The 134,430-nt window shown below is 42.5% G+C and overlaps 2 protein-coding genes across 2 annotated transcripts in view; one reads left to right on the forward strand and one right to left on the reverse strand.

Moving 5' to 3' along the window:
* spty2d1 (SPT2 chromatin protein domain containing 1) overlaps positions 1-20,661 on the reverse strand; it is a 50,616-nt gene extending 29,955 nt beyond the window's left edge. The window contains 2 exon segments of the mRNA XM_039736230.1: positions 6,054-6,168; positions 20,231-20,661. Of these exon segments, the coding sequence (XP_039592164.1) occupies positions 6,054-6,168; positions 20,231-20,290 (175 nt within the window). The 5' untranslated portion in view covers positions 20,291-20,661.
* Positions 20,662-47,476: 26,815 nt separating this feature from the next.
* Positions 47,477-116,367, forward strand: tmem86a (transmembrane protein 86A). The gene is made up of 3 exons (XM_039736252.1): positions 47,477-47,581; positions 105,402-105,666; positions 113,524-116,367. The coding sequence occupies exons 1-3, from the start codon at positions 47,561-47,563 to the stop codon at positions 113,949-113,951; spliced, it is 714 nt and encodes a 237-aa protein (XP_039592186.1). The 5' UTR covers positions 47,477-47,560; the 3' UTR covers positions 113,952-116,367.
* Positions 116,368-134,430: the final 18,063 nt, after the last annotated feature.

Here is a 134,430-nt window from a genome sequence, read left to right on the forward strand (position 1 = left end):
TGACGGTTTACGCGGTTACAAACGGAAAGCTGATGACAGACTTATCAAGGTGGGAGTCTTGATCTACGTAGGCTGCAATTTTTCATTACCGCGCGGAGAGGATTTTCGGACGGAGGTCCGACAGCTTCAAAGTGTATTGGCAGTAGGTTCATCCTTATATACTGGTTGCTCCACGTGCAGGGACCCTCTCTGGTCTCCAAACAAGGGCAGGAAAGGACTGAACTCCTCCTCCACAAAATACAGGAATAGCATAATGCCTACATGCCGGTTCTCATTCTCCCAACAAGGAAAGAAGATTTTGTACTGACAGAAAACAGAAATACTATTCTGTGTTTAGGCTGACTATACAATCCTCCAGTTGTCTTTGGCTATCTAATCCAGTGCTTGGTTGGCAATTCTAAATGCTGAGCCCCTGCGAGCCAAACGTAGCATGCACATGTGAATGGATCCTTTAACAATGTTGTCCAGAGACAGTGACATAAATATTAAAGAAAAATGCATTATAACATAAGGGAAGAATTATTTAATAATAATAATTATTATTATTCAATAGTTGCCATTATTAGTGTATAAATGGATATAAATAATTGCATTTAAACGATTCACCAAAATCTGTTGTATGTAAACGATAGTATTTTAAACATTATCGTTTTTTCATCACAAAACCCGGTTTCCACGTCTACCTGCATTGGTCTAAATGGCACTTTTGCCACTCGCAATAGGGTGGACGTGCTGATGTATCATGTCGACGGTGCAACACAGTGAATGCGGCGTCTATCTATATATGTCTATGAGTCAGATTGCTTTGATCAGATGGAGGGGAACTGCCGTATGGATGTAAAATTTGAACGACCCAATACGCGTGACCATCTAACACACCCGCGTTTCCAAACGTCACACTCCCACATGCTCTGATAGTGCTATATTTCATTTGCCAACGTCCGTTATACTTGCTCGCTTTCCGACTCACAGTACGATTTCAGTATTGTTCTTTCTGACTGACTGGTGCTTTTTGTTCACTTTCCGACGTATCGTAAATAACGTAAATTCATCTCACTGTGATGCTTATTCCGTACGTAATACCATGTAACACATTATAATTGTCCTGCTTTTCGCCAATATAGCCATGCAACCAAAAAAAAGACAGAGTTGGAAAGTCCACTTCAGATGCCACAAGACAGTCTATTTCAAGGGCGTCTGAAACACCATAGCAGACAGAATCCACAGTGGAGGAACTTACAATAAAATGTGAATCAGAAAACTGTTCTATTTCTATGCTCTGTTTCTTTTAATTGGGAAATTCAACGGTTATAGATTCCAGGGCAATGCCGGGTACTCCTGCTAGTATCTATTATAAAAATTTAAAAAAAGTCTTGCGACGAGAGACTGCTGGCAACTTGATGTGATCTTCTGAAGAGAGACAGAGTCACTTTCACTTCCTGCGAGACGGATAAGTCACATCATACTTACAACCTTTGGAAGCAAGTCCCGGGATGCACATGCAGAGCAGGTTAGAGATAATGAAAGTAGGAAAATGTATCACCATTTAAAAGGGGTTTCAGAGCAAAGTACAGATCACACGGCATGGCAGCAGCAGCAAGCCAGCAGCTGATCGAGCAAAGAGGAGTTAAACAAAAACGTATTTGTCTCCCATTCTATCATCGTTTAAGAGGGCTTTCAGAGGAGCGGCCGTGTCTTCTTCAGGTGCGTTCAGCCCCCCAATGGCGCAGAGTGCTGGCAGTGTTGGGAAGGAGTTGGCGATCAAAGCGAAATTGGGGGAAAAAAAATCTATAAAATTTTTAAAATAAGCATTTAAAGTACTGAGGAAACAGATTCTCTCATCTCTTTTTTTTCTTTATTCTATTTACTTTGATTCATTTACATATCTACATATTTTTACAGTTATTAAAGTTTTACTCTGCTGACCTAGCTCTCTTTCTTATGGGTGGAGATCGATTTGTTTCGAACCTAGTTTTGTTAAACTTGACTTGTTTCTATGGAATATTATCTGATTTCAATAAAATTAATAAAATTAAAAAAAAAAAAAAAATTTAAAATTGTTTAAAAAAAACAAAAAAAAGAATGGTCTCTCTTTCTTGAAACATCAGTATCTGTTTAGCTGGTGTGGATGGTGCATCAAATAAAAGTGAGCTGAACAGCATTTAGACAAACTACTAAAGCTTTACCTTCCACAGCTTTGTGTTGTCATCACATCTTAATGCAGACTTTTTTCATCTGTCCTCATAGTTCCATTTGGTTCTGGGCTCTTCACTTCTGAAGGCCACTTTTGTAACCTCCTCCTGTAACACTTGTTCCAAAACAGTCCCCTAGACTAATGTTTACTCAGTTATGATACCTTTTTTTAATAAGTTACTTGGGATAAATGTGTCTGCTAAGCAAATAAATTTAGGCTGCCTCCCAGTATACTGGCATGTAGGAGAGTAAAACTGAATGAATTGGGGAACAGTCTTAGAGATGTAGGGTCAAAGAAAATTTCTTATTTGCATTTGGCACAATGTGACTTGATTCAATTCAATTTACTATTATTATACCTTACAGTAAAATGTACCCACTGGTGAAGAAACTTCAAGCACAGAGTGATGGTACATTACACAGTACTACAACAGCTCAGTAGATGGATATAACAGTAACAAAGCAGTTGCAATGCACAATGGAAAATAAAAAATAAGGGATAAACATTAATCATCTACTAGAGAGAACAATGCATAACCAAAAACCACAAGTAACACAACTACAGAACAAGGAAGAATAGAGCAAGCAGATGACTACATGAAAATAAGTAACTACTTCTTTCAGCTGTTGCTGTTAGGGGTCATCACAGCGGATCATCTTGATCCATCTCTTTCTGTCCTCTCCATCTTATTCTGTCAAACCCATCACCTGCATTTCCTCTCTCACCACATCCAGAAACCTTCTCTTAGGCCTTCCTCTTTTCCTCTTGCCTGGCATCTCTATCCTTAGCATCCATCTCCCAATATACTCAGCATTTCTCCTCTGCACATGTCCAAATCAACGCAATCTCGCCTCTCTGACTTTGCCTCCCAACCGTCCAATTTGAGCGGACCCTCTAATGTCCTCATTTCTAATCCTGTCCATCCTCGTCACACCCAATGCAAATCGTAGCATCTTTAACTCTGCCACCTCCAGCTCTGTCTCCTGCTTTCTGGTCAGTGCCACCGTCTCCAGCCCATATAACATAGCTGGTCTCACTACCGTCCTGTAGACCTTCCCTTTCACTCTTGCTGATACCCGTCTGTCACAAATCACTCCTGACAGTCTTCTCCACCCATTTCACCCTGCCTGCACTCTCTTCTTCACTTCTCTTCCACAATCCCCATTACTCTGTACTGTTGATCCCAAGAATTTAAACTCATCCACCTTCACCAACTCTACTCCATCCATCCTAACCATTCCACTGACCTCCCCCTCATTTACACACATGTATTCTGTCTTGTTCCTACTGACCTTCATCCTCTCATCTCTAGAGCATATCTCCACCTCTCCAGGGTCTCCTCAACCTGCTCCTTACTATCGCTACAGATCACACTGTCATCACGAAACATCATAGTCCACAAGGACTCCTCTCTAATCTCATCTGTCAACCATCACCATTGCAAATAAGAAAGGGCTCAGAGCCGATCCCAGATGTAATCCCACCTCCAACTTGAATGCATTCATCACTCCTACCGCAGACCTCACCACTATACATTTCCCTCGTATATATCCTGTACAACTCAACTACATGAAAATAAGTAGCTAAATGGCCCAAATTGGTGGTATACCACCAGGTGCTATGGTATCTCTTTCTTCATGTTAAAGAGATAATTTCTTGCTGGGGGTGCATGGGGTCTGACAAAACGGACAATATGGACACAAACAAGTGACAATTGTTAATTTCCCAAACTATAAAATCTAGAATGTCTCTTTATTTAAATAATGAAATATCTATCCATCTGTTCATCCATCCCTCAACTGAAGTTCTAAATAAATGAAGCATTGGAGTAAAACTTCCTTCAACAGCACATTGAGTTACAGAAAAGTTGTTTTCTGCATTTCTGTAATGTTTTAGAACACCTCAGTTTTTGTTCAAATGTAATCAGCTGAAAAGGAATGATTGACCTAAAATGGTAAAAAGTTAAGCAGTAAACTGCATAAAGTTCACTTTTAAAGTTTTAAGTTAGCAAAAAGTGAAAAAAAGAAAATTTTGTAACATTACAAATGGGCCTCCCTCATGGAACAACTAATAGGTTACAACCCAGAGATGTTCTGCAGCAATTAAAGTAAATTAAGCCTTGTACATTGAAGCAAACAATTTGAACAGGTGTCCAAACTTTTGTTGATTACATAAAAACCTTGTGTGTCTCTCTCAACACTAGAATTACCAGAACCTACGAAAAAACTTGTAGATCCGTCCCACCTCTCCGCCAGCTTCTTTTGTCTTCTAAATGTACCGATAAAGACAAGTGCAAGCAGCCGACTATTCCATCCCCCCCACCGACTTAGAACGTGCACAAACTTCTCCCAGCTCATGCCTTGATTGATTATCTGGGAGTGAAGTGGAGTTTTAGAGTGGAAATAATAGATTGTTATTTGGAACATGTGTGTTCCATTTCTACAGTAATCTGTGTAAACACATTTTTAAAACATAAACGTTTTTTATATTCTAGTAGTAAATGACAAAATGTAGGCATAAACTATATAATGTGTGAAGCCGGAATTCCAAATACAGTGATCCCTCGCTACATCGCGCTTTGACTTTCGCGGCTTCACTCTATCGCAGATTTTAGATGTAAGCATATCTAAATATATATCACGGTACTACTATGAAAATATTTCACTGATAATGCCAATTAAGAAATGAAATGAGAGACAGCATTATTACCCTTAGAAGTGTATGTCTTTCAGTTAGAGAAACTGTGGAAAAAAAATCAAAGAGTCGGCGAGTACAGTGGTGTCCTACACAATCCCAAAGGCAATCGGAAACTGGAAGAAACTCTGATAGGAAGAGATCGGGCAGAGCCAGAAATCACAACCCAAAGAAAGTGAAACCTGCAGCATAAAGTCTCCCCTTCACCGTAGAAACTGAGCCTTTTGAGCTCTGCTTGAGGCTGTTGTGTGTGAGGCGCCAATCATGTAAGCTGGTAACCCTCAGTTATTTGTCTTCAAATTGGCTTTCGACTTCATGCCTGCCAAATCTCTTCCAAACAGAGTTTCTTGCAGTTTCCAATTGCCTTTGGACTGTGCAGGACACCACTGTACTCATTGCCACTTTCATTTTTATTGCAATTTCTCTAAACGAAAGGCCCACACTTCAAAGGCTTGTAAGGCTGTGTCTCACTTCATTTGTTAATTGCCATTTTCTTGCAATTATCACTGGAATATCGCCCAAGTAGTACTTCAGAGGGTGTTGTAACACAGTCTGGTCCAACTCTGCTGGGGTTGTACGTAAACAACAGAAGTTGGGACGCCTGTTCAAATTGTTTGCTTCAACTTGTAAGGCTTCATTTATTTCAACTGCTGCAGAACACCTCTGGGTTTTAACCAATTAGTAGTTCCATGAAGAAGGCCCATTTGTAATGTTATGAAATTTCCTCCCCAAGTTTTTATTAACCTAAACTTTAAGTTTAAGTTTAAACCTCTGACAGTTTACTGCTTACCTTTTCACCATTTTAGGTAATTCATTAAATTTTAAATTCTACCATTTGAAGAAAAACTGAAAGAAACTGTTGTGTTCTAAGACTTTTGGCTGATAGTGTACACACCCATATTGACACTCAGAAAAGCTCAGCCTTATGTCAACAATAAATCTAACCTGCACATCCTTGAGAATAGAGGGTAGGAGCCATGCAGACAACAGGGAGAATGCTCAAAGTCTACATGGACAAGTGTAAAGAAAAATCAATATGATGCTACATTATTTTGTATACTAACAATTATATTTAGCATGATGCCTGCAGAGGTGGTGCCTTCAACAACTATTTGGGGCACTTTATCATTAAACTAACAAAGTTTGCAACGGTGGAGTATCTTACCTTTTTTTCTGCTTTCCAACTCTTTTTTTTTCAAGAAGGCTTGCACTGCAGATGATGCTACACCTTTTACTTTGGGGTCCTTTTTGGGTGGTCCAACTGACAAACTGTATCTCTTCTGCAATGAGAGGTGAAACAATAGACATGAAAACTTCTTTTTTGTTATACAAAACCACCATGATGTCCATCTGAATACTCATAAATGTTAACCTGAAGAATGTACATATTAACATCCATGTAACGACATATAAATTTCATGCAAAGGTTTAGACATTCCTGGCCAAATTTCATATTCATAAGTAGAAGATAGTAAATACAACTTCACCAGCAAATAAATTAAAGCAATGGCATTTTTTTTTTTTACAAAAACGGTAATGTACAGTTACAATTTATTTGATGAACTGGAAAAAAATGTAAAAAGTAAATGTTGCATTTGTAAAAGTTTCAACACTTTTTCAACTGTAAGGTCCCATAACTCTTTTAAACACCTAACTGAAGATCTGATAACAGACTTGGCGCTTTTCCACTGCATAGTACAGCACGACACGGTTCAGTTCAGCTCACTTTTGGGGGGGGTTTTCAACTGGGAACAGTACCTGGTCCCTTTTTTAGTACCACCTCAGCCGAGGTTCCAAGCGCGCCGAACTGTTACCAAAACGTGACGTGTAATCTCTGCTGGTCACTGATTGGCCAGAGAAAATAGTCATTACTGTGTCACTGAACTTGCGACACGAGACACAACAGACCCGCTAGATTTTTAGAACAGCCAGCGAAGGTTTGGACGCACCATTTTGTTTTAACCAAAAATGGCCGTTTCGTGGTCTATTGAGGAAGTACAGACGTTCCTCTCGTTGGTAGCCGAGGAGCGGATCCAGCGAGAGCTGGATGGGGCGACGCGGAATGAAAAAGTTTTTCAGGAGGTCGGCGCAACTATAACGACACGTGAATAATCCTGCACACTCTAAAGCGGTACTAAACTGCAGTCGAAACGCAAACCGAGCCGAACTGAGCCGAACCAAGGTGAGCTGTACTGAACCGTGCTGTGCCGTACTATGCAGTGGAAAAGCGCCTACTGATAGCAGAGGAAGGCTATAAAAAGGTACCAAGGCACTTTGAGGTGGCAGTTTCCAGTGTCTGAAATTAAATTAAGAAATGATAACTAAGGGGGACCGTGGAGAGCAAGATAAGACCAAAACAAGTGATGAATAGAAGAAGAGCTGGAACAGGCAAAGCAAAGATAACATACGACTGCAAGATACCTGCAGACAGGTTTCACTGAGAAAGGAGTGGTGGTGCACTGCTGCACTGTGCACCGTTACTTACACGGGCATGGCCTTCATGGAATAACCCTCTTAAAGAAATCTTGCCTGCAATTTCATCACAAAAGACAGTGTATTAAGTATGAAGTTTAAAAAAAGGTTTGTTTGTACAAAAAATGAAGCAGCATTTGTAGCACTAAGCCAACTGCGAAGTACAGGTGTGGATCTATTATGGCATCTACTGGCATGGAAAACACATTGAGAGTAAGGGGAAGAATGGATTCCACTAAACATCAATAAATCCTCAATGAAAACATCAGGCAGTTGGTCGGGAAGTGTGTGTTTTTTTAATTATGCAATGTTAATTATTTTATGTTTCACTTCACCTGCAACCCTAAAGTAGGTTGTCAAATTTTATCCAAACACATACATATTTTTATATTGTAAAGACTCGACAGAAAGATTGTTTTATAGGGCTGGATGCTAGGATTACAAAACAATCCCGAAAAGAACAGTAGCGAATATGTCAAATGAGACAACTGACCTGCAAACATAAACAGACCAATCACAGTCACACAGCCAGCAAGGGGAGGATGCGAGATGCAAAGAGAGCTGCTGGAACTAGAAGTCACAAGGAGGCATCTCTAAACGCAAGTGGCACAAAAACAGAGGCTGAAACTGTGCTGGTTTGTTCACCTGACAGAGGAGCTGTCAAACACCCCAGTGCACAGCATGTGTGTGGTGTGTTCCAGGGTCATAACACTCAAACGACTTCAGTTCGCATCACAGCTATTGCAGAGTGTATGCAGTGTGTTCTGGGGCACTTCCACGCGAAGACGTTTATACATATATATTGAAGAAAAACTGAAAGAAACTGTTGTGTTCTAAAACTTTTGGCATACTTAAATAAATAAATAAATAAATAAAATCTACAAATATACAGGTGGCTTTCTCTGTAATAAATGGCCATGGAGTTCTCCGGCTTTACTTTTCCAGTAATGCCATTGACTGGAGTTCTTGTTTTCCACTCTTCTGTTGTCACTTGTTCAGATATTAATTATATTAATGACCTTACAGTAGTTTCCATGATTAGATTGTTTAAATAAAACTGTTCTATTTGACTATGTAAAACAATTTGTGTTTTCATGTATGTAAATATTGCATGGTATAACTATTTTTATAATAGTTAGATACAGATATACCATAATAAGCTGCCTGTGATAGAATAAAGAACCAGGTCTGATCACCAAATAAATACCCCAAAAGGGAACATATGTAGCCACAGATCAAAATCCACTAAATAGACTTGCAGTGCGGTGCAGCTTTACATGCCTGTGCCAGGTCCCAAAAAAGCCTCCTAGTGGCACTAATAAAGTACTCAAATGTGCCCACATTTCATAACAAAAAGATAGCTTACGGTCTTCCCCTGTAAAAAATTTAATGGAGATAGGGTTCAATGGTGTGGATCTGTATACCACACATATACACATTCAAAACTTTAGATATCAGATTATAGCAGTAAACCCAAGCAAATGCTCAGAGTCTGCAGTTTGTGAATAGTACAATCTTATAGATAAACATCTACGTGTGGAAGTGCGCATGCGTGTGTGTCTGTCTGGCCCGGAAGTGAGAAGTGCAGTCGGGGTAAGGGCTCCGCCTCAGAGGAAACAGAAAACTCACTTAGCCGCGAGAAGAACACGAAACCTCAGAAGAAAGACAAAAAGTCGCTTAGCCACCGACATCAGCAAAATGGTATCCCATCCACTTTTTGTGCTAATGCACAAGCAATGTGAGCACATTAGCAAAACAAGCCACCCTCCCAGAGTTGTTCCTTTCAACCACCTGTCATCTCTACATTTCAAATTTTTTTCTGATGATTTCAATAGTTTGTAGGACTCTGGGCTTTTACAGCACGGGCCTACACAGCTAGTGTAAAATAATACAAATTGAAAATGTGTTCACTTCAAATTGTAAATTTAATAATCTTTAGTTTCACTTTGAACCTCATGTAGGAACAATTTTGTCGTTCACCTCAGATACGCATCTCCCTTAAACAGGTGCGAGTCGAACGGACACTGGCTGCCTACTAGCTGTTTATCTTTCACTTAAATTAGCTGGTACCTATGCACCCACATTTGAATATAATAAAGCATGTTGTATTGTGCAGAAATGACTGACATTTCTCATAATCCACATAGATACACATCTGGCTACGACTGCAGCTCTGGGGAATTTCTGCAGTGAAAATGGGTGTGCCTTGGTAAGACAGCTGCAAACTAGAGGTAACCTACTGCGGAGGACTGAAACACTTTATTGCAATACTGAAAGATCCGTTATGCAAACATAACTGCAGATTTTGATTAACTGCACATCATGCTATACCCTTTGTTCTTGGAAAACAAGAGCTCTCACGTCACATTTTGACACCAATATTAAACTATACAGTAGAGCACATTTTTTTTTCCCCAACATCTTAGCCATGCACATGTTATTTCAAGTTTAAGCATAGCAATTTAAATACTTGGGTTACTTGTACACTATCCACTTATGTCCATAATGCTATGTTTACAGTGTGTAATTTTCTTGAAAAAGACAGTAAAATCATACATGTTGGACCCGTGTGGCGGCTGCTGCTTCACCAACTGAGGCCACAGGTCCGCCACGCCCTCAAACCTCTACAGTTCGCATACCAGGAGAAGGTGGGAGCAGAGGATGCCATCATTTATATGCTACACCGATCCGTAGGGACAAGCTGACAGAGATAGGAGTAGATTCATGCCTTGTGGCATGGACCATCTTACAAATGGACCTCAGTATGTGCTTCTCGGGAACTGCAGGTCTGACATTGTGGTCAGCAACACAGGAGTGCCACAGGGGACTGTGCTTTCTCCAGTCCTGTTCAGCCTAAATACATCGGACTTCCAATACAACTCGGAGTCCTGGCAAGTGCAAAAGTTTGCGGAGGACATTGCTATTATGGGCTGCATCAGGAGTGGGCAGGAGGAGGAGTATAGGAACCTAATCAAGGACTTTGTTAAATGGTGCGACTCAAACCACCTACAACTGAACATCAGCAAAACCAAGGAGCTGGTGGTGGATTTTAGGAGGCCAGAAGACACTGATTAATCAGCTGCACGACATGAACGTCTCCATTATATTAGCAAACATAAATCTTCAAAATGATTTTCAGCCTTTATGCTCTGCCTTTTTCTAAAAACTCATCAAGCTCAATCTCATTCAGGGTTGTGCAAGAACAGGGCAATTCATGACGGCATCAGGAGCAGAGGCACAAGCCATCTAGGGACAAGGCACAAGAACACTTCATAGCACACTAACACAAACATTTACACCTTAAGATTTTGATTTTTTTGAAAATTCTAATTCAGTTGAAAAGTGCCGTTGCGGAAGTACTGCTTTGCAGTATCAGACAATAAGCAATTCCACAAGGCCAGACACATCACGTTTCAGTTTCCCAGACTAAACACTCTGAATGTGTAACCCTCAAAATTAGATAACAAAGACTTTTGGCACGTGGTGGTGGGAAGAATATTTAGAAAAAGTAGATAGTATTTAACAGTGGGCCACCTGTGCCCGTATCTCTGAATATTTCAGTAAAAAGCAGACAACAGAGAGGATTTATGCAATCTAAAAGTATCTTGTGCAGTAATATGTATATAAAAAAAAAGATTTCTAGCATGACTTTCCATACAAAAATGTTGTCACTGTAGCCGAGAAATACTGCAGCCGAATTTTTATAGTATTATTATTTGGCTGACACCTTTATCCAAGGTGACTTGCAACATTTGAGGGATAAAAGAAATGTGACCAATTGTGTTTTTTCCAAGGGAAGCACAGGCAGGTGGAGCGACTTGCTCATGGTCACACAGTGTCATGATGTCTAAAGCCTTAACCTCTATGCTACACAGCTTTAAATATAAGGTTATATGAATTTTCACATTCTCACAGATTTTTCCCCTGCCTGTACTCATATACCATGTAAAGGTATACTTTGGAGCAATTTTACTCAATACCAATAGGATTTTAGCACTTTCCCGCATTAATATGTGGGCCATGTTTCAATTCCACAGAGTGATTAGTTTCTGAGATACCATATATACTCGCGGATAAGTTCTCCAGCAGATAAGTCAGGGCTTCATTTTACCATATAACTTCTGTTATTTTATAATGTCGGTCGTGTAAGTTGAATGCGGAAAATTCATGTTATTATTTCAAGAGATTGCGATATGCTAACGCCCACCTGGGAGAGTAACCACAGCGCATACAGCCTTTTTTTTTTCCTACGTATTAGGATTACGTGACCACACAGTGATACCCGAACTATTCCGAAGAGACATTTACACTGATTTGTGTTTTTTGTATCTCACCCCCTTACACACCTTTATCGTAAGAACATCCCCTTATCTACGATGGAGCATTTGATCAGAAGAAAATATGAAGCTGCTTTTAAATTAAACGTCATTGAAGTAGCAAAAACAAATTGGTAACTGCGCTGCTGCAACAAAATTCGATGCATCTGAGAAACTGGTGTGAAATTGGAGGAGGCAAGAAGATGTAAAAAAAACAAAAAATAAATAAAAAATAAAATTAAGTGTTGTAGTTTTAAATGAGCATATAAGTCGGGGTCTGATTTTATGATCGATTTTTCGGGTTTCAAGTCCCAACTTATACGTTAGTATATACGGTATGTCCACAAAAATCACATCCTGACACAAACAGTGAGATTACTCTGGAACTTTTTTTTTCTTTAAATTGAGTTATAGGTACTGCACGATCGATCACACAAGCTGCTAACTCTCAGAAACTTGTCTTTTGATTCTGTTATAAATTGGGTTCTGCTAGACCTGTTCCAGTCAGAATTTCCTCTGGTGAATTCAAGAATTCAATTCAAGCTCCCACCCACCCCCTTGAATGTCTCTTGGGCTGTGCATCTTTAAGACAACCATCACTAACAGGAAATTTTCAAGTGTTATTTGGAGTACTCAGATGGTGATATCTATGATTTGATTCCAACAGTCTTGAACAACTTTACATCCACTGTTAACAGTTGGAAGCCATACAGTACCACTGCATGTTTGCAAAGATCATGATGTCCTCCTCAGGCTTTATAAGGAAATGGTGAGGCCTCACCTGGAGTACTGTGTGTAGTTTTGGTTTCCAGGCTACAAAAAGGACATAGCAGCACTAGAAAAGGTCCGGAGAAGAGCGACTAGGCCGAGTCCAGGGCTACAGGGGGTGAGTTATGAGGAAAGGTTTAAAGAGTTGAGCCTTTACAGTTTAAGCAAAATAAGATTATGAGGAGACCTGAATGAAGTGTTTAAAATTATGAAGAGAATTAGTCCAGGGGATTGAGATTGTTATTTTAAAATGAAGAACATGGGGACACAGGTGAAAACTTGTGAAGGGTAAATTTCACACAAGCATTTGGAAGTTTTTCTTTACACAAAGAACGATTGACACTTGGAATAAGCGAACAAGTAATGTGGTAGACAGTAAGACTTTAGGAACTTTCAAAACTTGAGTTTATGTTTTTTTGGAAGAAATAAGTGGATGGGACTGGAGAGCTTTGCTGGGCTGAATGGCCTGTTCTCATCTAGAGAGTGTTTTAATGTTCCAACACAGGGGTGCCCAATGCGTCGATCGCGATTGACCAGTAGATCAGAAAGGTAGTGCAGGTAGATTGCGTTGCATTCAAAAAAATTTTTTTTTTTAAATGTTAGTCTACCATATATCCTCCCTTTGGCATTTGCCACTTGATTGACATACAGGGCAGGCAGTCTGAGATCTCTTTTCTTCTAACACAGGGGTCCTCAATCACGGTCCTGGAGAGCCGCAGTGGCTTCAGGTTTTTCCTCCAACCCAGTCGCTTAATAAAAAGCACTTATTGCTAAAGTAACACTTCTGCTTCACTTTAGTGATTTTGAGCCCTTATTGCTTAATTATGTCTTAAACAGCTATTTTAATTGCTCCTTATTATCAATAACATACAAATGACAAGAGAGAGCAGCATTTCTCCATTTAGCTTATTTACATTTACACCTGTGTGTATTTATCTGCACTATTGGGTTTAATTAAATACTTGGAAGAAAAATGAAGAGAAAAAAGTGAAGGACTGAGAATTACTCGTCCATTTTAGCCTTCAAATCATTTGCATGATAGAAAGGGAAAGAAAATCTAGGATATGAGTATGACCTGACATAGCTTTTTAGTGCTTTATTGGCAAGAATTGCTTTCTAATTAATCAACCAGGTCAGAACAAAAAACTGCAGCCACTGCGGCTCTCCAGGACTGGGATTGAGGACCCCTGTTCTAACACACTGGTCATCCCGCACGCACGATCAAACACACAAGCTACTGTAAAACTCTGGCTATCTAACTGATCGAGTTAGCCTTCCAATTTATATCGACTAAAGAAGAGATTTAAAAAAAAAATTGTTTTTTATGGGCTGGATGTGGAATTGGAAGAGGATTTTTTTTCTCACAATGTCACAATCGAAGTGCGTTTGTCTGATCTATCAATCTATCATTACTATTCCAAAGAAGGAAAATGTGGAAAGGCACTTTCGAACTGTTCATAAAAACTATGAAACTGACTTCCTTCCGAAAAGCAATCTGAGAAAGAGAAAGGAGAGGGAACTAAAATCGCAGTTAATCGGACAGCCGTCATTTTTCACTCAGCTGAATTTAAAAGCAAAGGCAGACACACCGAAGCATCGTTCTGGGTGAGTCACTCTACCATTAACACTAGAATTACCAGAGCCTACAAAAAAACTCGTAGATCCGTCCCACCTTAAATCGCTTCTTAAAACCGTCTCTCCGCCAGTGTCTTTTGTTTATCTAAATGTACCAATTAACACAAGCTGCAAGCAGCCGGCTATTCCATCTCCCCACCGACACAGAATGTGCACAAACTTCTCCCAGCTTATGCCTTGATTGATTATCTGGGAGTGAAGTGGGATTTTAGAGTGGAAATAATAGATCGTTATTTGGAACACACTCATTTCATGTGTGTTCTGTTTCTACAGTAACCTGTGTAAACACATTGTTAAAACAGAAACTTTTTTATATTTTAGTAATAAATGTTGCAAAATATAGGCATAAACTATAAAATGTGTAAAGCCTGAAGGACAAAGATCAAATAAACACTTTCACAAAAGGTTCAAGAATGTAACAGCAGCTTCTGTGGCGGACCAGTAAGATTTGGACACTCAGAGGCTCGAGTTCAATTCTCCGCTGGGGAGAATTTATTTTTTATTTTTTTTTAAACCTTCACCGTTCTGCCTGCCTGAACTCCCTGTCTAACTACACTCACCTAAAGGATTATTAGGAGCACCATACTAATACGGTATTTGACCCCCTTTCGCCTTCAGAACTGCCTTAATTCTACGTGGCATTGATTCAACAAGCTGCTGAAAGCATTCTTTAGAAATGTTGGCCCATATTGATAGGATAGCATCTTGCAGTTGATGGAGATTTGTGGGATGCACATCCAGGGCACGAAGCTCCCGTTCCACCACATCCCAAAGATGCTCTATTGGGTTGAGATCTGGTGACTGTGGGGGCCATTTTAGTACAGCGAACTCATTGTCATGTTCAAGAAACCAATTTGAAATGATTCGAGCTTTGTGACATGGTGCATTATCCTGCTGGAAGTAGCCATCAGAGGATGGGTACATGGTGGTCATGAAGGGATGGACATGGTCAGAAACAATGCTCAGGTAGCCTGTGGCATTTAAACGATGCCCAATTGGCACTAAGGGGCCTAAAGTATGCCAAGACAACATCCCCCACACCATTACACCACCACCACCAGCCTGCACAGTGGTAACAAGGCATGATGGATCCATGTTCTCATTAGGTTTAGGCCAAATTCTGACTCTACCATTTGAATGTCTCAACAGAAATCGAGACTCATCAGACAAGGCAACATTTTTCCAGTCTTCAACTGTCCAATTTTGGTGAGCTTGTGCAAATTGTAGCCTCTTTTTCCTATTTGTAGTGGAGATGAGTGGTACCCGGTGGGGTCTTCTGCTGTTGTAGCCCATCCGCCTCAAGGTTGTGCGTGTTGTGGCTTCACAAATGCTTTGCTGCATACCTCGGTTGTAACGAGTGGTTATTTCAGTCAAAGTTGCTCTTCTATCAGCTTGAATCAGTCGGCCCATTCTCCTCTGACCTCTAGCATCAACAAGGCATTTTCGCCCACAGGACTGCTGCATACTGGATGTTTTTCCCTTTTCACACCATTCTTTGTAAACCCTAGAAATGGTTGTACGTGAAAATCCCAGTAACTGAGCAGATTGTGAAATACTCAGACCGGCCCGTTTGGCACCAACAACCATGCCACGCTCAAAATTGCTTAAATCACCTTTCTTTCCCATTCTGACATTCAGTTTGGAGTTCAGGAGATTGTCTTGACCAGGACCACACCCCTAAATGCATTGAAGCAACTGCCATGTGATTGGTTGATTAGATAATTGCATTAATGAGAATTTGAACAGGTGTTCCTAATAATCCTTTAGGTGAGTGTATATAGTAATAACAGTAATTTTATTAATATATAGCAGCTTCCCTGTCTGCCTATCATATAGTGCCTTTCCTTCCTATCTATCAATATATCTATCCCCTTAGCTGTTTTTTTATATATATCTATTATACAGTGCTTTATGGGGTGCCAAACAGGCAATTACAATGATTTTCTGAATATATAAAGTCATTCCTGAAAATATAAAGTCAGCGTTAGAATATATACAAAGTACAGCAATGGCAAAAGTGCATTCTTGATCCGATGTAGAACAGTCATCATGATTTGAGTTTGTCTCTCTTATAGCACGTCTGAGAAAACAGCATGGGGGCGGGAGTTTGAGTTGGGATCGCGAAAGCAGCCGAGAGAATAACAGAATAAAAAAAAAAGCTAACCTTTACAAGTATCATAAATTACACTGGCTGTTACAGACTGGAATCAAATGTATGGTTTTATTTTAAAATAGTAAGAATACGTGCAGCTCACTTTTCAAAACGGACTCATCTGGAATTTAACCTGTAAAGTTCAGACTACTAGTTAAGAGCTGATACCGTTGTGCCACCACAGCGCTCTTAGCAAATGCGTGTCATTATCGCATTCTAACGCGGGTTGTTTTTCTGTAGTTATATTTTTGAATAAAAGCACACTTGTTCTATAATATTTGTACTTATTGTGAAACGGTTTCTTTGATATTTTGACTTCAGGCTTCACACATCATAAACTTTATGTCTACATTTTGCCAATTATGACAAAAACATGAAAAACGTTTCTTTTTTAATGATGTGTGTACATAGATCTATGTAGACACGGAACACACATGAAATGCAAGTGTTCCAAATAACAATATAGTATTTATAAAAGGTGTCATTTTGCTTGACTTCTCACTCTATACAACTCCAAGCAACTGACATGCAGTTAAACAGACTTGAGCTGAGAAAACTGTGCGCCGGTGGGGAATGTGGTAGTAGGCTGCTTAGCCACAAATTTAGAAGACAAAAGACATGACGGAGATGTGTGAAGCGTTTTAAGGTGGGACAGATCTATGAGTTTTTTCGTAGGCTCTGGTAATTCTAATGTTAAGCATAAGAAGTCCTTCCAAGATGTAGAGACGATAAAAGAAAGCCTTCATTGAGGCAGATGGCTAAGAAGAAATTCCTGCTGAGATTTCAAGACCCCTGGCCAGAGAAAAAGGAGTTTCTCCTTGGCATTAAACATGAAGAATACAAGCAACTTAACGATCAATGGCCGCTAGACTTGGCATTTTTTTCCGATCTGACCAACATGTTGAATGAGCTTAATTTACAGCTGCAAGGAAAAGAGAAAACCACGGTCAATATGATTAGCTCAGTTAATGCTTTCAAACGAAAAATGCAACATCTGTCCTTAAAGCTGCAGCGTCTTGATTTGGGGAACATCCAAAACCTCGCATCAGAGCTGGAGACGCAATGGAAGGCGTGAGCGCAACTTGACAGCATATGCTAACACAGAGCAGATTGAAAATTGTCTGTCAGACTTTATCTAATGGAAAAAAAGTAATGAGTCGAGTGTTGCCCAATGTAGCAGAGTGAGAGTAGCGTTTCTTCTTCACAAATGTACTCAAGTAAAAGAAAAAATTGTGGTGCAGCAAATCTACTCTTACAATTTTTTAAAAAGTTACTCAAGTAAATGTGTCTCGTTACTACCCACCTCTGATACTCAGTATGTACATATGTGTGTATATATATATAACTGATTGGGGGTGCTATTGCTCCCTTGAATCCTTGTCCAAGATGCCAGACACGTGGTAAAAGTCCAATAACATTTTATTTGGACAACAATGTGCAACAAGCACCCTCATAGATAGATAGATAGATACTTTATTAATCCCAAGGGGAAATTCACATAATCCAGCAGCAGTATACTGATACAAAGAAACAATATTAAATAGTAATAAAAATGAAGAAAAAAAAAAATTAAAATAAAATTAATGTTCGCATTTACTCCCCCGGGTGGAATTAAAGAGTCGCATAGTGTGGGGGAGGAACAATCTCTTTAGTCAGTGGAGCAGGACGGTGACAAAAGTCTGTCACTGAAGCTACTCCTCTGTCTGGAGATGATCCTGTTCAGTGGATGCAGTGGATTCTTCATGATTGACAGGAGTTTGTTTAATGCCCGTCGCTCTGCCACAGATGTTAAACTGTCCAACTTTAATCCTACAATAGAGCCTGCCTTCTTAACAAGTTTGTCCAGGCATGAGGCGTCTTTCATCTTTATGCTGCCACCCCAGCACACCACCGCGTAGAAGAGGGCACTCGCCACAACCGTCTGGTAGAACATCTGCAGCATCTTACTGCAGATGTTGAAGGATGCCAACCTTCTCAGAAAGTATAGTCTGCTCTGACCTTTCTTACATAGAGCATCAGTATTGGCAGTCCAGTCCAATTTGTCATCCAGCCGCACTCCCAGATATTTAAAGGTCTGCACCCTCTGCACACAGTCACCTCTGATGATCACAGGGTCCACGAGGGGCCACAATACATCTCCACAATACTCATATAATTACACGAACACACTACAATAATCAATCCTCCTCTCCCAGACATGTTGCCACCCTTCCACCCAGCTCAGCTCAGCTCAACGCTCTAGTATCTCTCTCATTCTTTTATAGTCCCTGACCCGGACGTGTTTCCAATCCCCAGTCCATGTGATCTTCTATCACTTCCGGGTCAGATTAAAAAGTCCTTTTCTTCACCCCGGAAGTACGTCCGAGTCACATTGACAAGGGGAATGACGTACTTCTGGGGCGTAAGGCAAATACTCGTCATTCCTCCCTGCAGCGTCTCCTAGCGGCCCCCATGGTATCCAGCAGGGCTGTGCATAAAGAGTCCAATGTCCATGATGCCCTGCTGGTCTTTGGGGCACCTTCATACTGCAGGGAGGGCTCCACCTGGCGGCGTGGGGGTATTGGCCGGGATGAACGGCTGGCCATACATCATTAATATATACATTTTTAATGTAGGTAGATCATTTTGACCTGGTAATTTTAAAAGTAGCTGCCAAGCCAAAAAAAGTGTGGGCACCCCTGTTCTAACAGAAACCAATGCCACCATGTGCTGTACAATCTTAAATGATGTGAAAAACGCTCATAGAAAAAAATAAAAGAAAAACTCTTGCAATCTTAATACATGTCAATTATTCAGTTGTATGCTCAAAACGTGTAACACACAAGCAGCTTTATATGTTTTGCTATAATTGTATTAACAGCATCACAAACAGGAAAACACATTCCTATAACACTGTGCTTTTGAACTGAATACAGGAGTCTTGACCAATAAATGAAGGGGACTTGCACAAGGCAACTTAAAATACAATCGGTTACATTTCTTTTGTTTTTCCAGTTTTAGCACAGGCAGGTGAAGGGACTCACGGTCACAGAGAGTCAGTAGTGGGATTTGAACCCAGGCTGACCCTTAGGTTTTATAGTCCAGAGTCCTTAGCCACACTCTCTGTATTAGAAAGTTACTGATGTAATAAAACCTACTTTTGTCCTGCATAGAAACATATTAAACTTTTTTCTGAGCTATCACTAGAAAATACATGGGGAAGGTAATATATTAAAACAAATATTCCTTTCAAGACTGTACTACAACAACAAAAAACATGAAAGGGAAAAACAGGATTTTATTCCATGTAAATTGCTATTAAGTTAAGGCAAGAAAAAAACACTTCCAAGAAATTGGTAGTAACTGTTAACACTTTTTGGCAATCTGCTTTTGTAAATAATTTAGCCACAGCATTTCCAAAACTCTCCACTGGTTTGATTGTTTCTGTGATTTATTAGGAGTTGCTCCTTATCTTGTTAAGTGGGTGTGCAGATTCTTGCCTGCTTTGTACGGAGGGGACTATTAGGGGAATGGTGCTTTTTATAAAACAAGACTGATTAAAACCATCCCATACATCGAGAACTCTAATTTTATAATTATTTTCATCAACTCAGTTTGAAACTTTCAAATTACGACTAACCTCGTCAAATTAAAAGAGCAAATAAGATTCATTAACATTCGCTAAAAATTAAAAAGAAAGTTTATAAATGCACATGAAAGTGAGAACAATTATTTTATAGTATAAATGACTCATCTCTTATTAAAATATGACTTTGTAGGCTACACTTGCAAGGTAGCAATAAAGTAAACTGAAGCAAAGGACGACGATGAGTGTCTAACCCGGTTCAAACACGGTCTCTGCAAATTCGCCACGTCTGGGCCCTCAGCGATACCACTGCGATTATCATTTCAAAAAGTCAGTATGTTACAAAATGAGGTGCCATACTATGGTGTATCTCGACATCAGCACTCTTCGATCCCCAAGTCACATACATTGATTTACTTTACAGCACTTCTTACCGGGACGGCACTCATGCCTTGGTTCTGCGATGCGATCGTCAAGATGTTCTCGAAATCCATGGCGGCGGCGGCGTGCTTTCTTCTTTATTTTCTTGTAGAGTAGAAACAACTCGAGGGAAATCTTCGAAATCTTCCAAACCCTTCCTCACCACCCACCCCTCCCCGGCCCGGCCCGGCCCCGGGTGAAGTTCCCAAGCTCCCAAAACAGCTGTGCGTAAATATTTTGCTATATACTCCTGCTGAAAGTAGCATCAAAACTCTCGAAACCACTCGATTTTGAGTTTGGAGATGTCGGACGGCGATTGTGAAACGCCACGGAAACGTTGATTTCTTGCTTAGGCCATAGGATTCAAACGCAATCCGAATGTAAAGCAGCAACAGCGAGCCAACAAGCGAGAGTCAGCACAGCAGTTCGACGCAGCTGTCACTTCCGGGATTTCCAGAACACTCTCCAAGCAAATCTTCATGACACGCCTTTTAACTGACGTCACTTCCTACAGCAATAAAACGGGTGATTTTTTTTTTCTCGAATTCCGTTAAATTCACATAGTCAGAAGACGCTTCTTTGCATTTTTCACGTTATGTACTAACCGAATGGAAAATGAAAGCCACAAGAAACGACAAGCATTATTTCTATGCTTATGCTGTGGGAAACACCTTACTTAATTGTCTAAACAAATACTCAGTAACAGCTCATTTCATTTTTGCGTTATAATCTAGATTGTCCTAATCGGCGTACTATACCCCAATGACGTCATAATCCTTTAAACTTGTTAAACGCCGTTTTCATCGCTAATATCTCTTATGCATTCCATTCGAACATGCAGTTTAACTCTATTTTAAAAATCGCCTGAAAATAAACGGAATTCAAAATCTGCAACATTTCGGGGATATGCGCAAATATTACAGTACTTTATCAGTTACTAAATTTTCGTGTGATCGAATCAACCAATCACATCTCATAATAATGTAGCGAACACCGCGATGGACAGACCGAGACACACACCGACTGGAAGTTAAGTCCAATAACGGGCACGTTTATTACACAATAGATATTTTACATCAGTCTTCCTGCACAATCAAACTCGTAAACGCCCTGTAAAAATAACAAGTCGTTTCACTGGGCAGGTTATTCCGCATTCGCAGTGTTCCCGATCGTCGTCCAGCGTTTCGTGTCATGTCCCTTTTTCCAGTTACCCCCGTTAACATCTCCAAGGCTCAATTTATGATGCCATTGGAGTCTCCACCTGCCTTCTCGAACCTTCTAGGACTTCAAAGGTATAGGAACTCAGAGCTCAGCACACCTGTCAATACCCTGCTGTCAATCATCTATCCAGAACCCGCCCATCTCCAGTGTGACAATGCTAGCCATTACAATAATATCGTATCATTGTTACACATCGATTTTCATTGGCGAAGAGGGTACAGACAATTTAGGTAAGAAAGTTTTAATAAAAACAGTAAATGTACAGTACTGAAAATACATGATTATGATACTATATGTCCTGCGGTGGGTTGGCACCCTGCCCAGGATTGGTTCCTGCCTTGTGCCCTGTGTTGGCTGGGATTGGCTCCAGCAGACCCCCGTGACCCTGTTCGGATTCAGCGGGTTAGAAAATGGATGGATGGATGGATGATACTATATATACAGACCTTCCAAAATCATCAAACAGTTAAAGGAGATGTAAAGAGTTGATTAGACAGAACTTTATTATGGGTGTATTTGTCAGTATTTATATAAAAATAATTTAAATAAAAAGAAATAGGGAGGTTGGTGGTATGGCCAGTGCAGCCCCTGGCAAAACTGGAACCTTAAGCGAAATCTTGGTAAAACACCCTATCCCTCCCCAACCCTGAATCCACTCCATTATATTTGTTATAAAAGCTTTAACTGAAAAAATAAATATACAAATAAATAAACAAAGATGCACACATTACAAACTCAACTATATGTTTTAATGTCAAGTACAAATACTTTTTTAAAAAATGTCAAAACTCGAAAGTGAACGTTTAGGGGTTTGTTTCTTCAGTCTCTTTGTCGCATATCACAGCAGCACACGTCAACATTTTCTGAAGGCAAAGTCATCTATGAGGTCATCACACGGCATCTTCTGTGCGAGTCTGAGGTGATGGTGATGATAAGCAGGCTGTGTGTATGTTCTTGTGTCATGGATGACCTCAAATATGTTCTGATGAGCTGAAGTTTGGAAAAACTAATTTAAACTGGAAGGGCTGCTGCATTCTAGAGGGCAACTCCTAGAGCTGGACTTTAGGCCTATTTAATGGCAAAGATATACCGTTTTGATTTGTTTCCTTTATAAACGAAGGCCTAATTTAAAATAAATAAATAATCTCTATATTATATAAAAAAATTCTTCGACGTAAAGGTAGTAAATGACTTGCGGGTAAATGCAGACAGAGGCCATTTATCTGTTCTTATCTTCTTAGATCTGAGTGCTGCATGTGACACCATTGATCATAATATTCTTAGAAATCGCCTTAGTCAATGGGTGGGCCTCTCTGGCAGGGTCTTAAATTGGTTTGAATCCTACCTGGCAGGGAGAAAATTCTTTGTGAGTTGTGGTAATCAAATCTCAAAGACGCATGATATCCGATATGGTGTTCCACAAGGCTCTATCCTGGGTCCGCTGCTCTTCTCAATCTACATGCTTCCGTTAGGTCAGATTATCTCGGGGCACAACGTGAGTTACCACAGCTATGCTGAGGACACACAGCTGTACTTATCAATAGCACCTGATGACTCCGACTCTCTCGATTCACTAACACAACGTCTTACTGGTATTTCTGAATGGATGAATTGTAATTTTCTCAAACTAAATAAAGAGAAAACTGAAATTTTAGTAATTGGCAATAATGGATTCAGTGAGGTTATCAGAAATAAACTTGATGCACTAGGATTAAAAGTTAAGACGGAAGTAAAAAATTTAGGGGTAACCGTTGACTGTAATCTGAATTTTAAATCGCATATTCATCAGACCATTAGGACAGCATTTTTTCACTTAAGAAACATAGCAAAAGTTAGACCTCTTATATCATTGAAAGATGCGGAGAAATTAATTCACGCTTTTGTTTTCAGTAGACTAGATTACTGTAACGCACTCCTCTCAGGACCACCCAAAAAAGACATAAATCACTTGCAACGAGTGCAGAATGCAGCTGCTAGAATCCTAACTGGGAAAAGAAAATCCGAACACATTTCTCCAGTTTTGATGTCACTACACTGGTTGCCTGTGTCATTCAGGATTGACTTTAAAATACTGCTTATGGTTTATAAAGCCTTAAATAATCTGCTCCATCTTATATATCGGAATGTCTGACACGTTATATTCCAAATCATAACCTTAGATCTTCAAATGAGGGTCTCCTTATAATTCCAAAAGCTGAACTTAAAAGAAGTGGTGAGGCGGCCCTCTGCTGTTATGCACCTAAAATCTGGAATAGCCTGCCAATAGGAATTCGCCAGGCTGATACAGTAGAGCACTTTAAAACACTGCTGAAAACACATTACTTTAACATGGCCTTTTTATAACTTCAATTTAATCTTAATACTGATACTCTGTATGTTCAGTTCTTCATAATAATTATTCACAGTGGCTCCAAAATCCATACTGACCCCTACTCTCTCTTCTGTTTCTTTTTCCGGTTTCTTTGTGGTGACGGCCTGCGCCACCTCCACCTACTCAAAGCATCATGATGCACCAACATTGATGGACTGAAAGCCAGAAGTCTACGTGACCATCATCATCAGGTCCTTCCATGAAAACCCTAAATACAAAGAGGACTGTTTGACTTATGTTAGGTAGATTGCCCAGAGGGCACTGGGCGGTCTCTTGGTCTGGAACCCCTATAGATTTTATTTTTTTCTCCAGCCTTTGGAGTTTTTTTGTTTTTTCTGTCCACCCTGGCCATCGGACCTTACTCTAATTCTATGTTAATTAATGTTGACTTATGTTTATCTTTTATTGTGTCTTCTATTTCTCTATTCATTTTGTAAAGCACTTTGAGCTACATTTTTTTGTATGAATATGTGCTATATAAATAAATGTTGATTGATTGATTGATTGACGTGACAAGACTTTTTAGAAGAGAGATTTTTTCAAGTCCCGTCTTTGCCTTGAGATTTTATCAAGTCCCATCCTTCTATCAAACATTTTCAGACAAGTCCCCTCAACTCTCATTCGTGTGAATGCTTTTGTCAGACACACTTTCTGCACTCTCAGCTTTTATACATTTTAACGTTTTCCTCACTTTAAGTTCCCAATTAAAGAAGCCGTATTATGTCCAAATCCTATTGAAGAATTTCATCACAAAGGCTTATCAACAGAAAAAAATGAGTAAACGGCAAATCCTAGCACGAGAAACAATGAAGTCAAACGAATCAACGGCAAAAATGTCAATCGGTTACACAGCAAATTGGTTAAATGAGTCCAAAAATGTCAGTCGGTTACACGGCTAATTGGTTAAATGGGTATCAATAGACTATGCTGAAACAGTTGGCAGTGATGGTGCTGAAGATGAAAACATCAACAATATCCCCAAGAATATCTACAGCCGTTAACAATGTCCGGTCTTCCACTGCACAAATTATTGTAGAAAGACGGATGTATCCAAGAAAGGTAGTGTAGTACATCTTCCGCGGACAACAAAGGAGATCTTGATATGCCATTCATATTAAAATGTTAACAGTTTCCCGGTATAGAATAGCTTTTACAAAGACAACAAATCTCAGAGCCAAACATTCGACGAAAAAGTCATTTTATTTAATAGAGAGAAAGAAACAAAATTCACTCACGGGCAGTAATATGTTGTGTTGATGCATATGTAACAATTCCCATGAAAATAAAAATCTGTTTAAATTTGACATCCGCATCACCATTCGCGAGCAGCAGAACCACAAAGAGGCTAGCGCGTTACGCAGGCCAGGGGGTTGGCGAGCGAACTGAGCACGAGGCAAAGCCCCCTAGTAATAATAATAATAATAACATCATCATCATCATCATCATAATAATGGTGCAGGGTATCAATGTGCTGTTACTCTTTGTTACATGTTATATCCAACAGTATCACTTGTAACATGTTACAACAACAAAAAACAATTTGAATACAGCTACTACCACTATTACTACTACTAATAATAGAAGTAATAAAGATAATCATATAAAATACAACCACAAAACAAGATACTACTACTAGTAATAATAATATTAATAATAATAATATAAAATACTACTACTAATAATAATTCACTTAAGAACTACTACTAATACTACTGAAAGTGCTTAATAAACTTACTTAATGCATTAAATACTGGGTCAAAATGAAGTTACATATTCAGATATTTAAAAACCAAACACGTGAACATATAACCTACACTTTTAAACTTACCTAAACTTTTGTCATTCCAATGACAGCCAAAGGCTATAAGGCCTTAACTAAATCAGTAATGTTAGCTGCCAATAAAATGAAGTAACAGTTGAAGTTTATCTGAGTTCACCGCTCTTTTTGGATGTCAAAGTTGTGAATTTGTAAAATATCTATAGTGCATCCGGAAAGTATTCACAGCGCATCACTTTTTCCATATTTTGTTATGTTACAGCCTTATTCCAAAATGGATTAAATTCATTTTTTTCCTCAGAATTCTACACACAACACCCCATAATGACGGCGTGAAAAAAGTTTACTTGAGGTTTTTGCAAATTTATTAAAAATAAAAAAAAAAATGAGAAAGCACATGTACATAAGTATTCACAGCCTTTGCCATGAAGCTCCAAATTGAGCTCAGGTGCATCCTGTTTCCCCTGATCATCCTTGAGATGTTTCTGCAGCTTCATTGGAGTCCACCTGTGGTAAATTCAGTTGATGGGACGTAATTTGGAAAGGCACACACCTGTCTATAGAAGGTCCCACAGTTGACAGTTCATGTCAGAGCACAAACCAAGCATGAAGTCAAAGGAATTGTCCGTAGACCTCTGAGACAGGATTGTCTCGATGCGCAAATCTGGAGAAGGTTACAGAAAAAATTCTGCTACTTTGAAGGTCCCAATGAGCACAGTGGCCTCCATCATCTGTAAGTGGAAGAAGTTCGAAACCACCAGGATTCTTCTTAGAGCTGGCCGGCCATCTGAACTGAGAGATTGGGGGAGATGGGCCTTAGTCAGGGAGGTGACCAAGAACCCGATGGTCACTCTGTCAGAGATCTAGAGGTCCTCTGTGGAAAGAGGAGAACCTTCCAGAAGGACAACCATCTCTGCAGCAATCCACCAATCAGGCCTGTATGGTAGAGTGGCCAGACGGAAGCCACTCTTTAGTAAAAGGCACATGGCAGACCGCCTGGAGTTTGACAAAAGGCACCTGAAGGACTCTCAGACCATTAGAAACAAAACTCTCTGGTCTGATGAGACAAAGATTGAACTCTTTGGTGTGAATGCCAGGCGTCACGTTTGGAGGAAACCAGGCACCACTCATCACCAGGCCAATACCATCCCTACAGTGAAGCATGGTGGTGGCAGCATCATGCTGTGGGGATGGAACTGGGAGACTAGTCAGGATAAAGGGAAAGATGACTGCAGCAATGTACAGAGACATCCTGGATGAAAACCTGCTCCAGAGCGCTCTTGACCTCAGACTGGGGCGATGGTTCATCTTTCAGCAGGACAACGACCCTAAGCACACAGCCAAGATATCAAAGGAGTGGCTTCAGGACAACTCTGTGAATGTCCTTGAGTGGCCCAGCCAGAGCCCAGACTTGAATCCAATTGAACATCTCTGGAGAGATCTTAAAATGGCTGTGCACCGACGCTTCCCATCCAACCTGATGAAGCTTGAGAGGTGCTGCAAAGAGGAATGGGCGAAACTGGCCAAGGATAGATGTGCCAAGCTTGTGGTATCACATTCAAAAAGACTTGAGGCTGGAATTGCTGCCAAAGGTGCATCAACAAAGTATTGAGCAAAGGCTGTAAATACTTATGGACATGTGAGTTCTCAGTTTTTTTATTTTTAATAAATTTGCAAAAGCCTCAAGTAAACTTTTTTCACATTGTCATTATGGGGTGTTGTGTGTAGAATTCTCAGGAAAAAAATAAATTTAATCCATTTTGGAATAAGGCTGTAACATAACAAAATGTGGAAAAAGTGATGCGCTGTGAATACTTTCCGGATGCACTGTATGTATGTTCCAGCATCACTTCCGAACGGCTGGAACGATTTTTATGAAACTTGGTACACATGTTCCTCATTGGTCGACTAAAAATACTGTATGGTGAAATCAGCCCTAACCTACCCAATGCTGGATAGGGTTGGGGGTGATCATGCAGTCTTGTACAGTATGCAGGTTATCATCCAGTTGACACTCGGATTGACCACCAGAGGGCGAACTGGAGATGGCTGCCAGCATTCTTTATGTTTGATTGCCACTGCGCCCCTGTTGCTTTTGACATTAAATAGAGTTGCCCAGTTCCGAGCGTCAACTGGATGATAACATACATACAAGACTGCAAGACTAGCACATTAGAGAGTCTTCATTTTTTGTTAATTGATTTTTATTTTTAAAGTTTGGGGTTTTTTAATTATATTTTTCTCAATTAAAAAAAAAACACTTTATTTTCCTCCCGGACAATGCTAGATATTTCAGCATACAATGTTCTTAACCACATAAACTGTGGTCTTCCAGTTGGCTAGTCTATTATCCAGGACAGTGTGGTAGAATCAACCTTCATGGACCCAAGCTTCTCCTCCAGCAGTTTGAGCTGCATGGTGTTGAATGCACTAGAGAAGTCAAAACATTAAGATCCTCGCCCTGCTATGCTGTTTCTCCAGATGATGACAGCATCATCCACCCCATGTGGTCCTAATAGGTAAACTGCAGAGGGTCTAGTGCTGTTCTGAGTCTAGTGTTGAGTTGTAAGTCCACCAATATTAGACTTTCTAAGGTCTTGGAGTTCCAAAACAGAAAGAGAGTCCCCCCCACAGCACAAAAATGCCCACTGGGGGTGGAGGGGATGGTGTAGTTTACTACCAAACCCTGTCTAGAAATAAGGGGAAACATGAGATCCTTACAAAATTATAGCAGTGCTACTTAAATTAACTACAAATCCCAGCAGCCCCAGTAGTACTTTGCTATTGGTCAACTGTGGGTCTTGCTGCTGGGGGAAATGGGGCATGATACCGCCTTTAACAGTGCACCAGAAAAGCCTGGCAAAAAAAAACAGCTCAGTTGTCTGTGTTTTATGTCACTTCACCCCAACATCAGATTGCTACAGTTTTCCGAGATCACAGTTTCTGGATTTGTGTTTGTGGTGTGACAGTCTGCCGGGACCCATGCCTGGCCGGGACGCCCCTTTGACACTGGATCAGCAGCCATGGGATGCACACTATGTTCCCCAGAACACTTGGTGGCAGCCCCCCTAGGTTACATCAGGGCCACTATTGTGGAACACTGGAACTCATCCCTGTTGGGCTCCGTGCACGGCTTCCTGAGCCCGTGTGGGCTGTGATGCAGCCACACCTGGAAGTGCTCCCGGTGGGCTATAAAGGGAGCCAGCAGGCCACTACTCAGCACGTCAGATTTGGGAGGAGAAGGAGGACAAAGCTGCCTGGGAGGAGGAGTAGAGGAAGAAGAGTGTGTTTTTCATTTGGTGTGGTTTTGGAGGCTGTGTAGGGCCTGTGGGACACGGGGAAGACGTGCCCCATGGCTGAAGACAAAACTAAAACCTTTTTGTTTATTTTTATACGTGCCTCTGCTGTCAGTCGGTATCGGGTTGACGGCTATATGGCGCCTTATTCCACAGTGTCCTGTGCCTGATGTTAGTGTGATCTGATGAGACTTGAGAAACGTCTTTGTCTGTGGTGCACTCCCAACGCCTACAATTCTTCGCCAACACCCCACCACCACGGTAGGACAAGATGTTACATATTAAATTGAAAGCTGATCACGTGGGTCTTCCGTTCATTCATCACCTTCAGTCTACATCAGCATCTGGATCTGGACTGTGTTTGCACATTGCACTGTGGTGTTTGTCGTTGATCTTGTTGTACTTAATGCTTCATTCGAACATTAGAACAGTTTTGGCAAGAAAAGGCCATTTAACCCCACACAGCTAGCCAATCCTATCTACTTAATTCTTCTAAAATAAAATCAAGCCGAGTTTTGAAGGCCCATAAAGTCCTACTGTCTACCACACTACTGGGTCACTTATTCCATGTGTCTTTGGTGCTCCACGTGAAGGAAAACTTCCTAATATTTGTTTGAAATTTACCCTTGTGACCACCAGGGGGTGCTTCAGTTCCCCAAACACTCGGCACAAAGGCTCAGACGCGGGTATAAAAATACAGAGTCTTTTATTCGTGGGAAACTCTTCTTTAAAGTGTTTCCCAAGCCACAGCCACTAGTGCAGCCAAGCATACAGCATTCAGTAATATTTTTGTCTCCTTCTCTCTCTTTGTCTGTCTCACTCCTCCTTGCAAGCTTCATCCTCCTTCCTTCTGATTTCAGCTCCGTGCATGCTGCCACCAGTGTTGGGGAGTAACGAAATACATGTAACGGCGTTACGTAATTAAATTACAAAATAAATGTAACGGTAATACATTACAGTTACTGTATAAAAATGTGTAATTCAATTACAGTTACTTGTGTAATTTTTCAGAATTACAATTTAAGTTACATATTAAAAATGTCAGCAAAGCCTTTATGAAATATGAAATAATATTTTTTTGCCTGTTTCGCACGTTTTCATTAGGCCTATAAACATCGCCCTTTTCCATTCCCCTCCCACAGACAATAATTATTTCTGATAGGCTCTCCTATCACGTCTATAATTGCAGCGCCAGCGCCATCACCTCAGTCTGATAGCAGATGCCTGGGCATGTTGTGATCTGAGTTTCAAACTACTACTAGCAATGTCTAATAAAACTGCATTTCACAGCTGGAAATTTAGAAAACATTTCAGATATGTCGTGGAAAAGGGCATAAATCTAACTGTGCAATGTAATGCTTGTTTGCCGGCTATCAAGATGTTGTCCACATCGAAAACCTCAATGTCCAACCTCAGGAAACATCTAGAGGTAAGTGTTGCTTGTAAGAGCAAACGGAAAGTTTTTTTTTAGCAATGAAGCCTTCACATTGTCACACAGTCACAGACGCCACGCCACTTTTCACAGCCACACGCTTTTAATGTGCCCAAATGCAGATGTAGCCTATGGCTATTTTAGCTCCCTATTTCGGTTCACTTTAAGCTAGCTACTCTAGATAGCTAGCTAAGGAGGTTGTTGAGCCATATTACGCTTTCCCTCCCATTTTGTCAGTTTTGATATTAGCGTGCCTGACTTGCTATATGTAATTTAAAATGTGCCTGGAATGGTAGATTTTAACAAAGACTACGCATTGTCCAAGTTTTACATGTATTGTCTTGAATGCAAGCGATCGGCTACTTCAGCATTTGTGATTGAAAAATAGACTGTAAAATGTTTTGTCTAGTAAAAGTAACATGTTTTTTGTAAAGTGTAAACACAATAGTGGTGCACCATAGTCAATGTCTACCCCATAATTTAGTTTTAATTAATAATAACCACCAATTAATGCTACTACTACTACTACTACTACTACTACTACTACTACTATTCTTCTTCTTCTTCTTATTATTATTATTATTATTATAGCATTAATATTAATGCTATACATAATTAATAATTGTAATAATGTTGTAATAATTCATAGCTATTAGCATCTTGAAGTCTGACCTTGTGGTGGTTATTATAGTGTCTTTATGAAAGTTCTGATGTTACTTTGTGTATTAAAAGAGGATCAAAAGTGTTTAACTATTTTAAATAAGAAATTCGGTGTGAATTATCCCATAACTCTGTTGTTTGATGTCCCCCAAGTGCTGTCAGCTGGAAAAAGAATTTAAAAAATTGATACAACATACTGTACAACATAGACTGTAATAGTCTGGCAACTAACAATAAGTGGATGTGACACAATAATTAACTTTCAGATTATTTTTCTCTGCTTCATTGATGTAAGAGATATTGGTCCATTATTCGGTCTATGCTGCATCAAAGATTTTTTTTCTTCCTATATACAGGCAGCATTCAGTCACCTTGAACAACAGGGCTATGGACTGATTCACACTTGATTTCACCATAAAGATTATTACTGTCAGGTTTGAAATTGAAAATGGATACATACAAGCAGGCTACGGGTACAGAATACCCATCCAAAAATTGGAAAAGTAATCAAAAGTAATTAAAAAGTAATTAGTTACGTTACTCAGAACAAGTAATTAAAATAGTTACACTACTATTACATTTTGAACAGGGTAACTTGTAACTGTAACGAATTACATTTTTAAAGTAACCTTCCCAACACTGGCTGCCACACTGCTGTGTCGGGGTTTGCCGCAAGACTTTTTTTTAAATTTGCAGGTCCCTCCTAGCAGACAGACAGGGAATCCTGCAGATTACACCATTTGTGGCCACCAGGGCGCACCCAGGTCCCCACAGCACCCCTCTGGGGTCACCCACAGAACCCAACAGAGCTGAGCAAACAAACTCCACATCCCATGAGGTCCTGTGGGAAACTGTAGTGCTGCTGTAAATCAGGGGGGCTGCCATCAAGCGGTCTGGGGGAGACAATGTCCCATGCATACTGTCTCCCCCTGTCCTTCTGTCTCGAGGACGTCCCAGCTGGGTAAGGACTGTGGCTTTCCCTTACACCCTTAACAAGTTTCCAACTTATTCTGTGTAAGTTAATTAATTATCACCATCGGGACTATTGGGCAGGACTTTTACGTATGCATTAGCTGCTTAATGATTGTCTTTTTTCTTTCTTTATTTTGTTAATATATTTTTTATTATTTACTCAGTTTTGATCAGCTTTTTTCATGTCTCTGTATGTGAGTGTGTGTGAGCCATCCCAAGTTTGGATGTTTTCCTGGCATCCCTCAATAAAATTAACAAATCACCCTTTTCAAGACTGTGAGAATCTGAGTGTCTTCGCGACTACTACAAAATCAAATCTATCACAGTTTCCCCTCCACACCTCAATCCCTCACTCATTCCAACCTGCCGTCTCCATCTTCAAGACTCACTTGTTTCTCGCCTGTTCACTCTCTTGCCATCTCTGAACTTATTAATAAGTCTAATTCCTCCTCCTGTCTGCTTGATCCTGCCCCCACTTCTCTGCTTAATCCATCCATCCATCCATTATCCAACCCACTATATCCTAACTACAGGGTCACGGGGATCTGCTGGAGCTAATCCCAGCACAAGGTAGGAAACAAACCCCGGGCAGGGCGCCAGCCCACACACCACACACACTAGGGACAATTTAGGATCGTCAATTCACCTAACCTGCATGTCTTTGGACTGTGGGAGGAAACCCACGCAGACATGGGGAGAACATGCACACTCCACGCAGGGAGGACCCAGGAAGCAAACCCGGGTCTCCTAACTGCAAGGCAGCAGCGCTACCCACTGCGGCACCATGCCGCCCCTGCTTAAGACATGCTCATCCATAATTAGTATTCCTGTTGCCTCATTGATAAATGCAGGTTTCATTTCAGGTTCTGTCCGTACTGCCCTCAAAACTACTGCAGTTACACCAATCCTTAAAAAACCTGACCCGGATCCTTCTTCTCCCTCCAGTTACAGGCCTATCTCTAATCTCCCTTTTATGGCTAAGGTGATGGAATGCAATGACTACATTGGAGGTACAGACTAGGTTTCACTTAATATTCTCCTCCTTAAGTGCAGCATTTAACACTGATAATCATGAAATCTCTTCACTGTAGGGATCCCTGGCTTAGCCCTTCAATGGCTCAAATCATATCTCTCAAATAGGCAACAGTTTGTCACAATCGGCCGATATAAATCCTTCACCTCACCTGAGTTGTGTGGTGTCCCTCAGGGTTCAGTTCTCTTTCGACTTTATATCCTTGCTTTGAGTCAGATTATTGGCAGACATGGCCTTAATTATTAATTAATTAATTAATGATATTAGAAATAACATAGTATATCTCCCCACCACTAAGGATACTTCTAAACCCCAGCATTCTGTTATAAACAAATTAAACTATTTACTAACTAGATTTACCTGATTTACAAAAAATAATATCTCAATTAAAACCCTCCACCTGCGTCCTTGACCCAATACCAACAAATTATTTCAAAGAAGAATCGGGCATGCTAATTGATAATTTTCTTGACATAGTAAATTTGTCACTAGATACGGGGGTCTTCCCAGGCTGTCTTAAGACTGCCGTAGTTAAACCCCTACTTAACATAATCTCGACCCCTCGGCTCTTGAAAATTTTAGACCCATCTCTAACCTGCCTTTCTTAAGTAAAGTTCTAGAGAAGGCAGTCATTATGCAGCTAAATGACCACCTCAATAAACCTGCTATTCTTGATAAGTTTCAGTCGGTTTTAGAACAAATCACAGCACAGAAACTGCACTCGTTAAAGTAGTAAATGACTTGCAGGTGAATGCAGACAGAGGCCATTTATCTGTTCTCATCCTCTTAGATCTGAGTGCCGCATTTGACACCATTGATCACAACATTCTTAGAAATAGCCTTAGTCAATGGGTGGGCCTCTCTGGCAGGGTCTTAAATTGGTTTGAATCCTACCTGGCAGGGAGAAAATTCTTTGTTAGTTGTGGTAATGATACTTCAATGACACATCATATCCTATATGGTGTTCCACAAGGCTCTATCCTGGGTCTGCTACTCTTCTCAATCTACATGCTTCCGTTAGGTCAGATTATCTCAGGTTACAACGTGAGCTACCACAGCTATGCTGATGACATACAGTTGTATTTATCAATAGCACCTGATGACCCTGATTCTCTTGATTCACTAACACAACGTCTTACTTGTATCTCAGAATGGATGAATAGTAATTTTCTCAAGTTAAATAAAGAGAAAACTGAAATCTTAGTGATTGGCAATAATGGATACAATGAGGCTATTAGAAATAAACTGGATACATTAGGATTAAAAGTCAAGACGGAGGTAAAAAGTTTAGGGGTAATTGTTGACTGTAATCTGAATTTTAAATCACATATTCATCAGACCACTAGGACAGCATTTTTTCACCTAAGAAACATAGCTAAAGTTAGACTTCTTATATCACTGAAAGATGCTGAGAAATTAGTTTGTTTTCAGTCGACTAGATTACTGTAACGCACTCCTCTCAGGACTACCCAAAAAAGACATAAATCACTTGCAACGAGTGCAGAATGCAGCTGCTAGAATCCTAACTAGGAAAAGAAAATCCGAACACATTTCTCCAGTTTTGATGTCACTACACTGGTTACCTGTGTCATTCAGGATTGACTTTAAAATTCTGTTTATGGTTTATAAAGCCTTAAATAATCTGCTCCATCTTATATATCAGAATGCCTGACGCGTTATATTCCAAATCGTAACCTCAGATCTTCAAATGAGTATCTCCTTATAATTCCAAAAACTAAACTTAAAAGAAGTGGTGAGGCGGGCGTCCTTCTGCTGTTATGCACCTAAAATCTGGAATAGCCTGCCAATAGGAATTCGCCAGGCTAATACAGTGGAGCACTTTAAAACACTGCTGAAAACACATTACTTTAACATGGCCTTCTCCTAACTTCACTTTAACTTAATCCTGATACTCTGTATGTTCAATTCATCACAATAACTATTCATAGTGGCTCTAAAATCCATACTGACCCCTACTATCTCTTCTGTTTCTTTTTCTGGCCTGCGCCACCACCACCTACTCAAAGCTTCATGATGCACCAACATTGATGGACTGAAAGCCAGAAGTCTACGTGACCATCATTATCAGGTCCTTCCATGAAAACCCTAAATACAAAGAGGACTGTTTGACTTATGTTAGGTAGATTGCCCAGAGGGGACTGGGTGGTCTCGTGGTCTAGAACCCCTACAGATATTTTTTTTTTTTCTCCAGCATTTTTTTGTTTTTTCTGTCCACCCTGGCCATCGGACCTTACTCTTATTCTATGTTAATTAATGTTGACTTATGTTTATTTTTTATTGTGTCTTCTATTTTTCTATTCATTTTGTAAAGCACTTTGAGCTACATTTTTTCTATGAATATGTGCTATATAAATAAATGTTGATTGATTGATTGAGTTGCCCAACATGCTCATTCAGCACCTTAGGGTTAACACCGTCATACTTCAGCAGGTTTGCATACTTCTTTCTTCACCTGATCCACTGGGTAGCTGGGAGGTGGACAGAATGGTTTATGTTGTGACAGATAGGGGGCGCTATCGCTCCCTTGAACCCCTGTCCAAGACTCCAGACAAGTAAAAGTCCAAAAGTTGACTTTATTCTTATGCAACAGTGCACAAAGCACCCTCCTCTCCACTATACTCATAAACCACAATACAAAACAGAAAAATAAACAATCCTCCACTCCCAGACGCGTTGCCACCCTTCCACCCAGCTCAGCTCACCGTCTGGGAGCTGTCACAGTCCTTTTAAAGTTCCTGACCCGGAAGTGTTCCAATCCCCAGTTCATGTGATCCTTATCACTTCCGGGTCAGATAAAAAGTCCTTTTCTTCACCTCGGAAGTATGTCATTTCTGCTGTCGCTCTGCCTATGACGCACTTCCGGGCTATAGGGCACATATGACTCTCTATTCCTCCCTGCAGCATCCTCTGTTGGCCCCTGGAGTATCCAGCAGGTTTGTAAGGGAAACCTCCATAGTCCATGATTCCCTGCTGGTATCTGGGGCACCTTCATGCTGCAGGGAGAGCGCCATCTGGCGGCCTGGGGGTATTGGCAGTGATGACAAGCTGGCCATAGACCACAATGTGTACATCACTGCAATTGGTGAATGAGGAATGGAGACAGTGGCAGTCAGTATTGCCAAGTCAAGTCAAGTTAGGTTGGGGAGCATGCACTGGTACAGCATGTTGCTGCACCCAATACATGACAAAACAACTCGGGATCCCTGTTGGCAGCCCCCCAGGCAGACACGCAGTGCAGTCCCACCCTCCGGAAATTACCCTCTATCTGCCACAGCCAGGTGTTACATGGATAACCCCTTGGCCTGGTCCAGCCACTTGGGTCCCCAACAGTGAGGATCTTACGAGCCGGATCACCCTCAGGGAAATGCACCACATGGCCGTAGTGGCGTAACTGACGCTCCCTCACAATGCAGGTAATGTGCTTCATTTGGGACTCCATGAGCAATCGCTCATTCGATACAAAGTCAAACCAATGGTACCCAAGGACTCTCCAAAGAGACACAGTACCAAAGGAGTCCAGTCTTCATCTCAGGTCACTGGATAGCGTCCATGTCTCACAACCATATAGCAAGAAAGGAAGCACCAGGACTCTAAAGACGTGGACTTTCATCCTTTTGTTTAGATATCGGGAGCTCCACACACTCCTTTCCAGTGACCTCATGACCCCCCCATGCTCTCCCAATCCGTCTACTGACTTCATAGGAAGAGTCACCAGAGACGTGAATGTCACTGCCAAGGTAAGTAAACCTCTCGACGAGGTCGACACTCTCTCTGCAGACAGACACACTGCTGATGGCCATGCCCAAGCGGTCATTAAAGGCCTGGATTAAATGACCTTTCAGTCCACTGAGAGCTAAAAAAACCTGCCCAATGGCGCTGTGGTCCATCTCAATGAATAATACTGTTGAGACTGAGGGGGATCATTTGGGCTGTAGACGTAGATTTACCAACCATTGATGTTTTTCCACCTCGAAGTTTTGCCAATTTCCATGTCGTCATCCCCTTCGGAGTTTTTAACAATAACCCAAAAAATGACAAATCTAAATTTTTGCCTACATAACGCTTTCAGGATGGCGCAGTGATAGCGCTGCTGCATCGCAGTATGGAGTTTTGAATCCCGGGTCCTACATGTGTGGAGGTTGCATGTTCTGCCCGTGTCTGTGTGGGTTTTTTCCAGGTGCTCAGGCTTCCTCCCACAGTCCAAAGACATGCAAGTTAGATGGATTGATGATCCTAAATTGGCCAAAGTGTGTGGTTGGGGTGTGTGTGTTTGCCCTGTCCAGGGTTTGTTCCTGCCTTGCACCCTGTGCTAGCTGAGATAGGCCCAGCACTTCCTGGAACCCTATTCAAGAAAATGAGGGTTTGAAAATGACTGACTTAATGACAGCCCAGTCTGGCAGAAAAATTGATCTTTCAGTTGAACAAAGACCCCAAACAGACCTGCAAAGTTGTGACAAACTTTTGTAAGGACAACAAGGTCAAGGGACTGAAGTGGCCATTTAGAAAGCCCTGACCTCAGCCCGATTGAACTGAAAAAAACATGTGCAAGCAAAGAGGCCTACAAACCTGTCCCAGGTACACCAGTCCTGTCTGGAGCAGTGGGACAGAATTCCAGAAACATATTGCAAGAAGCTTGTGGAAGGCCACCCAAAACATTTGGATCAAATTAAACAATTTAAAGGCAATGCTGCCAAATATTAACAAAGTGCATGTAAACTTGTGATCCAATGGAATTGTGAAATAGATATTAAAAAGTGAAATACTCTGAGGTCTGTGAACAGCTGAATGACTTTTGCCCTGCACAAAGCTGATGTCTTAAATCAGTGGTTCTCAACCTGTGGGGCGGGCCCCCCTAGGGGGGCGCAAAGTAACATAAAGGGGGGCACAAAGATGTGAAAAAAAGAAAACAAGAATCAAAAATATGAAAAAAAAATCTGAACTTAAACTACATTCTGATAGTAGAACAATAAATATAGAGTTAGATAAATGTCGATAAAAGTTAAGTAGGTATAATAATATATGCATCTACATTTCAAAAAAAGTTAGGGGGGGGCGCGATTAAAATTGTTATGAAAACTCAGGTCGCAAATACTTAAAGGTTGAGAAACGCCGTCTTAAACGATGTGCCAGATTTATAGTTTGTTCGTTTAAAATCTGAAGAAGTTTCAAAGTAAGTTTTACAGAATTCAGCCTAAGTGTATGGAAACTTCTGACGTCAACTGTATGTCGCTTTGCTTGCCAACCCACCAGCGCTACACGACGTTGTTGAGAGGGGGGCTGAACGCACCCCAAGGAGACACAGTCGCTCCTCCGAATCCCCCTCTTAAACGATGATGCTCGATCAGCTTCTGGCTTGCTGCTCCTGCTGTGCCGTGAATCTCGTGTAGCACTTCGAACATTTAAGAGCCTGTACAGCAGCTGTCCTTTTGTCTCACTGCTTTGTCTCTCTTCTCCCCCAGACATCCTCAAACACTATTCGATATCGTTTTGCTGTTCTGTTATTTCACTAATAATTTCTATTTGTTTGCGCTAATGTGATCTTTACTATCGTTTCTCTGAGACTTTCGAATTTTCCTACTTCCATTATCTCTAACCTGTTCTGTATGTGTATCTCGCCAACGTTTTTGAATTCTTTACAACGTTCAACTTTGGCTTTTATTTCCGGCCCCAGGCCTGGTTAAATCTCTTGGCACAAAGTCTCGTCTCGCTGGACGGGCTGATTATTACTTTCCTTATTTTCAGAATTTGCACATAGATTATTTTTGTTCTTTTTTTGCTTCCTTTTTTGCATTCTTTTCTCTCTAACGCTTTTGGGTCTCTTTTTGATGCGCTGCTCCTTCTTCTGTGCTTAGTCATTGATGTGTCATCTAGAACATATAAAATCTTTAAGAGCCAAGAGCACAGGAAGTGTGTCTGCCAAAAGCAGTCCAACAACTGAGAGGTTAGATGACTGTGGTCTTGTTTGAAAATGGCTATAAGTAGGGTGTAACTTGCAAAAGTCACCGTCTCACAGGATTTGCTTCCAAAGGTTTTAAGCATGACGTGACTTGACTGTCTCACAGGGCGTGAAAGTGTCTCTCTGTCTCTCTTCGAAAGATCTCGTCTGGTCCCAAGGCTTTTTTTATAATAGAGAGATTTAGAATGAAACATCCTTAATTTGAGTGTTTTTTCGTTAACAGCTTCCCTACGTGAAACTTTCATAAGCTTTTAGGTTTTATTTTAACAATTATTTTGTATTTAACTACACTATATTATTAATACTATTGTTTTTAAAAACCCCTTCTCATACAGTAAACACCTGTGGAAGATCAGCCCTAAAACAGACAGGCCCGTGACACAAATCCCAAAACACACACATTTATTTTGCTCCTTGTCTCTACAGCACACATAATACACAAACTCACAATACACTCAGTCCTTGACTTTATTTTTATCTTTCTCCTTATTCTTCTGCCATCTCCATTCCACTCCTCTCCTCGCAAACTCTGTCCTCTGCCTCCTGACTCCGGCTCACCGAATAGTCTCTGCTGGCCCCTTAGATAGATAGATAGATAGATAGATAGATAGATAGATAGATAGATAGATAGATAGATAGATAGATAGATAGATAGATAGATAGATAGATAGATAGATGTGAAAGGCACTATATGATAGATAGATAGATAGATAGATAGATAGATAGATAGATAGATAGATACTGTAGATGTGAAAAACTATTTGCCCCCTTCCTGATTTCTTATTCTTTTGCATGTTTGTCACACAAAATGTTTCTGATCATCAAACACATTTAATAATTAGTCAAATATATCACAAGTAAACACAAAATGCAGTTTTTAAATGATGGTTTTTATTATTTAGGGAGAAAAAAAATCCAAACCTACATGGCCCTGTGTGAAAAAGTAATTCCCCCCTTGTTAAAAAATAACCTAACTGTGGTGTATCACACCTGAGTTCAATTTCCGTAGCCACTCCCAGGCCTGATTACTGTCACACCTGTTTCAATCAAGAAATCACTTAAACAGGAGCTGCCTGACACAGAGAAGTAGACCAAAAGCACCTCAAAAGATAGACATCATGCCAAGATCCAAAGAAATTCAGGAACAAATGAGAACAGAAGTAATTGAGATCTATCAGTCTGGTAAAGGTTATAAAGCCATTTCTAAAGCTTTGGGACTCCAGCGAACTACAGTGAGAGTCATTATCCACAAATGGCAAAAACATGGAACAGTGGTGAACCTTCCCAGGAGTGGCCGGCCGACCAAAATTACCCCAAGAGCGCAGAGACGACTCATCCGAGAGGTCACAAAAGACCCCAGGACAACGTCTAAAGAACTGCAGGCCTCACTTGCCTCAATTAAGGTCAGTGTTCACGACTCCACCATAAGAAAGGGACTGGGCAAAAACGGCCTGCATGGCAGATTTCCAAGACGCAAACCACTGTTAAGCAAAAAGAATATTAGGGCTCTTCTCAATTTTGCTAAGAAACATCTTAATGATTGCCAAGACTTTTGGGAAAATACCTTGTGGACTGATGAGACAAAAGTTGAACTTTTTGGAAGGCAAATGTCCCGTTACATCTGGTGTAAAAGAAACACAGCATTTCAGAAAAGAACATCATACCAACAGTAAAATATGGTGGTGGTAGTGTGATGGTCTGGGGTTGTTTTGCTGCTTCAGGACCTGGAAGGCTTGCTGTGATAGATGGAACCATGAATTCTACTGTCTACCAAAAAATCCTGAAGGAGAATGTCTGGCCATCTGTTCGTCAACTCAAGCTGAAGCGATCTTGGGTGCTGCAACAGGACAATGACCCAAAACACACCAACAAATCCACCTCTGAATGGCTGAAGAAAAACAAAATGAAGACTTTAGAGTGGCCTAGTCAAAGTCCTGACCTGAAACCAATTGAGATGCTATGGCATGACCTTAAAAAGGCGGTTCATGCTAGAAAACCCTCAAATAAAGCTGAATTACAACAATTCTGCAAAGATGAGTGGGCCAAAATTCCTCCAGAGCGCTGTAAAAGACTCATTGCAAGTTATCGCAAATGCTTGATTGCAGTTATTGCTGCTAAGGGTGGCCCAACCAGTTATTAGGTTCAGGGGGCAATTACTTTTTCACACAGGGCCATGTAGGTTTGGATTTTTTTTCTCCCTAAATAATAAAAACCATTATTTAAAAACTGCATTTTGTGTTTACTTGTGTTATATTTGACTAATGGTTAAATGTGTTTGATGATCAGAAACATTTTGTGTGACAAACATGCAAAAGAATAAGAAATCAGGAAGGGGGCAAATAGTTTTTCACACCACTGTAGATAGATAGATAGATAGATAGATAGATAGATAGATAGATACTTTATTAATCCCAAGGGGAAATTCACATACTCCAGCAGCAGCATACTGATAAAATCAATATTAAATTAAAGAGTGATAACAATGCAGGTATAACGGACAATAACTTTGAATAATGTTAACGTTTACCCCCCCGGGTGGAATTGAAGAGTCGCATAGTGTGGTGGAGGAACGATCTCCTCAGTCTGTCAGTGGAGCAGGACGGTGACAGCAGTCTCTCGCTGAAGCTGCTCCTCTGTCTGGAGATGATCCTGTTCAGTGGATGCAGTGGATTCTCCAGGATTGACAGGAGCCTGTCCAGCGCCCATCGCTCTGCCACGGATGTCAAACTGTCCAGCTCCATACCTACAATAGAGCCTGCCTTCCTCACCAGTTTGTCCAGGTGTGAGACGTCCCTCTTCTTTATGCTGCCTCCCCAGCACAACACCGCATAGAAGAGGGCGCTCACCACAACCGTCTGAGAGAACATCTGCATCATCTTATTGCAGATGTTGAAGGATGCCAGCCTTCTAAGGAAGTATAGTCGGCTCTGTCCTCTCTTTTACAGAGCATCAGTATTGGCAGTCCAGTCCAATTTATCATCCAGCAGCACTCCCGGGTATTTATAGGTCTGCATCCTCTGCACACAGTCTCCTCTGATGAGCACGGGGTCCATGAGGGGCCTGGTCCTCCTAAAATCCACCACCAGCTCCTTGGTTTTGCTGGTGTTCAGGTGTAGGTGATTTGAGTCGCACCATTTAACAAAGTCCTTGATTAGGTTTCTATACTCCACCTCCTGCCCACTTCTGATGCAGCCCACTATAGCAATGTCCTCCGCAAACTTTTGCACTTGGCAGGAGTTGTATTGGAAGTCCGATGTATTTAGGCTGAACAGGACTGGAGAAAGCACAGTCCCCTGTGGCGCTCCTGTGTTGCTGACCACAATGTCAGACCTGCAGTTCCCGAGACGCACATACTGAGGTCCGTTTGTAAGATAGTCCACAATCCACGCCACCAGGTGTGAGTCTACTCCCATCTCTGTCAGCTTGTCCCTAAGGAGCAGAGGTTGGATGGTGTTGAAGGCGCTAGAGAAGTCCAGAAACATAATTCTTACAGCACCACTGCTTCTGTCCAAGTGGGAGAGGGATCGGTGTAGCATATAGATGATGGCATCCTCCACTTCCACCTTCTCCTGGTATGCGAACTGCAGAGGGTCGAGGGTGTGGCGGACCTGTGGCCTCAGCCGCTCCTCGGTCTTCATCACATGTGATGTCAGAGCGACAGGCTGGAAGTCATTCAGCTCACTAGGACGTGATACCTTTGGGAATGGGGTGATGCAAGATGTCTTCCAAAGCGTCGGGACTCTCCCCTGTTCCAAGCTCATGTTGACGATGCACTGTAGAGAAAGTGGTAGGAGTGATCAGTGAAATAGAGAAAAATTGAGAAAAAGGTAGAAAGATAAAGTCATACACAGTGCTGCTGGAAAGGCTGTATGAGGAAGTCAGGAGTGGCAGAAAAGTATGTGAGAGTGGTACAGGATACGTATGAGGGAAGTGTGACAGTGGTGAGGTCTGCGGTAGGAGTGATGGAGGTAAGATTACATCAGGGATTGGCTCTGAGCCCTTTCTTATTTGCAATGGTGATGGACAGGTTGACAGACGAGATTAGACAGGAGTCCCCGTGGACTGTGAAGTTTGCTGATGACATTGTGATCTGTAGCGAGAGTAGGGAGCAGGTTGAGGAGACCCTGGAGAGGTGGAGATATGTTCTAGAGAGGAGAGGAATGAAGGTCAGTAGGACCACCAAGACAGAATACATGTGTGTGAATGAGAGGGAGGTTCAGAGGAATGGTGAGGATGGGGGGAGTAGAGCTGGCAAAGGTGGATGAGTTTAAATACTTGGGATCAACAGTACAGAGTAATGGGGAGTGTGGAAGAGAGGTGAAGAAGAGAGTGCAGGCAGGGGGGGAATGGGTGGAGAAGAGTGTCCGGAGTGATTTGTGACAGACGGATATCAGCAAGAGTGAAAGGGAAGGCCTACAGGACGGTAGTGAGACCAGCTATGTTATATTGGTTGGAGATGGTGGCACTGACCAGAAAGTAGGAGACAGAGCTGGAGGTGGCAGTGCTAAAGATGCTAAGATCTACATTGGGTGTGACAAGGATGGACAGGATTAGAAATGAGGACATTAGAGGGTCAGCTCAAGTTGGTCGATTGGGAGACAAAGTCAGAGAGGCAAGATTGTGTTGGTTTGGACATGTGCAGAGAAGAGATGCTGGGTACATTGGGAAAAGGATGCTAAGGATAGAGCTGCCAGGCAAGATGAGAAGAGGAAGGCCTAAGAGAAGGTTTATGGTTGTGGTGAGACAGGACATGCAGGAGATGGGTGTAACAGAACAAGATGCAAAGGACAGAAAGATATGGAAGAAGATGATCCGCTGTGGTAACCCCTAAAGGGAGCAGCTGAAAGATGAAGAAGAAGAAGAAGATGTGAAAAGACAGCCGGTGTTCTTACCCGGCCTGGGCACCCTCAGAATGGCAGGACAGGGGGTGACGGCTTATACAGGGCTTTATATCCCCAGGATGCTAGATGGCAGTGAGCTCAGGCCCAGAGTCCCAAATGATTGCCTGTAGAGCATACTAGGTATTGCAGTCCTGGAGGACAGTCCTATTGGGTCCCGTGGTGGTCACCAAGGAGAGCTGCAGGATTGGAAAGTTCTTACATCATGGGGTTTCTTCCTCTCCTGGAAGTGCTGACAGACCACGCATGTGGACAATCGGGGCAGTTAAAATAAAAGGAGCTGCCTGCCTCACATCGTGAAGTCTGAATCAGGAGGAGGAGGACAAAGCTTGCGAGAGGAGCACAGGAGGCAGTGAGAGACAGAAAGAGGAAAAGACAAAGAGGGTGCTGCATTGTGCTAGCTCTACTTGTGGCTGAGGTGGTGGGAAATCCTTATAAAAGAAGAGTTTTCCCAAAACAAAAGACTCTTTGCCTTTTAACCTGTGTCTGCGTCTGTTTGTGTTGAGTTTGGGGAGCTAGAGCGCCTCCTACTGTCCACACTTAAGCTTCATTAGTTTCATAGTTGGAAGCACTCCTGGGGACTCATTTATAAAGCTTGTGGACACACAAAAAGAGGCTTGAAATGTGTGTGTACAAATTTATAAAGGAACACTAGACGAGGGACTGTGTGAATCCCCATCACTACCAAAAGAGATCCTACTCTGCTGGGCCCTTGAACAAGGCCCTTAACCTTCAATTGCTGTACAATGGCTGACTCTGCACTCTGACCCCAAGGGGTATGCGAAAAGATGCATTTCACTGCGTGTTATCCTGTATAACTATGTATGTGACATAAAATAAAAAGAATGATAAAAGAAAGAATACCTACATCAATGCTGAGCCATACATACACAACATTTTGAAAAAAACAGGTAAATGGCAACACCTTTGATCAAGTAGGAAAATGCAACCAAACCAGCTAAATGACGACTTACATACATAATAATTCATGTCACTCTGCCATTATTGTAATGTGCTTAGCGCCATCCTAACATATGGCTGAAGACTCACTACTTCAGTTTAGCACACCATGACTAGAGCTGCTGATTAACTGTACAGACTGCATCTCTCTTGTTAGTCATTAGCACTAAAACATAAGGAACATGATAGTTAGAACTGAATACTAACCCTCACCTATTCTGTTTCTGTTCTCGGTACTCAAATGTGGCACTCGGTGCCACGGCCCACCTGCCAAGTTGTTTTGCCTGCCTAAGGTAAAGGCATCCCTGATGGAGGATCGCAGGAATCGTGGGAAAGAGGGGTCCTTTCATCGCATTGGCTGGCCCAGCACTGTTTTAGCCGTGGAATGGCCAAATGGGGGAGGCAGCTTGATGGATGAGGTCTCCAGGACTCTAAAAATATCCAAATCCTATTATGTGATATCATCTACTGTTAAATTCTGCTCCGTACTTCTAAAATTTTTATTATTATGCTGTATTAAGGATTTGTTCTATTCTGTGTATTGTATTGTATTGACCCCCTTCTTTTGACACCCACTGCACACCCAACCTACCTAGAAAGGGGTCTCTCTTTGAACTGCCCTTCCCAAGGTTTCTTCAATTTTTCCCTACAAGGTTTTTTGGGGAGTTTTTCCTTGTCTTCTTAGAGAGTCAAGGCTGGGGATTTGTCAAGAGGGAGGGCCTGTTAAAGCCCATTGCAGCACTTCCTGTGTAATTTTTGGGCTATACAAAAATAAACTGTATTGTATTGTATGATGTTTCTGATGCCTATGTATATTTCTGTTTTGCTGTCCAAACAGGAGCCCCAGTGTGCTACTTTGGACAGGGGCCTATGATGCTGGTAACACAGCCTTTGACGTGACAAATAAATTAGCCATGAAAAACAATCATTATGATGTACAGACTGCATTTTAGTTGCTTTTTCTTAAGTGCCAATTCTGCATATTTGCACTGAAGAACTTTTTGGGTTATTTGTCAATTTATATTGGTTGCCTGTTGTCACTTCACATGCCAACAGGAATAGTCAAGCTTCACTCCATCATGCCTGATGTATTGGAAACCATTAACCGACTGGTTATATTCCATTAATGCACAAGATGTGACAGTCAAACGTTGTGTCACAGTCGCTAAATTTATTTATTTTGAGGCAAAGTAGCTTAGTCAGCTGTGATGGCGCTGTAGGTGGTGTCTGGCTTGAGGGTAAGGTAACTGGCTGACCCCTCAGTGTTTCATATGGCCGCTGCTCATTGTAACAGCAATAACGTCATTACATGGGACAGTAGATAACGGCTAACCCTTTCTCGGACCCCCAACACAGAAGAGGGGCGCTATAATGATGCGCGCTCAGATTCTGAGCACAGCCAGATACTTCTGAATGAGGGTGTCGGGGTTACTACTGGGCGGGAGCGAGGCTGCTCTTCCAGCCAATGAGGTTCTGCGGCATCGTGATTGCATATGTATGAGCTTGATTAGCATGGTCCATATGTGGATGTTTTATGGCTGCGTTTGAGGGGCGCTCACGCGCGCACATTTTATAAAGTGATTGTTATTTATAAACGGTAAATTGCGTAGGAATGTGCGTAAGTCAGGTTTTATAATAGCTGATTTTTTTTTTGCGTATTAATTTTCCTGTTTTTTGGCGTGCCTATTTTTTCATGCTTGAATCCACGCAGTTTTATAAATGAGGCCATTGGTGTGGACAGAGGCTAACATGGACTGAAGTAGGGGTTGTGCACTAGCGGAGTTGGACCTCACAGATTATCGGGGCACCTTGGTGGGTAAACTGTGAGCATGAAGAAGGCACAATCACACCGTTCAAAGCCCTCTCCACATCTTATCTGAAATCAAACTGTTTCAAGCTTGCAAAGTTTCTATGTCTTCTGTTTTTTTTATTTCAGCTCGGCCTGACGTTCCCTTCCTGTAAACGTTTATTTAGCCTCCTTGATATGTTCCTGTCAATTATATAAACGACAATTTAGAAATGGTGTTACATGTTTTCTCTGTTCCGTTTATTACATTTTGTCTGAAGCCATTCATTGTGACAAGCATTCAAAAGTACAGGATCAATAAAGGGGGGAAACAGCACTGTAACTTTCTTGAAATATATTTATTGTAATATTTTTCTCAACACTTTATTATCCTTGTATTTTCATATTTTGTGAGCACTTTTTGCTTTGGCATACACACAGCTGTCAATCTTAAACGAGTCCTGCAGAGGGCGCCAATCCACTGCAGAACACACATCAACCGGCGCGCGTGGGCTCGCTCACGCCGATTCAATAAGCCGTTTCATATAAAAGATTCTTAATTTTTCACGTATTTGACAATTCGTTTACAATTAAACATTGTATCTTATTTAAATGGTGTGCATGTTAGTATGTATATTTCCAATCTGCATTTGTTTAAAAAATACCACGCACGCTGGTTACGTAACGCGCTTGCGCAAAACAATGACCTGTATGAAAACAAACCTCACGTGCTCAAGCTCCGTGGCGCGAAAACTCCGCCCCATCAAAACATAAACACACCCACTGAAGGCGTTGACTAAATCGTTTCACCATTGGCAGACTTTGAGTGCGCGCGCTGACACCGCCTCCTCAGCGAATACTCAGAAACGGACTGGAATGGCTCATTAAATTTCTAACGCGGCGCTGAAGTGATTGAAATCAGAAGGGTTGTTGCTCCATCAGAACCGAGCGCAGTTTCGAAATGGTGTCCCCGGTCACAGTGGTGAGTTTCAGAGATTAAGTTTTCTATTTTGTTTGCTTTAAATGGTACCTTCTTGAAGATGTCAACGGCTGGATCGCTCCAAGAAGCGGATTACCGTACAGTGTCTGCCTTCTTGTTGTTATTGTTTTGAATTATCTGAAGGAAAAAAGCGGGGCAGGCTTTGAAGCAGTCACTGCATTGTCATATATTTTGGCGATGCTTTGACAACATCGGGAGAGATTTATTACATTCGTTTTGGATGCGGGATTTATCGCAGCTCGGCCTCAGTTTGCGGTTTACTGATTAGAGCCGTTCTGCGGGAAGCCATCTGTCGATGCGCAGCGGAGAGATTGAGCTTTTCTAGCCAGGCTCGAGTGGTTCATTTCCCAATTGACAGTGTCAATAAACGCACTTCAGCCTATCCCGTCTTGTGTGAGATTCTCCTTTCGCTTTGAATTACGTCTTGTCAGCACAGGAAGGTCGCGTTTCCTTTTTTTCTTTTCGCGGACTAAGCGAATCGAAGTTTCCCTTTGTCTCGGCTTTTTGTCATTCCACAAACCGTAGCAGTTCCCAACAAAAGACAACCTTGTCATGTGACTTAACTGGTTTGTTGTTTCGCTCGTCGATGAATATGCGCATGCTCGTCCAATACACCACCACCAGCCCACCACCCCGCGCCCGTGAACTTGACTGAAGTGTGATGAAAACCTCCACACGCGACCTCTCAGATCAACTCCTCGAGGGGCTGCAGTGCCAGTCATCCTTTTAAAAACTCTTGCCCTTTAAAGGCGTAATAAGGCATGCTTTCTTTCCAATTAATCCAATGGATGGGCATACCTGGATGCAGAGGAACTATATTATATGCCTTTGTGCTTATGATGGATCATTTTGCTTATTTCGACTCCTTGTTCATTTCTGTATTTAATAAGTTACAAACGGATATTAACTCTGTATAAAATGAAAGAGCAAATACGGGATGTATTTGAGAGACCAATTTTGTATGTAGCACATATTGCACATAGTGCAATAAAAATTGGATTTTTATGGTATTGGGTAGTGGAGCGTCTAGCTTGTATGGCGCCCTGGGCGAATCCCACCCCTTACAAAACAAAAATAATGTGTCTGTCTCCAAGTGTAATTTTTATTGTGATATTTGGAACAACACAAATAAATACAACATTTAAAACATTACATTTATTATATAAATAATTTTCACAAAATATCACACAAATAGAATAACACATTGGCAGAGCAGATTATTACACTATTGCACAGACAAACTAAACTGCACACCTGCCATCAAAACCAAAGTCATTAAGTTCATCACCATAAGAAATCTGCACAATTAAATATACATGTCATCATGTGCAATTTATCAAACTTTTAAAACAGGAAAAAAGTAAAACATACACCCTCCTTGGCTGTTTCTAAGCATCAGACCCCAAAAGACTCACAGAAATATACAAAATATCTGGGAAATTCCCCCTTACTGAGCTCTGGGCTCACAGGTAGCACACCTCAATGAAAGTTCACCTAAGGAATAATGTGCTTGTTACTTAGGCTGTATAAATCCATCCATCCATTATCCAACCTGCTATATCCTAACTACAAGGGTCTGCTGGAGCCAGTCCCAGCCAACACAGGGTGCAAGGCTGGAAACAAACCCCGGGCAGGGCGCCAGCCCACCGCATTGCATGCACACACACACACACACACACATATATGCACACACTAGGGACAATTTAGAATTGTCAGTGCACCTAATCTGCATGTCTTTGGACTGTGGGAGGAAACGGGAGCACCCGGAGGAAACCAAAGCAAACACATACAGTAAATAAATAATAAAAAAAGTATTATTATTATTGTTATGCTGTAATCATTTTACCACAGGCTGCAATGCACACATTATCATTATGAAACTGTGAGAAATTCCAACATATCCAATGTTATGTAAGATAGTTTGATAGAAAAGGAGAATATCATCGCCCAGTGTGTAATAGTATAGCAAGCAACATAGGCTAATGAACATTTAAAGTTATATTAGCCTATTTCATTATTATGCCTAATATATATTACATTATATTAACATTATATTCTGAATTGGTATACACACTGTATATGTCGACGGCACGGGGGCGCAGTGGTAGCGCTGCTGCCTCGCAGTTAGAAGACCCAGGTTCGCTTCCCAGGTCCTCCCTGCATGGAGTTTGCCTGTTCTCCCCGTGTCTTTGTGGGTTTCCCCTGGGTGCTCCGGCTTCCTCCCACAGTCCAAAGACGTGTGTGTGCCCTGCAGTGGGCTTGTTCCTGCCTCGTGCCCTGTGTTAGCTGGGATTGACTCCAGCAGACCCCCGTGACCCTGTGTTAGGATATAGCGGGTTGGAGAATGACTGATTGACTGACTGAATGTATATGTCCTGTATGGGACCAAGACCCCATCTTCTTCAATTTCACTAAGAAATCACTAAGAAAGAAAATGTTTAGTAATGTGTGAACACATACGGCTTGCAGCTCTTCTCCACCTGTGGCACCTCTGCTAAACTTCTGGCAATTTGCTCTTTCATTTGCCTTCCTGCTCCCTCCAGTCACATCACTTGTTCTCTATGGCAGGGGACATTATATGCAAACATCAAGAAAGTTTAAGTCTTCAGCATGCTGACTTGCTCACTTTCCTTAATGGGAATAGTGTATTGGTGTGTACACTGTATATGTCCAGTATATATACAGTGCCTTCCATAGTGTTTGGGACAAAGACACATTTTTTCTTTGATTTTCCCCTGGCCACAGTATGTAGAAATTGCAACACATGACCATCTAAAGTTGTAGCAAACAAATTTAATATTTATGAATTTATTTCACTGCAAAAATATAAAACTAGAAAAATCTCTCTATTATAAAAAAAATAAATCTTGGGAAACCTTGGGAGGGAGACGAGATGTGATCTTCTCAGAAGACAATTTGACGTCCTGCGAGACAAGGCAGTGAGACAGAAGGACAGCTGCTTTACAGGCTATTAAATGATGGACACGCAGCGCGACAAGCAGAACACACAGCTTGCCAGCAGCAGCACAAAGTCAGCAGATGATCCGACTGCATCTCCTTAGTGTGCGTTCAGCTCCCCCCCTCCCCCTTCACAACGTGAGTGGCACAGACGCAAAGTGGCAAAAGGATAGCTGCTGTACAGGCTTTTAAATGATCGATGCACAGCGCAATAAGCAGAACACACAGCTTGCCAGCAGCTGATCCATCTGCATCTCCTTAGCCAGCGTTGAGCTTCCCCTCTTCACAACACAAGCGGGAGAGACGCGAAGTGGCAGGAGGATAGCGCAACTCCCTTTGGTTGAGCAAAGCAATCGAAACGTGATCATCTTGGAGAGACACTTTGACGACACGCGAGGCTAGACATTACAACCTTAGGAAGCAAAACCCGTGAGATGGTGCACGCCACACCCTACTTACAAATAATTTAAAACAAGTTCACGGACATCTAACCTAGCATTTGTTGGAATGCTTTTGGCAGTCACACTTCATGTGCTCCCAGCTCTTAAAACAACGACAAGCAGAACACGCAGCTTGCCAGCAGCAGCAGCAGCAGCAAGCCAGCCGATGATCCAACCGCATCTCCTTATTGTGCGTTCAAGCCCCCACCCCCCCCTTCACAATGCGAGGTGCAGAGATGCAAAGTGGCAAAAGGATAGCTGCTGTACTGTCTTTTAAATGATCGACGCGCAACACGACAAGCTGAACACGCAGCTCGCCAGCAGCAGCACAAAGCCAGCAGCTGATCCATCCACATCTCCTTAGCGATTGTTCAGCTCTCCCCCTTCACAACACGAGCGGCAGAGATGCAAAGTGGCAGGAGTGTAGCGCACCTCCGGGGGCGTTGAGCAAAGCAATCGAGACATGATCATCTCGGAGAGACACTTTGATGACACGTGAGGCTAGACATTACAACCTTAGCAAGCAAAACCCGTGAGATGGTGACTTTTACACATCACACCCTACTTACAAACAATTTAAAACAAGTTCACGGGCATCTAACCTAGCAGTTGTTGGAATGCTTTTGACAGACACACTTCATGTCTTCCCAGCTCTTAAAACAATGACAAGCGACAAGCAGAACACGCAGCTCACCAGCAGCAGCAGCAGATGATCCAACCACATCTCCTTAGCATGTGTTCACAACACGAGCGGCATAATACGTCCAGTGGGAAAGAGATTTAACCATGCCCAGGACCGGAAATAAAGTCTCTTTAAATTGTATATCTGGTAAACCAAACATAGAGGTGGGCGAGCGGAGCAGCAGCGGGCCAAGCCCTCTAGTTCTTTATAAGAATATAAACATTATGTAGCACGTGCAAAGTGTCTTCCATAATGTTTTAGACAAAAACACATTTTTTTCCTTGGTTTACCCCTCAGTTTACAATTACAAATCAAACCATTCAGATGTGATTGAAGTGCACACTGCAGACTTTCATTTAAAGGGATTTGCAGACATTTTGGTCAACCAACACTTTTTCTATACAGCCCCCCTCATTTCAAGACGTTTTGGACGATTGACGTCAAAGGTGTTTGTGATTCCTCAGGTGCGTTTTGTGGCTTCATATGATACCACGGTTTGCTTCTACCCTTTAAAGTCTTTAGTTGCCATTGTTCAACATGAGGACAAGAGATGTACCAATGAAAGTCAAAGAAGCCACCATGAAGCTGACAAACAAGAATCAAACCATTAAGAGACTTCGGTAAAACATTAGGATGACCCTAATCAACTGACTTCAAGCAGTCATTGCATGTGAGGGATATAGGACAAAGTCCTAAATATGACGACTGCTTTAATAAAACCTGCCATTGCTGTGACACCAAACATTGTGGTGACCTGAAATCAGGGGACCATGTAGCCAAAGTGTTGTGTGACCAAAATGTCTGTTAAATGCCTTAAATGAAAATCTGCAATACGTACACTTTAATCACAATGTCTGAATTGTTGAATTTGTAATTTTAAAATGTGGAGCAGAGGGGAATATCAATGAGAAATGTGTCCTTGTCACCAAACATTATGGAGGGCACTGTATAAAGAGATGACAGAGCTGCATGACTTTATCTTTTATGTGTTTCTCTTCTTTTTCTTCCCTGTTTTTTTTTTATAAATTGGGCACCAGACGGCGTATGCCTTTTCTTACCCATTTGTCACTCGCCCATCAATACGTTACCCATTCAGCAAAGCTGTCAACCAAGAGTCAAGACTAAATTGATTCACTTTGACGGTGTGCTGATTGGTTTTATGTCATTCTTAACGATTTTGCCCAAACCAGAAAAAAATGCAATGTGTCCTGCGGTGGGTTGGCACCCTGCCCAGGATTGGTTCCTGCCTTGTGCCCTGTGTTGGCTGGGATTGGCTCCAGCAGACCCCCGTGACCCTGTATTCGGATTCAGCGGGTTGGAAAATGGATGGATGGATGGATGAATGAATTATGGTTGATTTGGTAGCATTTCGTAATGTCACTGATTTTACGTTAAGTACTGTACAATGTTTGATAAGATCTCCTGCTACTCCCTCCTTGAGCATCCAATGGGGAACCCTGAGGTCACCCCAACATAACAACACCATCTTGAACTTCTGATGCCTCGTAAAACACTAGAAACAGAAGTGGTGCTGCTGTGGTGTGGTGCAGCTCTGTTTTCATTTTCTCTGCCCATAATACGTTACAGCATTCACACAGGCAGCGTGAGTGGCGCGTCCCAAAAGTGGTACGGCATTTTAAAATTCGGTATCATAATGCTCCACTGTGTGAATGCTGTAAATCACCATTCCAAATTTTGCCCTGTGGCAAGATGCTGCTCTTGATTGGCTGCCCATGTCACCCATACCTAAATCTGTCACTGACTGTGTAGACATTGTTCTAGATGGTGGCTCTGTGGCTAAGGGTCAGTCTGTCATTTTCCATCTTGCTATATTCTAACACAGGTTCACGGGGGTCTGCTGGAGCCAATCCCAGCCAGCACAAGGCAGGAACAAACCCCGGCCAGGGTGCCAGCACACACCAAGGAGAATTTCGGATCACTAATGCACCTAATCTGCATGTCTTTGGACTGTGGTAGGAAACCCACGCAGACACGGGCAGAATATCCAAAATCCACGCAGGGAGGACCTCGGAAGCGAACCCAGGTCTCCTTACTGCGAGGCAGCAGCACTACCCACAGCGCCACCATGCCACCTGTGGCTAAGGGTCTGCTTTGGTATCTGGAAGGTTCCCGGTTCAAATCCCGTTACTTCCAGAGAGCATCCTACTCCGTTGGGCTCTTGAGCAAGGCTGACCCTGTGCTCTGACTGCCAGAGCTCCCATGAAAAGGCAATTTCCTGGTCAGGGATTAGTACAGTATATCAAAAAACAAACAAACAAAAAAATTAGTTTTACTCCTTCTGGATTAGTGCGTCAGTTCCAATAAGTGTATTTTAGAGTTCCAAACATTTTTTTTGTAAAAATTTAAGCAAAACAATAAAGTCTTTGGATGTCTTTAGACTCCTTAGCATTATGTTTACTGCTGGTAAAATGATTTCTAACAAATCGTATGAGAGATGACACACTGGGACTGACATCCCAGTCAGAGTTGTGCCGGGATCCCACTGTAATGGAAGACAAGTAGTTCAGGTCATAGTCTTCCCAGCACCCCCTGTGTTACAGTACTGCTACAAATACCCACAGGGCACTCTGGGAAGTGTAACAACAACAACAACATTTATTATGATGGAGCTCAAAGTGCTTTACATGATGAAGAAAGAGAAAAAGGGCAAAATAAATAAGAATTAAAATAAGGGAACACTAATTAGCATAGAATAAGAGTAAGATCCAATGTTGAGGGAGGACAGAAAAAACAAAAAAAAAACTCTAGATGGCTGGAGAGAAAAAATAAAATCTGTAGGGGTTCCAAACCATGAGACCGCCCAGACCCCTCTGGGCATTCTACCTAACATAAATGAAACAGTCATCTTTGTATTTAGGGTTCTCATGGAAGGACTTGATGATGATGGTCATGTACACTTCTGGCTTTTAATCCATCAATGTAGGAACATCATGGTGCTTTGATTAGATGGTAGGTTAGTTAGGTGTAGTTCTTGGGGTCAGTCCTGTTGCGTTTTGGTGGGTACCATCAGGGAGAACTGAGGGGATTGGTGAGCCCTGCTTTGTCGTGCTTCAGCTTCACCCAGAAGTACCAATGAGCCACAGTGTTGGGACACCGGACATACTCCTGGGTGTTAGAAAAAGGAGAAGCCTACATCAACACGGGGAGCTACAGTTGGCAGGAGAAAGACAAAACCTGCCTGGAGGAGCAGAGGACAGAACAGAGTTTCTGAATGTTAGAGTTATAGTTATGGTGTGGGAAACACTTGTGTATAAGAGTTTGACACAATTAAACTCTTTGTTCACACTGGAACTTGGTTCCTTGCCTTTGTGTCGAGAGTTTGGGGAGCTGCAGCAGCCCCGGTGATCATAATATTAAAACATCAACAGAAATGCGGTAAGAAAAATATGTCATGACATAGGCATGTGTTTCTTTGTGCGCTTTTCTAATATCTTTCCTGTTGCTTGTGTGTGAGAGGTTAGAATGTCTCTGCCTGACCCGCGCGATCAATGCACCCCTCGTGTTATTTCTGGCTACCACAGCACACTGCTTTGTGACTTCCATACTTTCCCTGACACAAGCATTGACCCTTGCTACATTGTGAATACTGCATGGGGGCCAACGTCTTGCTTGTCCTTGCACTCGATCGCAATCATTTTGCCTTTTTGTCACGCAGCTACTGTTGCACCAGGATGAAGATTCATGGGACTGAATTCACTGGGCATATCATGTCATGGCGTTTCAGTCATACAGAAATGCATGCATCAGTGTCAACATCTGATGACCAGTTCACATCATCATCGAGATCCCTTGATTCAAGCAATGGTTCAGGACCAGTTTGTGCCAAAACTGCTTTAATGGCTTTTCTTTGGCCTTTCGTTTTTCACTGGGGGCTCCTAGAGGTCAGGTCAGGTCAGGTTGGGGAGTTTGCACTGGTTCGGCACATTGCCGCACCCGTCACACTACGAAACAGCTCAGAATCCTGGTTGGCAACCCCCCGCCCCTAGGCAGACACGTGGCCCAGTCACACTTTCCGGAAATGACCATCTATCTGCCACAGGCTGGTGTTACGTGGGCATCCCCATGGCCTGGTCCAGCCGCTCGGGTCCTCAGCAATGAGAATCATGTGAGTCGGATCACCCTCTGGGAATTGCGCCACATGGCCGTTGTGGCATAACTGACGCTTCCTCATAATGCAGGTCATGTGCCTCATTCGGGACTGCATGAGCAACACAAAGTCAAACCAGCGGGTACTCAAGGATTCTCCAGAGAGACACAGTACTGATGGAGTCCAGTCTTCATGTCAGATCCATGTCCATGTCTAGCAACCATATAGCAACACAGGAAGCACCAGGGGCCTCATGTGTAAATGGTGCGTATGCACAAAAATGTTGCATACGAAAGTTTCCACGCTCAAATCGCGATGTATAAAACCTAAACTTGGCATAAAGCCACACACATTTTCATGCCAGCTCAATCCCTGGCGTACGCAAGTTCTCCATTCGGTTTTGCAAACTGGCAGCACCCAGCGTCAAAGCAGTGCTACTGTTCCTGTGTGATTTCCCTTTCTTTTTTAGATTCACATCGGATCATCTTTTTACATATTACTCTCATTGCACCACTCGGAGTATTTATATCATTTTATCTGAGTGTGGAATCACATACACGGGATACAGTATCAAGCACACACTGCCTCGGCCATGCTGTCTATTGAACTGCTCCCATACGACAAACGCTTCAGAGCCTTTCCTCGCGGTTCAGAAACAGTTTCATCCCAAGAGCTCTAAACGCACTCAATCAGTCCATCAAGTTCTCATTGTAGAACTGTTTGTACTTATTTGTACAGTTACCTCACTGTAAACTTACGATACCGTTATAATATTGCACCACCTGAGCCACTTTATAAAGTGCGTATTTACATATGATGACAAGGCAGCAAAATATGTTTATTACAATATACAGATAAAACTAACTTAATTTAAATAATCTACAGTATATTGTTAATAATTAAACATGTGAGGACACGGTGCCGCAGTGCTGGAGAGGAGCTGGCGCTCCGTTCACGGATTGTTCCTGCCTCGTGCTGTATTCTTCTAAACATCCATCCATTTTCCAACTGAATCCGAACACAGGGTCACGGGTGGTCTGCTGGAGCCAATCCCAGACAACACAGGGCACAAGGCAGGAACCAATCCTGGGCAGTGTGCCAACCCACCGCAGGACACACACAAACATACCCACACACCAAGCACACACTAGGGCCAATTTAGAATTGCCAATCCACCTAACCTGCATGTCTTTGGACTGTGGGAGGAAAACGGAGCGCCCGGAGGAAACCCATGCAGACACGGGGAGAACATGCAAACTCTACGCAGAGAGGACACAGGAAGTGAACCCAGCTACCACTGCGCCACCGTGCCGCCTTCTTCTAAACATGTACTACGAAAATATTTCAATGTTCCTTTAAAGTTTTGAAGAATCAGCGTTCTAAGCTTACAGATGGCTTAACGTCTATTACAGAGCTGATTGTGTGGTGATTGGACACTTGGAGAAAGAAAAGGAAGGACAGGAATTGGGTTAGTACATTTGAGAGAGACAATCCTGCTGAAATAAATTATTTAATCAAAGGTCGCGCATGGCGCAGCAAGCATCTTGCATGAGGCATGAACAGTCGCTGGACAGGGCGCCAATCGTCACTATCACTGCGCGTGTCCCCATGTTTAATAACATGCTTTAACTCCTATCATCATGAAAATGATATCACATATACATCTCAGTATTTTAATTATTCAGAGAGCTGTAATATCACGAATGTAATGGATTCTGTGTCCTGTCAGAGGAAGAGAGCCGGTTTAAGAAGCACGTAGTGATTCACACACATGGAGCACATAGAAGAACAAATACAAAACAAAAGTATTTAACGTGCTACTTTAGTTACGATGGGATTTTAGAAACTAGTGAATTAAACGATTTTAAGATGAAGTTTATGATGTTCTACTTTAATGACAAAATAAATTACGTGATTAAAGTGGAAATTTCGAGATTAAAGTTGACATTTTGTGCTTTTTTTCCCACTGTGTGCCTATTTTTTTTTCTCTTTACCCTAATAAGCTTTCATATGACACTCAGAAGGTGGGCTACGACTCGCCTTTTCACGGTAACTTTGATATCTGATAACTTATTTTTTCATTTTGGGCACTGTACAACTTTGTGAACTTGAGCTTTCAAGTTTCTCCAACACGCTATGTCACTCGATCAACTTCCTTTTGTTGTTTATACCACTTTTTAAACAACAAATTGTACGATTTTCCTTGACTCCACTATTTGCTGAAATTCGTCTATTTTCCCCCGTGCTTTTGCCATTGTCTTTTCACAGAATGCTGAGCTTAAGGGATATTTATATTGATTTGCATATTCAAAGAGGCGTAATTCTGGGAGGAGTTGGGGCGGGACAGCAGGTGCGTGCACGTGCGTTACTTTTCACACTGACCGGGATTTATGTAGCGGAAAAACGTGGAAGTTAGCGTTCGCATAGATTTATACATCTGGATTTTTTTGTGCGTACGAACATTTTCGCTTTTGTGCTTACGTCATGTTATAGTGTGAGTTCTACACACGGCGTTATGCATGAAGCCCCAGGACTCTAAAGACTTGGACCTTTGTCCTCTTGCAGAGATATCTGGAGCGTCACACCCGTTTCCTGTGACCTCATAACCCCCCATGCTCTCCCAATCCGTCTAATAACTTCCCAGCACACACATAGAAAAATGTGCATTATAAATGAAATGAAACATTAATAAAAATACAGTGGAACCTTGGTTTGCAAGCATAATTCTTTTCGGAAACGTGCTTGTAATCCAAAGCACTCGTATATCAAAGAGCATTTCTCCATAAGAATGATTTCGTTCCACAACCCACAAATATTTATATAAAAATGATTAATCCAAAATCTTCACTCTAACTAACGGAATCCATGCTATCTGTTGGCTCACTGGAATCTTTTTCTTGTTTTGCGACTTTAACAAGGAAACCTAACCAATGACAGTTGCTTTTGCCTGAAGAGTCACAACACTTGGACACAAAATAAAAAAAAAATTCTTTACGCCCTGTAAGGTTTCTAAACTCTTTCGGGATTCCCCCACAACGGGACAACATGTGGAAGAGCATCCTGAACCAACCGCAGGCTCCCAGCGCCGTAGCAGTTCACTGTAAAAGAGAATCAGAAAAGATTGCGGTCAAGCGCCTGCCGTCGATGGGTGATGCAAGGAACGTTATAAATGCAAGAGTACAATATTACTTGGCCACTAACCTGGCCATGACCCTGCCCATTTGCTGTGTCTCTGTATAGGAGAGCGGCAGATCCCACTACAATAAATAACTGTGCTGTTCCTGTTTCATGCTGAATAAAGCTGGTTTTGCTAAAGTACTGGGAATCCGCCTTCCTGTTTTGGGGTGCATGACAGGGACTCGCATGTCACAGCGCACACACACACACACACGTGGTCACCATGCTGTAGTAAACAATATACGCTCATGCGGATGTTGACTATTTGAGTGAGGCACACCGACTGAGAACGAGCATGGGAGATGATTACCCACAATCCCCACGTGACGCTCGGCAGGCAAACCGTACACGTACTACTCGTATTGCAAGACCTCGCTCATTTATCAAGTTAAAATTTATTACAAATTTTAGCTTGTCTTGTAAAGCACTCACAGACCAAGGTTTCACTGTAAATGATACACAATGAAACACAACAGCCAGGGGGAAATGCTGGCTGAAACCTGACAGGCAGTTGACAATGGAGAAGAGGTAATCAAAAACTCCTTTCAGCAGCATCAATGGGGACAGTAAACCTCTGGGGTGTTCCCGGTCATTTAGAACAGACAAAGTCAGACACAGTTACAGTCCTGGAGACCCCGACCATCAAGCCGCCCACCCCCTCCTATTCATTGCAACGTAGAGTCTGTGCTGGCCGTCCAATCAGATAAGAGAATCTTTCTGCCTGATGATTCCAGTTCTCTGTTATCGCAGATGATTTTTCCACGGACGGGAGAACAGCTTGGCAGTAGAGCAGTGGCACCAACTGCCTCAGCAAGGTACCAAGGAGAGAAACAGAGCAGAGGAGGGTTAGTAAAGGTTTATAAACATTGTATTACTTTTATTTTTGAACAAATGACTAACAAACAGAGATGCAGTGTGCACAGCTGATCAGCAGGTCTAGTCAGGGTATGCCGGGCTAAAGTCGTATATCTGCAGCCTGAGACTAAAGGGGCATCTCTTGTGTTAGCAGCCCTGTAACTACAAGCTGGACCTCTCACTGTTATTTAATTAATCCTTGGAATCTTAATTATCCCGGCATCTTGAGATCTTAATGTGTGCTCTGGTTTGCTAGTAATGATAAGTTCAGATAAGTAAGCAGTGGAGCAACTGATCATGCAAAAGGCCTTTCAGAAACTGCATGACAGTGGAGCTCAGAGAAGGCAGAGGGTGGGCACACTAAATATTTACCTTATTGATAAATAAAAACTATTCATGGCGTTATTGTTGAAAGCATTCTGGCTTTACAGCATTTTTCCGAAAGTGCCTAGGATGTTTGCACAGTACTGGATATTATGCAAAGTAAATTCTCATAATCTGTGGATTCCATTCCTGTGGATTTGCTTATCTGCTATTATAAAACGGCAATCCATTTCGCAACACCTGTGGACTAATTTCAATAATTCGTGGATAAGGGCATCACTGCAAGCCATAGGTCGAGGTGGGAATGGACATTTGGGGCATATTTGCACCCATTTGCAAGTGGGTCCTATCAGACGCAAGCGACACGTGAAATTAAACAATAACAGGTCTGTGATGCCCTTAGATGTCAGGGGCTGCCTGTGCGGTACACTGAATGGATCAACATGTGTCTACCCATCGGCCATACGTTTGGCTAAGCTGTTGAACCCCATAAATGATGAGGACCAGGGGCTTGTGAGGAATTCCCAGCTTTTGGCTCACATTGGTTTAGTCCTTGCCCTTTGTACACCCCACCCATCACTACTACTGATTGGATATTTTAGTGAGGTCCTCGGGTCAGAATGGGCATAGTGGTAGCTCTGAGGATAGGGATCCATACTGGCAATTGGAAGGTTCCCGGTTTGAATCCTGTAAATGCCAGAAGTGATTCTACTCCATTGGGCCCTTGAGCGAGGCTCTTAACCTGCAATTGCTTCATCTTGGGTATGACGTTAATCTGCATCCAGCCCTGCAAGCAGATCCTCCAATTTACAGGGAGAGCTTGGGGGTTGGTGGCAGGATTGGCACTCAAGCCACCGTCAAAAACCTCACACTGTTCCAGTGTGGTGCTGAGGTGTCACTCGCTGCACTCGGGTCCCAATCCAGGTGGTTCGGCCTGTGGTGGATGCAGCAATACGCTGTAATCAGTAAATGCTCCCAACACTCTCGGGTCAGCCCTGCTATGGTCACTCATAGCATTTTGTGGGGCACCTAGAAGATGATCAAATTTCACTGTACAGTAGAGCAAGGAAAAGTCATAACTAGATTTCTATGGGTGAAACTGTAGAGAGATCACCACCAAGCCTCGAGGGGCAAGAGCAGAGGGCTGGTGCATCTACCTGACCCCATCTTTCCCCACCAGACCTTCCCCCAGGTCAGCATCCTGCCAAAACCTAATCCCATTTTTACCATAGGTTCAATGCTCCTGTATCTTAGGGTTTTTCAGGAATGTATATGTGTATATACTGGATATGTATGCATTTAGCTAGTGTATAGATGTGTAAATGTAGCCATGGTGTGTGTGTGTGTGTGTATATATGTACATGCAAGTATGTGCTGTCACAAACTCCACAAAGAGCCATAGCAAGGTTTGGGCCAACCACCCATATATTTGGTTTCCTGGCTGCAAATTGCAAATAAATGATAGCACAGATGTGAACAAAACCGAGTCTAAAACAGAACTGAGGGAATAGGGAAAAGGTGAAGGCTTTTAAAAGGGAAGACAGGAAGTGAGGTCAAAGGGGTCGGGCTCATAAAGGTCTTCAGCCATAGGCTCGGACCCGGAAGTGATGTCAAAAGGGCCAGGTGGAATCTCCCGTGAATGGTCTGCAGAAAAGGGAGAAAAAGATTCAGTACACTCTGCCACATCCCGGTCTGACTCGGAATTGCCCTCACTCAAGCCCTTTAGCTGCCTCCCATGCGCACTTGTGTGACAGTGTACATATATACTCCGCAAAAAAAGAAACGTTCCTTTTTCAGGACTGTGTATTTCAACAATAATGTTTTAAAAATCCAAATAACTTTACAGATCTTCATTGTAAAGGGTTTAAACAATGTTTTCCATGCATGTTCAATTAACCATAATCAATGAATTAACATGCACCTGTGGAATGGTCGTTAAGACCTTAACATCTTACAGAAAGTAGGTATTTAAGGTCACAGTTCTAAAAACGCAGGACACTAAAGAGACTTGTCTACCGACTGTGAAAGATGTCCAGGGTCCCTGCTCATCTGCGTGAACGTGCATTAGGCATGCTGCAGGGAGGCATGAGGACTGCTGAATAAATTGCCATGTCCGCACTGTGAGACGCCTAAGACAGCGCTACAGGGAGACAGGAAGGACAGCTGATCATCCTCGCAGTGGAAGACCACGTGTAACAACACCTGCACAGGATCGGTACATCCGAATATCACACCTGCGTGACAGGTACAGGATGGCCACAACAACTGCCCGAGTCACACCAGGAACACACAATCCCTCCATCAGTGCTCAGACTGTCCGCAATAGGCTGAGAGAGGCTGGACTGAGGGCTTGTAGGCCTGTTGTAAGGCAGGTCCTTACCAGACATCACCAGCAACAACGCCGCCTATGGGCACAAACCCACCTTCGCTGGACCAGACAGGAGTGGCAAAAAGTGCTCTTCACTGATGAGTCACAGTTTTGTCTCACCAGGGGTGATGGATGGATTTGTGTTTATCGTTGAAAGAATTGAGCACGTCTGGGACCTGTTGGATCGCAGGGTGATTGCTAGGGCCATTCCCCCCAGAAATGTCCAGGAACTTGCAGGTGCCTTGGTGGAAGAGTGGGGTAACATCTCACAGCAAGAACTGACAAATCTGGTCCAGTCCATGAGGAGGAGATGCACTGCAGTACTTCAAGCAGCTGGTGGCCACACCAGATACTGACTGGTACTTTGGATTTTGAGCCTCCCTTCATTCAGGGACACATTGTGAAACATTTTTAGTTTATGTCTTATGGTGTTGACTCTTTTAGTGTTCATATAAATATTTACACGTTAAGTTTACTGAAAGTAAAAACAGTTGAAAGTCAGAGGACGTTTCTTTTTTTGCTGAGTATATACAGTAAGTGTGTGTACGTATATATTCCTGTATATATCTCTCTATATTTAAAATCCAATCTATCTGTATGTGTGTCCGCTTTTCACGAGAGAACTACTTAACGGACTTAGATCGGGTTTTTTTCTTATGCGGTCCCGATTTATTTGAACAAATCCAAGAGAGACGCTGCAGGTGGAGTGGAAGTGGCCGGGGCCCTTCTTACACTCACACACCAGCCTCGGGCGTGTTCCTTACCTCTACCTCTAGGGAATGAGAGAACTACTTAATGGATTTAGATCCGTTTTTTTTCTAGAATTTGCTTGAACATTCCGTTTGATTTTGCGACTTCTCTCATTGCGCTAAGAATCATAGTTTGCTTGCGGTACCGATTTATTTGTGCGAATCCGAGAGAGATGCAGCGGGGCCCTCCTCACACACGCACCAGCCTCGGGGAGTATCTTACCTCCACTAAACTAGCAAACGAGAGAACTACTTAACGTAGGCATGTCAAACTCACTACCATTGGTGGGTCGCTTTGACTGCCATACGTGCGGCAGCGGGCCACACTGTAACAAATACTATTATACAATTATACAAAGTTACCGTAGCTTTCTTTCCAATACTGAAAACTTTAAAAAATGTAACACTTAAAGTTTAAAGAAAAGCAATTTATTTCCATACAATCTCCATACAACAGCATACAATTAGAGTCTTAGCCTCTTAGCTTGGTCCTTATATTATTATATTATATTCCTTATATTATATTCATTGCTTATATAGGAATCTTACAGTGTGAGATCTATTTCTTTTGTCCCGACACTTGGCATCTCTTGTTAGTAACCAGTTCATCAATATCTGGCTTGAAATCAGGCTTTAAAAATGTTTTTCGGCCACATTGCCATCAGCTGTGTCGTTCTTTTCTCTTTCTGTTTTATATTCAATATATATTGGCGTGGCGGCCCCTGGGATTTGGCGGCCCTGTGCAGGTGCATAGTTTGCACATGCCTAAGGCTGCCCCTGCGCCAGGCAGCGGCAGCCTAGCACTTCGATTGCCACGTCGCGACTCATTAACTTTGGTCAAGGTTCGTGGCTATACTAGCAGATGACGTTTCCGGTATCGTAATGCCGTGGGAAAACGTGCTTTTGTCAGAAGGCAGAAGTAAGAAAACTCAATAAGATGCAGAATGATTCAATCACAAACGATAGTAATCATTTTGTACAAGTTTAGTGCTAACTGTCATGCGGGCCGCGTGTTTGACATGCCTGACTTAACACATTAAGATCGGGTTTTTTTCTAGAATTTGCTTGAACATTCCGGTTGATTTTGTGACCCCTCTCATTGTGCTAAGTATCATAGTTCGCTTGTGGTACCAATTTATTAGTGCGAATCTGAGAGAGATGCAGCAGACTGAGGAGAGGGGGACGGAGATCCTCACACACACATGTGGCAGCCTTGGGGCGTATCTTACCCCCGCTTAGCTAGCAAACGAGAGAATTACTTAGTGGATTAAGAATGTGGTTTTTTGTATAATTTGCTTGAACATTCCGGTTGATTTTGCGACTTCTCTCATTTGCTAAGAGTCATAGTTCGATTGCAGGAGAGATATATTCACGCTAATCCGAGAGAGTGGCTGCGGGTTAAGGGGAAGGGGAGGCGTGACGTCAGGAGTAGGGAGCCGAGTGGAGCCCTTCTCACTCACGCGCCAGCCTCAGGAGTATCTTGCCTTCACTAAATTAATGAACGAGCGAGCTACTTAACGGATTAAGATCGGGCTTTTATTTAGAATTTGCTTGAATATTCCGGTTGATTTTGTGACTTCTCTCATCACGCTAAGAATCAGGGTTAGCTTGAAGGAGCGATATATTCATGCTAACCCGAGACAGAGGCTGCGGGCCGAGGGGAGGAGGTGCGTGACGTCAGGAGTGAGGAGCCGGGCAGAGCCCTCCTCACTGTCCTTTTTCAATTCTACATGGGAAGAACCGGGGGGGATGGCTAATATATATATATACACATACACACACTATACGGTCTAAAGCTTATAGATAGACACCTGACCATTTAACTTATATGAGCTTGTTGGACATTTAATCGTAAAAGCATTGGCATTAATATGCAGTTGGCTTCTATATGCAGATATGGTGTATGGTGCTTCCTCTCTTTTATTTAACACAATTCTGAAGAGAGTCTGTGGGGAATTTGTTCCCATTCAGCCAAAGGAGCATTTGTAAAGTCAGGTACTGGTGTTGGTCAAGAAGACCTGGCTCACTACCAGTGTACCAGTTCATCCCAAAGGTGTTTAGTAAGGTTGAGGTCAGGGCTTTGTGCAGGCCACTTGAGATCCTCCATGGCTTGTTGAAGCTGGCTTTGTGCACAGGGGCACAGTGATGCTGGAACAGAAACGGACCCTTGCAAACTGTCACCATAAAGATGGATGCACACAACTGGGTTAGGGTCTTTGCTGTAACAATAACAGTGCCCTTCTCTCGAACCATGGGGCCTAGCGCCTCAATCCCTACCATTATGCCTCCTCCACCACCAAACTTTATAGTAGGCCCTATGCAGTCCAGAAGGTAGCGTTCTCCAGGCATCAACTAAACCCAGATTGGTCCATCAGACTGTTAGACAGTGGGGATGATTCATCACTGCAGAGAACAGCTCTTATATATATTGTGGACGCTGGCCCGGACACACACAGACGGACATCTTATGTTCACCCAACACACGTTTATTTACAAATATTTACAATGCACAAACCCCAGTGCCTCCAGCACCGATTCCCCAATGTCCAGGTCACACAGTCCTACTGCCTTTCTCCTGGCCGTATCTAGTCCTCCCTCCAGCTCCATCCTCTTCCACCCGACTTCTGCCGATGACTGGAGGGAGGCGGCCCCTTAAATGGGAATCCGGATGGACTCCAGCTGCTTCCCGGCATTCCTCCGAAGCCACGCCCCAGTGTGGCAGAAGTGCCGGCTGCGCACCCGGAAGCCTTCCGGGTGTCCCCCGTCATCTTCCCCCCAGCACTTCCTGGTGTGGCGGAAGTGCTGGGCTCCCGGGATATTCAGGCACTGGGGCGCCGCCTGGCAGTGGCCACGGTTCCCTACAGGGCTGGGTTTCAAAGCCCTTCACCCGAGGCCCCCAACATAACCAGGGCAGACGCCCCCTCGTGGTCTGGAGGAGGCACAAGCCCTCCTCCAGTCCTCCTGGGCGTCCCGGCCGGGGACCACAATATATTTCTCTTCTGGTTCGTCCTGCTTCCACTTCAAAACCGGTCCCACCCACACGCAGCCGACACGGCATTTCTCGATTCCTATTCATCCTCTTCCAAACCCTTCCCCATGCTCCCTGTGGCTCCTCTTCAAAACCGGTCCCACCCACACACAGCCGACACGGCACTTCTTGATTCCTATTCGTCCTCTTCCAAGCCCTTCCCCACACTGCCTACGGCCTCCCATACGCCCCCATGCCGCTTTTATCGATTCCTATTCCATCTTCGGACTACCGCATTCCTTCCTCTTCAAAACTGGTCCCGCCCATACGAAGCAGACATGGCATTTCTCAATTCCTATTCGTCCTCTTCCAAACCCTTCCCCACGCTGCCTGCAGCCTCCCATACACCTTGCTATTTTTGTTATACTGCGACTGTTGTTTCCGAAGGCTTTGTTATAAAATGAATAACAGTATCTTCTCTGTCGATGGGTTTTTATACAACGTCACCTCTTTTCCGGGATCTGGCAACTGCCTGTTCCTATCAGTGGGTTATTTCTTGACATGAGAAACACCTGAACTTAATCATTTGGAGGGGCGTCCACATACTTTGGTCCATATATTGTGAGTGTATGTAATATATATATATATATAAATTTATACATATGATAGTATATACAGGTTGTTATAGTGTGTAACCTTTTGTATCTTATCAATTGTATGTAGTGCACTTCATATCTATCCATGTTTTTTATATAGCTCCTTACATATCTTACATATCTGCTCTGTATAGTGCCCTTTATTGATTATCTGATGATTAACTGCATCACTTTTAGCAAAATGTACCAATGACATGTGACACAAAAAATTAGAAATAAAGTTCCATTCTGTGTCCTTGAAATCAGCCAAAACGTAATCCAGTTTAATGTGAACAAAGGGTGGTCCTGTCTGTCTGGGGGTCCATTAAAGGTTCCCTAAAAAGTCAAACACAGACAGCAGGCAATAGGAACACTCCAGATCCTCCTGTGCACTGTGCCATCACAGATCAGCCGTGTACAATTGTCTTATCCTGGAGTAATTTTTTACCCCACATGGCTTATGTAGTGCCTTTTGATAGGCAATCGCACCGCTGAATGCTTTTATAATGGGAGGAACAAATATGCAGGTTTAATCTTCAAAGGTGTCCAAGAAGAGTGAGCTGCATATCAAGCAGCAGATTCCTGGCACAGCATCACAAGGACAGAGTAGGGTAGAGAGGAGGGCGGATAATGTGGTGTCTGGGCGGAAAGGAAATGTCACGTCTGAAGGATGAGCTCAGATTCAGCAGAGTGTGTGCCGCCTTGATCTGAGGATGTGGGGTCTCATCTTACAAAGAGCCTCGAACTCATTGCCGGCTTATCGATCTGCGTTCAAGGTGAGGGCATTGCAGAAAATTGATTTTCTGGCAATGAAGCACTTAAGTGCTTCTAAAACCAATGCAGGTGATGCACCACCACCTTGGTTGCATATGAAAGTGATCTTTATAACTGAGAGTTGTTTGAGTGTGTGTGTGTGTGTGTGTATGTGTCTATATATATACAGTGCATCTAGAAAGTATTCACAGCGCATCACTTTTTCCACATTTTGTTAAGTTACAGCCTTATACCAAAATGGATTAAATTCATTTTTTTCCTCAGAATTCTACACACAACACCCCATAATGACAACGGGAAAAACAGTTTATTTGAGATTTTTGCAAATTTATTAAAAATAAAAAATTGAGAAATCCCATGTACATAAGTATTCACACCCTTTGCCATGAAGCTCCAAATTGAGCTCAGGTGCATCCTGTTTCCCCTGATCATCTTTGAGATGTTTCTGCAGCTTCATTGGAGTCCACCTGTGGTAAATTCAGTTGATGTGACATGATTTGGAAAGGCACACACCTGTCTATAGAAGGTCCCACAGTTGACAGTTCATGTCAGAGTACAAACCAAGCATGAAGTCAAAGGAATTGTCTGTAGACCTCCGAGACAGGATTGTCTCGAATCACAAATCTGGGGAAGGTTACAGAAAATATTTCTGCTGCCTTGAAGGTCCCAATGAGCACAGTGGCCTCCATCAGCCATAAGTGGAAGAAGTTCGAAACCACCAGGACACTTCCTAGACCTGGCTGGCCATCTGAACTGAGCAATCAGGGGAGAAGGGCCTTAGTCAGGGAGGTGACCAAGAACCCAATGATCACTCTGTCAGAGCTACAGAGGTCCTCTGTGGAGAGAGGAGAACCTTCCAGAAAGACAACCATCTCTGCAGCAATCCACCAATCAGGCCTGTATGGTAGAGTGGCCAGATGGAAGCCATTCCTTAGCAAAAGGCACATGGCAGCCCGCCTGGAGTTTGCCAAAAGGCACCTGAAGGACTCTCAGACCATGAGAAACAAAATTCTCTGGTCTGATGAGACAAAGATTGAACTCTTTGGTGTGAATGCCAGGCGTCACGTTTGGAGGAAACCAGGCACCGCTCATCACCAGGCCAATACCATCCCTACAGTGAAGCATGGTGGTGGCAGCATCAGGCTGTGGGGATGTTTTTCAGCGGCAGGAACTGGGAGACTAGTCAGAATAAAGGGAAAGATGACTGCAGCAATGTACAGAGACATCCTGGATGAAAACCTGCTCCAGGGCGCTCTTGACCTCAGACTGGAGTGACGGTTCATCTTTCAGCAGGACAACAACCCTAAGCACACAGCCAAGATATCAAAGGAGTGGCTTCAGGACAACTCTGTGAATGTCCTTGAGTGGCCCAGACTTGAATCCGATTGAACATGTCTGGAGAGATCTTAAAATGGCTGTGCACCGACGCTTCTCATCCAACCTGATGGAGCTTGAGAGGTGCTGCAAAGAGGAATGGGCGAAACTGGCCAAGGATAGGTGTGCCAAGCTTGTGGCATCATATTTAAAAAGACTTGAGGCTGGAATTGCTGCCAATGGTACATCGACAAAGTATTGAGCAAAGGCTGTGAATACTTAATACTTCAAGTAAACTTTTTTCACATTGTCATTATGGGGTGTTGTGTGTAGAATTCTGAGGAAAAAAATGAATTTAAATCATTTTGGAATAAGGCTGTGAATACTTTCCAGATACACTAAATAGGACTGGAGGAGGGATTACACCTCCTCCAGTCCTATTTAGTGTGGCGGAAGTGCCGGGGGGAAGAAGGCCAGGGACACCCAGAGTGCTTCCGGGTGCGCAGCCGGCACTTCTGCCACACCAGGGAGTGCCGGCGGTAGCACATTGGGAGGCACCTGGAGCATGTCTGGCTGAGCATAAAAGGGGCCGCCTCCCTCCATTCGATGGCTGGAGTCGGGAGGAAGAAAGACAGAGCTCGGGAGGTGTGGAGTGGAGGCAGACCCGAAGAGAGAAGGTGTTATTGAGAGGCCTGGACTTTGGGGGTGAAAGTGGGTTGTGTGCTGTGTTTCACTGTGTAAATATGAATAAACGTGTGTTGGGTGTTCAACCCACGGTGTCTGCCTGTCTGTGTCTGGGCCAGCTTTCACAATGCATATATTGTGCCTGGCAGTGTGGGCATTGCTCATAATCAGTGCTCAAGTCTGTGCGAGTCTATGTCTGTATGTGTAAAAGCAGTTGCAGGACACCTGGTCTAGGGAGATTGCTGCTTTTTTTTCCCCACGGGATTAGCAGGTTGAGGAAAGTTACTTCCCAATAGAAAACAGTACAGTAGAAATGAGACATTATTGGTTGGTAAGTGGCATTAACAAAGACATATCATCCTTCATTCCTCTAGGTTGTTTGTGGGGATCAAGATGTGTCAGCCTTCGGTCTAGGTTAGGGGTCTCCAACATGTCGCTCGCGAGCTACCGGTAGCTCGCAACCCTTTTCCAAGTAGCTCACCAAAGGATTAATGAATCCTACATAAATACGAAAACTTGATTAGTCAAATTAGGGGTGGGTTCACTAGCTAAGCGGAGTTAAGGACCACGAACCGAAGCTGGCGAGTGAGTAAGGAAGGCCTCTCTCCTCGGCCCGCTGTATCTCACTCAGATTCTTGCAAATAAATCGTTACCGCAAGCGAACTCTGATACATAGCGAAATGAGAGAAGTCGCAGAATCAACCGTAATGTTCAAGCAAATTATTGAAAAAAACCCAATCTAAATCTGTTAAGTCGTTCTCTCGTAAAAAGCGGACATACAGTCAGACATTGGATTTTCTATATTATATATTAGTAAACCTTCAAAATAATGTACAGTTGAAGTCTCAATAGCATTCTCAGCATTTCTGAAGCTTAGTAGAGCCAGATAACTAGAATCTTCAGCAAGCAGCTCTGAAAATGTCTGCCTTGTTTGGGTCTCCATACCTCTGTGAGTCTGACGTGAATGTCGTGAAATCAAAGTTCAGAACACGACGGACTGATGAACATTGAAATGACTCCATCAGAGTGAACCCCAGTAGCTCCACCACATACCTGCCTCTCTTGTTGAGTCATCTGACTAACTAAACAACACATCACACATGCAACGGGTGACACAGTGACATGTGACAAAATGACAAATGAAGAAGTCATATCTGTGGATTTGGAATTGCATTGTTTTGTTTGGACAGCATTCATGTTTTAATCCAATAGTGTGAGATACACTAGAAAATGCATACAGACATACAAAATGCACTTGCAGGTGAACAGAATATTTGTTTGTGATGTTTAAATGCAAAATGTGAGTTGTGGACACCAACATTTTGTAAATGTTCAGGCAAAATATTAGGCGGAGTGGTAGCTCTGAGGCTAAGGATCTGCGCTGGTATCCCGAAGGTTGACAGTTCGAATCCCCGTCACTGCCAAAAGAGATCCTACTCTGCTGGGCCCTTGAGCAAGGCCCGTAACCTGCAATTGCTCCAGGGGCGCTGTACAATGGCTGACCCTGCGCTCCGACCCTAAGGGGTATGCGAAAAGTAACAAATTCCTAATGCAAGAAATTGTATAAGGCAAAATAAAAAAAAAAATAAAAAGTTTGTTTGGGTTAAAATAAACTATGAGAATAAACGTTAGAAAACACGAGTAGCTCTCGGCCATTTTCATTTTGTAAAAGTAGCTCTCAGGGAAAAAAAGGTTAGACACCCCTGATCTAGGTAATATACAGGGGCCACAATGTGCTGGCTGCTGTGCGTCTAGGTTATTGTCTGGGACCACGATAGTCTTCGGTCTAAATTATTTTCGGGGACAACCATGTGCTGTTCACACCAAAGCTAGCAAGTCCCTAGGTGGAGTACCGAGGAGTGACAGTCAATGTGGGCATCACTCCTGAGCAGTGCTATGTGGATATGGTCCATCTGTGTGTTAGTTTAGGGTGTAAGAGTAGGCCAACCCCTAACAGATTTGAGGCTAGGATAGCAGACAGAGAGGTTAGGAGCAGCCGCTGATACAGCACTTAGCCGTACCCACCACATGAAAAACCACCTAAGTATCCCAGATTAGGATCCGAGTGCAGCCACGCAACGGGTGACTCCTCAGCACCACAATAGTTCAGATGAAATGGAACCAGCGTGCGGTGTTTTTTATGGTGGCTGGAGTGCCAATCCTGCTAGCAAACCCCAAGTTTTCCTTGCCTACCTACAGGGCTGGATACAGGTTAACGTCATATCCAGGTTGGAGCAATTGCAGGCTAAGAGCCTCAATGGAGTGGAATCACTTCTGGCATTTACGAGATTTCAACCAGCAATCTTCTGATTGCCAGTGCAGATCCTTAGTCTCAGAGCCATCACTCTGCCCCTTGACAGACAGAGAAGTGTCTAAAACCTTATCTTAGTCAGCCATCTTCCAGTAGAGTGTCAGGCACAAACAGTGGGATATCAGGAAAAAGTGCTTTATTGGCCTAAAGCTGGGAACAGGTACAGGTGGTACAGAAGACAGAACCTGAGTCACCCAGACTGGGGAATGTTTTAGAGCCATAGAATGTAAGAAGGATGTTGAAAATGGAAAATACGGTCACCCTAGGATCCTTCCACAACATAAAAAGTTTGGTACCACAATGCTGGATCACAGCTCCATTGAACTGGGTTCAAATCTGGGTGCGATTGACGTCTCTTACCAACTGTTCTTCCCTTGTTTGTGCGGAGTTTTCTAAATGAAGATCAGTCTTCCGCCTGTCAAATCCTCAGATTGTGTGTGTGTGTTGGGTTAACTGGTGAATAACTGGCCAGAGTAACTGAATCTGCCCTGCAGTTGTCTGGTGTCCCATCCAGAGAGTGGCTTCATTGGCCTGCCCTGAAGATTGCCCCCATTGACCACAGCACCTCCAACTAACATATTCCAGCAAGGTATAAGGATTGAATAAATGATTAACTGGCTTCTTTGGTGACTTTAGATATAATTGTTGATATCTCGCCCGGAGTGTGACGTTGCTGCAACTCCAGTTCAAGGTGATCTTTCCAGAGCTTTCCAGCTTGCTTTGTCCTGACCTTTTCTTCTTTAAAATGGATGCATGCAGTTCCATAATGATCTGGAGATGACAGAACACTTGGCGTAGCTGGCAGGATATTGGGGTAACTGTGTTTGTCTCTCTGTTTGTGAAGGCTATTTTAAAGAGTGTGTGTTTGTGCGTATGTATGTGTGCTAAGTGGTTTGGTGCTGGGGAAGTTGCCATTTGCTTTTCATTCAGGGTTTGTAGGATTAGAGGGGCCTCCATCATGGTACGCATCACTGGTGAATTGAAGTTTAGTGTTGTGGAAACCAGGGGCGCTCCAGCTACCCCAAACCCCGACACAGACAGGCAGAGATGCAAGTTCAGTAGAGCAGGCGTTTATTTCCACAAATTGGAAGTGCGTCTCCCTCACTCCCCTCAACAGCATAGTGCACCAAGCACCAAATATACAGTCCCGTCTTCTTCCTTTTTTCTCCCTTTGTCATTCCGTCTCCACTCTTCCTCTGGCAAGCTTCGTCCTCTTCCACCCGACTCTGGCTCTCTGGATGGAGTGAGGTGGCTCCTTTTAACTGTTTGAGGTGGCACATTAATCAGACCTGGAATCACTCTTGGGTATGGTGAAAGCCCAATGTAGGGCTCTGCAGCTGTCCCTGGCGGCCACTATGGAACCCAACAGGGCTGTGCCAAACTCCCAGCATGCCCTGCCAGATTCCATGGTGCCACAGCTGCCCAGGAGAGCTGCCCCCTAGCATCCCGGAGGAGGTAGTACCTTGCAGATGCTCTTTTCCTCCAGTCCTTCCATCCAGCTGGCGTCCCCATGACCGTCATCATCAAGTTCATCAAGTGGCCTTTGAACCCCTGCAGATTTTATTTTTTTCTCCAGCCGTCTGGAGTGTTTTTTTGTTTTTTCTGTCCTCCCTGGCTATCGGACCTTACTTTTATTCTGTGTTAATTAGTGTTCCCTTATTTTATTTCTTATTTATTTTGTCCTTTTCCTCTTTCTTCATCACGTAAAGCGCTTTGAGCTGCATTATTTGTATGAAAATGTGCAATAGAAATAAATGTTGTTGTTGTTGTTTTCCCAGCAGGGTAATGGCCATGTCTGCCCGTCACAGTGTCTTTACCACAAGTGGGCAACACAACCTTACTACCTTCAGGGGCTTTTGGGTTTTGGTCTTTGCCTTCAAACAGATACTTCAAGGTGGGGTTCCATTTTGTCTTGGGCAAAGCAGTGGCCCACCGGTTCAGTCCTGATTCTGTGGTGCTAAAAATGAAAGGGGCTCCTCCAGTCTGTCACAATTGACTTTCATGATGGACTCAAGTTGGCGGTGGTGAGTCACAAGCCAAGTGCCACACTCCAACTTCCAGCATGCCCTGGGGGTTTCCATGGTGCCACAGCTGCCCAGGAGGGCTGCCCTCTAGCATCACCTTACAGATGCTCTTTCCCCCCAGTTGGCACCCCCATGACCGTCATCATCAAGTTCTTCCATGAGAACCCTGACTACAATGAGGCCTGATTGTGAGGTCATTGATGTTAGGTAGAATGCCTAGAGGGGGCTGAGTGGTCTCGTGGCCTGGAACCCCTGCAGATTTTATTTTTTTCTCCAGAGTTTATTTTTGTTTTTTCTTGTGTATGAGTGCTGGTGTAAAAGGAATCACCTGACTCCATCTGGGACATGGAAGTGGAGCTCTCTGTGAGTCAGGTGGGTGAAGACAGGTATGGGAATGACTACCAGAGGTCCATGGAGACCCAATCACTTGTCACCACCATGTCAGATACACTGCCTAAACAGACTGAATGGAGATGCCTGCCCGTAACCCGGCCCTCGTTAAAGTTTAATAGGCAGAATGTGCTTTGAAAAGGGAAATCCGGGCCTCCGTAACCTAACCTGCGCGCGTCCTGTCCGCCCGGTTAGGCTTGTGACAGCTGAGCTAGTGACCATGTCGACCCTGTCAAGAGTTCAGCACAGCGGCTCGCTCTCCCCCTGAAACCTAACAGAAGAGGAGTCACTGTCACAGTGAGAGTGAAACCAAGGAGGCCACCGTTTACACAGATGGTGATAGAAGAAGGAGCACAGCTATGAAACGACAAAATATTTGACGTCCGTCTGCGGCCGGGTGTAACGTAGCTGAGGTTACATGTGTCGATGTCACTTATGTAAGTAGATACTTTGATTTAATCATAACGGAAATTAATAAAACCTACAATGAATTCTTCTCTGGATGAGGAGCGAAGTGAAATGAAAAAATGAAGGGTGGAGTCAGGAAAAGAAAGATGGGCTGGAATGTGGGATGGGTAAAGACAATAAGGAGCATCGAGGGAGAGCGTTGTAAGGGCTGGCATGGCCGGTGAACAGAGGTTTATAAATGCACAACGTGATCGACACAGATGGAACTGCTGATCGCATTGATTGCCACCGCGGATCAGCTGGCCTACGCTGTCTTCACCGATGAGTCTGCTGTTGTGAACCATTACATAGCGTTTGTGAATCTGGCAGAGCTGGGCATTTCACTGCACAACGATCACCGGAACAGCGATTTAGACAAAAGAAAAAGCTCATTCGAACTAACACTTCAGAACTGGACTCCCATGTAAATTCGAAAAATTGAGACTTCCAGTAGCTTGGACACTATCTCTGCTGTGACAAACATTTCTGCCTTTAGTAGAAATGGCGTAGTCGGCAATCCTGCTGTCAGGATAAGATACTGAGTCGCTTTTCTATTTTTTTTACATCCATTCACCTCCTATTCTAGCATCGTAACATTGTGCCATTTTACTAAACTAGTAGTAAAAAATAAACACTGATATCTCCATGGGGCGTTATGAGAATGTGAAAGGCGCTATATACAGGGTGTCCCAAAAGTCACTATACATTTCCTTTTTTCTAGTTCATTCCAGGTATCATTCGGAGAGACTTAAGCCATCAGCATATGACAACTTAGGCTTTGCAGTTTCTGTAAGTGTATCATTCCCTAAACCATGGCGCCCCTCCTCACTTTGCCAGGTTAGTCAGAGATTTCCTGAACATCAAGTTTCCTGACCGATGGATCGGTCGAAGGGGTCCCCTCGAATGGGCTCCACGCTCCCCTGTGACATTTTTTTTTGAGGGGCTATAACAAAAGCAAGGTGTATGCCACTGAGCCCCGTAACCCGTCACAGCTCGAGGAAAGAATTGGCACGGCCTGCAGCGAGGTCGGGGAAGAGATGCTGCAAAACGTCGGAGAGGCCTGTGTCCGAAGGTGGCTGAAAATGGAGGCACTCGCGTGGAGGTCGTCTTCAAGGCGTTGGAACGTGATGGCAAGCATAGCAAGTAAAACTGCAACAACCTCTTTGTTGCTGCTAGAAATATTAATAAACTCAAGTTTCTTGTGTAATTTTTAGGAATTTATTAAAAGTGTATAGTGACTTTTGGGACACCCTATATATATATAACGTAAGGTCAGTCAGTCATTGTCCAACCTGCTATATCCTAACACAGGGTCATGGGGGTCTGTTGGAGCAGCACAGGGCGTAAGGCAGAAACAAACCCCGGGCAGGGTGCCAGCCCACTGCAGGGCACACACGCACACACACACCAAGCACACACTAGATAAATACTTTATTAATTTATTAAGGGGAAATTCACATAATCCAGCAGCAGTGTACTGATACAAAAAAACCCAAAACAATATTAAATTAAAGAGTAATAAAAATGCATGTAAAAACGGACAATAACTTTGAAAAGACAATAACTTTGAATTAGTGTAATACTAAAATAAGAAACCAAAAAATCATGGTTGAAAAAAAATCAAAATGAGAAGTCTTTATATCTGAGGTTACAAATAAAGCACAATACAAACTCTCCATCCATCCATCCATTATCCAACCCACTATATCCTAACATAGGGTCACAGGGGTCTGCTGGAGCCAATCCCAGCCAACACAGGGTGCAAGGTAGACAGGGTGCCAATGCACCTAACCTGCATGTCTTTGGATTGTGGGAGGAAACCCACGCAGACACGGGGAGAACATGCAGACTCCACACAGGGAGGACCCGAGAAGTGAACACTCAGGTCTCCTAACTGTGAGGTACTACCACTGCGCCACCGTGCCATCCATAACATTAGGTGGAAAGGCAATTTTCCTATGTGGATTAAGTTCTCCTGTGGATAAGTCGGGACTTGATTTTAATGTATAATTTCTGGTATTTTATAATGTCGCTCGTACACTCACCTAAATGATTATTAGGACCACCTGTTTAATTTCTCATTAATGCAGTTATCTAATCAACCAATCACATGGCAGTTGCTTCAATGCATTTAGGGGTGTGGTCCTGGTCAAGACAATCTCCTGAACTCCAAACTGAATGTCAGAATGGCAAAGAAAGGTGATTTAAGCAATTCTGAGCGTGGCATGGTTGTTGGTGCCAGACGGGCCGGTCTGAGTATTTCACAATCTGCTCAGTTACTGGGATTTTCTAGGGTTTACAAAGAATGGTGTGAAAAGGGAAAAACATCCAGTATGCGGCAGTCCTGTGGGCGAAAATGCCTTGTTGATGCTAGAGGTCAGAGGAGAATGGGCCGACTGATTCAAGCTGATAGAAGAGCAACTTTAACTGAAATAACCACTTGTTACAACCGAGGTATGCAGCAAAGCATTTGTGAAGCCACAACACGCACAACCTTGAGGCGGATGGGCTACAACAGCAGAAGACCCCACCGGGTACCACTCATCTCCACTACAAATAGGAAAAAGAGGCTACAATTTGCACGAGCTCACCAAAATTGGACAGTTGAAGACTGGAAAAATGTTGCCTGGTCTGATGAGTCTCGATTTCTGTTGAGACATTCAAATGGTAGAGTCAGAATTTGGCGTAAACAGAATGAGAACATGGATCCATCATGCCTTGTTACCACTGTGCAGGCTGGTGGTGGTGGTGTAATGGTGTGGGGGATGTTTTCTTGGCACACTTTAGGCCCCTTCGTGCCAATTGGGCATCGTTTAAATGCCACGGGCTACCTGAGCATTGTTTCTGACCATGTCCATCCCTTCATGACCACCATGTACCCATCCTCTGATGGCTACTTCCAGCAGGATAATGCACCATGTCACAAAGCTCAAATCATTTCAAATTGGTTTCTTGAACATGACAATGAGTTCACTGTACTAAAATGGCCCCCACAGTCACCAGATCTCAACCCAATAGAGCATCTTTGGGATGTGGTGGAACGGGAGCTTCGTGCCCTGGATGTGCATCCCACAAATCTCCATCAACTGCAAGATGCTATCCTATCAATATGGGCCAACATTTCTAAAGAATGCTTTCAGCACCTTGTTGAATCGATGCCACGTAGAATTAAGGCAGTTCTGAAGGCCAAAGGGGGTCAAACACCGTATTAGTATGGTGGTCCTAATAATCCTTTAGGTGAGTGTATAAGTCGAATGTGTAAAATTCACCCTATTGGTCCAAGAGATTATGATCTGCTAACGCCATCCTGAGAGAGTAACCACGGGGCACACAGCCTTTTTTTTCTATGTGGGTGCTGCAATGTGCTGTATCAGCGCGTGTTCTCACTCTCTCTCTAGTGCCTACGTGACCACACGGTGATACCCAAACTATTCCGAAGTGAGGTTTGCACTGTTTAGTGTTTTTTGTATCTCACACCCTTATACAACTTTATCGTAAGAGCATCCCTTATCTACGATGGAGCATTCAATCAGAAGAAAATATGAAGCTGGTTTTAAATTAAAAGTCGTTGATGTGGCGAAAGAAATTTGTAACTGCGCTGCTGCAACAAAATTCGATGTATCTGAGAAACTGGTGCGAGACTGGAGGAGGTGAGAAGACGTAAAAAAAAAATAAATAAAGTGTCGCATTTTTGAGTCGGGGTCTGAATTTATGATTGATTTTTTCAAGTTTCAAGACCCGACTTATATGCGAGTATAGATGGTACATAAATAAACACTGATTGCTGTGTAAAGCAGTAGTGCTCAGTAGTACAAAGATGAGCTGTTTTGGAAAGTGCCTGGCATGGTGGCATAGCGGGTATGCAAGTGGCCTTGTAGTGCCCATGTCCTGAGCTCTGGTGCCAGGCTGGGTAACATTTATTGTCCTCCGTTGTTTGTGTTTTATTTTCTTGTTTTTTTTTCCTCTCGTCCCCAGTGCCACATTCCAGACAATGGGACTGCGGACACTAAGATGGCACTCTGTATGTGACGGAGAGAGAATGGCACTCCAGTCAGTCCTGATTTTTGCCATGAATCTGATAAAATGAAAAGTTTACAATAAGAAAAGTTATTTCTTTTTTTTTTTTTTTTAAGTCTGTTGTGGTAGTGCTTGAAAGGTGCTATATGTAGTAGACATCCATCCATCCATTTTCCAACCCGCTGAATCCGAACACAGGGTCACGGGGGTCTGCTGGAGCCAATCCCAGCCAACACAGGGCACAAGGCAGGAACCAATCCTGGGCAGGGTGCCAACCCACTGCAGTATATAGTAGACATGATGTAGTAAAGTCATTTGTTATGGTTCTATGGCGCTATATTAAATACAAGTTATTCTCAAATGTCCTTCATCCATCTACCCATTGAAAGTCACTCGATCCAATGCGTTTATTTTATATAACGCCAGTCACTGAAAACCTTGCCAGCGGTCACTTCACAAAGCCAGCGATGAGCGTCGTGTTGTGTCACAGAAAGCAAACCACAAATTCCTTTACCAGCATCTAATTAGTCATTTTTGTATATCACCCCTTTTATAAGGAGCACAGCCACAACTGATGAATTCTGCTTTTATATAGTGCCTTTCACGAGGAGCTCCAGCCCAAGCCTTCAGTTTATTGCACAGGCTGGCTGCCCAGTTGTCATGCCTGTTGGCATTAGGTTTCTTCCTCTTCTGCCTGGCATGCTTGGCCACATAACCCTCAACCTCAGACCTTGGAGCTGCAGACTGGCAGCGTTTTCTATTCTTAGCTTTAAAATAAAGGAAATGAAATGAAATTATGCTGGTGTTTCAGTTCTGGTCAGATGAATTAGCGTCTGTGCTGACGTCCAAGATGTGAAACCTGTAGTCTTGCCCAGTGCCCTTGGTGTCCTCAAATGATCATTACTCGTGCACTTTTTAGCTGCCTTAAAAAATGGGCTGCTGTGTTGTACAAGGCCACTAGAGGGCAGCACCAGAAGATGCCTCACTAATGTCCGAAGACTGCACATGAATTTTCAGTGTTGGCAGACCCCATCCATCCATTTTTCTATGTCCACTTCTTTGCCATTCCTGACAGCAGAAATGGATGATGTTGCGAAACCAATGCTTGGCTGGGCACAAACATTAATATATCCATACCTGGGCAAAGTAAGATTGGTGAGGACATTCATTCACTGTGTTAGGTCACCAGAAACCAACACACCAATGAATGAGACCCAGAAAATAACGCTGAAAAGTGTCACCGGCCGTGCTTCAGTTACAAATAAGCAGAAGTGAGAAAAGCTGAAACAGAAGTCAAGTAAGCCTCCCCCTTGTGGTCCTTTTTGAAATGACACTCCATTCCAATTGTACGCTGTTAATGGTTCAGTATATGCAGGTAACATTATAGGCTCATTATTATCAAAAACCAAGCAGCACATATGTGGCGACAGGAGGAGCTGCTGCCCCTTGTGGTGCTGTTTGGAATGACACCCCATTCTAATTGGATGCTGTTAAATCACAGTAATAATAATAATACATTTTATTTATATAGCTCCTTTCCCTGGCTCATTATATGCTGATAGCATTATAAACTCATTATTATCAGATATTAATGTTATTATATCAATATGATAAATAAGCTGCACATGCATTAGCATTATAGGCTCATTATTATCAAAGACTGAGCAGCACATGTGCTTAGATAGGAGGAGCTGCTGCCCCTTAGTGGTTCTGTTTGAAATGACATTTCCATTCCAGTTGTATGCTGTGTGAACATTACCCGGGCACAGACAGGCAGACATGTTGTTTCTCACCACCACACGTTTATTCACAACACTATTTACAAGTTATTAAAGTGCACACACAAACCCCCAAAATCCTGGCCACACACAATGCCTTTCTTCGGGCCGCCTCCACACTCTCTTCTCCTGCTCAGTCCTTCTTCCACCCGACTCCAGCCTCGAATGAAGGGAGGCGGCCCCTTTTATCCACACCCGGATGTGCTCCCGGTGGGTTCCGGCAATCTTCCACGGACACATCCCCGTGTGGCGGAAGTGCCGGCTGCATCCCCGGAAGCACTCCGGATGTCCCTGCTCCTCTTTCCCCCAGCACTTCCTGGTGTGGTGGAAGTGCTGAGGTCCAGGGTTCCCAAGACATTGGGGCACCCCCTTTGGCGGTGACTACGGGCCCCTACAGGGTTGGGCTTCCATGCCCTCAACCCGTGGCGACCCCCACGTGATCCAAGATGGGCGCACGCCCTCTTCCGGTCCCTCAAGGCATCCCGGCTGGGTCATCGCCCCTGGCATCCCTGACAGGTGTTAAATGACATATAGTAGTAGTAGTAGTAGTAATAATAATAATTATATAGTGCCTTTCTCTGGCTCATTATACAGCAGTAGCTTTGTAGGCGCATTATTATCAGGCATTTAGGCTGCACATATGCAGAAACAGGAGGTGATGCTGCTCCTTAATGATCCTGTTTGGAATGACACAACATTCAAATTAGATGGTACTCAATAATAATAATAATAATAATAATAATTAATAAATACTAACCATCCATCCATTATCCAACCCGCTATATCCTAACTACAGGGTCACGGGGGTCTGCTGGAGCCAATCCCAGCCAACACAGGGCGCAAGGCAGGAAACAAACCCCGGGCAGGGCGCCAGCCCACCACAGAATAAATACTACTACTAATAAATGTGTGTACATAGAACCTTTCCTTGTCTCATTATATGCCAATATTATCAGATACTGAGCTGCTCATATGCAAAGATGGAAGGTGCTGCTGCCCCTTAGTGGTCCTATTTGGAATGACATGGCGGTCCAATTGTATGCTGTTAAACCATATATTGTAATAATAATATTAATAATAATAATAATAATAATACATTTTGTTTAAATAGTGCATTCCTCTGGCTCATTATATGCGGATAGCATTATAAACTCATTATTATCAGATATTAATGTTTTATCAAGATGATAAATAAGCTGCACATGCATTAGCATTATGGGCCCCTTAGTGGTTCTGTTTGGAAGGACATTTCCATTCCAGTTGTATGATGTTAAATTACATATAGTAGACATGCAGGTTAAGTGGATTGGTGATTCTAAATTGTCCCGTGTGTGTGTGTGTGTGTGTGTGTGTGTGTGTGCGTGTGCCCTGCGGTGGGCTGGCGCCCTGCCCAGGGTTTGTTTCCTGCCTTGCGCCCTGTGTTGGCTATGATTGGCTCCAGCAGACCCCTGTGACCCTGTAGTTAGGATATAGCGGGTTGGATAATGGATGGGTGGATGGATAGTAGTAGTAATAATAGTAATACATGTTATTTATATAGTGCCTTTCCCTGGCTCATTATACAGCAGTAGCTTTATAGGTGCATTATTATCAGGCATTTAGGCTGCACATATGCAGAAACAGAAGGTGATGCTGCCCCTTAGTGGTCCTGTTTGGAATGACACAACATTCAAATTAGATGCTACTCGATGATAATAATAATAATAATAATAATAATAATAAATGTGTGTATATAGAACCTTTCCTTGTCTTATTATATGCCAATATTAGCAGATACTGAGCTGCTCGTATGCAAAGATGGGAAGTGCTGCTGCCTCTTAGTGGTCCTAGTTGGAATGACAATTGTATGCTGTTAAACCGTATATTGTAATAATAATACACTTTGTTTACTGTATATAGCGCCTTTCTCTGGCTCATTATATGCTGATAGCATTAGAGGCTCATTATTATCAGATTATTTTTGATGTTACGTCAAAGTGATGAGCTGCACATTTACAGAGATGGGAGGTGCTGCTGTCCTGTGGTGGGCCAGCAAAGAACTGCACCCCACTTCAAAACCGATGTGTATGCTAACTTTGTAAAGCACTGATTATTTATTTATTTTTATGAATATAAATATAATTAGCTCAGTGTTAATAATAAATGAGCAGATTAGCTGAAGTCACAGGTAGTGCTGCCCTCGAGGTGTCGGGGATAACACAGCATGTTGTTGTAAATGAGCACATTAAACTGCAGACAAGTGCTGTGACATTTTTTTTAAGTCGTTACTACTGCATAATTAATAAATGAGCTCCATATTTCGATATTCATAATTGCTCCTAGTCAAGCGCTCATGTGGTTCTGCCCCCTAGTGGTACGGGATACCACCTGCCTCTGTTCACAAGAAATTGTGTTGCTGCTTGGTTCTGTAAACTTATTCAATATTATAAATGTCATAAATTCAAAATGATTAATAAACAAGCTGTGGGTTTTCATGGTAGTAATTCCTACAGTAAACGTCCAGGTGGTGATGCTGCCCCCTAATGGTGTTACATAACAGAGTCATTTCACATGTAATTGAATTGTATTTATTTGCCCCTAATGTTATAAACTTGTTATAATTAATCAATTAGCTGAGCTCTACATCTCCTTATTAATTAATTGTTGCTCTATGCTAAGGTTACAGGTAGTGCTGCCCCCTAGTGATATTGAATACCAGCTGACCCCGTTCACAAGTCATTGCATTGCCCCCTGGCTCCATAAATACTTTTTTTTTTGCCCTGTAAATATGATAAAAATCATAAACTAAGAATAATTGATAGATAAGCTCTACGCTTTCATGTTAGTAATTCTCAAGGGAAAATTCCAAGTGGTGCTGCTTCCCCCTAGTGGCGTCACATGTATTTGAATTGCAGTCTGATTTTTTTAAAAGTTACTTGTGTACGTGTTTGCTCCATAAATGTTATAAATGTCATAAAGTTGGCAAAATTACTGAATGGTCTCAAGGATTTTGTATTACTAATTCTTTTAAGCCAAGGTTCTGGATGGTGCTGCCCGCTGGTGGTGTTGTATAACTCTCAACTCCATGCATTTGTAATTATGTAGCAGCTTGGTTCTGAATATAATATAATATAATATCTGTTTTTGCCCTCTAAATATTATAAATGTCATAAATTCAACATAATTAATAAATGAACTCCATATTTTCATGTTAATAATCCTTAAGCTAAAGCTAGCTAGATAGATAGATACTTTAGATAGATAGATAGACAGATAGATACTTTATTAATCCCAAGGGGAAATTCACATAATCCAGCAGCAGTATACTGATACAAAGAAACAATATTAAATTAAATAGTAATAAAAATGAAAAGAATTAAAATAAAATTAATGTTCGCATTTACTCCCCCGGGTGGAATTGAAGAGTCACATAGTGTGGGGGAGGAACGATCTCTTTAGTCTGTCAGTGGAGCAGGACGGTGACAAAAGTCTGTCACTGAAGCTACTCCTCTGTCTGGAGATGATCCTGTTCAGTGGATTCTTCATGATTGACAGGAGTTTGCTCAGCGCCCGTCGCTCTGCCACAGATGTTAAACTGTCCAACTTTAATCCTACAATAGAGCCTGCCTTCTTAACAAGTTTGTCCAGGCGTGAGGCGTCTTTCTTCTTTATGCTGCTTCCCCAGCACACCACCGTGTAGAAGAGGGCACTCGCCACAACCGTCTGGTAGAACATCTGCAGCATCTTACTGCAGATGTTGAAGGATGCCAACCTTCTAAGGAAGTATAGTCGGCTCTGACCTTTCTTACATAGAGCGTCGGTATTGGCAGTCCAGTCCAATTTGTCATCCAGCTGCACTCCCAGGTATTTATAGGTCTGCACCCTCTGCACAGTCACCTCTGATGATCATGGGGTCCATGAGGGGCCTAGGCCTCCTAAACTCCACCACCAGCTCCTTGGTAATGCCGATGTTAAGGTGTAAGTGGTTTGAGTCGCACCATTTAACAAAGTCTTTGATTAACTTCCTATACTCCTCCTCCTGCCCACTCCTGATGCAGCCCACAATAGCAGTGTCATCAGCGAACTTTTGCACGTGGCTACACGTGCTGCTGCCCTCTAGTGGTAGTGGACACCTCATGACTCTGTTCACAAATAATTATATTGCTTCCTGGTTTCATAAATATCTTAAATATTATACATGTCATTAACTGTCAGAGTAATTCATAAGTTATTAATCATTTTCATATTAATTAGGGATGAGATAAGTGAGATTAGAGATCTTTAGTGTCGCATAATTCCTGAAAGTACATTTACAGCTGTTGCTGCCCCCTGTTGGTGCTATGTAACATGTAACTCAGTTCACATGTAAATTAAATTACAGTCTATCTGTAAAGTTTTATCTATCTATCTATCTATCTATCTATCTATCTATCTATCTATCTATCTATTTCCTCGTAATTTTCTAATTGTAACAAACTCACAGGGTCACGGGGGTCTGCTGGAGCCAATCCCAGCCAACACAGGGCACAAGGCAGGAACCAATCCCGGGCAGGGTGCCAACCCACTGCAGGACACACACAAACACACCCACACACCAGGCACACACTAGGGCCAATGTAGAATCACCAATCCACCTAACCTGCATGTCTTTGGACTGTGGGAGGAAACCCACGCAGACATGGGGAGAGCATGAAAACTCAGGATGCTATTAATGAGCTCCACATTTCCTTGTCAATAATTCCTAAGCCAAGGTTACTGGTTGTGCTGCCCCTGCTGGTTCTGTATAGCAGTGCTTGGAATTGAATTGCAGTCTGCTGTCCTAAACAGTCATCAACCGCCATCCCTCATCATAAATAACCTCAGACTCAGCCTAATTAATAAATGATGATGACATGTTAGGCAGTAGTAAGAGACTGGTGAACAACTCCCAAATTATTATTTACAGTATTCAGTCATTTATGTTGCATTTATTGCTTTGAACGCTCTAATGTTATTATTATACTGTTATATAAGTTATAATATGTATCATGTGTTGTGTTTTGTGACATATTGCACTAACTAGCTGATTAACTAATTAACTAGCCATATTCTTTAGGGAAGCTCTTTCAACAATTCAAGGCTCAGTGTTAGTGCTGCCCCCTAGTGGTTTTGTGTCACACAGCACTCTATTCAAGTGACACTGCAACCCCAGTTCTTGAAGTTTGTCTGAAGTTTCTAAATGTGATGCACCCTGTGTGTGTGTGTGTGTGTGTGTGTGTGTGTGTGTGTGCCTGTGCCTGTGTGTCTGTGTGTGTATTCACCTTGTGTAACACAGCACCCCTGTTATCTCATTTGGGTTCCAAGACACATCAGTTCCAATGTGTGATGAGGCCATAAGCTGAACGTGCCAGAGATAACAAGAACATGCCAACATGTCCCCTGTGCTCTTCTCTTTCAACATAAAGCAAATTGTGTAAAATCGCTGAGTGGCCAGAATGCAGACGGCGGCTCGGCTTCTAAAGCAAAGGGCATGGCACTGCGGTTATTCACTTAGAAGAATATGATGAGCTCATGGGAAGGACGGTACTTCCCTCGAAAGAAGCTGACCTGCAGTAACCCCTCTGACCGAAAGTAAACTCACTCAATGAGCAGATCTCAGTGTCGGTTGGGGCAGCGTTGCCCCCTACTGGCTAAGGTGGAAAGATGGAGTGTCAAGCAAGAGGTTGTGGGTTCAAGGCCTGGAGTCACATGACAAAAGCCCTCACAATAATTAATCTTTATGCCATTTTATTTCAGTTGCTATTATACAGTGCCTTACATTGTATTCACTGTGATTCACTCTTATATAGCACTTTACAAAGTGATTACAGCCAGTCTGTTATATAGTGCCTTACATAGTGATTACTATCAGGCGATTATATAGTGCCTTACATAGTGATCACTATCAGTCTCTGTTATATAGTGCCTTACATAGTGATCACTGTCAGTCTGTTATATAGTGCCTTACATAGTGATTACTATCAGTCGTTTATATAGTGCCTTACATAGTGATAACTATCAGTCTGTTATATAGTGCCTTACATGGTGATCACTGTCAGTCTGTTATATAGTGCCTTACATAGTGAACAGAAGTAATTCATCCATCCATCTATCTATCTATTATCCAACCCACTATATCCCAACACAGGGTCACAGGGGTCTCCTGGAGCCAATCTCAGCCAACACAGGGCGAAAGGCAGGAACAAATCTCAGGGCAGGGCGCCAGCCCACCACAGGGCACACACACACCAAGCACACACTAGGGACAATTTAGGATCGCCAGTCCATCTAACCTGCATCTCTTAGGGACTGTGGGAGGAAACCCATGCAGACACGGGGAGATCATGCAAACTCCACGCATGGAGGACCCGGGAAGCGAACACCCAGGTCTCCTAACTGCAAGGCAGCAGTGCTACCACTGCACCACCATGCCGTCCGGTTCAAACGCGCCGATGATCTCCGCACGTGCTCAGTCTCTCCCTGTACTGTACATTGTTCTCGGTGCATCACGCAGAGGGACTCTCCCTCAAAACTGTAACCTCCTCTCAACCCAGCTTCCTCCTGTGGTATAGCAGGTCCACAGCTCCCGTCAAAAAGGCCAGTTTTAATAAATAATCACCGCACTCGTGGCTTAGCGAGGGGGCGTGGTGGTGTGAGGCCGAAGCGGTTTCTGAGGAGTTCGTGATGTGGGCGTTTCTTACCTAAGTGCACAGGTGAGAAGCGGTCCGCATACGTGATTGTTCCCAGGAGCTGCTGATTGCCTCGACTACCACGCCTCTTCATAAATAGAAGCGCAAGTCGGCTAAAGTTAAAAAGAAGAGAACAGGAAAGAATGGGAGGTTGCAGGAGAAGGCAGGAAGCAGGAGGAGAAAGCTGGTGCAGGAGAGAGAGAGGGAGAGAAAGAGAGAGAAAGAGTGAGAAAGAGTGAGTGAGTGTGCAGCTGAGCCTGGGTGTTTGTCTCAGTGTCATTCAATGTTTTTACATTTAGTTTACTAGTACACTGGGCATTCTGTGGTATAATTAACTATTTTTGTGTTTAAAAATCTTTAAAGAAAATATATTTACATACAGTTCGTATGGTCTAGAATGGATTAATTGTATTTACATACCATCCAATGGGGGAAATTACTTTGGGTCACGAGCAAATCAGGTTACGACCAGAGTTTTGGAATGAATTATGGTCGTGAACCGAGGTTCCACTGTACTTATGTTTTAGTACTAATGACTGACAACAGAGATGCAGTCTGTACAGTTAATCAGCAGCTCTAGTCAGGGTGTGCTAAACTGAAGTTGTGAGTCTTAAGGTGGGATTTAAAAGCTGAGCCCAAAGGGGCATTTCTTATAGTAGCAGGCAGACCACTCCACAGTTTAGGGGCCCTGTAATTAAAAGCTCGACCTCCCCCTGTTATTTTATTAATCCTTGGAATCATAAGCAGACCGGCATCTTGAGATTTTAATGTGCAAACTGGTTTATAAGTCACTAGCCGAATCCCGATGTAGCATACGGCGGTGTAAGAATAGGAACGGAAAACGGTAAGAAAGGAATTCAGTATAACAAAGGCTTAGGACACCACCGTCGTAGTATAACGAAAATAGCAAGGAGCGAAACCAATGCCAATGGTCGAGAGAGTACCTTCCTGTAGCGGGCTACGGAAAACATAGACATACTGCATATAGATAGACGCTCCGTTCACTGTGATGCCCAGTCGACACGATAAGTCAGCGCGTCTGCCCTATTGCGAATGGTAAAAGTGCCATTTAAACTAATACAGGTAGACGTGGAAACCGGGTTTTCTGATGAAAAAACAATAACGTTTTAAACAGTATCGTTTACATATAACAGATTTTGGTGAATCGTTTACATGCAATTATTTATATCCATTTATACACTAATAATGGCAATTATTAAATAATAATAATAATTATTGTTATTATTATTTTTATTATTAAATAATTCCTCCCGTATAAGTAACATTTCTCGAACTGCCTTCTTCCATCTCTGAAACATTTCTAGACTTTGTCCTGTTCTTACGAAACACAGTACTGAAGTATCGGTTAATAGCCGAGTCACCTCACGTGTAGATTACTGTAATGCTATTCTATCTGTCATCCCACAAAAATGTATCCATCGCTTACAACTTCTTCAAAATTCTGCTGCCAGGATTATAACCTGCTGTTGTAAATCCACTGAACACATCGCACCGATTCTCTCTCAACTTCACTGGCTCCCTGTTCACTACAGAATACAATACACAATATCGCAGTGAACATTTAAAGCTCCTCCTTACCTCACTGATCTCCTCCAGACTGGCACTCCTCTCACTCACTCAGATCCTCCTCTGCAGCTCGACTTTCTGTACCACACGTCAGACTCAGCGCTATGGGAGCTCAAGTCTCTCCTGGTGCTCCTCAACTCGGGAATTCTCTTCCCTCTCATATCCGTCAGCTCGATTCAATAACACATTTTAAAACGACCCTCAAAACTTATCTTGTCAAACTGGCATACCAATTGTGAATTCTGCACTGTTACTGCCAGTTATCTTTGTTTATTTGCTAATTATTGCTGTTTGATCGAGAGCGACAGTGGACGTGGAAGTAGGATTAGAGTTGGCGGGCGGGGCTCTGTCGTGCGTATCCCATGATCTTAGAGTTGGTGGGCAGGGCTCTGTGAGTTGGTGGGCGTGGCTCCCTGTCTTGCGTGCGCTCTCTGTCTTGCTTGCCCTTAGTTAGAGTTGGCGGGCGGGGCTCTGTCGTGCGTATCCCATGGTCTTAGAGTTGGTGGGCAGGGCTCTGTAAGTTGGCGGGCGTGGCTCTCTGTCTTGCTTGTGCTCACTGTCTTGCGTGCCCTTAGAGAATCATATATATAGATGATAAGTTCAGGCAAGTAAACCGGACCCCAGCCATTTAAGGTTTATATATTAAAAGAAGGATTTTGAAATCTGCCCTAAACTTAACTGGGTGCCAGTATAAGGATTTAAGAACTGGAGTTGTATGTTCTTATTTTCTTGTTCTTCTAATAATTCTTGCAGCAGCATTTTAGATTAACTGGAGGCTGAATAAAGAACAGTCTGAACATCCAGTGAACACCGCATTGCAGTAGTCAGTCCTACTAGAAATAAAGGCATGAGTTAATTTCTCAGAATCCTGGTTATTTAGAAAGTGCCTTAATTTCCCAACATTTTTAAAATGGAAGAAACCTGATTTGGACAACTTTGTAATGTAAAATGATTGGAGGGGCTTTGTTCCTTGACCCTTGTGAATTAAGTGAGCTTGGCATATGAATGGATGAATACTGTGTGATAGCTGCTTGCTGTGAAAGGCACTATATACTGAATATAAAATAACATTGGCTGAATAAAAAATGGAGGAAGAAATGAAAATTGTTCTGTATGGAACAGGGGTCAAAACTAACTCCCATACCGTGGCTCAGGGTGTTACTAAAGGATGCTGGGAATTGTGGTTTTTAACGAGTAAAGAGACGCACTGCCACTGCGTTTTAATGTGAAATGAAAATGGCAGCTTTTGTACACCTCAGCAACCAGGTGCCACCTTCCTGCCTATCTGTCATGTTATTGTTGGCTGAGGGCAAAAGGAGTGTGTGGTGCCAGTACAGAGCGTCAGAATTATTAAAGCCACAGGCAGCTCACCCGGCCCTCCATCGTATTTATGCTTAACTGTGTTTAATCAGTCATATCAGCATCAAGCACAAGTCAGGACTGAATGCCAGTCTATGCCAGGGCACACTCACAATGATGCCAGTCAGCCTGACATGCATCTTTAGGGATGTAGGACACTAACTGGAGTACCTGAAATCAAACCACCTCAGGGAGAGCACGTCGACTCCACAGACACAATGAGCGGATGGGGGGACAAGTAAAATGTGGAGCCGCAGAGCTAAACACTGTGCCACTGTGTCACCCTCAGCAGGTTTGAGTATATAATAATTTCCTGCTTGCATTGTACCCATGCCATCAGTTTTGATGATGTCATCCAATGACGTCGATGAACTTGAATCATAAAATAATAAGGCAATTTAAATTCAGCCTTTTCCTTTTGTCATTGTCACCCTCCACATCCCGTGATTTTGGCAGGCAGCTGCATTCCTTTCCATGTCATTGATTTTGCCTCAAGTGACCCTGAAAGCCAAAACTCGGTGGGCTGCAGTTGGAGCGTTATGCCAGGGACCTCCATGTCTAATTGGACGGCTAGGGATTCTCACTTTGAGAGGAAGGTGGCATCAAGTCCAACACTCGTCCACTGCTGAGGACTGCCAGCTGCATGGGTACATTATATAGTGCTTGATATAAATATTAAATTAAATCATAACATATACATAGTAAGAGAAGTCACAGACAATCAGGAAGTGCTGGAGCAACCTGTATACTGTAATTCAAACAAATACGGGTTATAAATGCGTTAAGAAGTGAAAAAAGAAAAAGTAAAATCCTTGCAGACGTGAGTCTCAGTGGTGACTGCTCCAAGATGGTGGAACTTCTGGTGATAAGGACTGCTGGCAGGAAAAGGCGGGTGTAAGTAGGCGGGTACCGGCAGTGACGTATAAGGTGCTAGTAAACAGTGCCACCCTGTGTTCTGGTGGGAAATTACCATTAGCCCGTGTCTTTAAGCTGTCCCGAATGCGCACACATTTGACAATATTTATATATTGTCACATATGCATATATTTATGTATATGAATATATGTGTGTGTGTATGTGTATATATATATATATACAGTAGAACCTCGGGTCACGACCGTAATTCGTTCCAAAACTCTGGTCGCAACCTGATTTGGTCGTGACCTGAAGTAATTTCCTCCATAGTATTATATGTAAATACAAATAATCTGTTCTGGACCATACGAGTTGTATGTAAATATATATATTTTTAAAGATTTTTAAGCACAAAAATAGCTAATTACATGTATACCATAGAATACACAGTGTAATAGTAAACTAAATGTAAAAACATTGAATAACACTGAGACAACCTTGAAAAGAGAAAACTACCGTTGCAAGAGTTCACGCTACAGCCTGATGAACCGCTCTCTGTAAACACTTTTTTTAATGAGTTTTAAGCACAGGGAAAAAAATGAACATTTGAAAAATCTGTAATTTATACAAAAACTAACCATAAACAACCAAGAAAACGAACCTTGCAAGAGTCGAGTTCTGGCATGAAGGAAATGAGGGCGGAACTGGGTGGAGAGGAGATTACAGTTTTGAGGTAAAGTCTGTGACGATGCGGGTTCACTGCATGCTCCCATCTCGCTTCCAGGAGTCCGTAGGTAATGTTACCGATGAGCACGACAGTGAGGCACTACAATGGAGCAAGGGGATGTTGCAAAAAGTGCCAAGTGCTTTTATTAAAATCAAGAAAACAACAATCAAAAACAAGTCCAAATTAAATAAAGTGCAGTGCTTTCAGAATCCTTCAATAAATAAATGATCCCATAAAAACAGAAGTGAAGTGGAGGATAAAATCCAAGAAAAAAGTCTTCATTAAATACAACGAGGTTAAAACAATGCTGGAAGCAGTCTCTTCAAAAACAAGCCCGGTGCATTCATTAACTGCCGTCTCGCCTCTCTCTCTCTCTCTCTCTCGCTCGCTCGCTCGGTCACTGCACAGGAAATGCACAGGGAAAGACTAGACACATGCGGAAATCATCAGCGCATACAAGCTGGAAGGAAAACTGGCTTGTTCGTCACCCGAGTGGTTGTGTGGTTGTGAACAGTTCCAAAAGTTTGGCGAACTTTTTGGTCGTAACCCGATTTGTATGTGGTCCGAGACATTCGTGACCCAAGGTTCCACTGTATATATATATATATATATATATATATATATATATATATATATATATATATATATATATACTAATAAAAGGCAAAGCCCTCATTCACTCACTCACTCACTCACTCACTCACTCACTCATCACTAATTCTCCAACTTCCCGTGTAGGTAGAAGGCTGAAATTTGGCAGGCTCATTCCTTACAGCTTACTTACAAAAGTTGGGCAGGTTTCATTTCGAAATTCTACGCCTAATGGTCATAACTGGAAGGTATTTTTCTCCATTAACTGTAATGGAGTTGAGCTGGAAGGGCGGAGTTTCGTGTGACATCATCACGCCTCCCACGTAATCACGTGAACTGATTGTCAATGCAGTGCGTAGAAAACCAGGAAGACCTCCAAAAAGCGCTTAAGAAAACATGCATTATATAATTGAGAAGGCAGCGAAACAATAAGAAGCGAGCGAGTGACATATACTACCATATTCATGAGTGTTGCTGCCTCGGAAAGAAAGAAAGGTGTAAACTTAAAGTTTAAATTAAGTTCATAGACAGGCTACCGCTGGCGTTTCACATGCCCACAGGTAATGCGGGATACAAGTTTAATGAGAGGACGCAGGATATAAACGAGAGTTTTGATCACTTTGTAACTAAGTTAAAATTGTAGGTGAAGGGGTGTGCTTATGCAAATTCCGAGAGACTGTGTTTGTGGGGGATTGACAGTAAAGGCAGGTGGGGGAGTCACGTCATCATCTCCCCTCCCATTCATCTCATTTCACTCTGAGCTGAGCTCTGCAGCCAACGCCGTCTTCCGAAGCAACTTCGTCAGACTGCCACCAAATACTCACAGAAAAATCCACAAGTTAATACACATGCTGTCTCTAGAGTTTCTCCACACTGAATCCTCCAGGCACTACTTACAAAAGGTTACATTGACAATCGTGTTACGTTATTTTTAAAATCTTTCCTTTTCTTAGCACAAGCACAGCCGAGAAGCTTGATGCATGTGCTCCATAACGCTAAAAATAATGCATTTAATCACACTTTGCATTACAAGCAAAGGGAGCTTTGTCAATGCATGATTTCCTGGTACACCGATTACATTGATCAGCGCATCCCGATTCATTTTACCCTTGCACCACCTTAGTTTGAGAAGAAGTCTGAAAAAATATGAGGTTAACACAGAAAAACAGATCACCAATTCAAGCTTTATGAATAATCGATTCGCCATCAATAATTGTTTTGGTAAAGCCATACTCAGTGTAATCCTCCTTCCATTTTATAATTTTTCCGCCAATAGCCATGATTAAATGAACGGTAAATAAAGTAAGAGACTTATTTAGGCAGGCATATATATGACAGCAACACTCATGACAATGTCAATCATGTTACGTTATTATTAAAATGTTTCCTTTTCTTTTTCATTACTTCTTTAACACACTAGTTCTCCGCTGCGAGACGCGGGTATTTTGCTATATATATAATATATGAATGACCTCCAAAGAGTGCCGGCCTTTGAGACGCTGACTGCGCTTCTGCCTTAAGTCAAAGTGAGCACTTTTAATTTTTTTCATCCTCCCCCTGCGCTATAGCCCAGACAAGTGTAAACACGGGACCCCTTTTCTACACCACGGAAAAATAATATTAAGGCGATTCACACTTTCTTTTGCATGTATACGATTATGAGGTCCTCACCTCGGATTATGAAAACACGCACACGAGTGGAGGACTGACAGTGCCATCACAGCTGATTAATGGCAGGGACGTCTCACCAGTCTACACAAGACCCACTGCGACTGTCCCCAAAAGGCGATCATAACGTCAGCGAACACATCTCTCTATACTATATAAAAGAAAAAGGCAACTTTCCTTTCTTTACACCTTTTTTCCTTTTATCCCAAACCAAAGCCTTTCTCTCTTAACACTGCAGAGGACACAAAACTAATTTTCTTTAAATGCCGGTAAGGCACATTACCAGAGGCACACATTTGAACGTTCACATAGAAAATGTAATTTCTATACCACAGCCGTCGTGTAGCGCCTTTCAAAAGGGATCTACTACCGAGACATGATCCATATACATTTTAGCTGCTGTTAGTTACTTACCTGTTGTGTTACACCGTCTTTAAAATGTAGTTTACCCACAACCACTCCAGTAGTGCTCAATGTACCTGTACTTCTTGAAACGTTAATGTTTTACTGTTTAATAACTTATAGACTATATTTTATTATTTTTCCCTTGCACTCAGTGACCAAAGCTATACACACACATATAGACACATACAAACATACACACAAGTATATGTATGTGTATATATATGTATGTATGTGTATATCTATACTAATAAAAGGCAAAGCCCTCACTCACTCACTCACTCACTCACTCACTCACTGACTCATCACTAATTCTCCAACTTCCCGTGTGGGTGGAAGGCTGAAATTTGGCAGGTTCATTCCTTACAGCTTCCTTACAAAAGTTGGGCAGGTTTTATATCGAAATTCTACGCGTAATGGTCATAACTGGAAGCAGTTTTTCTCCATTTACTGTAATGGAGATGAGCTTCAACGCCGTGGGGGTGGAGTTTCGTGTGACATCATCACACCTCCCACGTAATCACGCAGTACATAGAAAACCAGGAAGACCTCAAAAAAGCGCTGAAGAAAACATATAATTGAGAAGGCAGCGAAACAATAAGAAGCGAGCGAGTGACATATACAACCATATTCATGAGTTCTGCTACTTCGGAAACAAAGCACGATGTAAACCTACACTTTAAATTAAGTTCATAGACAGGCTGCCGCTGGCGTTTGTAATTTAGTGCCTGCCCATATAAGGCCGTCCGTCAGCGGCAATCCAATAGCAAACTCCCACTAAATATTCACGGGTGAAGGACTGTGCTTATGCAGAGGAAGATGAGATGGTCAGCGTGGTGTTTGGCACAAACTCAGCGAAACTGCGAGAGAAAGTTTTAAGTGCCAGGACTAAGGTAACATTAAATACAGCCATGGACATAGCAGGAGATGGCACCAGCACAGCTGGGAACCTTCGATGCATGTACACCGAGTGGCTCACGTGAACTGACGCAGTGCACAGATAAAAGCAACAGTTCCAAAGAGCTGAACAAAACCGAATTACACAATTGAAAAGGCAGCAAAAATATGAAGCTTCTGATACATACAAGCATATTCATAAATCCAAAACAAAGCACACGTTGGAAAAAGTCAATGTCCCGCTAAAGGAAGACAGTGTAAAAAAAACCCGTGCATGCAGTGTGTCAGGTCTCAGATAAAGAAGAAGACGAGCTGTTTATTGATGCAGTAAGAAACGAATCGATGAATGAAACCTGTCATCTTTACAACGATTGACAAACACGGAATGTAACTTGAACACAACACATCCTACAAATACGAACCTGATTGAAAGAAATAATGATAATCAAATCCTTGATGACAGCAACACTCAGTAACACTCACAAAACAAATACTGTATATTGACAGTCATGTTACGTTATTTTTAAAATGTTCCCTTTTCTTTTCTACCTTTTTAACACACTACTTCTCTGCTGATACGCGGGTATATATATATGTATATATATATATATATATCCGCTCTACATACTCGAATAATGGATACTTTATTCGCCATCAATGATTGTTTTGGTAAAGCCATACTCAGTGTATTCATTAGATGAACGGTAAAAAAGTAAGAGCGAGGGGAGGATGACTTATTGAGGCATGCAGGCTGTAGTGCGCGTCAACTCTATCTGAATTGCGATCACATTTGAAAAATATATCTTTTCAAGTTCTATTTAGTCCATATGTGTCAAACTCAAGGGCCACGGGCCACATCCGCCCGGCTGTAATTATATCCGCCCGAGATCATTTTATATACTGTATTATTGTTATTAAAGCCGGGTATATGAAGCGCTGGTAACACAATAAACTACAGATCCCATAATGCAGCGCTTCAGCTGCCTTGCCAACACTTACCAAGTTAATCAAGTCTACCTTTGATGCTGCAAGTTATTGCGAAGCTACAGTTATTGGGCACTGAGTTTGCACGGCGCTTTGGTGACTTTGAAGAACAAAAAAAGTCCGTCTACATGCGGCTCGAACCTTGTGCATGTTTGGTAGCACATATCTGTGTGAGAAGCTCTTCTCAGTGATAAAGACTAACAAAACAGCACACAGGAGTCGCCTCACTGATGAGCACCTGCAATCCATCCTGAGAATCTCCACAACACAGAACCTCACAGCAAACAGAAACGAACTTGTGGCCAAAAAGATGCCAGGCGTCCAGCTCTAAAATGACATATGAGCAAAGACAACTGAATGATTTGATTTGTTATTGCACGTAAGAGCGGAGTCAACCGTTTTAACAAACAGCGTATTGCACTGATACTGAAATAGCTGTGTGTGTATATATGTAGATATGTATGTATATGTATATATATGCTTATATGTGTGTGTGTGTATATATATATATATATATATATATATATATATATATATATATATATATATATATATATATATATATATATGACAACAACACTCAACACTCACAACAGTGACAAAACAATTACATTGACAATCAGGTTACGTTATTTTCAAAATGTTTCCTTTTCTTTTCATTGCTTCTTTAACACACTACTTCTCCGCTGCGAAGCGCGGGTATTTTGCTATACTATATAAAAGAAAAGGCAACTTTCCTTTCTTTACACCTTTTTTCCTTTTATCCCAAACCAAAGCCTTTCTCTCTTAACAATGCAGAGGACACAAAACTAATTTTCTTTAAATGCCGGTAAGGCACATTACCAGAGGCACAAATTTGAATGTTCACATAGAAAATGTAATTTCAATGTAACTGTACTTCTTGAAACGTTAATGTTTTACTGTTTAATAACTTATAGACTATATTTTATTATTTTTCCCTTGCACTCAGTGACCAAAGCTATACACACACATATAGACACATACAAACATACACACAAGTATATGTATGTGTATATATATATATACACACACACACACACACATACATACATACATACATACATACATACACACATGTATATAATTTGTGTGTGTGTATGTATGTATGTGTGTGTATATATGATGTAGATAGGTATGTATGTGCGAGTGTGTGTATATGTAGATATGTATATAGATATGTAGATATGAAGATATATATATATATATATATATATGTATGTATGTATGTATGTATGTATGTGTGTGTGTGTGTGTGTGTGTGTGTGTGTGTGTGTGTGTGTGTGTGTGTGTGTGTGTGTGTATATATATGACAGCAGCAATCCAAGCTGTGAGAAAACAGTAAAAAGGAGGCGGTCAGACGTCGTGGTACATTTTCTGATGCAGCTACCGAAAACAACTTCGTGACGCTGCCGCCAAATACAAAAAACAATTACTTTGACAATCATGTTACATTATTTTTAAAATGTTTCCTTTTCTTTCTCTTTCCTTCTTTAACACACTACTTCTCCGCTGCCAAGCGCGGGTATATATATATATAGATAGATAGAGAAACATATATATAGATAGATATGAGAACAACACTCATATCAATGACAAAACAATTACATTAACAACCATGTTACGTTAGTTTTAAAATTTTTCCTTTTCTTTTTCGTACCTTCTTTAACACACTACTTCTCCGCTGCGAAGCGCGGGTATTCTGCTATATATATATAGATAGATAGAGGTATATATATATAGATATATATATATATATATATATATATATATATATATATATATATATATATATATATATATATATATATATATATATATAGATAGATATGAGAACAACATAGATAGATAAATAGATAGATAGATATGAGAACAACACTCATATCAATGACAAAACAATTACATTAACAATCATGTTACGTTATTTTGAAATTTTTCCTTTTCTTTTTCGTAGCTTCTTTAAAACACTACTTCTCCTCTGAAGCTGGGTATTCTGCTAGTATATATATATATATAAACACACACACACCCCTATCTACATTTTATATATATATATATATACACACACACACACACACACACACACACACACACACACACACACACATACATACATACACACATATATATAATTTGTGTGTGTGTATGTATGTATGTATGTGTATATATGATGTAGATAGGTATGTATATATATATATGTGTATATGTAGATATGTATATAGATATGTAGATATGAAGATATGTATGTGTATACTGTATAAATGTATGTATGTGTGTGTGTGTGTGTATGTGTGTGTGTGTGTGTGTGTGTGTGTGTGTATATGACAGCAGCAATCCAAGCTGTGAGAAAACACTAAAAAGGAGGCGTGTCAGACGTCGTGGTACATTTTCTGATGCAGCTAGACTAAAAACTTTGTGATGCTGCCAAATACACAAAACAATTACTTTGACAATCATGTTACATTATTTTTAAAATATTTCCTTTTCTTTTCATAACTTCTTTAACACATGACATCGCTAAGCGGTATTTTGCTATATATATATATATATATCACAGCGACACTCATAACAGTGACAAAACAATTACATTGACAATCATGTTACGTTATTTTCAAAATGTTTCCTTTTCTTTCTCTTTCCTTCTTTAACACACTACTTCTCCGCTGCCAAGCGCGGGTATATATATAGATAGATAGATACGAGAACAACATATATATATATATATATATATAGATAGATATGAGAACAACATATATATATATATATAGATAGATAGATAGATAGAGATATATATTTAATAATATATATAGATAGATATGAGAACAACACTCATATCAATGACAAAACAATTACATTAACAATCAAGTTACGTTGTTTTTCAAATTTTTCCTTTTCTTTTTCGTACCTTCTTTAACACACTACTTCTCCGCTGCGAAGCGCGGGTATTCTGCTAGTATATATATATATTGTAACAAACTTAGAGCCAAACAGAAGAAAGGTTTGGGGTTTTCCGGCCCCGTATATTGTCTACAATCCAGCTCCTAATAAACAGAAACGGTCAGAACAGAAAAACAAAACAATTGCATCTGCGCGACGCCATACTAGGCGTCGGCGGCCATTTTATATGGGAGGAGCCGGAAGTGGAGGAATGCTGGGAAGGAGGCGTGAGGGATGCCGGGACTGGTGACGTCAGGGAAGATGGCGGAGGAAGGGCGGAAGTAGACGCACTGCGGTATAGGGCTCATGGCGGAGCATCTTTACTTCTGGAAAACAAAGGAAAAAGGTTAGTACCCTGCCATTCCCCGCCGGCGAACGTCTCTCGATGTGTTTTAAGGTCCCTCCGCGGCCTCCCAGTCGCGCATGCGTGACAATATATATATATATATTCATAGCATTCATAGTCTGAGTCCCGATCTGATTGTATGGGTGGTTACTTACCAGGTAACGTATGTGGTTGGTGTGCCAGTCGGCAAACATTTGCCACGGCCTTTCTCAGTTGCGAGAAGCAGATCATAAAATGTTACATAGTTTACTGTCAAATAATGCAAAGATTCAGACTACAAATGGCATGAATGTAATTACCCCAATCTACATGCTGTCAAGTAGACGAACCACACGCCGTTGTGTAACGTAAAGAGGCTTCGCCTCTGACGCTGAAGTCCGAGGTTCGATTCCGAGAGAGGGGGTGCAGTGAGTGTGTACGCCTGAGGAGCCCAGAATTAGGGCGAAACACGTGACGCATACTCTTTGCATTATTTGATAGTAAACTATTCAACCATATATATTGTGGAGGATGGCCGGCTGTTTATCCCGGCCAATACCCCCAAGCCGCCAGGTGGAGCCCTCCTTGCAGCATGGAGGTCCCCAGAAGACCAGCAGGGCATCATGGACAATGTGGTTTTTATGCACAGCCCTGCTGGATGCCATGGGGCCACAAGAGGGAGCTGCAGGGAGGACCGAGGACTTCTTCGTGCCCTATGACCCGGAAGTTCATCATAGGAAGAGCGGCGGCTTCGGGTTGAAGAGAAGAGCTTTTACCTGACCCGGAAGTGATTGAGAATCCCATGGACTGCGGATTGAGAACACTTCCAGGTCAGGGAATATAAAAGGACTGTGGGAGCTCCCAGACAGCGAGAGTCGGGAGTGGAGAGGACTGAGCTGGAGAAGGCAAGGAGGCGGCCTGATGAAAGGAAGGTATTGTGTGGCCAGGACTTTGGGGGTTTGTGGTGCACTTATTATTGTACATATTGTAAATAAACGTGTTTGTGGGTGACATGAACGTGTCTGCCTGTCTGTGTCCGGGTCAACTACCACAATATATATACTAGCAAAATCCCTGCGCTTTGCAGCGGAGAAGTAGTGTGTCAAAGAAGTTATGAAAAAGAAAAAGGAAGCATTTTAAAAATAACGTAACATGATTGTCAATGTACAGTAATTGTTTTGTGACTGTTATGAGTGTTGCTGTCATCAAGGATTTGATTATCATTATTTCTTTCAATCAGGTTTGTATATGGAGGACGTGTTGTGTTCAAGTTACATTCCGTGTTTGTCAACCATTGTAAAGATGACAGGTTTCATTCATCGAAGTGTTCACTACGCAAATCGCTACTCGTGAATCTAAGATGTTTAACAGGCATTCCTGGTATTAAGTTGTGGATTTGCCTGCGAATATTTAGCGGCAGCGTCTCTATGAACTTAATTTAAACTTAAGCTTTACACTTTGCTTTCCTATTGATATGTCTACAAAGGCTTGTTCAGCGTCAGAGGGTTGTTCCTTTCTTACTACATCAATAAACAGCTCGCCTTCCTCTTTATCTGAGACATCACACACTGCATGCACGGGTTTACCTTTTCCAGTCCTGCAAAGTCAGTTCACGTGAGCCGCTTGGAGTACATGCATCAAAGGTTCTCAGCTGTGCTTGTGCTATCTCATGTGATGTCTGCGGCTTTATTTAATGTTAGCTCAGACCTGGCATACCAGCAATTTAAACTCCGTTACAGCAATTTTAACTCTGTTACAAAGTGATCAAAAGTCTCATTTAAACCCTGCGTCTTCTCATTAAACTTGTATCTCGTGAATATCGTATTTGTCGTAGGCATGACAAACACCAGCGGCAGCCTGTCTATGAACTTAATTTAAACTTTAGGTTTACACTGTGCTTTGTTTCCAAAGTAGCTGCACTAATGAATATGCTTGTATGCATCACTCGCTTTATATTCTTTTGCTGCCTTTCTCAACTGTGTAATGCATTTTTTGAACAGGTTTCATTCATCGAAGTGTTCACTACCCAAATCGCTACTCGTGAATCTAAGATGTTTAACAGGCATTCCCGGTATTAAGTTGTGGATTTGCCTGCGAATATTTAGCGGCAGCATGGCTAAGAACGTAATTTAAACTTAAGCTTTACACCTTGCTTTCCTACTGATATGTGTACAAAGGCTTGTTCAGCGTCAGAGGGTTTCTGGAGTAGTTGCACTTATGAATATGCTAAGCACAGTCCTTCACCCGCGAATATTTACCTTATATGGGCAGGCACTCGATTACATGGGAGGTGTGATGATGAGGGATGCAACTCCGCCTCACACGGCGACCGAGCTGCTGGCTGTGGCTGTATATATGGACGAAAGTAGGTTGCCAGTTATGACCGTTACGCGTAGAATTTCGAAATGAAACCTGCTTAACTTTCGTAAGTAAACATTTTTAGGAATGAGCCTGCCAAATTTAAGCCTTCCACCTACACAGGAAGTTGGAGAATTAGTGATGAGTGAGTGAGTGAGGGCTTGCCTTTTATTAGTGTATATATATATATATATTATAGGCCTGCAGGGGGTGCAACAGCCACAAGGCACAAGTTTCAAGCACAGTACACATTTATTTTATTTTAGTGCAGAGGCAGTTTGCTTTCATTCCCCACAGTAGCCCAGTACAATGCTGTACTAATCAACACGCTACTTTCATTGCCTCCTCCTTAGTTTCTGACTCTCTTCCTCTCTCTGTCTCTCAGGGTCCTGGCCATCCACGACAATATAAATGAATCACGTATCTTAAAATCATTTTTTATTCCTAAGCTTTCAATTCCCACCAGGATTAAACATACAGGAACCTAAGGCAATATATAGCAAATAAGGAGAGGAGGGTAGTTGGTATATACGGAAGCCGAGAGAGGACATGCAATATCGTTATTTTTTTAAATTGTTTCTTCGAGATAACAGAATAATTTTATCGAGATCTTGTTTTCTCAAATTTATTAAATAATCGTATCTAACATTTAATGTTTAGCTTATTAGCCTCATCCTGTTTGTAATGGCAGAAGAGCAGAACTGTATTGATCAGCGCGTCACATTTTTGTTCAATCAAGGGCTGATACAATACAATACAATACAGTTTATTTTTGTATAGCCCAAAATCACACAGGAAGTGCCGCAATGGGCTTTATAGGCTGATGCAGGCTGAAATATGTTTATGCCTTAGTTTAGAAAATAATAACGTTAGTGTCTGTCATTTAAGAAGACAGCAAGGCTTCAGCTGTATAGGCGTCGCAATCTAAGCGAGCCTGATGCCAGGAGCAAAGGCTAAGTTTCATTTTCTTGACATCTCGATAAAATTATTCTGTTTTGTTTCTCAAGATCCCAATAAAATTAGTCTGTTGTCTCAAGGAGACAATTTTAAAGTTTATATTTGTAATGCCGTGTTATTCTTGTTCATTCTTTACAGTGTCTAATAATAGAATGAAAGGCACTACATAAATTTAATGTATATTATGTGTATTCTGTAATATGATACACTTTTATGTACTATATATATTACACTTTTAAAGCTTCTATCCAAGCAAGCATTGGGCACAAGGCAGGAACAATGCCTGGACATGCAAACTCCATGCAAGGGAGGACCACAGGCTTGAACCTGTCTCCTTGTTGTGAGGCGGCAGTGCTACTACTATGCCCCATATATATATATATATATATATATATATATATATATATATATATATATATATATATATATATATATATATATGTAGTACTAGGTTGTTGTACCGTGTTAGCCATTATGAATGTAGAGAAAAGTTGCAAAATGACTTTTATTGGCTAACTAAAAAGATTACAATATGCAAGCTTTGAGGCAACTTGCCTGAAGAAGGGGCCTGAGTTGCCTCGAAAGCTTGCATATTGTAATCTTTTTAGTTAGCCAATAAAAGGGGTCATTTTGCTTGGCTTTTCTCTATATATATTGTATATATTTCTCTTTTATATCTCTTCTTGTTCGTCTTGCTTCCTCCTACATTAATAATATCGCCCTCTACTGGACAGTCCCTGCAGTTTCACAGATTGAGTTCATTTTCAAATCAGCACCCATACACATTACACAGCAGTGCTCTCTAATGGCCTTTTACGGTTACTGCATTGGTAGAACTATTAACCAGTTTCTTCTGGCTTTATTACAAATCCTATCTCTTAGATATATTTCTCTTCTGGTTCGTCCTGCTTTCTCTTGCCCGCGGCCTCCCATACACCCCCACATCGCTTTTCTTGATTCCTGTCCCTCCTTCAGACTACAGCATTCTCAGCTCCTCTCTCATGACACCATTGGTGTCACGTCACCGCCCTATATCTAGCCTGACCACGTGACCTTTCATTTCAGCCATGTGTGTGCCTGGGAGTATTTTCCGTAGCCTGCTACAGGAAGGTACTCTCTCGACCATTGGCATTGGTTTCGCTTCTTGCTATTTTCATTATACTGCGATGGTTGTTTCCTAAGCCTTTGTTATAAAATGAATGACAGTATCTTCTCTGTCGACAGGTTTTTGTACAACATCATTTCTATTCCGGGATCCAGCAACTGCCTGTTCCTATCAGTGGGTTATTTCTTGACACAAATCGTCTCCAGCCAAACATCTATTCACAACTGCATCTTTCAAGAAGTATTTCTTTCTTCTTGATTGCTGAATTCCTTTCTCACCGTTTTCCGTTCCTATTCTTACACGGCCGTATGCTACGGCGGGTGTCGTCTAATATATACTGTTTATATATCTCCTCTTCTCGTAGCTAAGTCACGTCATTGTGTCCCATGGTTTTTCCTGTCAGTGCTATGCTGATGATACATAGTTATATCTGCCATGCCCTCTGAAGGGACCCCAAGGTATCACCTGGAATCTCCGTGTGTCTCACTGATGTTGCAACCTGCATAACAGAAGACCATCTCCAGCTTAACCTGGTAAAGATGGACCTCCTTATTATCCCTGCTCATCTGCCTATTCAGTACCTCGTCATTATCGCTAACACCCACCAAATCGGTACGCAGCCTTGGGGTGGTGCTTGGTGACTAGTTGTCCTTCACTGAACCTGTTGCAATGGACTCTCTTTTTTGTAGATTCCCAATTTACAACATCCACAAGGTCAGGCCGTATCTGACAGAGTATGTGGCATGACTCCTGGTCCAGGCTTCGGTCCTGTCACATCAGGACTACTGCAACTCCCGGCTGTGCCACCATCCCGCTGCAGTTTGAATCATCTGGTCTGGTGTTCCACTAGCCGAGGCAGTCGCACGTCACTCCTCTCTTCAGATCACAACACTGGCCCACTGTAGCAGCACACATTAAGTTCAAATCCTTGATGCTTGAGCGCGGTGGGTCTGAGAAGTCTGCACCCATAGTTGTGGAGACACTTGTGATGTTCTCTGTTCCTTCTTGAACACTCTGGTTTGCTGAAGAACAACATATGGTGATGCCACCTCTGCATGGTATCACATTTCAGTCCAGACTCTTTTCATATTTAGCTCCTAGCTGGTGAGACGAGCTGCCCACCTCCATTCCAACTTCTGAGTTTCAGAACGTTTGAAGAATCTTATGTTTGGTGACTTTCTAGCTGTTAGGTTTTTGTACCCAAGGAACTGTAACCTAGCATTATGTATGAAATAGTAATATAATAATGCATGATTGATGTCATCGTTGTCCCAATTCTGATGTCCTTTGTGCTCATCAGACCTAAATCAGCTGTTAACCCTGAGTGTCCCTTTGTGTCACAGGTGAAGAGTGAGGGTCCGAAGCTGGTGCCCTTCTTCAAGGCCACGTGTGTTTACTTTGTCCTGTGGCTGCCGACATCCACCCCATCGTGGTTCAGTGCCCTCATCAAGTGTCTGCCCATCTTCTGCCTGTGGATCTTCCTGCTGGCTCACGGGATCAGCTTCCTTGATGCCCATCCCAGTGCCCGCCGGATCTTGGCTGGTCTAATCTTCTCTTTACTGGGTGATGCCTTCCTGATCTGGCAAGAGCAAGGCTACTTTATTCATGGTGAGTTGGGTGTTTCTGAGGCAGGGAGAAGCTGTGAGAGGTTAGAAACAAAACTAAATGAGGGGGAAGGGTGAGGGGCACCTGGTCATTTCTGCTTTTTTAGCTGTTCACATTGGCAGAGGAGGAGATTGTCTTGGTTGATACTTTGGTTGAGTGTGCCACGATCAGCTCTATGCAATACTTTAGGCATGTAGGGCTCTAAAATGGGTACCTGCCAACCCTATGATGACCTGGCATGGGCTGGCATGTGCTTGGGAATAAAGTTTCTCTAATCTGGAGGGTCATTTTTAGATACCCTAAGTCATTAACCACTTATTCTTTTTTAAAACCCTGCCCATTTGTAACTCCAAAATCGGATCAGTTTGAATCTAAATGTTTTTTGTGCACATGGATTGACAGTTCTGAATACAGACGACCAAACCTTAGAGGCCACATGCCACCTTCGTCACCTGGCATCCTTCCTCATTTCCCTGATTGTAAACTGAATTCTGCTGACCTTGACTTGGCCTGACTAACTTTTGTTGTTTTCTGACAACCCAATATGTGCCACCATGTGTGGCAGAAGGTGCTGATGCCCTCAGTTGAGGATGTCAGCACCTTAGTGATTAAAATACCTTTATGCCTCCAATGGATGAATATGACAGGATAATATAGTAGTGAAGGGCTTCATATGGCAAAGTGTGACATTCAGTAACACTGTACATGTTCTTCTGGCAGTCAGAGAACCAGAAGACAAAGTTAGGTCAGGCGGTGTTATACTGAAAAAGAGTCACAGAGTGCCATCTGAATGAAAAGTACACTCAGCCTGAATGAGTCTCGGGTAACGGGAACTGGCAGGCAAGCAACTGAGCCACATGTGTGGGGAGTGTGGTGCCCATGAGGGGGTCGGGGGGGCATGAAAGAGAAGCTCAGCACATTATCAGATATTGTATACATTGGCTGTGTGTGTGTGTGTGTGTGTGATCTTCTTCTTCTTTCGGCTGCTCCCTTTAGGGGTCTCCACAGCAGATCATCTTCTTCCATATCTTCCTGTCCTCGTCATCTTGCTCTGTTACTCCCATCACCTGCATGTCCTCTCTCACCACATCCATAAAACTTCTCTTAGGCCTTCCTCTGTTCCTCTTCCCTGGCAGCTCCATCCTTAACATCCTTCTCCCAAAATACCCCTCACCTCCCCTCTGCACATGTCCAAACCAGCACAATCTCGCCTCTCTGACTTTGTCTCCCAACCATCTACTCTGAGCTGACCCTCTAATGTCCTCATTTCTAATCCTGTTCATCCTCGTCACACCAAATGCAAATCTTAACATCTTTAACTCTGCCACCTCTAGCTGTGTCTCCTGTGCCACCGTCTCCAGCCCATATAACATAGCTGGTCTCACTACCGTCCTGTAGACCTTCCCTTTCACGCTTGTTGATACCCGGCTGTCACAAATCACTCCTGTCACTCTTCTCCACCCACTCCACCCTGCCTGCACTCTCTTCTTCACCTCTCTTCCACACTCCCCATTACTCTGTACTGTTCATACCAAGTAATTAAACTCATCCACCTTCACCAACTCTACTCCCTCATCCTCACCATTCCACTGACCTCCCTCTCATTCACACACATGTATTCTGTCTTGGTGATCCTACTGACCTTCATTCCTTTCCTCTCCAGAGCAGATCTCCACCTCTCCAGGGTCTCCTCAACCTGCTCCCTACTCTCACTACAGATCACAATGTCATCAGCAAACATCACAGTCCACGGGGACTCCTGTCTAATCTCGTCTGTCAACCTGTCCACCACCATTGCAAATAAGAAAGGGCTCAGAGCCGATCCCTAATGTAATCCCACCCCCGTCACTCCTACTGCGGACCTCACCACGGTCGCACTTCCCTCATTACATATCCTGTACAACTCTTATGTACTTCTTTGCCACTCCCGACTTCCTCGTACAATACCACAGCTAATCTACCTTTCTAATCACCCTGTCATATGCTTTCTCAGGTCCACAAAGACGCAATGCAACTCCTTCTGGCCTTCTATAAACTTCTCCATCAACATCATTAGAGCAAACATTGCATATGTGGTGCTCTTTCTTGGCATGAAACCATCCTGCTGCTCACTAATCATCACCTCACTTCTTAACTGAGCTTCCACTACTCTGTCCCATAACTTCACGCTGTGGCTCATCAGTGTTATCGCTCTGTAGTTACTAAGGCTCTGTACATCCCCCTTATTCTTAAAATTCATCTAACTGAAGTTAATTACATCAGGTATGGTTAGGGTTGCCAGAGTAGAAAACTAGAAATACAGGACACTCTTAAAATCTCTCTCTATATTAATATATATATAAATTTATACATGCCCCCTACACACCCAGATCAATATATTATATAAAAGTAGAGACATAATTTAAAAACATAAAGCAAAGATTTTAATGGGTTATGAGTAAACAAATGTAAAATCATTTGAAGATTATTTAATACAAGCTAAAATAATTTCTGTTAAAGTGAAATCATTTGAAAATATTTATTTAATACAGACAACAGAGAAATATTATTATTATTTAATACAGGAAGTTGGAAATAAAGTGGGCCGTGGCAAGTAGTAACAACACCCTTTGTTTATCGTCACTGCATGTCACAATGCTGATAGAGAACTGCACAGCAGTGCGGCTGGAGAGCAAAACGGTACGAGCGTCGCTGTCCTCCGCCAACCAGAGCAGCTGAACAAGCTGCAAACAGGCAGCAGACTCGAGTTTCCTCGTTACATTTGGGTTATTTTCATCAAGAGAATCTGAGAAAAGAAAGTATAATCACTTGTAAAGTTACAACTAAGTACCGTAAGAAGGTAGTAAAAATATATTTTTATTACGAAATTTGAAAATGAACTAAATACGGGATATTTGGGTGTCCCTGAAGGGTCAGTATGGGACAGGGGACAAACTTATCAAATATGGGACATATCCCGTATATAAGGGATGTCTGGCATCCCTAGTTATGGTAAGTAACAACCTTCTACAGAGGAACCATAGAGAGCATCCCGAGCATCACTGTCTGGTTTGGAAATTGCACAGTCAGGGATCTCAAAGCCCTACAAAAGATAGTGAGGACAGCTGAGAAGATCATCGTTGTCTCTCTTCCCTCCATCATGGACATTTACAGCACACGCTGCATCCGCAAAGCCACCAGCATTGTGAATGACCCAATACACCCTGCACACTCACTGTCTACACTCCTGCCATTGGGAAAATGATACCAAAGCATTCGGGCCCTCACCACCAGAATGTGGAACAGTTTCTTCCCCCAAGCAGTCAGACCCCTGGACACTCATGGACCGGTCTGATATCTGATAGACGTGTTCTGCTCTGCAGTGTTGCACATGGTTGCACATTTGTATCACATGCACCTTGTTATATATTATGTGTCATGGATTCTTCGTTGTCCTGTGTTTTATGTAGCACCATGGTCCTGGAGGAATGTTGTTTCGTTTCACTATATGCTGTACTACTGTATATGGATGAAATGTCAATAAATACTCTTGAACTTGAACTTGGTCCTGAAGCTCTTCAGTTCAAGGTCATGAGGTGCTGCAGCCTCTCCCAGCAGCATCAGTTACAAGCCAGGGATCCACCCTGTATAGGATGGCAAGGCACACTCCTTCAACCCTGTCAAACATGTCTCTGGGATAGTGAGAGAAAAGTGGACACCTCCCAAAACCTCTTTATTTATTTAAAACTGGCCGTCCCCCACGGCTGTGCCCACATAGTAGTGAAACAGAACAAATTTTAAAAATCAATAACAAAAAAAAGTAATTTGTATTAAGAAGAATTTATATTGATAGCTTTCCTATCCAAGGGCCTCTTGATATACAATATTTTTGGTTTTGATATCAGGGGCGAGGACATATAGGTTTTTTCGGGAGCTAATCAGGGAGAAAGTGATGTAAAGCTGACCCTGTGAGAAGCGCAGTGAGCTAAGATCAACCCCTGCCAACGTGAGTGTCTGTCCCTGAGTCTTGTTAATTGATATTGCAAAGTGAAGCTTTACTGAGAACTGCAATCTTTTGAATTGCATGTCCGTCTCGATTAGAGGAATGCGAGCGATTAAAACCCTCTCACCAAAACCACATCAGACCGACTCGAACGGAGGCTGGCGGATGAGACAGGAGGGCCCTGCTCGCTTTCCCCTCCTCTTGGCCCACAGCCTCTCTTTCAGATTTGAGTGATTAAATTGCTGCCGCACGCAAACTATGATACATACGGCAATGAGAAAAGTTGCAAAATCAACCAGAATGTTCAAGAAAATTATAGAAAAAAACACAATCTAAATCTGCTAAGTAGCTCTCTCATGAAAAGCGGACAGACAGATAGACATTGGATTATATATATAATATATATATATACACAGTGCATCTGCGCATCACTTTTTCCACATTTTGTTGTGTTACAGCCTTATTCCAAAATGGATTAAATTCCTTTTTTTCCTCAGAATTCCACACACAACACCCCATAATGACAACGTGAAAAAGATTTACTTGAGGTTTTCTGCAAATTTATTAAAAATAAATAAACTGAGAAATCACATGTCCATAAGTATTCACAGCCTTTGCTCAATACTTTGTCGATGCACCTTTGGCAGCAATTCCAGCCTCAAGTCTTTTTGAATGTGATGCCACAAGCTTGGCACATCTATCCTTGGCCAGTGTCGCCCATTCCTCTTTGCAGCACCTCTCAAGCTCCATCAGGTTGGATGAGAAGCGTCGGTGCACAGCCATTGTAAGATCTCTCCAGAGATGTTCAATCGGATTCAAGTCTGGGCTCTGGCTGGGCCACTCAAGGACATTCACAGAGTTGTCCTGAAGCCACTCCTTTGATGTCTTGGCTGTGTGCTTAGGGTCGTTGTCCTGCTGAAAGATGAACCGTCGCCCCAGTGTGAGGTCAAGAGCGCTCTGGAGCAGGTTTTCATCCAGGATGTCTCTGTACATTGCTGCAGTCATCTTTCCCTTTATCCTGACTAGTCTCCCAGTTCCATCCCCACAGCATGATGCTGGCACCACCATGCTTCACTGTAAGGATGGTATTGGCCTGGTGATGAGCGATGCCTGGTTTCCTCCAAATGTGACGCCTGGCATTCACACCAAAGAGTTCAATCTTTGTCTCATCAGACCAGAGAATTTTGTTTCTCATGGTCTGAGAGTCCTTCAGGTGCCTTTTGGCAAACTCCAGGAGGGCTGCCATGTGCCTTTTACTTAGGAGTGGCTTCCGTCTGGCCACTCTACCATACAGGCCTGATTGGTGCATTGCTGCAGAGACGGTTGTCCTTCTGGAAGGTTCTCCTCTCTCCACAGAGGACCTCTGGAGCTCTGACAGAGTGACCATCGGGTTCTTGGTCACCTCCCTGACTAAGGCCCTTCTCCCCCGATCGCTCAGTTTAGATGGCCGACCAGCTCTAGAAAGAGTCCTGGTGGTTTCGAACTTCTTCCACTTACGGATGATGGAGGCCACTGTGCTCATTGGGACCTTCAAAGCCGGAGAAATTTTTTCTGTAACCTTCCCCAGATTTGTGCCTCGAGACAATCCTGTCTCGGAGATCTACAGACAATTCCTTTGACTTCATGCTTGGTTTGTGCTCTGACATGAACTGTCAACTGTGGGACCTTCTATAGACAGGTGTGTGCCTTTCCAAATCAGGTCCAATCAACTGAATTCACCACAGGTGGACTCCAGTGAAGCTGCAGAAACATCTCAAGGATGATCAGGGGAAACAGGATGCACCTGAGCTCAATTTGGAGCTTCATGGCAAAGGCTGTGAATACTTATGTACATGTGCTTTCTCAGTTTTTTTATTTTTAATAAATTTGCAAAAATCTCAAGTAAACTTTTTCCACGTTGTCATTATGGGGTGTTGTGTGTAGAATTCTGAGGAAAAAAAATGAATTTAATCCATTTTGGTATAAGGCTGTAACATAACAAAATGTGGAAAAAGTGATGCGCTGTGAATACTTTCCGGATGCACTGTATATACTGTATATACTCACAGTCCCCCGCGGTTCCAAAAATGTGGTAGTGAAACGGGACAAAGTTTAATAATCAATACACTCTAAAACACAGAGGTAGACCGACTGCCCCCTCCTGACATCACGCTTCCCCCTCCCCTTGGCCCACAACCTCAGTCTTGGATTAGTGCAAATATATCTTTCCTGCAAGTGAACTATGAGTCTTAGTGCGATGAGAGTAGTCGCAAAATCAACCACAATGTTCAAGCAAATTCTAGAAAAAAACCCGATCTAAATCTGTTAAGTAGTTCTCTCATTTGCTAGCTAAGTGAAAGTAAGGAACGCCCGAGGCTGTCATGTGAGTAAGGAGGACCCCCCCCTGTCCCCCTTCCCTCGGCCCACTGCATGTCTCGGAATCATGCAAATGAATCGGTACTCCAAGTGAACTATGATATTTAGCACGATGACAGAAGTCGCAAAATCAACCGGACTGTTCAAGCAAATTCAAGAAAAAAACCCGACCTAAATCCATTAAGTAGTTCTCTCATGAAAAGTGGACAGAAAGATAGACAGACAGACGTTTTTTATATATAGAGAAAGATTTAGATATACCCATCTCTTCCTTTTTCTGTTCTCTTTTCCACCCTCATTAATCAAGTCAGTTCAATCTCCACCACTAACTGACTGTGTGACCCCGAGTGAGCCACTTCGCCTGCCTCTGTTGTGTACTGTGCCCACAGAAAAGTGGAAAGGTATTCACTATGCAAAGGCACTATATAAATTCTCTGATTTTTCCAGTTCATTCTCCGCCACTTATTCTCCACTGACCGTGTCACTTCACCTGCTAGTTCTTCTGTAAGAACAATTGCGCCATATGTGTATGGTGCCTTGGGACGTTGCTTATTCTGCATAAGGCTCTATATGAAAGTGCAGGGTTGGCAGTTCAGCCTCCACCAGTACCTTACTGCATGATCTTGAGTGATCCCCTTCATCCGCCTTGGCCTTGTGCTGTACCCATAAACCAGTGGAATGGTATTCAGTAGGTAAAGGCGCTATATACAACCTTAGGATTGTCTATTCATTCCCAAGTTCCATTTATTTACTGTGTGGTGCTGACTGAGTATCTTCCCCTGCCAGTTCTTCAGTAAGAACAAATGCGCCATGTCTGTAGTGTACCCTGGGCTGTTGCTTATTCTGCTGAGGTGCTACGTGAAGTGTCAGGTGGTCCGTTCATTCTCCACTGCTGACTTACTGTGGGGTTTTGAGTAAGACCCTTCATCTGCCTTTGCCATGTACTGTATATAAAAAGCAGTGGAGTGATATCATCCGCCTTGACCTTGTGCTGTACCCATAAACCAGTGGAATGGTATTCAGTAGGTAAAGGCGCTATATAAGACCTTAGGGTTATCTGATCATTCTCAAGTTCCAGTTATTTGCTATGTGAACTTGAGTGGGTCTCTTTTCCTGCCACTTCTTCAACTTTAGAAATCTAAAAACAGTTTCACCGTATTTGTAGTGTGCCCTGGCATCGTATCCATTCTGCTGGGGTGCTATATAAAAGAACAGGGCTGTCAGTTCAACCTCCACCACTAACGTAATGCATGGTCTTCAGTGAGCCCCTTCATCTGCCTTTGCCATGTACTGCACCCATACATCATTAAAATGGTATGGTAAGTGTCACCTCAACAAATCATACAATTGCATTAATTTCTTTTACAATTGGCACAGGGGTCATGTTGAGTCAGGGTCTTGGTTTGAACTGGCATCCTTAAAGAGTGTGGTCCATTCTCTTAGACGCTAAGCCACTGGTATTATGTTAATGGGAAAATCTCCTTCTAGGAAGCATTTGACCCATTTTTGTTTCCTTGTTGCAGGTCTGCTGATGTTTGCCATCACTCACATCCTGTACTCCTCAGCCTTTGGGATGAAGCCACTGAACCTGCCAGTGGGGCTGGTCATCGCCATGGTGTCTGGTGTCTCTTACGCCTTGCTCTACTCTTACCTGGCTGGACCAATCACCTACCTGGTTGCCGTCTACATTGGCATCATTGGTTTCATGGGCTGGCGGGCCATTGCAGGGGTCCAGCTGGCCAATGACCTGTGGACTTGGACCAAACTTTCAGCCTGTTTGGGCGCCATGTTGTTTATGGTGTCAGATCTCACAATTGCCGTCAACAAGTTCTGTTTTCCGGTGCCCCATTCCCGGGCCATTATTATGGCCACCTATTATGCGGCCCAGATGCTGATTGCATTGTCTGCTGTGGAGTGCCAAGACGAGGACCACAAAAAGAAGATTGCTTGACGGCCTGGTGGGTTTCCAGTGGAGACCTGAGGGGCTGCCGTGTTGAACTTGTGGACCCTGCAACTGCCGCAACTCCTACTTCAGTCACTGTTCATTCCGAAATTGTTCAGCTCCTCCTTTAACAATGGGGAGGGCAACGTCATTTAAGGCAACTGTATGTGGAATGTTGGCAATCCATTAACCATTTCAAGGTGCTTCAGAGGCTTTGGTGCCCACCTGCCGCCACCCCCAGACCTTTCTTTTCTTTCTGTAATGTCAGCCATCTTGCTGAGGTAACTTGCTTAGCTCTGAAGATTTAACCACAAATCATGTATGGAAATGTCAGGTTCTTCACTTGGTTTGGCAGTGGGTTCGCTTTAACCTCCTGATTTCCACCATTTCCGTCTACTGATCCCGATGGGTCATGTTGTCTTTTACCTCGACTGATTCCCCACCCCGAACCCCATTGCTGGTATTTATTATCGTACTGAAGCTTAATTTCCATATTCCATAATTGCTTTTTTCCAGGGAAAATGCCGTGTGCGTTCAGTGTACTTAACTACGCTTCTGTTGGGGCGGCTTGTCAGTTCTGTGCTGTGATGCGCTAATTTGGCTTTTCATGCGTACTGTAGTATGGACGAAGTGCAAAACGTACAACCTGTGAAGTGCTGGCATTGAAAGGGAGGCAGGGGAGCCCCTCTAGAAGATTGGCGACAGAGCTCTGGGGGGGAGGATATCATGCAAATGTAAGACTTGTGGGATGGCTCACCCACTTTCCCCAACATAACCTTTGGGCTTGAAAGGCAACTAGACGTTAATTAATATAGCACCTTTCAGAGTCCACCCCATTAAAAAAAAAAAAGTAAACAAGAATAAAAAACAGTAACAATACATAGATATGAAGTGATTTACAGTGTACACTGCATGGCCACTGTGCAGTTTTAAACAAGCAATGTGGGAAATAGAGCTTAAGGTACAAGTGTTGATCACCTTCTGGGAAGTGTGGGCCCATTTCGCTAATGCTAGCAGACCCTAAAAAATTCATTTAGACACACCTTATGTGGGAAAAGTGTGTATACAGACAAGACGATCGGCAAATTTGAGAATCAATGTAGGGTCTCCCATACTGTTAGGTGTTAATCACTGTGGACAAGTTTATCTGGAAATCTGGGCATTCGCAGATTATAGGGTAGCAGGTGAAGAATCGAGATCCAGAGATTTTCTTTTGTAGTGGTTGACCACTTCTTTATGCACAGTCATACTGGAAAGTGTTTCAACCCTTCAAGGTGCTCATTATTTAGAGAAATTGTAGGAAATTGAAGTCTTAATGAATATATGATAGAACTTTGCTTCCTCTGGTCAGGCAGGAAATTTGTAGACTGTAGAAGAAGTATTTGAAATTTGAAGAAGTATGATAACTGTCCATACTTCTTTTTGTCTCTGCCTCCATTAACTTAGTTTGCTGCATGGCGACCTGAACGCTGAGTTTGTTATACAAGGGTTCTTAGATCTGCCTGGTTGGTTATCATGCACAGGGAAATCCTGCCGACTACGCCACTGTAAAAAGACAGGAGGGACAATACATGAAAAGAGTTGGGGTGCCCAAAACAGTAACCTCATTGAATAAAGAAGGTTTTTTTGCAAGGATGATAGAACTAATAAAAAATATAAGGACCAAGAGTCCAATAACATGAAGGCGTCTTTAGCGATAAGGTCTGTCCTCGTTGTTAGCAGGGTCCAAACTGAATGCTGACTTCATGGTTGGTGCTCTTTGTAAATAAGGGCCCAGACTGGAAGCGTTTGAGGGTGGGGTGGAAGTGATGTCATGGTTTGTCCATGTTTTCTTCCTTCATTCTTAGGTGAAACTGGTGGTTATTGACTGTGTTTCAGTCTTACCATTTCCCGTGTTTCCTACCTGACCAGAGTCAATGAAGTGCTCTCGTGGGATGTGTGTGTGACAGTATACAGAATGAAGGCTTCTCACATTTTAGTAGGCTGTAATATTTAACAGATCACCAGGTATTCACGCGTGCAAAAGTAAATGACCCTCGTTTAGTCAACAGCTTGTGGTACCTCCTTTAGCAGCAATACCTCGACACAGTCACAATTGTTGTCTAGTTGAACCATTCACCTGGAATTTACAAACTGATGTCCTAATGTTTGTTTTCGAATCATTTTCGTTCGAATTTCTTAGTGTCTCTCAGAGTTCATGATACCATCAATGACATCCTGATGTCCCTACAAGGACACAGACACAACCATGCTTCATAATGCTGGTCGGTAGTAGGCTGTGTTAGTCCTCCGGATTGTGAACCTTGCAAGGCAGCAGCACTACCATTGTGCCACTATGCTGCCCTCGGCCCACATTCATACTCTATACATCTAAAATTTTTATTTTTATACTATATTGAGGATTTGTTCTGTTCTGTGTATTGTACTGTATTATATATTGACCCTCTTCTTTTTGACACCCACTGCACGCCCAGCCTACCTGGAAAGGGGTCTCTCTTTGAATTGCCTTTCCCAAGGTTTTTTCCATTTTTTCTTATCTTCTTAGAGAGTCAAGGGAGGGAGGCTGTCAAGAGGCAGGGCCTGTCAAAGCCCATTGCGTCACTTCTTGTGTGATTTTGGGCTATACAAAAAAATAAATTGTATTGTATTGTACTCCTTGTTTATAGGAACTTCCCCAAGGTAAATCCAAAAGCCCCCATTTTTGCAGAAGGAGCATTTCGATATGAATTGTGCATATTAGAGTGCCTTCTGATTTCCGAGACAATACCCCCACTTCCTCAACTATTCATCATACACAACAAAAAATTTCGGCAGTTCCTTTTTTCCACCTCAGGCACTGGGTCAAGTAAATATTACTGGAGGACCTCTGTAATTTTAGTCTCATTTTTAGACAGTTTTACTGACATGTCAATTTGTACAGAAGTAGCTTACCCTCTGGTTATTTTATTACAGACTTTGTCTAGAAGGTATAAGGCTCCGTAATCCTTACTGAGGTGTGAATGTGCAATCCGTATAAAGCTTCTGACATGAGCGGGAGTAAAGATTACAGAGGACCTCCAGTAACAATGACTTTACCACACCTCATAGAGTAAGGCTAATCCCGTCTGAACTGGGCTTGTGTCTCTCGATAGGTTTCCCTCCAGGTTTTCTTCCATTTTCTGCATGCAGTGGTGTAACCAGGAATTTCTTTCGGGGGGTTGAAAAGGTACAAGAATCATAATTTAATCTGTGATCAATCTGTCTTGAAGTATATTTGGGGGGGTCGGGGGGTTCAAACCTGAATAACTCCTCACCCCGGCTACACCTATGCATGACCTGTCGTTTCTGAACACGCACACTGAAGGCGACACTTCAAAACTGTCTCATCCTCACAATACACAAGACCTCGTAGTTTATCACACTCGTGTCTCAAATTTTACGTTCCTTTTAGTTGACTCGCTCCTCAGGAGTGACTCCACTGCGGAAGCGCAGCCAAACTTCACGTCTCCAGTTTTCCATTTGCCACGTAGGAGACATCGACATCACATTCACCTCTCACGGTGTTGCATTAATGCATTTTTAGGCAGGTCAATTAAAAAATCTCCTCTTAGGCCTGACATCTTTCTTTAATAATCCAAATCTTTGGGAACAAATCCATTCATCAGTTGTCGCTGAGCAGGTTTCCCTTCAATGTTTTATTGCCAGAATGCCTGCTTTCTCACAACCAATGAAATGTTTTAGGGTGTACTCCCACTAGGCCCATTTGTTCTGTTCCGTGCCTAAGTGTGATTGTCCCACCTCCCTACTCCTCTGCTGGCTTGCGCTTACCATTCTGGACCCGGTCTCGCTTTCATCATGACCATGCGACTTCATGGACACCCAAAACAAGATCCAAACACGGAGTGGAAGCATTCTTGTCAAAACGATTTTCCTTATTTTATGGTTGTCTTGGAGTCGTGTAGGGCAGGATGACGCTCGACCCTCTTAGAGATTTACTGAGCGTGCAGACCAGCGTTTTGCTGTTAATCGTGCTGCACATACGAGAAGATTTTTACGGTGACAAATGATGTTGAGGGAGAAATTTGCAGCTTTTTTTGCCAACTGTAAGGTGAGAAGAAAAACCTGTTTTTAACTCATGGTATCAAATGAAATGAAAATTGCACTACCTGACTTGTCGCATCGTTGACGTCATGTCTGTTTTCTGTGCTCAGGCCTGTTTAGCGATCACACAGTTTCCAAACAGGCTCAGGCACATGTCTTCCAAGTGGGCCAGGGCATGGTATGATACGGTTGGCCCAGCACGGAGTGATTCCACTAGTCAAACGAACAAGACTTTGCGAGGTTACACGTGGACAATATGTATATACTAGCTGTGTAAGCCTGTCCTGTAAAACTTCCGGGGTCCTAGAAACTATCGAAATTGTTAGACAAAAAATTGAAATGTAGAGATGTCAGGTAATTGAAAGGAACTACTCTGGGCATATCTCTCATAGGAGGATTCGTTTTGCTGATGTGTTTGCCTCGCTTGTGCATTAGTGACGGGAGGAAAAGTAAAAGGGATACTGTTTCGCCGACTTTGTCTTTCTTTGGAGGTTTCGTTTTGCTGATGCACTCGCCTCGCTTGTGTTATTAGCGGCTAAGCGAGTTTTCTGTATCCTTGGAGGTGCAGCCCTTAATCCGACTCCACCTCTCACTTCCAGGCTGGGCAGACAGACACACACACTTTCACGAGTAGACATTTATACATAAGATAATGTGTATATACAGTATATATATATATATATATTGTGACAGATAGGGGGCACTATCGCTCCCTTGAACCCCTTTCCAACACTCCAGACACCAGGAAAAAGTCCAAATATTGACTTTATTCTCACAGTACACCCTCTCGTCCACAATACTCATTCAATACTATAATACTAATCACAATAAACTCTCCACCACTCCCAGACGCATTGCCCTCCTACCACCCTGATCAGCTCGCTGTCTGGGAGCTCCCACAGTCCTTTTATACCCCCTGACCCGGAAGTGTTCCCAATCCCCAGTCCACGTGATTCTTTATCACTTCCGGGTCAGGTACAAGTCCTTTTCTTCACCCCGGAAGTTCGTCACTTCTGCTGTCGCTCTGCCTATGACGCACTTCCGGGTTATAGGGCGCAAATGATTCTCTATGCCTCCCTGCAGTGTCCTCTGTTGGTCCCTGGGGTATCCAGCAGGTTTGTAAGGGAAAACTCCATAGTCCATGATTCCCTGCTGGCATCCGGGGCACCTCCATGCTGCAGGGAAAGCTCCATCTGGCGGCCTGGGGGTATTGGCTGTGATGACAAGTCGGCCAAAGACCACAATATTTATACAGTATATGTAAGCATTTTTTTCATTTAATGTGGGAGCCCCCTTTTGTGGAACCTGGTTCATCTGCACCATTTGCAGTTTTGCACCATATGGTCCATAGTAAATCCAACAATGGAAACTTTCTATGGTGCCCCCTTCCCTTGATGTCCTATGCATGTGCTTATTTTACTTAATGGTCAATCCAACCCTGCCAGGCCAACTGGAGGAGATTTAATCCCCCCAGCAAGCTCTGGGTCTTCCTCGTGGTCTCCTCCCAGCTGGTCATGCCCCTAAAATCTCCTCTGGGAGGCATTCGTATCAGATGCCCAAACCAGCTCAATTGGCTCCTCTCGATTCCAACCCTCTTCCCTTGATGTCGACGCTCTAAAGGACAGCTCAGCCACCCTCATGGAAAGCTCATTTCGCCTGCATGTACCCACCATGTCATTCTTTCGATGATTATGCAAATCTCATGACCATAAAGGAGGGTAGGGATGCAGATCGGCCTCGTGAATGGAGAACTTTGCCAACTGCTTGCTTAATACATCTTTAAATTGATTGTGTGCACATATTTGCTTTACCCCCTGTAGCGATTATTCCCTGGCTTGCCCCACTTTCATCCTACCTAGGGGCTCTTAATCCATGCAACACCAGTCTAGAATCGCTCTGAGTTCACAAAATGAATCAATGAATGGGAAGGCGATTGTCTTAGCATCAAACCACCAGTATATAAAAGGTAACTGGCGCATCATTGGGACCAAAGGGCATATTGCAATGGTATTACTTTATATACATGGGATCTGCTTGCATGTTAGGTTGTGTTACTAAAGTGGAGGTCTCGTTGTCAAAACGTTATCTGTCTTTATATTTAAAACGTGTTTGTTTGTGCATCAGTTAATTTAGCACAACTTTATGCCTTCACTTTGCCTCGTTTCTGTTGTGCAAGATAAGGGATCTAAACTAATTTATTATTCTTTTATTAATTCTAAGCCCTCTCATTGTTATTTCCAGGGTCTTCTGTAAATTAAATTTATTTTTTCTAGTTATCATTTCTTATGCTGGACATTTATTTTTACTTTTTGTACAGGGCTTTGCCCCCTATAAGACCCTCCCCATACATTGCTTCAGACATAACACCTCTTAATACGTCTGTTTTTTCCCATGATATAGAAAAAGGATGGAAATGTCTTAATACTAGGTGAAAACATCACGTCATAACAGGCTTTCTTCCATTAAAATGCCCCCTTAGATATAAAAAAAACACCCAGAAACACCTGTAAAAGAGGGCAAGACAAATAATGTGGCGACACAGCAACTTCGAATATTATAAAGGCCCCATAAAAAGAATGTGTAGCTTTTCAGCAAAAGAAACGTCACTAAGGACACAAGGCTGAGATCAGGCTGACTAAAATGGTGACACTTCTAGTTAAGTACGGGCCAGGCAGGAAGAGGTGTGTCCAGGGGGAGGTGGACACCGGAAGTGACATCAGAGGTTGTTGGGTTGTAAGTCGTCTGGTCTGTAGAGGGAGGAAGAGAAGAGGGGTTAGAATACAGCGCCCGCATGTGGATCGGCAAGGAATTACCACCACCAGGGGCTTTAAGCCAGGGGTCCTGGAGGGCCGCAGTGGCTGCAGGTTTTTGTTTTAGCCAATAATTTAATTTGATGGCCTGTTAGTGTTTTAAATCTGCTATTTCCGGTAATTCTCACATCCTGGATTCTTTTCCCCTTTCAAAAGATATCATCCAACTGATTTGAAAGCTAAAATGGATGAGTAGTTCTCAGTCCTTCACTTTTTTCTCTTCACTTTCCTTCCAAGTATTTCATTAAACATAATAGTGCATGATAAATACGCATAGAGGTGTAAATGGTAATGGTAAAGCTAATTGGAGAAATGCTGGTCTCTTTTGTCATTTGCATGTTATTGCTAATTAGGAGCAATTAAAAACCAAGAAGACAGCTGTTTAAGACTCAAATAAGCAATAAGAGTTCAAAATCTTAAAGAGGCAAGACAACGAAAGTAAAGCAGAAGTGTTACTTGAGCAATAAGGGCTTCTTATTAAGCAACTGAGTTGGAACAAAAACCTGCAGCCCCTGCGCCACTCCAGGACCGAGACTGAGGTCCCCTGCTTTAAGCTGTCCCCAAGGCACACATGTGTGACAGTATATACACATTATATAGATGTATATGTACCCATATACTATATGGCCAAAAGTTTGTGGACACCTGACCATCACACCTATGTGATGATGTTGGACAATCCATTCCAAAACCATGAATATTAATTTGGAGTATCCAATTCCCACCACCTACATACCCCCCTTCGCCTGTGAGTGGCACCGTATTACCACCACCAGAGTCTTGAAGCTGTCCCCAAGATGCAAATGTGTGACACATCTTACAGTAGGTACAAATATGTGGTTTTACATATTTCTTTTTCAAGGAATTATACTTTTAGCCTGAAAAAAGAAGGAAATGTCTCTCTATAGAGCACATTTTGTTCCATGAATGTAAAATTTAAAAGAAGTCAGTATATGAAAGGATCGATTATTGATGATAAAAATAAAGACGTGAATTGAATTTGCAATACTTTATACTAATATAAACAGAGTTATAACAAAGTAATATTGAACAAAATGGAACACATCTAGCTCTGGGTGAGTGTGTGTAAGACTTTACAGACAAGTCCACAAGAAAAGTTTCAAAGTTTATTAAAATAAAGTCTTTCAAATTTTTTCAACTACAGCAGGGACGCATTATCTTTAATATGAACAAATGTCATTAATGTTCTCTTATTTGTAGTTTTTCTTTTTAATTTTGTTACATTATTGACACATTAAGTTTGAAATCTAGATTAAAGAGTTGTATTAAGGGGATGTTAGCAGCGTTTTGTCCGCTTTAACAGTGTTTACCGTTATTTCTTGTGGGAGACGTAGGGCTGTTATTAGTTGTTTTGCTGTACATCACAATTTTTTGGTAGTTTTTTTTATCTCATTTGTGTAACGTTTTGGGTCAGTCGATGCTTTTCTGTTGGCACTTGAACTTTTAGTTTGAAACTACAGTTGATACACAAACATTACCAACCATCTGTTGTCTGAAAATTGTGAAGGTTCTGTTGATACACGAGTGCAGGAATGACCACAACACAACTTTGGGGTCTTCCCGTTTATTGTCCGGTAGTGATGGGAAGTTCGGATCATTTTACTGACTCGGATCTTTGAGTCTCGTTCAGCAAAATAAACAAATCATTTTTCGAGTCATTTCGTTCAATTCTCTTTCCGGCTCAGACTGCATAGGTTAAGCTTATGGGGCTGTCACGTGATGAACGAATGACTCAACCCAAGACTCGAGAGATGAACGATCAATTCTGTTTCCGGCTCAGACTGAGTTGGTTAAGCTTATGGGGCTGTCACGTGATGAACGAACGACTCGAAAAACCCGAAGACTCGAAACAGGTGAATCAATTCCAATACAGAAACTATAGGAAGTTGCGCAAATGCGCATGCGCGACTGAACGAATCACTCCCACGAGACGACTCGTTCTTCCCGAGTCACATTAAAGATTCGTTCAAAATGAACGAATCGTTCAAGAACGACCCATCACTATTGTCTGGAGACAAAACAAAAACAAAAGAAAACGCTCATTGGCCTACTTCCTGTAATGCTTTAAGACAACGCTGTTGAGCTGGATACCCAAGTCATGCTGTTAGCGGAGCAACGTCAAGAAGGTTGCTCAAGCCAGTAAATGACGCCTCCTTCTTAGACGCCTGGGTTTTAATGGTAGCTGAAACAGAAGGGGTGGAGTCAGTTGCCATCATATGGCGGCTTCTCGGCACTGTGGAGTAAGAGGGAGATGATAGTGTTAGCGGCAGCACCCCATCTCATCACAGCGGGTTATTAAATACCTTGAATGAGCCTGCAAGGAGGTCCTCTGACATGCATGCATGACAACGTATATTGAGGAAAATATCGCCAGCACTTCTTTGAAAATGATAAAAATTCTACTGATGCATGAACACTGAGAAAAGTATCCCAAAAGATTGTTTGAATATTACATCAGTTCTGTTGATACATGAATATTACTAACTAACAATCCTTTTGATATACAAATTTTGAGAAAAATATCGCAAAAGATTGCTTGAAAAGTTCTGAAAGTTCTGTTGGCACACGAAAATTCGGGAAAATATTGAAAAAGTCTGTTTGAAAATAAGATCTGCCGATTCACAAACACCGAGAAATTACTGTAAACAATTCTTTGAATGTTCTGAAAATGATTTAGGTGCACAAACATTAAGAAATGACCACAATTGTTTGACAATTACGGAACGTCTGTTGATACACGAATGTCGAGGGAAATATTGCAAAACATTTTTTGAAAATGATTAAAGTTCCTGTTTTCCCCGTTCCTCCCACAGTCCAAAGACATGCAGGTTAGGTGCATTGGCGATCCTAAATTGTCCCTAGTATGTGTGTGTGTGTGTGTGTGTCCTGGGATTGGCTCCAGCCGACCCCCGTGACCCTGTAGTTAGGATATAGCGGGTTGGACAATGATTGATTGACTAAAAGTTCCATTTATATATAAACATCGAGGAAAATATTACAAAGACTACTACAAGATTATGAAATGTCTCTTTTTACTCCTGCTGGTGTGAACGATGTGAATGACCTACGTCGTGTGGTTGTATCACTTTTGGTGTTAATTAGAGCTTGAACATTGCTCATTATTTTCTAACAATCTTTTACGGTATTTTCCCAATATTCTTGTATCAATGACACGCTATGAATTGGATGTACTATGCCAACGTGTCAGTTTTGCTATAAATTAGTGGTTATTGGGGGTTATTGCAGTTTTGTGACTGCTGACAAAGTAGTAAGTGAAATCCTGAACAAATTAATAACCAATGACACGTTCTATTTCGTGGAGAGACATTCTCATTGGTCACAATTATGTAGTAAAACACTGCATTGGGTAAAATTAACACAAACCTCTGCATCACCGGTCATGGTCGAGGGGTCCTCTTCATTACAGCCCATAAGAGCATAATGCAGAAGTTAGAGAGAAGGTGGGGATCATGCGCTGGCAACACATTGTCACACCCACCACACCACGAACAACCCAGATTGAGACCCGAGTGCAGCGGGTGACACCTCAGCACCACACTGAATCATTGTGAGGTGTTTTTTTACAGTGGCTGGAGTGCCAATCCAATGCAGCATCAAGAAAATGTCTGAAAACAATGCCATAACCAACACATACCGTATGCGATTATATTTTTAGTTCCCAGATTTTCAAGCATACATTTCTGCCCCCCCACAACATGTGCCAGGGCTGATGCAGTGCATGCTGGGTATGTTGACGTGAACTCTTCCTCAGGAGGCCCAAGTATTCTGAGACAAGCCTTAACCAAAGCTGCCACCCTGCAAAGGGCGCAACGGAGAGTGCAATATAACAGGGTGCAACATGGCCAAAGGGGTCTAAGAGGGTCATTAAATGATGTTGCTTTGTGCCCATTGGCACATACCAGTGGGTGACATTTTTTAAACCATTTTAAGTGTTACAATGACAATTTCCCAAAGCAGATGTTGTTTGAAAAGGGGAAACAAATTAATATGGAATGGTATTATCTCTTTCAGTATAAATGATTGTAGAGGTGTAGAATTTGAGCCTTTGGCATTTTGGAATTGTGTGCTGTGCCTGAGTTGTATCAACGACAGATTGGGCTGGTCCTTCAAGAGAGGCTCCGATTGCAGACATGTTGGGTGAGACCTGACCCGAATGGACAAAGCCGCGTGTGTCCTATCATGGTGATTCATGCATATGCCTCTTCTCTTATTACTGTAATTTTATAAATGATCACTGTTTATTGTTATTGCTGTAGCAAGATTGCCGAGAATGTGAATTATAATGCAAACACAATGCAAAATTTGAACCTTCCCCCAGGGGCTTCTTTTTTTTTTCCTTTTTTGGTGTTTCAGATTAGCCAATGTTAAAATGTTAGATGTCAGGTGATCCCATGGGTCTGAAACTGGAAAGCCCCGGAAAAGCCCCTGAGGCACCAATTTACAATTGACCTCTGACTCTTCATTTTGTCCCAGTGGTACACCTGGGTGTCCATCATCATTTTGTTTAAGTACTGGTGGGCATGGAGGGGATGTGTAAACCCAGTGGGGGGGCAGACTTTTTACAAAAAAGGGATGGTCGGCTACACCGATTGACCTCTTGGGACTCTACTGCAAATGCCCCCCCCCAGGGCGGGTTCAAAATTAAGCATACCACTTTAGGCCAGTGGGCCCCCCCACCACCACACATTGACAGAATGGATAAATAAGGGTAGGGGGCCCAACAATACTTAGGGAAATGAAAAGCTGCCATCAGACTAAAAAAAGGTACTCGGTCAAGATGGGTCTAGCTGCAGACCTCTGTAGTTCTGCGATTGGTTCAGTAGCTCTGCTGGACAGCCAATTGGATTGCAGGTCTTTGTCACTTGGTTTACTTGACGTGAGTCAGATAACATTCCTCTCAATTGTAATCTTAACCACAGTGTAACGAGTCCTTATCAGTGACATATAACAGAAAGTGACAAGCTCCTCAAGGGTGTGGAGTCTACTGACTCAGTCGGTGGCTTTGGACATTTGAGACCAAGTCTGGGACTTGCCAAGAAGATGTCACCAAAATCCCTACTGGGAACTGGACATGTCCGTTGTTTCCACAGGTTGTCATTTAAGGGAGCGCCCTGTCATACTTCTCCTCTTCAGTTACGGGGGACCCCCTCAGAGGTTCCCCCAACCATTTCTGGACAGAAAAAGGTACAAAATTTCCAGAAGCTTACTTGTGTTCGGGCTTGCATGCTGACCTGTGACTCTGACTTGTTTTAATTTGGTATTTGGATGATCGTGGCCTATTTTTTTTATAATGGAAACACTGTTCTCTTCAATGTCTTGAGCTGAAAGTGTAAATGGGAAATTAAAAAGCTTCTCTCAAGTTATAAACTGGTTGGATTTGTTTTATTTTATATTTTGATGGAGTGTGGTAAGCCAAAGAAAGGGCTAAATATGTAGTGTGAGTCGTGAACAAACCTCAGTGCTGAGCAAAACCCCACATGGGTAGTGAGCGGGCCAAGGTTCAAATCCAAGTCTCCGTAGTCCATTGCTGGGCACACTTGGCTACTCACCCACACCCATTCAGCCCTGTGATTTGGGAGGAGTGAAACGAAAATTCCCACTCAAACTCCATGAAGTTGGTAACACGTTAGGGATTTTAAACCCGGGATTCCCAAGTTGTGCCAGTCAAGACTCAAGAGGTTGAGTGTAAATTAAAAGATTTTTTTTTTGTGAAGATTTATTGGTAACTAGCTGAAATACCCATCAGTGTTTTTTTTAATAGTTTGAGAAAAATATAATTAAAAAAAAAAAACACAACTTTCAAAATAAAAATAAATTAACAAACAAATGTCCTTGTCTTCCGGCCTTGTATGTATGTTATCATCCAGTTAATGCTTGAAAATGGCCAACTCCATTTAATTTCAAAAGCAACAGGGGTGCGGTGCTGCTTAAACATAAAGAATGCTGGCAGTTGCCTGCCATATACTAACTGTGTAGATCCTAGAAAGTATTGAAATTGTCGCCAGAACTACTCTAGGCATCTCTCTCCTAGGAGGATTTGTGTTGCCGACATGCTCGCGTCATTTGTGCATTAGCAGCTAAGGTGACTGCCTTTCTTAGGAGGTCTCCTTTTGCCGGTGTGCTGGCCTCGCATGCGTATCCTCGGAGCTGGAGCCCTCACCCCGACTCTACGTCTCACTTCCGGGCCAGACAGACACACGCACTTCCATGCGTAGAACTCTATTTAAAGTCAAAAGCAACAAGGGGGGGTGCAGTGACGCTCAAACATAAAGAATGCTTGCAGTCACCTCCAGTTCGCCCTCTGGTGGTCTTTCCAAGGGCCAACTGGATGATAACATGCATACAAGACCGTAAGATCACCCCCCAAACACACACACCCATTACCCAGAAGGAGCTGGGTTAGGGTTGATTTCACCCTACAGTATTTTTATGAGAAACATGTGTACCAAGTTTCATGAAAATCGCTCCAGCCGTTCGGAACTGATGCTGGAACTTACACACACACACACACATTGACTTTTATATATTGTGAAGGATGGCCGGCCATTTATCCCGGCCAATACCCCCAAGCCGCCAGGTGGAGCCCTCCTTGCAGCATGGAGGTCCCCAGAAGACCAGCAGGGCATCATGGACATTGGAGTTTTTATGCAAAGCCCTGCTGGATGCCGTGGGGACCACAGGAGGGAGCTGCAGGGAGGACCGAGGACTTCTTCGTGCCCTGTGACCCGGAGGTTCGTCACAGGAAGAAAAGAACTTTTACCTGACCCGGAAGTGATTGAGGATCACATGGACTGGGGATTGAGAACACTTCCGGGTCAGGGAGTATAAAAGGACTTTGGGAACTCTCAGACAACGAGCTGAGCTGGGTGGAAGGGTGGCAACGCGTCTGGGAGCTGGAGGATTCTGTTTATTGATTGTATTGGTGATTTATGAGTATTGTGGTGGAGAGTGTGCTTTATGCACTGTGGCGACAAAATAAAGTCAACTTGAGGACTTTTACCTGGTGTCTGGAGTCGTGGACAGGGGTTCAAGGGAGCGAGAGCGCCCCCTATCGTTCACAATATCTAGATGTGTGAAGTGTGTGCGACTCAGTTACGCTTGTGGTGTTTGCTGCCATCTAGTGGATGGAACTAAATAATACATTTGGGGCAATCTTTTGAGAATTTAGCTACGTACCTTGTAGGTTGACGGGCTCCTTAAAAGAGCTGATGAGTTTTTCTAGAATTGCCACAGTGTGGGTGTGCCATCCTACAGAGTTGGTACCTCAATAAGCCCACTTGGTGAGCAGACACCTCCATGTTTCCACATCACGTAAAGAAAGCAAGGGGTTTTTAAGGAAGGTTGGGTGGGTTACTGGCTCGATAGATTGTTAGAGCTTAGAAAAGTATGTTTGAAAATGGATAGATATTGAGAGGATTGATTGCTTTTTTTCTTTTAAGTTATCCAAAATTTTGAACATCTGAAAGTTGGTTCCTTCATCAGATGGCCTTGATGCTCCCAGTAGCAGTTTCAGCCTATCTAAGCGCTGGCTCTGTGGAAAAGCTGGGCTCAAAAAACTTAATCGGTGAATGGGAAAGGTGGTTGTCTTAAGTGCCTTGAGCACACTATATAAATACAATTTTTTTTATTATTATTACTAAGGGGTGAGATTACATGTTCTCCCCTTGTCTGCGTGGGTTTCCTCCGGGTGCTCCGGTTTCCTCCCACAGTCCAAAGACATGCTGGTTAGGTGCATTGGTGATCCTAAATTGTCCCTAGTGTGTGTGCTTGGTGTGTGTGTGTGTGTGTGTGCCCTGAAGGTGGGCTGGCACCCTGTCCGGCGATTTGTTCCGGCCTTGTGCCCTGTGCTGGAATGGGATTGGCTCCAGCAGACTCCCGTGACCCTGTGTTGGGATATAGCGGGTTGGAAAATGACTGACTAATTACTAGGGAGCTCTGCCCCCTGCTCACTTTGCTCGCCAACCCCTGGGTTGCTTTGCTTTTGGATAAACATGAATATCAACTCCATCCATCCATCCATTTTCTAACCCGCTGAATCCGAACACAGGGTCAGGGGGGTCTGCTGGAGCCAATCCCAGCCAACACAGGGCACAAGGCAGGAACCAATCCAGGGCAGGGTGCCAACCCACCACAGGACACACCCACACACCAAGCACACACTAGGGCCAATTTAGAATCGCCAATCCACCTAACCTGCATGTCTTTGGATTGTGGGAGGAAACCCACGCAGACACGGGGAGAACATGTAAACTCCACGCAGGGAGGACCCGGGAAGCAAACCCGGGTCTCCTAACTGCGAGGCAGCAGCGCTACCACTGCGCCACCGTGCCACCACGAATATCAACTCTGTCTTTGATATCTCCTGATATCATTCAAAACTGTTATCGCTGACAATTCATCACATGGTGGTTTATTATATATGTGAGCGTGATCTTTCGGATAAAAAAAAAAATGCAAGAAAATTTCTTTGTCCGTATTTTGCAGATAAATTTCGTGTAAAGTGCGATACTTTTGAATGTATGGATTTGTATCCATTATTGGCAGAATAATATCTAATACGTCAGATTGTTTAACTCTTTCGATTCTATGTTGCATCGCTTCTCCGTGATCATAAATATACACCTGACCGAATTGTGGTTTCTTCAAAATTAAACTTGTCGTAGCTTTAATTCTTGCGGGACCACAGTGTATGGTCCAGAATCGTGTAAATCTACGTTTTGAGTATTGAATGATGCGAACGTGAACAGATTATTGTAAATTCGGATATTTTGCCTGTAGTTTTTGTGGATTTCCATTTTACCAAACAACAAATATTTTAATTCTCGCAGATACGCCTCTTCATTGGGAAGAAACACGACTTCTCCCTGATGGCAACATGAATTAGACGATCTACAAGTCTCCGACTTCAACTTTTAATCCAAACATACTTCTGTCATATCTCCTGTATTAACAACAACAACAACATTTATTTATATAGCACATTTTCATACAAAAAATGTAGCTCAAAGTGCTTTACATAATGAAGAAAAGAAAAATAAAAGACAAAATAAGAAATTAAAATAAGACAACATTAGTTAACATAGAAAAGGAGTAAGGTCCGATGGCCAGGGTGGACAGAAAAAACAAAAAAAAACTTCAGACGGCTGGAGAACAAAATAAAATCTGCAGGAGTTCCAGGCCACGGGACCACCCAGTGGCATTCTACCTAACATAAATGAAACAGTCAACTTTGTAGTTAGGGTTCTCATGGAGTCACTTGATGTTGATGGTCATACAGACTTCATGTTATATTTTCTTATATATTTTTTTTCTTAATATCAAAAATATTTTCATTTATAGCAGACTGATGTTGCTAAAAGACAGCTTTTTCCAGTGTCTTAGAAAGGAACAGAAGTTTCGAAATTGGCCTGCACAACTGCATGTTTAAGAAATGCTGGTTCAAAAAATTTTAAGTGCCTATCAGACAGCCTTGGTGTCACAATCCCTCCCAATCCATTAACAGCTTTTTTTGGTGGGCTTCCAGATGGGCTTAAAGTGGAGAAGGACAAACAAACTGGAATGACCTTTACTACACTATTGGCACATTCGACTTATTTTGCTCAACTGGAAGAATCGTACCGTATATCTTCCAATAGTAGCCCTGGCGTTTATTAAAAAAATTATTTGGACGGCCCGGCATTTAAAAGAGACCAGCGGTTGTTGGAGACCGGCTATTATTCGCCTCGCAGACGGAATGGTGATGGGTAAACGGGATTCATTTGGCAGTAAAATACGGTATGGTACCGTATTTACGGTCAGAAAATGTAGGAAACATCACTGGATGAACATTTCAGGATTTAATTAAATTATCAGTACAGCAGTACGGTCTTATTAAAGCAGTATACAGTACGGTACTACCGTAAGCATGAAAAACAGGTACGGTAGACGTCAACTTTCTTGCCAATGATGCCACCAGCACTGGCCTGCACCAGTCCGAATTTCGCACGAAAGCGCTCATCAGCCCGACAAGTCCCCTGCGGAACATAAGGAAATGCAATAAGCTCCAAACTCACACATATACGTATACATTTACGACATGAGACTGGATAAGATACAATAAAGTACAGTGCTTACCATCTACTCATCATCTGAATAGGTAATGATTGCTTCGTTATTTGCGAGTTCTTCTTCATCTTCCTCTTCTTGTGATGGCAATACAGGTACTCCCATTGCTTGTTGTCGCAGTAATCAGTTTTATCAGGATTAACGTGTCGAAGATGGCATTTTCATGTTCTTCCCGCCACCTCTGCCCTCCCTGTGGGGTTATGATTGACGTGGAGACGAAAGGGCAAAATGTATACAAAAAAATTTCTTTTTGACTTTCTCGCTTCCTCGATAGCATCCGACGACAAAACATTTTTGACACAAAAAGGTACTTACCGTATGATTCACTGCAGGAGGGCGGTAGCCCAGGTGGTACGAAAAGAGGATTAGCGTACGACAAAGGCGGTAGGTCATTGGAGATTGGCGTTTACTACAGACCGGCGCTTAAAGGAGACCGGCTACTATTAGAGACTGGTGTCTATTTGTTGTGACATCTCTTCAAACCCGGCGTTTATTGGAAATGGCCGTCAATAAGAAGCCGGCCACTACTAGAAGATATACGGTAACCCACCTCTGTTAAGCCAGTGGGTAACTGGTGTTATATATTAAAAATCAAATTCTCGCTTACATGATCTGTGCAAAACTTTTTTTAAAACCTGTCAGGATCTAATTAATAACATTTTAGAATAAGCTTTTATATTGGGGAGACGGATTCCCTTCTCTCTTTACTACTCTCAAAAGTTTGAATCTGGCTGTTGGCCTGCCTCTCTTTCTCATGCGTGGGGATTGAATTGAATTTAAGTTTTGTTAAGTTTGACTTGATTGTATGGAATGTTACCTGCTTTTTAATAAATTCAATTAAAGATTAAAAAAAAAAATGGTTGTACTTGTCCGGATGTAAGGGAACTATTTATAACTGACAGAACAGAAGGACCTACACTGTCAAATACCACTTTCAGGGCCCAAGGAGGAACAGGGTCTGATGGATATGTGGAAGGTTTCAGATCTGAGATAACTTAACATACGTGAGAAAGAGAAATTAAATGAAAGTTTGTTTTTTTAAGGTAGGAGTGCCTGCTGGAGTAGCTACTACTAGTGCACCCCTGGAACATACATGAGCAAGGGTAGCCGATATCTTATTAACAAAGAAATTCAAGAAAATATGACAACTCGGTGAGAAAATATTACCACTGCCACTGACAACACAAACGACTTTTGGTTATTGCTTGGAGTTCTGCTGAAAGAGTTCAGTTTTGGTCACTTCTGACCAGAGAATCTTTTCCCTGGTGGTCTCAAGGTTCTTTAAACTGTCATATGTGTTTTACTCAAGAGTTTCTTCTGCCTAGTCACTCCACCATAAACTGCTGCTGAGATGGTCACCCTTCTGACAGGTTCTCCTACCTTATTTGAGGACTTCTGATGCTCTGTTAGTGACTATTGGGTTCTTGGTCACCTCCATAACTAAGGCCTTTCTTGCCTGGTTGATCAGTTTAGCAAGATGGCCAACACTAAGAAGTGTCCTGGTGGATCCAAATATCTTCCGTTTCACAATTATTGAGACCACACTGCACTCCTGGGAGCGCTCAGAGCATCAGAAATAGTTTGATCCCCTTGCCCTCACCATAACTGTATGATCTACAGAGAGTTCCTTGGACTTCATAGCTTGGTTTTATTGTCCTGACATGTAGTGTGACTTGTAGTGCCTTCTATAGGTACACGGGTGCCTTTCCTAATGATGTCCAGCAGTTCCATTTGTCACAGGTGGACTCCAATCATGGAGAATTCAAGCAAGTGGGACCACCTGAGCAGAGTCTGGAGTGCCACTGCAAAGGGTATGTAATGGAATGAGAGATTTCAGTTTTATGACTTTTAATCAATTTGTAAACCTTTCTGCCATTGTGGGTTATTAAGTGTAGAGTGATGGGCAAAAAAGGCAAACATATTCATTTACACTGAAATCTACACCACAATTAAGGAGTCCCAATATCTTCTGAGAGGTTGTAAAGGGGTACTTGAACCACAAGTGACATGGAGGCACTTCCACTCTGTGTGTTGCTACTGATGAGTGTTTGGAGAGACCCCAGATTGGATTTGATACCATTGACCACAATATTCTTAGACATTTGCCTTAGTCAATTGGTGGGCCTCTCTGGCAGTGTCTTAAAATGGTTTGGGTCCTACCTGGCAGGTAGAAAATTCTTTGTTAGTTGTGGTAATCATACTTCAAAGACCCATGAAATTCTATACGGTAGTCCACAAGGGTCTCTCCTGGGTCCATTGCTCTTTTTGATCTCTTTTCGATCTCCTTATCAGAAGGCATAATGTGAGCTACCACCGCTATGATGATGACGACGCACAACTGTATTTATCAATAGTGCCTGATGACCCCGACTCTCTTGATTCACTGACCCCTTGTGAAGTCTTCCTTGTGTTTCTGAGAGGATGAGTAGTAATTTTCTCAAACTAAATAGGGAGAAAACAGAAATTTTAGTGATCGGCAAAAATGGATATAATGAGGTTATTAGAAATAAACTTGATGCATTAGGATTAAAAGTCAAGACGGAGGTAAAGAATTTAGGGGTAATTATTGACTCTGACCTGAATTTTAAATCACATATTAATCAGATTACTAGGACAGCATTATTTCACTTAAGAAATATGGCAAAAGTTAGACCTCTTATAACATTGAAACATGCTGAGAAATTAGTTCACGCTTTTGTTTTCAGGCAGCTAGATTACTGTAACACGCTCCTCTCAGGAGTACCCAATAAAGACATCAATTGATTACAAGTGCAGAATGTAGCGGCCAGAATCTTAACTAGGAAAACAAAATCCGAGCACATCACACCAGTCTTCGTGTCACTACACTGGTTGTGTGTCATCCGTTGAATCGTTCCCGACCTTCGGAGCTCTCTCCACGCTTTTCGATCTTGCACAGCTTCTTTGAGCTGCATTATGCTCATACCCGTGTCTGCTTTGATGGTGTCAAGCCAAAGAGTCCGCTGGCGGCCGGGTCTTCTTTTGCACGCTTACCATTCCTAGCATGACCGATTTTTCTAGCGAATTTGATCGTATTCTATGGCCGAAATAGGTCAGTTTGAGTCTTGTGATTTTCCCTTCTCACGAGATATCTGGCTTTATGCGCTCTAGCACTTCTTTGTTCGTTACTCTCGCTATCCATGGAATGCGGAGTAGCTTTCTCCAGCACCAAAGTTCAAAACCGTCGATCTTCCTTCTGTCTGCTTTTTTCAGGGTTCAGCTTTCACATCCATACATGGTTATTGGAAGAACAATTGCACGGACTAGCCTGCATTTAGTGGCGAGGCTGATATCTCTGCTTTTCCAAATTTTTTCCATGTTCAGCATTGTACTTCAGCTGAGTGCTATCCTTCTTTTTACCTCTGAGCAAAGTTCTCCGCTCCGATCGATGTTTGAGCCTAGGAAATTAAATTCCTGAACACATTCTATTTCCT

This window comes from Polypterus senegalus, chromosome 1 (assembly GCF_016835505.1).
Source record: "Polypterus senegalus isolate Bchr_013 chromosome 1, ASM1683550v1, whole genome shotgun sequence".
Classification (NCBI taxonomy): domain Eukaryota; kingdom Metazoa; phylum Chordata; class Cladistia; order Polypteriformes; family Polypteridae; genus Polypterus; species Polypterus senegalus.

What these genes read in the sequence shown, in the direction of transcription:
- tmem86a (XM_039736252.1), top strand. Translation starts at nt 47,561, where the DNA reads ATGGTGTCCCCGGTCACAGTG. An exon ending in TGGTGTCCCCGGTCACAGTG is followed by an intron (nt 47,582 to 105,401) that starts GTGAGTTTCAGA and finishes TTTGTGTCACAG; the next exon opens with GTGAAGAGTGAGGGTCCGAA. An exon ending in GCAAGGCTACTTTATTCATG is followed by an intron (nt 105,667 to 113,523) that starts GTGAGTTGGGTG and finishes TCCTTGTTGCAG; the next exon opens with GTCTGCTGATGTTTGCCATC.